Genomic DNA, 112,872 nt, shown 5'->3' with positions numbered 1-112,872 from the left:
ATATATCATCTTCACAAGCTACCTGCTCTTAGACAATGCACTTCCTCACAGAGACTTACCGCTCTAGCCAGATTATCTGATCTAGTTATGCATACCCTCACAGAGAATCCTTTGAGAACAATTTCTCAACGGGTACCATATACAGTAAAAACTATTATGATACATACATCAATACAATTGATCATTCTTAGGGTTGATAGCCACCAACACGGACATAAGCATGTATATAATCAATATAAATCATATCATACATCACTTCATATGGCACTTAAATCATAAAATCACACATTTAACCAATAAAGTTTTATAAACCATAGTCCACTATTGAACTTAAACATTTATCGCTTGCATTCATAATTTAATATCAGGTGTTATTTAAATCATATCATACAGAAGCATATTATCCTACGCATCATATCATCGTCACAAGTAACATTGCATTTCGTAAATTGAACCTTGAAGCATGCATAAACAAAACATGAGTTCTATACATGCATACGTGAACATGCATATTTCATAATATGAATCTACTAAACCTCAACATACGTAATTCATACGTAGTTCAAGTTATGCACACAAGATTCAAGTCATATATGCACTATTTCACCACATAAATCAATATGCAAAGAAAGCATTTCATGCATAATGTGTTCCACACATAGTATATATATATCAATAGCATTCACACAAATCATGGTTTATTCATGAGAGCACAGGACGTATCAGTCCATGCATAACGGTATTTGCATAATCCTATCATGAACATGATTCTATCGCGCATGCTTTCGTGCATGATTACCCAATTATTATTTCACACTAACTTTCAATATTGATCATGCATAATATTTGTAGTTTGTTTATCTAAATTTATGCATGATCCATGATAAAATTGCATTAAAAACTCATCTTTATCATTGTTTTTGAGGTTTTATTTTTAATTGAATTTTTCGGCAAACACCGCATTTTCATATCTGCTCCTGCATGTTTAGTGTTTTTATTAGTTTTAGAATTTTCTTAATTATAGTTTAGGTTGTAATTAGCTAGTTTTAATTAGTGTAGGAATGTTTATTTTAGAACAAAAGTTTTCTAAGCAGAGCCCTTTTTAGAAATTATTGAAAAATCTTTGGACTTGTTTTGAAAAATTCATTTTAACCTAATTATATTAGTATATATAGGACGTTTTCAGCAAGGGGGGATGTTTTTTCCCTTGTTGGAATTCATGCCCCCTTTGCTCTCTCTCTCTCTTTGTTGATTTCTTCCTCTTCCTCTTTTCCTCCTTCTTCTTCTTCTTCTTTTTCTTCTTGCTTCTATCCCCTCTCGTCATCGGCAACATCTTCTTCTTCGTCGGGGAGGCGTGTGTGCAGCCTGGGATCAGCAACCTTCTTCTTCTCAACCCATCCATCAGAAGTGGATCGTCTGGTTCGCTTCTTCTCCCTTGTTTCACTGTAGTTTTAGTTTTGTATAGCATAAAACGTAGCATTGTGTGGCATTTAGTTTGATCATTACATCATCTGCATATTTAGTTAGATTAGTTCATATTTAGCAACTGAAAAATGAAAAATAAAAAATATATAGATTTCATTTTGATATAGTTTAGCGGTTTCTTGATTTATGCATAGAATAATCTTGATTTAGGTAGATCGATAGTTTTAATATAGGGTTTCACATCTTTTCTTGATTCTAGATTAATTTTATATTAGTTTTATATTAGATTTAGTTTAGAGTCTGAATCGCGTTTTTATACTCGGTTTTTTTAGATCACATAAATAGTATTTTTTATTAGTCAATTTAGTTTCTTGCAGCGTGTTTCTGAAAAAAGCGTGTTTCTGAAAAAAAATTGTCAAGTAGATCTGAGTTTTGTGTTTATGTTCAATTTTGAGTTAGTTATTTAATGATTCAATACCCGATATTAGGTTCAATTGTAATAGTGTATTCCCTTTAGTAATAGTTGACTTTTTCCATTAGTTAAATCGTTCACATTAAAAAAAATTCGTGTTTATGTTCTGTTGTGGTGTTAGATAAATTAGTATAGTTTAGTGCTAATGTTATTCATGTCATGTAAGTATATTAGTTCAGATTTCATTATTGGGTCTTGCATGTTTAGTCAAAATAATAGATAACGGTTTTTTTAGTATTCTATTGATTTTGTTAGATAGATTGCCTAGCTTAATTTTAATTAATTAATTTGAGAAACTGTATAGCATTTCTAATTTTTGTTTGATAGTTAGCATGTTAAGTGTAATTCTTAATTCTTGTTAGTCGGTTGTAGTTTTTTTTTCTTGTAGCTAGTTAGTTATTTGCTTGTGAGTTGCTAGGTAGGGTTAATTCTTGAATTTGATTAGTGCAGTTTCTTGTTTTTAGTTGCTAATCATTAAGGTTAAATTAGTTAGTTAGCAATTTAATTGAGGTATGTTAGTTTAGTATTAGATGTATTTATTGTAAACCTGAAAACCATGTTAACATTAGCTGTTAAATATCAGTCGAGTAGAGTTTTTATTTTAGTTCTTGATTAGCATTTGTCATTTAGTGAATTAGATAGTTAGCTGATTTTTACTTTCTTAATACATTTGATTATTAAATAGCTTAGTTTAATTTTACTTTCTAGTTTTATTGATTAAGTCTGAAAATCTGTGCAAGCATATAGTTCATGTTAATTTAGTTTAATTTGTCATTTGTTAGCTTCTTGAATTAGTTAATCATTAGTTTGTTAGTAATTGTTTCTTGATTTGTTAGTTAGGTTGTTTTGCTATTTTGTCTTTTAGCACTTTAGTTGTTAATAGTTAGTTACATGTGATTAGTTTGTTATTAGTTAGTTTTCTTGTTTTTGTTGATTTTTATTCTATTAGTTATTAGATTTTTGTTTAGTTCCATTCGTTCTGCTGTGTTTTGTGATTTTGTATTTTGCAGAGAAGCATTTGGACGTGCGGTGAGTCCCTTTTGTACCCCAAAAGATCCCTCTGAGGTCCCTAAAAGGTCCCCTCAGAAAGGCCCTCAAAGAGCCCTTAATCAAACCATGCAAAAGTGTTCAACCTAGAAGAATATCAAGGGGACTAAAGACTCAAAGCACTGAAGACTTTTTTTTCTTTTTAGATTAGAATTCTATTTTATTTTATTTATTTAATTGGGGTTTGTAATAAAGTCGTTATTTATTTGTTTAAAGTCTTCTGCAAAGGGCTGCACTCTCTCCTTATTTACTCAATTAATTGATTTTTATTTTTGACAATAAAGAGTAGTTAGTTGTGTGATTGAATACAAAGTATTTTTTATTCTCTGAGTCTGACCCGGACTTCACCACTAGTGTGAACCAGATTTTATGATTTGATGCACGATTTGCACAAATATTTTTATCGAAAAGCTATTTTTAAAATGCTTTATTCAAAAAGTTGTATCAAATTTTTGTCACCATTGCTGGGGGCGACAATTAATATGAGTGTTCACTTTATTGTCATTGTGTGTTCTCATTTTACTTAGGTTGTTAGCTTTCTTTTTGTTCTTTGCTTAGGATTGCTAGTTTCTTTTCCTTCTTGTTATTTATGATTGCTAGTTTCTTTTCAGTGTTTAGGTTTAGAATCACGTGTTTGCACACTCTAGATATCAGCTTACCTTTATTATACGGCTCGCCTATTAGGATACCCTTAGAGGTGACTGTGCACGATTGGTACAGTGCTCATAGCTTACTTTTCATAAAATATTTGTAGATGCAAGTGTGTAGTGTGTGTTTATTTCTTGTTTTCTAGTTGTTTTTTACCTGCTTTGTAGTTTGTTGTGGTTTGGCCGCACTACACGTTAGATAGAAAGCCTTTTACTTAGGACGGTTGTTGCACCGGTCTACCCTCAGATGCATGCAAGGGCAATGCTTGCTTGACCCCGAGCTTGCTGAGATAGTTGAGGACCCCGAGTTCCTTATTGAGAGAGCCCATCGATCCGAGCTCATGGCTCAGGATCAACAGTTGACTCATTCTTTGAGAGAGTACTTCACTCTTAATGCTTACATTCTCACCTCTTGCATCGCTAGACCCATTGTAGGAGCTCCACATTTTGAGATAAAGGCCATCATAATTCAAATGCTTTCATCTTTTGATGGCTTGAGCAATGAAGACCCCTACCATCATCTCAATGCATTTTTCTAGATCTGCTCTACTATGCAGATCAATAATTTTGGGGATGACGCATTGAGGTTGACATTGTTTCTATTCTCTCTCAAGGACAAAGCCAAGCACTGGTTGAAGGCTCTAGACATTGTTCAGATTACCACTTGAGAATGCATGCAGCGCAAGTTTCTCAAGAAATATTTTTCAAATGGTAAGACGAACCAGTTTCAAAAAATCATCACTAGCTTCTCTCAGATTGAGAGAGAACAGTTTCACGAGACTTGGGAGAGGATGAAAGATCTTCTTCATAAGTACCCCCACCACCAGGTGACTCGTTGGCAACTGATGCAGTACTTTTACGATGGCTTGCTCATAAAAAAATTGGGCTTTTAAGGAATGAGTATGAACTTATATGAATGCTTTACAAAATCTAATATTTTATTTTTTAAGCCCTACGAAAAAAAAATCGGACATGAATCTAGAAAAAACATGGTTATTTATGTGGATTTCAAGAAAATGGTGATATATGCATGCTAGAGTTTATTTTGAATCACAAGTATGAATATGCATAATTTTATTTTTGAAAACTAAACAAATGAACACAATTGGAAAAAAGAGCTCAAAAAGTGAAAAAGAGCATACGCTTAGTTGTTTGGTATCTTCGTATTCCTTATTAGCTGAGCTCAGACACAAGTTGAAGTATTTAATTTTCATATCAAAAATGATAACTAAGGAAGTCACTTCTATATCTACTTGATATTTGTGGCCTATTTTGTTCGAGCAAGTAGAGCATGAGGGGTGTTTACACCTGGTGCCCTAAAACCATTTGGCTCGGGAGTCACCGGCCCAAAAGCCTGTTACATGGACTTTATAGAAAGCCTAATAGATGTTGACATTGCACATGATAAAGAAGTAAACTATACGTAAAACTATAAAAATAAAAGGTCTATTGACTCGAACAATTAAGTCTGAGGGATACTTTGTATCTGGTGCTCTAAGGTCACTTGGTTTGGGAGTCACTGACCCAAAGCTCATTACACGAGTCATGAAAACTGGAAATTTGATATAGTTCTCAATAAAAGAAAGAAAGAAAAAGTGTAAAAAAATTGAAAATCAAGAAAAAGAAATTAGCGTAAAAGAAAAAGTTCATTGCTTAGAAGCAAATATTGAGAAAACCTGTGCAGAAAATATATGAGTAAGGATAAATAAATAATGACATGTGTGCATTTGATTTTCTGAGATTAAAGCATAAATGATTATGGTTTTTCTTAGAAAAGTGAAAGAAAAGAATCTATTTTGTGGTGTCATGTAAAAGACTATCATCATGTTTTGATAATGTCATGGTATGAAATATTCGTGAAAACAAAATTTGTAACTGTCTAATGCTTTTGAATTTGAATTTTATGCATACATGACAAAGATGTTTATGGGTAACATCACTGCAAACCCTCACGAGACCTTACTCATCCACTGGGTAACCTAGGGGTTGAAAGGGATTGTTGCATATGCTAAATGTAATCATGATTTCTACGAAAGTGAGTTAGGTTTTTGTCTTCGTTAGTTTGTTATTTTTGTTTTTTGCTTCAGTTTGCTCGAGGACTAACAAATGATAAGCATGAGAAAATTTGATCATGCATAATATTTATATTTTATTTATCTAAATTTATACATGATCCATGGTAAAATCGCATTAAAAACCCATCTTTCTTGTTGTTTCTGAGGTTTTGTTTTAAATTGATTTTTTTTGGAAAACATCGCATTTTTAGATTCGCTCTTGCATTTTCAGTGTTTTATTAGTTTTAAAAATTTTTTAATTATAGTTTAGGTAGATTAGGTTGTATTTAGCTAGTTTTAATTAGTGTAGGAATATTTATTTCAGAAGAACACATTTTCTAAGTAGAGTTCTTTTTGGAAATTGACTTGTTTTGAAAAAATCATTTAACCTAATTATATTAGTATATATAAGACATTTTCAACAAGGGAGGACATTTTTTCCCTTGTTGGAATTCATGCCCCCTTTGCTCCCTCTCTCTCCTCTCTCTCTTTGTCGATTTCTTTCTCTCCCTCTTCTCCTCCTTCTTCTTCCTCTTCTTCTTTTTCTTCTTGCTTCTAGCCCCTCTCATCATTGGCAACATCTTCTTCTTCATCAGGGAGGCATGCGTGCAGCTTAAGATTAGCCACCTTCTTCTTCTCAACCCATCCATTGGAAGCAGATCGTTCGGTTCGCTTTTTCTCTCTCGTTTCACCGTAGTTTTAGTTTTGCATAGCATAAAACATAGCATTTCATAGCATTTAGTTTGATCATTACATCATATGTATATTTAGTTAGATTAGTTCATATTTAGCATCTGAAAAATAAAAATAAAAAAAATATAGATTTCGTTTTGATATAGTTTAGTCGTTTCTTGATTTATGCATAGAATAATCTTAATTTAGGAAGATCGATAATTTTAACATAGGGTTTCATATCTTTTCTTGATTTTAGATTAGTTTTAGATTAGATTTAGTTTAGAGTAGTCTGAATCATGTTTTTATACTCGATTTGTTTTAGATCACATAAATATTATTTTTTTAGTAGCTGATTTAGTTTCTTGCAGCGTGTTTCTGAAGAAAAAAAATTGTCAAGTAGATCTGAGTTTTGTGTTTATGTTTAATTTTGAGTTAGTTATTTAATGATTCAATACATGATATTAGGTTCAATCGTAATAGTGTATTCTTTTTAGTAATAGTTGTCTTTTTCATTAGTTAAACCGTTCATGTTAAAAAAAATTCTTGTTTACGTTCTGTTGTAGCATTAGATAAATTACTATAGTTTAGTGTTAATGTCATCCATGTCATTTAAGTAGATTAGTTCATATTTGTTTATTGGGTCATGAATGTTTAGTCAAAGTAATAGATAATGATTTTTTTAGTATTCTATTGATTCCATTAGATAGATTGCCTAGCTTCATTTTAATTAATTAATTTGAGAAACCATACAGCATTTCTGATTTTTGTTTGATAGTTAGCATGTTAAGTGTAATTCTTAATTCTTGTTAGTTGGTTGTAGTTTTTTTTGTCTTGTAGCTAGTTAGTTATTTGCTTGTTAGTTGTTAGGTAGGGTTAATTATTGAATTCGGTTAGTGCAGTTTCTTGTTTTTAGTTGCTAATCATTAAGGTTAAATTAGTTAGTTAGCAATTTAATTCTGGCACGTTAGTTTAGTATGTGATTTATTTATTGTAAACCTAAAAACTGTGTTAATATTAGTTGTTAAATATCAGCCGAGTAGAGTTTTTATTTTAGTTCTTGATTAGCATTCGTCATTTAGTGAATTAGATAGTTAGCCGATTTTTACTTTCTTAACACATTTGATTATTGAATAGTTTAGTTTAATTTTACTTTCCAGTTTTATTGATTCAGACTGGAAATCTGTGTAAGCATATAGTTCATGTTAATTTAGTTTAATTTGTCATTTGTTAGCTTCTTGAATTAGTTAATCATTAGTTTGTTAGTAATTGGTTTCTTGATTTGTTAGTTAGGTTGTTTTCCTATTTTGTCTTTTAGCACTTTAGTTGTTAATAGTTAGTTACATGTGATTAGTTTGTTATTAGTTAGTTTTCTTGTTTTTGTTGATTTTTATTCTATTAGTTATTAGGTTTTTGTTTAGTTCCATTCGTTTTGTTGTGTTTTGTGATTTTGAGTTTTGCAGGGAAGCATTTGGACGTGCGGTGAGCTCCTTTTCTTACCCCTAAAGAGCTCTCTGAGGTCCCTAAAAGGTTCCCTCGAAAGGCCATTCAAGCCCTCAGAAAGGCCCTCAGAGAGCCCTTAATCAAAACATGCAAAAGTGCTCAACCTAAAATAAGATCAAGGGGACTAAAGACTTGAAGCATTGAAGACTTTTTTTTTCTTTTTAGATTAGGATTTTATTTTATTTATTTAATTGGGGTTTGTAATAAAGCCATTATTCATTTGTTTAAAGTCTTCTGCAGAGGGTTTCACTCTCTCATTGTTTACTCAATTAATTAATTTTATTTTTGATAATAAAGAGTAGTGAGTTGTTTGATTGAATACAAAGTATTTTTCATTCTGTGAGTTCGACCCGGACTTCACCACTAGTGTGAATCGGTTTTTATGATTTAATGCACGGTTTGCACAAACATTTTTATCAAAAATCTATTTTTAAAATACTTTATTGAAAAGGTTGCATCAAATATGATTATGGCAAACACATCAATTTATGCAATATTTATTCACACAAATGCATGCTCAAACATATACTTGCAACAAATACACTTCATATTCCTCTATCTAAAATCATGACGAGCATAATCTCCTAACTACGACAAAAAAAAATCATTTTTATATATTCAAATCATGCTCAACATGATCTTCGAACTACAATCACAACAGTCTTAGATATCCATAACTAAGTGGTGTGTGTAAGCAAGAAAGTGTTACATACAATAAAAATAAATTTGTTGAGTGATGCATTTGCACCACGTACTTACCACGAGCATTTACCCGATTTACATTTTGCATTGCATTGGATTGCATTCAATGTTAATTGACTTATAGCTGTTTTGATACTTAGCGTAAGTATCACATTTTTAGTTTAAACATATAGGCAACCATAGCACGCCTAGATATCCACAACTACATGTGGTGTGTGGGCATAACTTATCTTTGTAATTCAATGAAGTATTTAACACAACAACATCATGCTTACGCAATTAGTGCTTAAACATGCTCTCTACAAGTTCAGTTAAGGAAACTTACTTTAATAATGTAAAGAACAACAAATCAAAAGACCGAGGAGTTTCAAAATTTCCAAAGACCGCTCAAACAACGATGCACCGAACACTTGGTGCGTGATCAAAAATGCCAAAAGCTCTAAAAATATGAAATCTCCAAAAATCCAGAAAGATAGGGTGAATCACCAATAAATATTTACTGTTGATCAGAAAATGCTGCATACACCAACATCTCCATCTCACCAAATTTGATGATTGCAAAACATGGATCAAATATTTTAAATAGTATTTTTGATTAAAATAACCAAAATGCTCCTTGGTTAAAAATTAAGATTTTTAACTTGCTAAATTCATCTAATAAATTTTAAAATTCAATGATATCATAGCAATATTTTACGAAACTCTTAAAAGCATATTTTTTATCAGAAGTAATATAATTGATTTTTAAATATCTGAAATAGTTTTAAAAATATCAATTTTACCCTTGTTAGCCAAAAATGAATAATTGAGCATTTAAATAGCAATAAATGATATTTAAATAATAAAAACATATTTTTAACTCGAAGATAAAGATGAATTATTTATTTATTTATTAATAATATCCAAAATTTACAAGTTTTACGCATACTCTCTCAATTACTGGCTTAAAAGTTATACGTCTATGGCTTGATTACTGAACATGATTTGATTGACTCGGGAGATTAGACAATATATATTGGAGAAGGGTGTAGATGCTGATGTTCCACGGTGCGTCATCTAAAATCTCTCTTCTTTTTTTTAATGAATTTCATCTTACTGGTGTGATCTACAAGCCTATGGTTTGTGTGGTAGATTTCCGGACAGGTTTCTCGAGGGCTTAAAAAATTTATAGCCTCAAGTTTGCATTTTTTCAACTACACGGTTTCAAAGGAATGGACCATGTTGAACACATCCAAACGGTCTGATTTGCAAAAACAGGCAACAAAATGTTGAAAACAAGAGGGGTCAACACTTGCACACATCCAAACTTGCACCCAACCCATATGTATTGTGTGGCATGGATTTGTCAAGGCTTCATCTCTTCTCACTTCTGACCTCTCACATGGGGATCATAACCTAGTTTCTATTCACATTGTACCTAAACTCAATCCACAAAATAACCTATGAATTCATCTGCCTAATTTCAAATAGAAATTTATTAGGAACTTACACACTAATTACGGAAAAGGCCATCATTAACCTAGGGTTAAAACGGTACAACACTTTTGGTTTAAACTAAGATTTCTACCACACATATTTACACCTCAATTTCCCGCAAAACATATTTGAAAAGAAATGTTCTTTTTTTCTTGATTGATGGTAAAACGAAAATGCCTAAAACTAGAATGTTATATATTTTAGAACTATTTGCAATGTTGTGTTCTTCGTCTCTCCATGCAATTAGCTCACACCCTGACTCCATGTCCAGACAGATTTCATATTTGGGTAGCTTTAGAGGCTTCAGATAGGGATGGCAGTGGACCAGGGCGAGAGGGCAAAGTCTCCCCCCCCCCCCTCCTTCCATCCCTGCACGGGTTTTGATTTTAACCTTCAGTCCTGGTTCATTATCTGTTCTATATCCTCCATCTGCAGTCCAAACATGGCGAGGCGGAGCGGGGCGGGGCCTCATTTTTTTGTCCTTTCGTCGCTGCCGCCTTCTGTCATTAGATAAATGAGAGGAGATAAATGGGAGCTCGTGCAGCTTGTTAGAGGAAGGTGAGGAGAGAGATTCGATAAAGGGTTTTATGTTAAGGTTAGGAATATATATAAGAGTATAATAATAATTTTCTTAACAGGGATTAGGGATAAGGTGGGCGAAGGCAAAAGTAAGTCCATCCCCACTTTCATGCCGCATGGGTTTTGATTTTAACCTCCATCCCACATTCATTATCCGTTTCATGTCCTCCATCCCCTATCCAAACGGGAGAGACAAGAGACCCGTTTTCCTTCGGTCCATTCCCCATTTCATGTCCTCCATCCTCGGTCTAAAACGAAGGAGGCGAGGAATCCCGTTTCTGCCCAGTCCACTGCCATCCTAGGAAGTATGAAAGCTGCCTTCAACAAGACCAAACCTGCAGCCAAACAGAAAGCTTCTTACTATTAACATTTTGTACTATTTGTATTTCAAAAAGAAATTTTTGAAAAGATAAACCAGCATCTGTCAAAAAATTAAAAGAGGACAAATAAATAAAAAACAAATGCGGCATACTTACTTCCCTAGAAAGTGTCAAAGAAAATGCGTCACTGATGACACTATATCTATGAACCTAATTGGCTCTTTGAGACATCAATAGGTCCCTAACATTTGAAAACCCAAGGCGCAAGAACCTAAAAAACTTATCCTGACCTACAAATAAGATTTGAACATTCGAGTCACTGATCAATTCACTCTTGCGAGTTCAGGAATGCATCTTGACTCTAACTATAATTAAAGATGAAAAAATCTCTCTCTCTACATATATTTATACTCACGGACTGTTTTTTTTTTTTTGTCCACTTCTTTAGCGGCTTCATAGTCTACCCTCACAGCAAAAACATTAAAAGGCGATATGCGTACTGGTTGAAAAAAGTCCTACAGTAAGATAATGATGCTCAATATTAATTATTTTTCTCATATTCTTGTTCTTACCGTCCATAGCCAATTTAACATTATACACATATCATAAGTATTTACCTATTGCAACGATGCCGAATATCATGTTTTTTAATACTCAATCTTATATATATTAATTGTGTTATCTCTAATATTTACGTGACTAATGATGGAGCAAAGTTTGCATCCACATCTATAAATGAATGAATACTCATGTTTTTTATATTTTCCATTCACGGTTGTGCCCATTATGCAGCCAACTTTCCTTAACATGACAATGGCAAATTCGATTCATCATGTAAAAAGCTACGGGATCAACTTTTTTTTTCCCTTTCAGTTTTTTTGTTAAATAGTTTTCAAGATGCAACCTTTTTTTTTATAGACCAGTTGGGGTTAGGCAGAACCCTACCCAATATCTCTTAAGCCCTATGTAGGAGAGGGATTCGAACCTGGGCCTTCACAGCTTGGCACAGGACTCCGCTTACCACATGGGATACCACCTCGGTGGTTTTCAAGTTTAGATGTTCTTGTTGATGAATTACTGTTATTGTTGTAAAAACAAGTGTTCTGATTAAATACAAAGCATACTCTCTCTCTCTCTCTCTCTCTCTCTCTCTCTCTCTCTCTCTCTCTCTCTCTCTCTCTCCATTTCACATATAAACACACCTTGCTGGCGTACCGCTGGGTATGCCCACTAGTTGTAGAAATATTTCCTTTGGAAGAGGATACAATAATGCTTGAACATGCTAACATTGTTGTCGGCCGGCCACAGTGGGCCCATGGATTTTAAATGGCAAGTTGGCGAGGTGGCTCAATCCCATGGCTTCAGCACACCGAAGACGTAAACCCATATTGCCTCTCTCTAGGGATGGCAGTGGACTTGGGGAAAACAGGGCCCCTCCCCGCCTTGTCCCGTTTGGACCAGGGATGGAGGACATGAAACGGGGACGGAAGCGAGAATGGAGGTTAAAATCAAAACCCGTGCGAGAATGGAGGCGGAGATGGACTTACGCTTTCTTGTGCTCCGCCCCGTCTCCTGCCCTGCCCAACCCCACCCCTATAACCAATTCTTTTTTAGGGATGGCAATGGACTGAGGGAAAAATGGGGGTGCCGCCTCACCTTGCCCTGTTTGGACCGAGGATTGAGGATATGAAATGGGGATGGAGGAAAGGATTTTGAAATGGAGTGAGGGTGGAGACCTTGTCCCCCCACCCCTGTCTACTGCCATCCCTACTTCTCTCTCTCTCTCTCTCTCTCTCTCTCTCTCTCTCTCTCTCTCTCTCTCTCTCTCTCTCTTCACCTTTTGAGTGCCACCGATAATGAGAGGGTGGTGTATGTTCCCCCCCGATGATTCACTGAATCCCACGTCTGTGTTCGGGGCTTTGAATGAGCACCACGTATACAAGCACATGGAGCTCGTATTCCCGTGTATGTTGACATAACTTTGCATCGGACTCTGGTATTGTTGCAAAGACTTAAGTACCCTTTCTTGCTATTCTTCTCATAAAGTGATGGTTTGAGAAAATGACAAAAATGCCCTTCATTCAAAAAAGAAAAAACAAACAGTTCAAAAAATGGACAAACATGTCCTCCATCCAGAAAGTCGAGGATGATGTTGACTCTTCAAAGTCTTCTTCTTCTTTCTCCGTTCAAAAAAAGGACAAACATGTCCTCCATCCAGAAAGTCGAGGATGATGTTGACTCTTCAAAGTCTTCTTCTTCTTTCTCCGTAAAACATTGTAAAACCCTCTCTCTCTCTAGAGAAGGAATCAAGGGAGGCAAAGAGTTCTCCCTGGAGAAGGCCATGAACATCAACTCTCTCACTCTCTCTCCCTTCTCTCTTTATTTTTGTGCACATCCAACAGACGATCCTACATTGCTCCATCAAACATCGACTGACCTGCACACTGACTGTAGCATTGTTCAACTTGAAGAGTTGATATGTATAGGATAATACAAAGATGTTTCTCGGATTCATTGGAACCTGTTATTTCTTTTTCAATGTGCAGTTGGCTCTTATTATTTTCAGTTGCTTTTTAGATTGTATTTTCAATTCTGGTGTATTTTAAATCCATCGATTTGTATGTAATCAGAGCTCATTTCGATCTAAATTTTTTACTGCAACTTCATTCATATGTCTTCATGCTCTCCACTTTAAAAATCAAGGTTCATAACCTGTTATTTTGCACCATCAGGATTTTAGCAGAATCAGGGCCAACTTGCGGGAGTGATTTCTCCCTAACCAGAGATGATCTTTCCGATCCGTAAAAATGGTTGTTTTCTAAATTGAATCTAGTTTGTCCATATCAAATTTCAGCGATTTATATGGTGTTTTCATACCAGTTTTGGGTCAAAAACCACAACTATGTCACCCTGTGTTATTTTAATGACTCAGATTTTTTATTCATTTTGTCATAATTTTATTTCCCTAATGAGAGATCATTTTTCAATTTCGTAAAATGGGTTATCTTAGTTTATGTGTCTAGTTTATCTCTGTAAATTTTCAAAATTTTTCATAATCAATTGCTATTTTATTTTGATTTAATACCAGAACTCTGTATCCAGATTTTGTAAATGTTCTGGTTTTGGCCCCCATATCATGACTGTTTTAGCCCTCCTTCAACAAATCGCTATTTGATTGACAATATTCTTTAGCAAATCGTTGTTATGATTTTTTGGGGACTCTAATGTGTCCCTACTACGATTTGTAGTGTTTTCGTGTCTCCAACGACTCCTACAATTATTTATAGTGTTGTCCGGTCTTTTAACAATAATTTGTAGAATTTTCGGGTCTCCAACGACCCCTACAACGATTTATACTATTGTCCGGTCTTTTAACTACGATTTTTAATATTTTTGGGTCTCCAACGACCCCTACAACGATTTATAATGTTGTCCGGTCTTTTAACTACGATTTATAGTATTTTCGGGTTTCCAACGACCCCTACAACGATTTATAGTGTTGTCCAGTCTTTTAACTACAATTTATAGTATTTTCGGGTCTCTAACGAGACCCACAGTGATTTATAGTGTTGTTGGACCTCGCTATAGCGATTTGTAGTGTTTTTCGCTAAACACTACAGCGATTTGCGATACAAATCGTTGTATATCGCTACCAAAATTAGGACAAACTTGTCAGGGTCATATCTCCTTAACCAAAGATCGGATTTCAAATCCGTAAAAAATGGTGTCTTTGTTATAAAGTATAGTTTATTCCTGTAAATTTTCACTGATTTATATGGTAATTTGTACTTCATTTGGATCAAAAACCAAACCCCTATCAGTTTGCCTTATTTGAATATCACAGTTTTTAGTTCATTTTGTAAGAGTCATATCTCCCTAACGAAAGATCGTTTTCCAAATCCGTAAAAAGGTTTTTCTTCTTCCATTTGTTTAGTTTATATCTAAAAAATTTCATAACTTTCTATGCTCATTTGATATTTCACACTTCTTAAAAACCGAGACTGGTTACAGAATTTTAAATTCTGTAACAGGTTCATTTCCTGTTTGGAAACAGTGACTTCTCGAAGTTGCCATTTTCAAACCAAAATTGATTTTTCAATTCTCTAAATTGGGTTGGTTTTTTTATTAAGTTAAGCAACTTCTCTCTCAAATTTGGGAAAAATCAAGTCTATTTAGCCTCTGCAACATCCAGTTTACTGAAACCTGTCTGTTAAAATCCAATTTTCTGTTTCTGAAATTAATGCTCTGATGTTTTGATTATAACTCTAGTTTCAGAAATGATTTTGATATTTTGTAAAAGAGAGTGCTTCCTTGCTGAGTTGTAAGTCCATGAATTCATTTTAAGCTAAACTTCGGTTGTTTAAGACTCCCATCTATCTAAAAATGATCTTTCAAATGCTTTCACAAAATCATGCATCATATATGTTTATTTTGTTTAATTTTCTTTATCTCTGAGGCATGAAAGGCTAATTTTGGATGTATTCTTCAATTTTTCAACAATTGAAGAAAAATCCATAAAGGTCTACACTTATTTCTAACAAGTTTGCTCATTTTGCAGGATTTTCTATTTTTGTTATTTCTTTTTCAAATGTTGTAATAAATCAATTAATGAGAAGTTTACTTTATGCTTAGATTAGAATGAATGAGCATGTAGTTTAATTTTTCATTTTTCATAATCAATATGTTGCATTTTTATTTTCATTTTCAATAACACTATAGTGAAACACGAATGGCACACGCATCATTCTAATAAAAGGTGATTAAATCCTAAGTTGACGATACCAAATTTTGGGTCAAAAACCACAACCCTGTCACCACAACAGGGTGACAAGTTGATCTTTCGCAAATCGCTATAGCGATTTATAGTGTTTTTGAATCTCACTATAGCGATTTGTAGTGTCTTCCGCAAATCGCTATAGCGATTTATAGTGTTATTCAGTAAGCAAATCGTTGTAAATTGCTACCCGAATTAGGACCAACTTGTTAAAATTTATAACTGTTTATACATATTTGATATTTTAAATTTCTTAAAATTCAAGACTGGTTACAGATTAATCTTATTTAACCATGATTAAACAAAATAGTTCCGGTTTTTTATATATTTGAAATATCAAATAAATATATAAAGTTATAAAAAATTCCAGATATAAACTAGACAAATAAAGCAAAAAAACGCTTTTTACATATTTGAAAAATAATCTCCCGTTGGGGAGATATGACTCTTGCAAAATGAACTAAAAATATGAGTAACTCAAACGATATAGAGTGTGATAGGGTCTTGGTTTTCGACCAAAAATAGGTATGAAATGACCATAAAAATTGTTGGCAATTGACAGGAATAAACTAGACTCAATAAGAAAGACACCGTTTTTTACGGATTTGAAATCCGATCTCCGGTTAGAGAGATATGCCCCCGAACAGTTGGTCCTAATTCAAATAGCGATTTACGCGTGAGGCTATAGCGATTTGTAGTGTTAATCGCTATAGCCATCACGCGTAAATCGCTATTTGAATTAAAACCAATTTGTCGAGACGTATCTCCCTAACCGGAGATCGGATTTCAAATCTGTAAAAAGCGGTGTTTTTTTTTATTAAGTCTAGTTTATTTCTGACAATTTTCAGCATTTTTTATGATCATTTGTTTTCCCATTTTGATTAAAAACCAGACCCCTATTATTCTGCATTATTTAAGTTGCACATATTTTTAGTTCATTTTGCGAGAGTCATATCTCCCCAATGAAATATCATTTTCCAAATCTGTAAAAAGGGTTTTCTTTTTTTAAGTGTCTAGTTTATATCTGAAAATTTTTATAACTGTTTATTTATATTTGATATTTTAAATTGGTTAAAATTCAGGACTGGTTACAAATTAATCTTATTTAACCATGATTAAACAAAATAGTTTCGGTTTTTTATATATTTTAAATATCAAACAAATATATAAAGTTATAAAAATTTCCAAATATAAACTAGACAAATGAAGCAAAAAAAAACCCTTTTTACATATTTGAAAAATGATCTCCTGTTGGGGAGATATGACTCTTGCAAAATGAACTAAAAACATGAGTAACTCAAACGATATAGAGTGTGATTGGGTCTTAGTTTTTGACCAAAAATAGGTATGAAATGACCATAAAAATTACTGAAAATTGACAGAAATAAACTAGACTCAATAAGAAAGACACCCCTTTTTACGAATTTGAAATCCGATCTCCAGTTAGGGAGATACGCCCCCGACAAGTTGGTCTTCATTCAAATAGCGATTTACGCGTGACGGCTATAGCGATTTGTAGAGTTATTCAGTAAGGCGTCATGCGTAAATCGCTATTGATGATCATAAGTAAATTGCAATCGCCAATAGGATGCCGGCCAGCCAAAATCGGTACGATATGGTTCCCTGTCAGAAATCGCTCATTTACGGGGACACCTTCAATGCAAACCGCGAAATAAGATTGCAATTCATGAGGTCAATAACGCAAATGGCAAGCTTGTCCCTTTGTAAACGTTGTAAGTCAATAACTATTTATGGTGTTAAATGATACTAGTATAAAGCGATAATGAACGTTTGTTGTTAAAAAACTGATAAGGGCTAAGATATGTGGCATGAATATATCGATGTGTCCATATTTGATAATCAATTCAATAATCGTCAAAGATTATTCATACCTAGAAAACGGGTTTGTTCGGGTCGGGTCAATCTCCCACTCAACTATTGTTATAATATGAAGTCGAAATGACAGTTTTTTAATTATTTAAAATGCAATCATTTAATTTGCGGGTTGTTTTCGAAAAAGGGCAGCATGTGAAAAGACGTATTTTTAATTATTTAAAATGCAGCCATTTAATTTGCTGGTTGTTTTCGAAAAAGGGCGGTATTCGAAACGACGGTTTCTTAATTATTTAAAACTCAATCATTTAACTTGCGGGGCGTTTATCGAAAAAGGGCGTCATGGGAAAAGACATATTTTTAATTATTTAAAACGCAATCATTTAATTTGCGGGCGTTTATCGAACAAGGGTGGCATGTGAAAAAACGCATTTTTAATTATTTAAAACGCAGTCATTTAATTTGCGTGCAGTTTTCAAAAAAGGGCGGCATGTTAAAGGATGTTTCCTTTATATTTGACTGACGACATTGATTTTGTATCTACGTTGCAAAGGTGGCATCGATATCTTCGTCTAGGCATGGCGCTGAAGAAGAGGACGATAAGAGCAATACGACCAGGCATGGCGCCGAAGAGGAGGACGATGGGAGCAGTAAGACCAGGCATGGCACCAAAGGAGAGGACGATTGGAGCAATACGACCATGCATGGCTCCAAAGGAGAGCACGATGGGAGCAATACGACCAGGCACGACGCTGAAGAAGAAGACAATCACTTCCACAGTACCAGCTTTAGCGCTTAAGACATATATTTTTTGAACCTCCTGATCGGTTTAGTCAACATTTGCCTTTTTATGTCATATTTCGACTTGTGTTGTTTACTGTAGAAAATAATTTCAATGTCAAATTCTGAATACTACGCTCATGGTGCACTCAGTGCAACATCCACAGACAAGGGTGGGTGGCAACGCCCTAACGAGGTCGTAGATGACATTGAGCAGATGCAAGATGAATTTGCAGACGGGAACACTATCAGTAATTTTGTACGTATGTAACCACTATCATTTTTTAGGTCTTCGGTTTGTATGTTTTGAAGTTCATAAATTTTTGCAACCAGACAATGTGTGATTTTGTCAATTATATTCAAAGCAACGCAACGAGCAATACAGTATGCATCATCACCCCTTATTTCATGGTATGTCTGGTCTGCCATTGTTTTATTTGCTTTTATGACTTACTCACTTTTCTTGGTGGTTAAACCTTACTATTTGGTGCAACAGATGTACGTCCGGCGAAAGCCATACACCAGTGGATTCCTAGATGCACTACCTTGTTGGAACATCGATGATGAGTGCATAGACTTTTCGAATTTTGAAAAGGTAAGTGAACAAACCTCTTCTCCAAGGTTTAGTAGTTACATCTCCATCACAATATGTCTATGGAATTATAAATTATTGTATCGATTCGCAGATTTTACTTCCTACACTCTGGCAAAATCTCGATCATTAGGTCTTATACGAGATGAATTTTCTAGAAAAACAACTATGGTGCTACAACTCATTGGACTGCCACAATGGTGTAGAACGTGACGTTATGCATTTGGTAAGCTTCTGCCTAATGGTGAATCATAGCAATGTGAGGTGGATCGGATTGTACTATATTTTCCCTTTATCACAGACAGGATTCCTAAACGACCTTGTGGGTGTCAACATTGCCGAGTGGATGTTGCTCTGTGTTGACGATGCTCATGTACAAAGTAATGGGGTCGATTGTGGCATATCCGTAATGAAGCATATTGAAGCAATATACAAAGGAGAAGAACCTTTTTTTGACGTTGTATGAGCTTTGTATGCGCTGTTATTGGGGATTTTTGTTATATATTAGTTTCATATTACATATTTTTGTTGCAGGAAGATATACCGAAATTACGCGATGAAATATGCGGAAATTTGATTGAGTTTAAAAAGAACGAGAGACAAAATATGTAATGTGAAACCTATCGATTGCTCTGTCTGTACAACCTAACAAGCTCTGCCATCACCGTTCTCGCCCAACTCCGGCAGTGCAGTCGCAACATGGTGAGGAGCGGTCGGCGGAGGTGGAGTTGGCTGACGTGGAGTTGTCGGCGGTGCAGTCGCAGGTATTTAATTTACGGTCGTCAACGGTGGTGAGGGACGCGGTCGGCGCGCTGAGGGTGGCCATCATGAGCTCCACCGCGTCCTCTTCCTCTCCCTCACGAGGAGGAGGTTTCAGAGGAGCGATCGTTACGGTGATGGGGGTTCATCTCGCCGGAATCTGAATCGTCTGGTTTCTGGTATCAACACAATCGGAGAGACAGAGAGAGAGAGAGACTGGAGATATGTAGGAGAAGGACTTCTGGTAGGCAAATTTTGTAAGACTACAATTTTTGTAAATTTGTCTCCGTTGAAATATAATTTGAACATTATAAAACACGCTTGTAAATTGTTGTACTGCTTCATCTACGAAAACTAAATTGTATCAAGAAATAGTTTTGTGTTGTAAGCGCTTAACCAATGCTAGTATTGCTGCTCTTCAGTAATTAAAAATATTGTACAGCGAAAGATATTTTTTTGTTGTTCCAAAATCATTGTATAACTCGCATTACGTGAACGAAAAGCGCGGAAATAGATTTTCGTGATTTGTGGTCCACAAAGGCGCGTAATATTCGCTTTGAACAAGTGACGAAGTATTTATCGATAAGAAAGGTCTGTTCTCAGAAATCGCTTTATTGCAGAAGTTACGAGAATGAAATCGTAATATATATGCCCCATCATGAACGAATGTAGTGCATGGGTAGATGAGAATGACTCGGGATGACCCAATGTCGAGGTGTAAGTCCGTAATGTACACCTAAGGCGATCTGTTGGGACGCGTGTGGACGAAGTTGTGGATTTATATAAGACCAAAAAATATTTCTACAATCAAACCCACACGCTACGTGCTACCGTGATTTGAACTACCAGGTTCAATCGCATTGATTAGTTTTGAGAATAGCTCTCTCACATGACATTGTTCAATTTCATTAATGCGAAGAGTATTTTATTTGAGATTTGCTCTTTGTTTATTAAAACTGCCGTATTTATTTGAAAACTGACGGAGGGTGATAGGATGTTTCATTAATATTTGAATGACACATCACACAGGTTAAGGATGTGTTTCACTTTGCTTCGAATAAGGGACCGACAAACCGACAATTCCTGCAAAAATGACTTGTTCTTGAATCAAGTGTATAGGCGGCTTCGGCGCAGTTGAGGTATCCGTGTAGACTTTTTTCATATGTCTGCAATATCATAATTAAAGGTAACGTCGTTTAAAATTCAAAAAAAATTCAAATTCTTACACAAGATTTCATGGTAGTAGTAGTGAAGTTGACGTTAGACCACCATTTCTCAACAGCAAACCTATCTTATTGTTGTGTACTATTTGTAATTTCAAAAGCGACATTAATGGCTCTTGTTCACTGCATTCATCTCGAATCTCTTCTGCGATTTTCATTATGTGCGTGTCAGCAATAAGGCGATTTTCTCCATTTTTATAAATGAATTACTTCTTGGAAGAATAAATATTGAGACCATATTTTTAGGTACTTTCTTTCACTAGGCAATGGTCCATTGACAAAGCAAAGCATATCTTTCGAATAAAATAAAGAGCACAGACGCTTAAAGGTAATAAGATCGGTGGATTCGTTAGTTACATAAAACAGGCAAGTGGGTACGTTATTTTACTGTTCGAATGGATAGATGCCAAGGAAACCAGAAAAGGGCTGGTAAACTAGCCCAAGGAATCCAACAAAGGATTTTCAAGCTCAGCTCATTCTTGTGGTTGGCCGAGTTGAGCTCGAGGTCATGGCGAGCTCAAGTTAAACGAGTTAAGCTGGAGCTGGCTTATTTACCAAAAATATTCATTTTTCAATTTGAAAATAATAGAATCTATCCAAGTTCAAACTTTATCTTTTACTAAATAAATACATTGTTTTAAAGTTGTAATCTATAGGATTAACTCTAAACTTACTACCTCAAGCTAATCACATCTACACTCTTTGTATAAGTTTTAAACATCAAACATTTCATAACAATGTTGACTATTATCATTTCGAACATTAGAAGGCTTTGTTCATTGCATACATCGCAATCTAATTTTGCGAGTGTCAATCATGCCGGTTGGGCACCGTTGGTCGTTGCCTTTTATATCCTCATGGCGGCTCGGTTAGTTTCTCCTCCGCAATTAGAAATGAGATCAATTTTTTGCAGAGTTCTTCGCGGAATCCAGATATATCAACCTGCAAAAACAAATTGTAATGTGGAACCAATAGACATGCATTTAATCCTCAATAACAGAGGCCAAGAAATGGCATACAGCATCGAAACAGGGTTCTGCACCATTGTATATCGCTTCAATGTACTTCATTATAAATACGCCATAATCAATGCCATTATTTTATAAAGGAGCATGGTATGTCGTGCGATAGATTCACTCGCTAACGTTGACTCCCAAAATGGCTTTGACGAAACCGATTTGAGAATAATGTGGCCGAAAGTAAATTCATGACCCCAGTACACGACACGATACTCATATAGATGGAATCTTACGAGATGGGAAATGTCAAGCCGTAAACCACTATCAACTTCCAACGAATTGTAACACCATAGTTGTTTTTCGTGTAAATCCATCACGTATAAGACCCAATGCTTTTCAGAATGCCAGAGTGTAGGAATCAATATCTACAAATGGATTGTAAAAATGTTGTTAGCATTGTTATGTTGTAACCTTGCACTCTAGGTTTGTTTACTTACTTTTTCATTTGACAAAAGCTCTCTGCAATGATTACCGTTAACCCAATAAGGTAGGCCGTCTTTAAATCCAATGGAGTATGGCAAACAACGTAAGATAGTCTGCAAATCGAAACCTTGTTAACAGCAATGTTAACATACGAATCAACTGGACTAAATCAATAACCAAAAGCAACATAAAATACAAATGATATACCATTAAATATGGGCTGATGATGCTTATAGTCTTGCTTGGTGCGTTGCTTTTAATATAACTGACGAAACCGGATATAGTCTGTTTGCAGCACATATGGTGTTGTTAATGTAGGTACACATGGCTTACGTATATAGACAACTCCTACTAGTTTCATACGAACAAAATTATTGATCATGTTGCATTGTGTGAATTCGTTGTGCATTCTTTTGATGTCTTCCAGGAGTGATTGACTAAGTTCTCGCCCAACTTCGTCGGTGGATGTTCTACTGAAATGAACAAGGACATTACAATGAACGATATTGAAATTACATTATAGAGTACACAACACAAATCGCAAATATGGCATGAAAGAGACCGATTATGATGAAAAATGGAGACGATGTGTAGACAATATACGCATGATTCGCCATTGTTGGTCGTGTAGTTGTCTTCGTTTGCCTCACCGACCACAATTTTCTATGTAGCTAGTTACATGTTCGAGGGAGGAACTCTAGGTTTATAAAGGAACCGTCGGTTTGACTATTGCTGGTTCACGAAGTAGAAGATAATCACACCGTCCAGTACTTGTGCGACTATTTATGAGCCAAAAGATTTATTGCTCAACCACCATGATCAATAAATAATGTACGATAAATCAAAAAATTTACGATACATCCTTTGTTGTTCGTACGAAACGCATATGCGTATTGCGATTTGTAAACAACAAATGTTTTGTTCCTTACTTGGACAGCCTATTGAGGACCTATTTCCCTTTCCTCGTAGAGTACTGTGGAACATGCGAGGCGTGTTAGTAGTACATCGATTGGATGAGGTGGTCTTATGACCTCGATCAACACAGACGAAGAAGAAGAGGAAGGAGAAGAGGAATAATTGCCATAGTCCACTGGATTTCAAGAAGGCCTACCTTATTGGGATAACGGTAATATTTACAGAGACCTTTTGTCTAGTGAAAAATTAAGTAATCAATCCTCGGCTGCAAGCTTACAGCAAAACAATCCTAACACCATTGGTGGATCGATTTTCATATATTGATTCTTACACTCTAGCAATCTTAAAAGCATTGGGTCTTACAAGTGATGGATTAAAATGAAAAATAATTATGGTGTTACAATTCAGAGTTGTTTGTGACTGGTTTCCCTCCTTATTCAATTCCGCAGCAGAATTCCAAGCGTGCCGCCTGATCATGTTGAGGTTGTCCTTCGTATTCGCTGGAGAACAATTTTTAGTAGTGATCATCAGCTGAATGACGATTCAATTGTTCAGAAGTGTAAGCTTTGATTTGTGGCTATCGCTTGGAGTTGCATAAGTTGACTTCGTATTGGATGCATAGCGAGTTGTGATTATCGCGGGAAAGCGATGTGTGTTGTCAGCTGGACAGCAATTTGTCTTCGTCGCTGGATAGTTTGTGTTGTGAGCCGGACAGCGATTTATGAGCATCGTTGGATAGCGATTTGTGGCTTCTGCAAGAAGTCAATTCATGACATCACTGAATGGCGATTTGTGGTTATCGTTGAATAGCGATTTGTGGCATCGCAGCATAGTGATTTGCGGATATTGTTGGAATGTCAATCCAAGTGGGTTGAGAAGGGTTGTTCCAGTAAGCTTTTTTGGGCCATTGATCAAGGTTGCGATTCATTTTATGATCTGAGAAAGCTTTGACCTGCGTTTTTCAGGTAGGTGGTTGCACAATGTTGGACTTGTGTAATGATAATAAAACGAAATCATTTTATGATCTGAGTTTTTTTGGTTGATTTAAACAAGTTCTTTATTTATTGAATTGTGATTTACATCCAATAAATAGAATGTGTCCCAACATAGTTGCCAATCTACTTCCAAGATAGTGTCATGTTTACAAGTTATGAGTGCCTTTCTTTATTTATCGTCATTTGCGCTTTAATCATTGTGTAAAGCGCAAACCCCCTCCCAACATTGAAATAGAAAATATAAGACATGTACTACAAGTTTCACAAGAAATGCAAACCTCCTCCCAACATTGATTACATACCAAAAGACTTGTAAAGCGCAAACGACGATAAATAAAATAATAATGTATTTTACAAGATGTTTATACTTTAAGGCGATTTATCATGTAGACCCAGCGATTTTTCTTGTCGATAAGGGCTTAAACGATTATTAGTTGCGAGGGGCGAACATGCACCATAAAAAAATTGTCAAGAAGAACAAGTACAAAGAAAAAGAAGGGCACTCGTAGCTTGTGAACATGACACTATCTTGGATGTAGATTGGCAGCTATGTTGGGACATATTCTATTTATTGGATATAAATCGCAATTCAATAAATAAAGGACTTGTTTTAATCAACCAAAAAAACTCAGATCATAAAATGATTTCATTTTATTATCATTACACAAGTCCAACATTGTGCAACCAATTGCCTGGAAAACGCAGGTGAAAGCTTTCTTCGATCATAAAATGAATCGCAACCTTGATCAATGGCCCAAAAAAGCTTACTGGAACAACCCTTCTCAACCCGCTTGGATTGACATTCTAATAATACCCGCAAATCACTATGTTGCGATGCTACAAATCGCTATTCAACGATAACCACAAATCGCGATTCAGTGATGTCATGAATCGACTTCCTGCAGAAGCCACAAATCGCTATCTATCGGTTTAAGCAAATCCAACCACGGACCGCAAGTCGTCACTGATAAATCACTATAAACTCTTAACAAATCCGACAATGTGGAAATTGGGTCATGCAAAGAGGCATGACAGCTAAATTAATAGCCCACACGAGATTCCTATGTCCCATACCTATCTGTCGAATGCATCAGAGCCTGTCATGAAATAGAAAATATAAGACATTGCATTAAGTTTCACAAGAAATGCAAACCTCCTCCCAACATTGATTACATACCAAAAGACTTGTAAAACTGAAGCTATCGTTGCCGGAAATCTGGTCGAGAAGAATGAAGGTTTCAACATTTGGTGTTACTTCTATAGGGTATTGTTGCATGTTGGACATTACACGAGTTAGATATTGACAAGCTTCACGTAATGGAAAGCAATATAATGTCTTACATACATGTTCATTCGAAGGGCTTTGTTGTTTTTTATTACAGGTTGGTTGTTTCTTAGTCTTTTTCATGCCAACCAATTCTAGTGCACCCTTTGCCCTCTGACGACTGCGATCAGAGGCAGGTTTTCTTTTCATACCCTTCACTTCATAAATATGTTCATCATAATCAACAACGTTCACTACTGACTTGTTGAAGATAATGTTTACTCTTCGGCGCAACTTCTCAGGAGTGTCAAGCGAAACATGATTTTCACCTACGTTGTTCGATCCCATTATCTTCGACTGGTATTCATTTGCTGCAACGGACTTAAGGTGAATTAACTCCAAGTTTTCAAGTAACTCCATTGAAGCTTTTCTCACGCATACATAGCCTTCTTCATTTCTCAATGCCAACATGCATAAATGACCTACACTGTTGTTGGTAACGGGAGGCTATGTGGCACTTCTCATCAACACCAGATTTACTCACATTGTCCATAACAATGGTTTCAATCTTTGCACGTCTCTTCCATCTTCGCATTACGTAAGAGTTAGGTATTTCTTGTATCTTCTCTTTATTGAGTGTCTTTAATGCATGACAGCATAAAATACCCTTGAATTCATACATTTTGCATTAACATTCAACTCTTCTGTTGTCAACATTGTATGTGACATGTGCTTCTCGCCTTTCGTGATGTTTTTTGCCCTGCCATAAAATATGGTATTTGTGTATATTCTCGGTTTGCACAAGTCCTTCTATTTTGAAATTCATGACATGTAACACCTCTTTCTTGATCCATTCAAATACAGTTAGTGTATACAGAGCTGCAGGTCGCATCAATATTTTCATGCCAAAAGTTAGAGGTCGTGTGTTGAAGCATTTCACGTCTTGTTCAAGCTCATTCTGTCTTAGACCGTCTACAAATAATTTATATTGTCAAACATGAATACAGGGTTTTCTTCAGCGTGGCATGCATAGATTCAGCTCTTTGTGTGCTTATCATACCAGCACAAAAGTATTGTCTTCCATATGCCAATGCCCACTTCTCTTTTCTGCATATAAATTTTGTAACCACAGACAATCTTCAAGGTCGTATGTCTGAATCATTTCCTCCCAATCAGACATAAAGGTGATCTCATCTATGCTCTCAAGCACGCACCTAGTAAACTTTTTGTCAAACCCTGTCTTCTGATTAAATATGTGTCATATGTTCTTTGTTGTATTTTGAAAGATATGCCACAAACATAGGCGATGATGTGCATCTGGCCACACATGAAGCACTGCAGCCGCAATTATGTGATCACCATTTGTAAGTACAGCTTCAGGTTGCTTCCCGTTCATTGCATGTGTAAATACTCTGAACAACCACTCAAAGCTTTCCTTGGTCTAGTCATACAAAAATGCCCCGCCTAATATACAACTCTGTGCGTGATGGTTCACTCCGACAAACTGCGCAAATGGCCACTATTCAGTATTAATTTTCACTGTAGTATCAAATACAAGCACATCATTGAAGCATTCATAATCTACTCTTGACTTTGAATCTGCCCAAAACATATTCACAGCATATCCATCTCCATCCACTTGCATTGTACTAAAGAAACTATGTTCATTGCTTGATTTATTTTGTAAGTAATCAACCAAAGAACATATTTATATTTTCTTCATGTTATATGTCCTCTTCCTTCTCAAGTGGTTTCATAGATCCAAAGGTGTGAATGGCACATTTTCGCGACCACCGTCTATGTGGGCAAACAAATTGTATGTCTTCCTTGGTGCAATGCTGGCGCTATCGGCTATTTCAGCCATTGCAGCATGCGCTACAGTTACTTTATGATGTGACCTTAGCATAGGAGTCATAAATGATGCAGATAAATCATGATTATGATCACTAATTAAAGTACGAACTACAAATTTCCCATTCGGATGTCTTCTCAAAACCATTCTCGCCTTGATTTTGGCATGCTCCTTGTTGGATTTCCCATTGATTTCTTCCAACCTTGCTTGGAACAAACATATGTCTTTCTAACCAAGACACCCTGTGCATTTTTTGACCAAGAAAACTTTCTCACACTGAAGCCAACTTTTAAGGCATAATCATTGTAAAATTTATATGCAGCTTCCTCATTATTAAACTGCATTCCTTCTATAGGAACAGAGTCAAGTGTAATTCCATGTACATTCTCAGTTCCTACACTTTTATTATGTGTACTGACATCAAAATCTACCTCATTATTGAATTATATTTCCACTAGTGAAACATTCACTAGTGTACTTCCATTTACATTCCTGGTGCCTACTCTTTTATTATGTGTATTGTCATGGTAATTTACCTCATTATTGAATTGCATTTCTTCTACTGAAACATTCAAGTCAAGAGTGGGTCTAATGTCTGCACCCTTATTTTCATGTGGATCATTAGCGCAGATGTTCAATTCTTCAGTTGCATTATTAGTATAGATGTTCAATTCTCCAGATCTTTCAATTGATTGAGCTACATTATCTTTATTAAAACCTAATGATAAGCTCAACAAAGTTTTAAGCAATATATCAATTGGTGTTTGCAGCAAAATAGCAAATAAATCGATATTAACTAACAAAAATATATCTCACAAAAAACGGAAGTATGTTACTAATACAGGGGTTTGAGATACAATGCATATAATGAGTGAATGTAGGATACCTGATGGGGTAGAGGCCCTTCCTAGTATTTGTAAACAAGCATTCTTGTCAACAGGTCCCAACGTCTTACAAATATCGATAAGTTTTCAACCATCGTAAGAACAAGATCTACCTGCAATAAACAAACAATGCCTTAATGGCACACAAGACGACATGCCTTCTTCATCGATAGCATGATGAGATGGAAAGCTACTCATGTCGCCTTAATGGCACTGGTTGGAATGTTTGTGCATCATTGCTTTCTTCCATAATGCCTAACAACAACGAAAAAGAAGAGAAGAAAGTGGAATGCTTTATAAGCAATATATCAATTTGTGTTAGCAAGCGCATATGTTTACTACGATTTAATCAGGATGCATATAACAACGGATATTGATAAGGTTAAGCAAGTCAAAGCAACAATTTAATGAATGACAGTATCAAAGCAAGTGCGGTTTGATATTTGCTTATACTGAGCATTGAGTTGTCACTTACCATGCCAATAAAGGATACATGTCGTACATGTGTGTTGACGATAACGCTCTCATTATATCCACGAGGCTGTAAAGCGAGTTCAATAGAAATCGTTGACAGAGCAGTGATATGAATGCGAAAATCGCCCCTACATGCGTGTAACGATGTGTTTCTGCACGCACACATTTTCAAAGTCTGTGTACAAATATCTCAGAAATACATATTACAAAACATATAATATCTTACAAAGCGATATGAATATCGAATAATATATTGAAAATCGATACGACAGAAATTTTAAATCGATACGAAAGAAATTGAGCAAAATAGTAAACAAATCGATATTAATTAACAAAGATATATCTCACAAAAACGGGAGTATGTTACTATTACAGCGGTTTGAGATACAATGCATATAATGAGTGAATGTAGAATACTTGATGGGGTAGAGGCCCTTCCTAGCATGTGTAAACAAGCATTCTTGTCAACAGGTCCCAGCGTCTTACAAATATCGATAAGTTTCCAAGCATCGTAAAAATAAGATCTACCTGCAATAACCAAACAATGCCTTAATGGCACACAAGACGACATGCCTTCTTCATTGATAGCATGATGAGATGGAAAGCTACTCATGTCACCTTAATGGCACTGGTTGGAATGTTTGTGCATCATTGATTTCTTTCATAATGCCTAACGACAGCAAAAATGAAGAGAAGACACGTAGTTTCCCAACTTTTGAATGGAGGATATTTTTGTCATTTCCTCGAACCATCATTTCAGGGCAAGAAAAGCAAGTAAGGGTGAATATGTCTTTGCAAAAACACTAGAGTCCAATGCAAAGTTATGTCATCATACACGGAAATACGAGCCCATGTGCGTAAATACGTGGCGCTCATTTGACCCTCCCCCCCAAACACAGATGTGGGATTCAATGAATCATCCCGGGCGAACATACACCACCCTCCCCTCTGCCACCCTGAGTCACGCACTCTAGCTACAGTCCGTATTCAGGGGAGAACATTCAACACCCTCTCCCCCTGAAACCATTCTCTTCAATTCGCCACCCACACTCATATATGCTCATCATCTTTCCTTCATCGTGTCTCTCCTTTACTCATTCATAGAGTTTTTGCCTCAAACACTTGGTGCGCGTGTTGCAGTGCGGGCGTGAACCGCGGGGAAGATGGTGGCGTTCACTGTCGCCAGGAAGGAAACGACTCCCTTCGACGGCCAGAAGTGTGGCACTTCCGGCCTCAGAAATAAGGTGAAAGCGGCCACACACACACTCTCTCTCTCTTCTCCTTCCCTCTGTTTTTTTCTTGGCTTCTGTTTGGAGATCTTGGCGTTAAATCATGGTGTAGCCGATCCGAAATTATGGGGCTCAGTGTCCTCGAGTTGTTTATCAGAGATGTTGGTTGCGTCCATGGCCTCAGAGTCTCTTTAGTTGTTTTTTCGATGTTGGATTTATAGATCGAAGACTGCTTATGATTGAATCCATCGATTTGGACAGACTTATTGACGATATGCATCGAATTGAATCAATTTTCGAATAGGAAGATATCACCATCAATTAGTTCCTTCTGAAATGCAACGTTTGTGACGTGTTTTGCTGTGGAAGGGAGTCAGCAATATCCGGTCCCTACTCGACTTGGGTGTTTCTGAAGTACTGTGGTAATGAAGATTGTGAGTGTGATGCTATGAGTCTGAAATTGAATTATAACCAATTAACCATCCACCCATCCATCCAGTGATCTTTTCATGGTCCGTGGATGCTAGACTGCGGCAAAATTGATACCCATTCAATGCTTCGGTCTTGTATGTTCTAGCTTTCAAGTGTGGAGACGCAGTAGCGATGATATGGAGTGAAGAATAAAAGCCTTCAGGATAGCGCATTGTGGTGCTAATGAAATACATTGAAACAAACCTTGGAAGGTGGCTCTCTGCTGCACCTTCCTTTGTTTGCGAGATTGCTTATTTTCTGCTGGTTTCGTGCTCGTTTTCATGGTATAATTTGGTTCCCTCTTTGATGGTGGATTGAGATGGTGAGTTTGGTTAGAGAGCTATTCATGGACATTGTTGAAAGGCATCTATGACGCAGTCTGCATTGCCATGGTTTATGTGTGGCAGCCATCACGTACGTGGATGTGGCCTCTTTTCGTGTGATCGATGTGGCCTCTTTTCGTGTGATCGATTTTAGTTGCTTAGACTTGGATGTTTTACATTTTAGAGTATGTTGTAGTGGTGGAAATGTTTCGCTGACACTAGCCACAGCCTGTCTTCATTTATTTCATTTTCTCAAAATTGAAAACGTACTGTACAAATTGCATAAATATACACAGTTACACACGCATTCATCTTGTTCTAGACTTGAACATATTGGATATATGGTTGAACTTGATTCATACCAGAGTTGCCAGTCGAGGAAGCGGGAAGCGGGAGCGGGAAGCGCGGTACTTCTAAAATTTTAGGAAGTGGGAAGCGCGGGACGACTTAGGAGCAAACCAAGAAGCATCTCGAAAGCGACCTAGGAAGCGAACCGAAAGCGTCCTAAGAAACGAAAAAAGAAGCGACATAGGATTCGAGTGAGAAGTGAAAGGAAAGGGAATAAGAATCGAAAGGAAAGCGAAAATGTAATTATATATTTTTATTTTATCAAAAAATATAATTTATGTCATCATTGACAAAATAAAACATGTATCTAAAACAATAAATAATATAAGTTGTAATTATCTAACAAATGCATCATATTACAACTGTCAAGCATTTAAAAAATAATACATCAAGCGAATATCATAATTCACATTCTTGTTACAACCATTTAACAAATGTATACAAGCACTAAATAATGCATTAAGAAAACAAATAAATTTGATTAAAAAGTGTATTTTTTTCAACGAAAGAATCAAATGACTTGTTATTTGATATTATGATTGTTGTAAATCTTGTGATCTCTGCAACATACAAAATAAAAAATCAATAAATTCAAAGATTACATAGAGATATGGTTAAATTTTTAAGCTATAAAATTCTAAATTGTAAATTATAAGCTATAAAGTTCTAAACTATAAACTTAAAATTAACATAATTCACTATTTCACTTCATCATGCAAGGTTCAAAATAAAAGTACATATCAAATCAACAAAATATTACAAGACCATGACAAAAAAGTGACATAAAAATTTTTAAGTTGGACTACTCCAACTACATCATCAAAAGAATAATTAAAAATTCAAGAGTTCATTAATCTATCATTTTTTTCTTTCCCTTCAAGTCAGCAATAGATCGAGAACTTTTTGCATCATCACGTGCTTCTTGTCCTCCACGACCATGTCTTTTGCTCATTCCTTCATTTCTTATAATGAATATGTTAAAAAATAAAAATGTTAAAAAACCTTAATTTAAAATATAAAAAATACATATATAGAAAAAAGTAAAAATAAAAAACACAAGATCAACATACCTTGCCTAGGTCTCTTGCTAAAAAAATGATCAATCCGACCTTGAGGAACTGATGGTCGCTTGTGTATATCTGTCGTTCTACTAGCTTTGTTGGATTGATTTGTATCCTCTTCAACTTCATTTGTATGTATGATTATTGGAGGTAATGGAGCTCTTGGTTGTGCATCTTTGGGTTTGGATTTGGAAATAGTGCTTGATTGTTGTGCATTATCATCCAAATCTCTCCAACGCATGTCTTCTAATCTCAATGTATTTTCTTCTACAATAGGAAGTTCCAGATTGATATCTCATTTTTTACTATATCCTTCTTTGTAGCGATTGTTGCACCTTTTTATAACAAGAATATAAAATATGAATACTAATAAACAATCAATGATAGAAAAAGAGAAAAAAAAATACAAAAACAAAAGTACAACACTTTAATTATACTTGTCAATCAATCGAAGATATGAATGAATATAGACCAAGGTATTAGCACGATCTTCATTGAGCGTATTTCGTTTAACATTGTGAATATAACTATAGGTGCTCCACACTCTTTTTGCAGAAGATGTGCTAATAGGTTGAGATAAAACCTTAATGGCTAATGCTCTCAACTCAGGTATATCACCACCATAAAAATGCCACCGATTAAGGACCGTCATTATAGGATTCTATGTATCTATTCTTGCTGCATTTCGGCTAAATCTTCCACTTTTTGATGCAAAAGTCACAAGTTGTGACCTATAAAGTGTAGAAAGCTCTTCATTTCCATCAGATATGACTTCAAACGAGAGCATCGCACTATCTAAGATATCATTATCCTTTTTTGCAGAAAAAAATAATGTTTAACAACTATAACACGACAATGCAAATAAAATAATAAAATAATTAAAGCATTAAATTTTAAACTTTATTAAATAGATTGAATAAAATTTTTACCAGGAGAAACTCGTTTGACCCCTCCTGCTGCTGGGATCTTGAGATACTCTGACTCGTAATATTTTGGAGTGAGCATGTGGGCTAGACTATGGAGAGGCAAATTCATTTTATCCCATCTATTTGAGACAATCTGATGAATCTTTTCATACAAATTTGGTTGTCCTTTTAGATTGTCTTTGATTTTCCCCAACATGTTGTTCATGCCTTCATACACTTCACCAATTATAAGGCCTTTCTGATTATAAAATTTGATCATCTTATATATGGATTTTGTAATCAATAATGCTAAACGTACAGAATCTCAATATTCTTTATCAAGAGCAGTTGTTTCTGTTGTAACAACTCTTTTTTCATAGTTTCATTTGTGCATGATTGCTTCCACTCGCTCCATCTAATTGAAATTATTGTGAGCCTCAATCTCTCCCTCACATCAAGCAAGCGCTTCAAAGTAGTATAATGTGAAGCAAACCTTATTTTTGCAATCTTTATTAGCTCTAATTTTTCATTGCTTCTAAAGATTGGTAGTGCTTTTAAATGATTTGTGATATACTTTACAATTTCTTTACTCTGCAAATATGTTTCTCCCAACCAATGAAACTCATGTGTCAAATCCTTAAAGATCAAATTAAGTGTGTGCACAACACAAGGTGACCAAAAAATATACTTATACGTTTGTTTTAATTCTTCACCTGCTAACTTACAATTTTTTGTATTGTCTGTAATCACTTACACTATATTAGAAGGCCCCGCAAGTTTAAACCCTGTCTTCAAAAACTCGGCAATGTTTGCAGCTAACGGTTGCACATTACAAAAATCGCTTGCATATAAGAACATCGAACCAAAACAGTTTGATGCAAGTATATTTATCAAGTGTTTATTCTTGATATTTGTTCAACCGTCTGAGACAATAGAAACTCCAAACTCCTCAAACTTTTCTCAAAATTCATTTAACTCTCTGTGAACACACTCTTTCTCATTGTCAAGCAACGTTGTTTGCGCTTTTTCATATAATGGGGGTTTATATTCACACACTTTACTAACTGCAGATATCATTTCTTTCCAATATGGTGATCGAAGCTCATTGAAAGGTATGACATTTGTATACAAAAATCTGATAATTTTGTTATCTACATCATCTCTTTCTACATTTTTAAAAAGGTATCACGAATATCAACTATTTTTCGGCTTCCACTAGATGATGTAGTCATACTAATAGGCTTCTTCGGATTATCAATTTAATGATCTCCTCAACTCAAATGCACTTGATGAAACCTCCACTCGGCGAACTTGCCTCTTAATTTTTCTTGTCAATTCTGCATTTTTTGCAATTACAGGGCAAAAGGCAATCCCAACACTTTGTTCCTTTGGAGATCCCATGAGATGTGCAAAAACTTGAGTATATGACCCGTGATAAATATTTTTGTAGTGCCTGCACATAAAAACTTGGGTTCCATCTTGCTTTCCTTGCCCACTCTTCTTTTGTTTCAATACATGGTGCCATAGCAGTGTTGTTTTATGCATGATAGGCGGTTCATCATCTTGGTCATCTTCAGAATAGTAGTCATCCAAGTCATATTCTTCTTCATCTTCTTCATCAAAACAATTTTTGTTTTTGTCCTCAAACTGATATGGACAATCAGAAGACCTCTTGCCCTTTCTTGCATTGTCCTTCCCAACACCACTAGACGATTCATGCTCCAAATTGTACAAAGAATCATCATCGTCATCATAATTATCGTGATCATAGCTTTTGATGGTCATTAATAAAGCAAAGAACAGGAAAATATACCTATATCATAAAAGTATAGGAATCATTCTAGAACACTTTAAAAAAAAACTATTATTAACAGCAAAGGATGAAGAGTGAAGAACATAAATCATTAATGAAACTGGAATGTCAAACAAAAGGGGAAAAAAGCGACCCAAAGTGAACCATGACGTCCCTTGCAATCGAATTCCCGTAAATTGTCGTGGGGTTTACTAAACAACAACTTTAGTGTCAGTGCACATAAACTAATCATGCTCATTTCTTAAAATAATCCAGACAATATGTATCACACACAGCTTCGCAGTCACAATCTAAATTTTAGAACTGTGAAACCAATCAGATTTCCTTTTTCTAATAGCATTAACACCTGTAATGAATACAGAGGAAAGCATCAAGCCTTAAAATTCAAGTTTAATTAAACTAAATCTCAAACAAACATGATAGTTAAAACACCACAGATTTAATTTAAACCAGGAAATCACAAATAGGTAGAAGCATGATAAATCCAATCTAAAAAGAATTGCAGACTATAGTTCTATTTATTCTTATGAGAAATTTTGGTTTAATGCCTATCAAATCAAATTTAACGAATCAATACATGAATCAGCCAAGACTCCAAGACTCAATGCATATAACAAAATCTGTGTATAAAACCCATAAGGTTATATATATGTGTTTCTTGAAAACTTGTCTGTAATAAACATCGAAATTATACACACAAACATCGATCAATCGATTTAACTACAATCAGTGTGAACCCATTTTAGAAGGATGCATATTAAAAGTCTATAATGCCAATCAATTTATTTCAAACAGAAACAATCTTGATCATACGTGAACCTAGTACAAGAAACAAGCAGATCAACATTTAAATCAGCACATCTAATTTAAATAGAATTAAAATCTCAGCAAAAGTCCTTAAAAGAAATTAAATCTTTTTATGTTCATCTAAAACCCAAATCAGAAAACTGATACCCGAATCAGCAAAGACAGTCAGTGTTCTGCTCGTATCACAGGGGGTGTACCCAGAGTGATACAACAATTCCTATACAAGGCGGCGATAGCCCGTATTCGAGTCTAAAGCCACTCAACCTATGGTAACTGCGCTCACTGATTTCACTTTTTGACAAATTGCAAAAATCTGAATAGGCGACATTCAGACAGACTTAAGAAAAAAGGGGAAGAGGACATCAGAACTGGTTTAAAGAAATAAAAAATTACTGTGTGTTCACCCACATTCGGAACAACTAAAAAAAGTTGGTCGTCGGACGTCAATGGATTTCAGAAACGCAGAGTCTCGAACTGGTCCGAACATTAGTGGATGAGAGAGGAGAGTGAATCGAAAGAGAGAGGTCGTCGGGCATTAGTGGATGAGAGAGGAGAGCATACCTGAACAAAGACATTGCCAACGTCACTCAAGGAGGTCTTCGGTCGTCGGACATCAACGGAGGAGGAGGTCGCTGGTCGTCGTCGGTCGTCAGTGGTCGAAAATGAGAGAGAGAGAGGAGTCGGGTGAAAAACAAAACCCTAAGCTTTCGTTTTTTATGTTTTCACGATTTTTTTTTAAAATGTTCATTTTGCCCTTATTCAGAGTAATATTTTATTTTAGTTTCTTATTTTTCACGTGTTAAATTTATTTTTAAAAAGGGCAAAATAGAAATTTCATAAATGTGTCTCCCTTTAAAGGGGGATGTGTCTCCCTTTAAAGGGGGACGCGCTTCTTCTATTTTACATGCGCTTCCCCATGCGTTTCAGAAGCATCGCGTTTCGCGCTTCCAAAGCGCATCTCAGGGAAGTGTGCTTCTCCTGATACATGTGTGTTTCCGATGACTCTGATTCATACCTTTCTTGGTCTTTTTGGCTAAGATCAGGTGTCGTTGAAATTGATTCCTTTTTGCTAGTTTGCAGGATCATCAAGCTTCTGATTTGACCTTTGTTTTGAATAAAATACTTTGTCCCCCCTTAAGTTTTTTGGATATGGAGTTACATTTTTATCTTGATTATTTTTCAATGTTATGCATATGATATTGAACCATGCATGATCTTTGGATTTGATTTATATTCTTTTTTTTTTATAGCCAACGAATCTTGGTTCATCACTGTGCTATGACTAATCTGGATTTCATCTGTCAGTGGATTTCTGCTAGACCATGTCTATCATCCCTGTTGTTTTGGCACTTTTAAGAATGTTTCCAAAACCCCATTCTATCCGAAAACACTCTATCAAACCACTTGATTTTAATGATTTTGCCTGATTTTGTTTCCTTTTTTATCCCTTAAATGCTAATCAGTTTCCGTCGGAAGTCACTTTTTTTTAGTGGTTCTAGATATTTGGGGGTCGTACCATGTTTATCTCTTTAAAATAATTTCATATTGTAGAATCTTACGTTGGGACTGGTGATGTGTATGCAAAGTGAGTTGTGGTCATGATTCATTTAATTCAACACATTTTTGAAAGGAATCTAGTTAACTTGTGAGAATGACCTGGAGAAATAATAGATGCATACAAAGAGACACTATATTTGTCTCTATAAATTATGTTGTTGTAATACATTTGAAGTCATAATGACTATAATGACTCATCACTTAACATTATTCTTCTCTTACCCTGCTTATTACTTGAATTTGTATTTTTCAGTATTATAATGACTTTGGACCGTATTTGATTCCATCTTCACTCTAGGGTGCCTTGGACACCACATTTCATGGATCCATTTATTGTGATGCAATACAGCACAAGCAATGGATTGTTGAGGGAAGTAGCTCATGTAAAGTCCGCAAAATTTCTGGGTTTATCTATAGTATTTTATGAAAAAATCATCGACCATGAATAAATCGATGAACTTTTGGACCTTAAAAAGGTATAAAGCTTAATCACACTCATTATAGATCTGGATCTCTATAGAGGATCCACACGGATCAACATCCATGAAACCCAGTTCCAACGATACATTTGACACTTGTGAGATTCACTAAATCTCTTAGTTTCTTATGTTCGGATCCAGTATGGATCTGAGTTTATAGAGCCGTATAACAAAGACTCGGATCCATTTAGTGGACCCGATCTGGGTTCAAAATATTTCAGAAAAAACAGAACTATGAGGAGATCCGGATCACTCTAAACCATTATAACATAAGTTTGGATCCAATTAGATGGATCCAATTAGATGGATCCAATCTCAAATTAACTTGGATCCAAAAGAGATCTATATTGATAAACATTTGGAGTCTAGAATTGGACCTAGAAATATATATATATATATATATATATATATATATATATATATATATATATATATATATATATATATATATATATCCTACTAAGGTGAGCCCACTGTCCCTCCTATTTCTTCCCCTTCTTCCTCTGTTCTCCCTAAGGACAGCAGCAACAGCATGTTGTTGCTGCTGTCGCCATTGGGTGGCTGGCCGGGAGGGGCTGGCTAACGCCACCCTTTCCTGCTGCCACCACTCCTCTCCTTGTTTGTTTTCTCACGAAAACAACAGCAACCAAAGGTTGTAGCTGCTTTTAGTGGGATGACCGAGAGGGGTGGCTGATGCCACTCCCTCTCCCGCGCTGCTTTTGGTGGGGCGATCGAGAGGGGTGGCTGATGCCACTCCCCCTCCCCTGTCGCCTTCAACCTCACTCCCTCTGCCTCTTCCCCCTTCTTTTCCCAGCCACAGCTGCAGCAATCTGTTGTTGTTGCCCCTTGGGCTAGCCTACCGAGCTGAGCTCGGTTTGAACCGAGCCCATCTTGGTTCCCTCTCTAGGAGGACTAAGGGACCAGGCCCAGCTCGACCTGACCATCGAGCCCTCACTCCTTCTCTGAGTTTCTGGCAGGAGCAGCATCCTGTTGTTGCTGCCTCTCGGCCTTTTCAACCGAGCCCAGCTTGACTTTGTCAAAGTCTGAACCGAGCCTGGCTTGATTGGCAACCGAGTCCAGATCGATCAAGCTTTAAGGTCTAATCGAGCCATAGCTCAGTTAGTTCTCCCAGCTCGGTTGGAAGCCCCCGGCTCGGCCTTGTTTTCGGGCAGACCGAGCCTAACTTGGTTTGATAACCAAGTCGACTCGTTCAGCCAGCTCCCTCTCTCCCTCGGTCTGCCCTGTCAGGGGCAGCCCAGCTCGGTTCACCCTTGGCTCGAGCCCGGCTCAGTCAAGAGGCAGACTCGGTTTGCCTCTTGCTTGGCTCAATTGAGCTGAGTTCGGCTAAGGCCAAACTCAACTTGGTCCCTTTTTGTGGCACCGATCCTAGCTCGGTCAAACAGAGCCCGACTCGGTTCCTTTCATAACCAAGCCGACTCGTTTTATGCCTCCTCATCTCAGCTTGGTTCGATCGGCTCAAACTAGGTTCGGGTTCAACCCATACGATCGTCACCTCTTTCATAAAAATGAGAATTTAATCTCGTTCTTTACGCAATACGATATAAACTTTTTTAGCGCACCACTTCAGTGCAACATATGAGACTTTGTACCTCTAACACACATATCGAGGCACAAACAAGTTAGAAACCTATGCTCGGAATCATCAAAAATTCAGTCCATCTCTGAGGTACGGAAAAGTTGCATACGATGATGGCAGTTGAACATTAGTGATATATGTATTTATATTTACGTTAAATATATGTACGCATTTAACTCAAGGATGCAGTTTTCTGTATTCATGTCCTATTTAAAATTATGATTTATTTCAAGTACGTGGTTTTTGCGTACTTTTGCTTTATTTATGATGGCCTTTTGGCAAACGATGCTTTAATATATACGTATTATACATACGTGTATAACTATTTAGAATATGCAATTTTGTGTATTCTTGTCCTATTTAAATTATGATTTATTTCAAGTATATGATTTCTCATACTTTTTCTTTATTTACGATGGCCTTTTTAGCGGACACTGCTTTAATATATATGTATTATATATACATATATAATTATTCAGAGTATACAAAACCCCATGAAAATGCTATGATGTAATTGATTGCTCTATTTTGATTACGCGTGCATTTATTTAAAGTACGCAGATTTATGTACTCCTGCTTACTTTAAATTGTGTGAGTATTTATTTAAAATCGCAGATTTGCTCACCCCTGCTTTAATTCAATTTCAAAAGTGTTTCATGCGAGATTTCAAGTTTGCATGCCCTCGATGTTTCGTAAAATAAAACAAGTGTTTTAAGTTTGCATGTTCGTGATATTCTATATACATATGTGCCACTTATCTTACTGACAAAATAAGGCTCTCATACTCGCTTGCATTAAAGTTGTTACGTCCTTTTTAATCGGACAATACCCAAGCATTGGAGTGTTCTTCGAAACACCATTCTAACCTAGTTCGAACTTTAAAATAAGTTGAGATTGGCACAACTCAGACATTCACAACTGAGTCTTCTCTTCGAACCAATAAAATGCAAAAACTTAAACTACGTAGACTTCCATCGTACTTACGTCAGGTCCTTCCTTTCTGCATCCAGAATGACCTGGATATGGCCCTGGCCTAAGGCGTGGAAAATCATGGTTTTTCAGAATTGTAATTGATCTTCTTTCTGAGAAACCAATATTGTTCTCATCGTTAATGTACTATCAAACATGCACGACATACTCATACGCTGATGAATGGTTTTGAGGTTTATGACAAACCTCATTGTGCGATAATGCATCGTATTATGGGAAAATCACATAAATATACATAATCGCCTTCATAAGCAACATGCTCGATTTGGTTTAAAAGATCAGAGCATATTGAATGGGTTGTTAGATAAAAAAACCTGACACACTCATTCAGCCTTTAGTTCTGTCAAGAGAGGATACGAGGTACAAACTCCGATGGACAATGTTGTTAACTACTACGCTCCTCGAATGGCAATTGCTCAACGTTTTCAGTCATCGGAGTTACGGTACAGGGCTACCAAATATTATCCTAGGTGGTAGATCTCATAAACTTCTATAAAAGTTCGGATGCATCCGTCGTTTATTGCTACTTTTAGGGAATTCTCTCTCGGTCTCTGAAACTATCCCAATTAGAGTAGACTCAGCTAGTCGTTCGGTTTATAAATTTATATAAAATAATAAACCCCTGAACGTTTTCAGTTGTTTCTACATTTTGTCTTGTGAGTACCTCAGGTCGATAATTATCAAAACAAAATAATGATGTTCACCTTGTTTCTTTTGAAAACCGAATGTTGTGGAATATGATAATGTATATGTTAATCTTGTTTTCTGGTATGTTGTCGTTGCACCTAACAGGTTTTCATGAGTCTGACCCGTTTTATGGAATACAGGTGACGAATAGATGGATGTTACTGACGATGGCACGATGATGCGATGATATTAAGAATTCACTCTATTTGTTGTTCGCTCCTGAGCAGGTTTTGTAATTTTGTATAAAGACTTTTGTATAACACTATTTATATCTAAAACCTTGTTTTGAATCTTCATGGTTTTGAATGGATGTATGGAAATGTGAACCCAAATCCGAGACATTTGGGGACCCAATTTGTTGGTCGGAAATTTCGCCTGTAATACGTCTGAGGTTCGCCGACTTATTCTTTTCAAATATTGTTTCTGATGAATTATCGTTTTTAACTCTGAAAAATGATTAGTTATTAAACTTTCAAAATTTTCTTCTTTAGTCACACCATCTTCTCTCATAGTGATCTTGGTGAGAATAGGTTGAGGTTGAGGTGTGGAACCATCAACATATTGCCATAACTCTTTTTCCACTAGAATCCTCTTCACCGCGGTAGCCCACATGTTAGAGTTGGTCCCATTGAATTTAATTGGAAGAACGGTCACAACTTATTTGTCGGCCATGGAAGAAAAGATGAGAGAAAAAAAGAATAAGATAAATAATGTTGATGACACGTTTCTCGAAGCAACAATTCAACGCTCCTTCGAACTCATGAACCACAACATGATCTTCTATAGATGTAGAGAGTATCATATTTGACTATGGAAAATATACCCACGGGTGGATGGATGAAGACTTGAAAAAGGATTCTATTATTACTGGCGGGCGGGAAGAGACAAAGAGCTAGCTAATGGTTAGGAAACTCCATATCTACCCCACCTTACACATTTCACTTTGAGCCCCCTACTATTATCAACGAACATGTTGTTCTACCTATTTGTCTATAGGGAAATTAGGAGAATCTAGCTACGTTCACTTCTCTTGGGCTAGTCATCCCAACAATTTCGTCAGCTTGCTTTGTTTTGTTTTCTAACCTGGAAACAAGATAGATTGCTTAAGCAGATCTGCGGATCCGCTACTACCTTGCTTGCTTGTTTTCCTATTCCTAGGCTCAAAAAAACCGTTAGGCTTAACACATGCCTACCCAGGTGCTACTTGTCAAAGGAATTTTTCCCGATTCAGTTTGCATTGATTTACTCCACTATGGAACCCCTTGTTACTTTTGGAGTGTCCAAACACCATCGACCTTTGGAGTCTTCATGTCCGGCAACTTGATGTGAGCTAGACAATCATATTTGATGGGTTTGCTGACTCTGAGGAAATTGTGCTGCCTGTCATTTTGCAAAAGCATTAAACATGAGTCACATAATTTGTATCATCTCTTTTATAGTTTCTCAACTGTATGAGCGAGTTCAAGGCACAGGCTACTCTGTATCAAAGTCTTCATAGGCTAATTATCAATTAGCCATTGACATATATCCTTTATGTGCTGCTCCAATCACACAAATTTGTCTGTTTGTATAAATCCACATCTCCTGGCTGGCCTGAAAACACAATTTTAACGCAGACACAGTTATACAGAATAATGCGTATATAACTACAAATATCAGTGGAATTTTCGATTTTTTGTGATGGTATTCCAATGAATTTGCAAGGTGTGAAAATCTTGACTGAAACCATAATAAATTGAATTTATTTCCTTTTTTCCAATGTATCGTGATTTGAAAGGTTTTATTTTCTTTATTTTTCATAGTTTTTGTGATTTTTTGACATGCATTCTTTGTTTTAATTTAAGTATACCAAAAATTTGCCCAAAATTTATTAAATTTGCAAGTTTTCCATTGTTCTCTGCATGTAAATTTGCTATTGTTAGTACCATACATCTAATAGCCTCATTGATTTTTTAGTATTTGCATCAAATGTTTTGTGGATCTGACTACCAATATGATTTCTGTAGTTTTTTTCTAATGGAGTACATCTTAGATCAAGGTATTTTTATGTTTGTACAGTATGTTTGTACAGATTAATGGTGCACAACGCACCAAAATCTCGTACAAAAAATTCTCATCAAATCAGTTAGATCCACCGCATGTCTTAGTAAAACAAACCATTATGGATACATCTATAGGGTGTGGTTGTGTAAATAAAGCTTTCAACTTTGACTTTCTACTGATGATGGCATATATATAGGGTATATCTTTAGTGCAGTTGATTGTAGGTATATATAAGGTATATCTTTAGTGCAGTTGATTGTACCTACAATCTAGTTGGAATCTCATTATCCAAGTTGTTTGACTCCATCTCTAACCTCATAGTTAGTGGGAATCAACCTTTGGATCATGTTTTTTCAACAAAAAAACATGTTTTTTTAGTCCTGAAAATTGGTGCTTTATAACCATTTGATTTTTTGTCACCGGAAAAACCTGTACACATGTCGGATTCTGGCAATTCAAAAGTCAGTTCCTACTAAATGGAGGATATAGATCACATCTATGGGGTCAGTTCCACACCAAAAAAAACAAAAATGAAGTTTGCCAAGTCGTTTGTGCGTACAAACGGTTGTAGCAAACTTTAACCCATATAAAGGGTACCGAACATTTTTTATATATATATATATATACACTTTCCATTTTTTCCTGAGCTCCATGCTTAATTCTCCATTTCTTTGTATCATGACAGAGATGGCATTGGGTTCTATTTACTGAGTAGCACTGTATAGAATTACTGGATACCAATATAGCATGATTTATGTAAAAGTTCACCGCCTGTTTTTGGATGGATAAAACTTTAAATGTCAGCTTTCGGAATGTTTTCTCCACAGACCTGAGCTAATACTTTAGAACAGATTAAATGGACAGACACAATATGTTTATAAAATTAAAAGAATAAGCCTTTATTGTTTAAAGTGAAAAATCATTATATTTATGGATGTTGAATGCTTCCTGTTACAGGATGATAAATGGAATAAGATCTGATGTGTCCAACGTTATCCAAGCAGATGAATTTGAATATAAAGATCATGTTGATGGCTCTGTTTCAAAGCACCAGGGTATCCGATATCTCTTTGAAGATGGTTCACTATTGGTAAATAATCTGCCATTGTATTCTTGTTGCCCCTGTTGTTAAAAGTTGTAGAAGTGCTTGGTGAAGCCTTAACTGAGCGGCTGTTTCTGAAAATTAATGCTCCATGCTGTTTTTCCAAATGCACAAGGTTTGGATCCTTTCTAGAGTAATTGTTATAGGCCAAATAAGACTTGCAAATAGAAAACATTACTGTACTAAAAGTGCTTATTGAAGGTGAAACTCTGTTCTCAAATGAGTGCCTCTGCAATTTACACTTTTTCAACCATCTGCAATTTATACCTTTTTAATGATTGCTACCTTGCTTTACCTTTATTATAGTGATTATTTTATATCTAGCATGCAGAATGATAGCTTGTGCAATGGATTTCAAAGAAAAACTGTAGCTTGTGCATAGTTGATAGATTGCTCCAGATTGATGTTTTTAAAACACTTTTTAGTCTCCGCATGACTTGTTGTGCCTTCCCATTTTCAAGGATATTGGTGTTATCGTGTGCAGGTGTTCCGTCTATCTGGAACTGGCTCAGAAGGTGCAACCATCCGTGTGTACATAGAGCAATATGAAAAGGATCCTTCAAAGACTCGACGGGATTCTCAAGAAGCACTTGCTCCTCTGGTACAACAATTTCTCGTGAATATTCTTTTATGTTACTACTGAGAATCAATCCATGTGATGATTATCATAGTGAGAATGTACAGGTGGAAGTTGCACTGAAGCTTTCCAAGATGGAGTTCTCTGGTCGCTCTGCTCCTACGGTTATAACATGAGAGCGACATACATGGTCTCTCAGGCAGGATACTGAACTTTTACGAAATTGCTTGGTCAAGTGATCAATTTTGTGTGAGAATAACATAGAGCCATAAAGCTACTTATCTTGTGGGCTGCTCGCATAGTTCTGCTAAGGCAACTCTAAGTGTACTGGTTCATTGGTTCATTATATACATAAGAAATGAAGTCCCTAAGGTTTGTTGCACCGAACATCTTATGAGTCACAGCTCTTAATATGGTACTACCAGCTTGAATCACAATCTGTCCTGGGCTTGACATTTTGGTTCCTGTCTGCGATCCCATGCCCATTAAAGATTTGGTGAGACTGCTGGTTCTTGCGTGCTAGGTTTATTTAAAACTACAAACTAATCATTTCAGCCAAGTCAGTGACCCACTCTGAGAAGAACGGAGCCCTTTTATTAGGAACGTGTACGAGATTCCTTGCTACAAAAAGGATATTAGTGACCTCACCTCTTATTGCTAAGCACACACACACCATCTCATCCCGTCAGTTCAGGGAAACAAAATATAGAACCGGTGCCAATGGTTCGTCATGGGAGAAATGACTCATCAACTCTGATCCAAGAAGAAAGTGGAAGCCTTTGCGCTTATATTGGCTCCTAGAGAGCATTGGAATGAAGTTGGATTTTGCAATGACCATAGTTTCAAAACAGGGTGACTTCATTACCATCTGAGTTGGAGCAAATTTCACAGTTGATTGGCACTGATGCCAACCTTCCTTGTATGAATTGAAGTAGCAAATTTCACAGTTGATTGCCACTGATGCCAACCTTGTATGAATTGAAGTATCGAACGACCAATTATATGATGAAGGGTTTGAATGGTGGACAGATTGGGGTTTGCCTAGGAAGGACTACCACCACTCTCACTAAATGCCGCGGTTGCCTTTTCGTTCAATGCATCTCCTGCTAGAATACTCTTTTCCTAGAATGCTATTATAATCATTCATTGATTTGATAAATCCCCACATTGCTGTGCATGTGCATAAACTTGTGTTTCTGGACCGGTAGACTTTGGATCCCGTACGCTGACCAACTGTTTGACGAAATGTAGTTTAACAAGTATCTTAGTCTCATGAGCAAATGCTTGATTGAATACTTCAAACTGCGCCAGGCAATGGCCCTCATCCATGACACTTCATAAAAACTATCAGTGAACCATTGAGAAGCAGGGACTGCATAAATCAACCTGTAGAGAGAGAGAGAGTACATTCACAGGCGGTGGGGCTAGTGGGGAGGAGGAGGAGGAGGTTGATCGTAGCACTTGATTGCCAAGCGCATGCAATCCAGCCAGTGAAGTATCTCTGCGTTGGGGTCCTTCTCGACGACGACACAGGACACGGTGATCTGAAGGGAGCCCCTGAAGTGGGTGACGCGGCCGCGAACCCTGGCGAGGCTGCCGAGATGGAGGCTGTCGGCCTGCTGGGTGGCCTGCTGGGCGGCGAGCTCCAAGTCGGAGGGGTCCCTCCTGCCGTGGTAGTAGTTGGTCTTGGAGAGGTGGTTGAGCCAGAGGATGCAAGGGATGCAGCCGGTGCCGTCGTCCACGTGGAAGCGGAGGAAGCCCTCCTTCCTCTCCCTGCTCACCACCACGCCCACCGCCTCCGCTCGGCAGATGGGCCTTCCCCTCCTCGACAAGGTCGGCTCTGATGACCCTCCACGGCGCTGAGGTTGGTGATTCAGAGAGAGGAAATCAAAGGCCAGGAGCTTCACGTAAGTACTGTACAGAGGATCCATGCTGTGAGAGAGAGAGGGACCTATTTCTTCTTTTTACATTTGATACACTCAGCAGATTTGTTCAATCTTAAAACCTGCAGCGTTTCATTCTCTCGTCCTATCGATGTCATGTTTTCTTTCTTCTTTCCATTGCTCTTCTAATTTTCCTGCCGTCCGACGCTACAATCTTCCTGAACAGAAAGTTAGAGAAGCAAATATCCTAAATGCACCTAGAAGGCTAACAGGGATGTCAGTGAATCGGATAAATCCGATCTTTCTGTTTGGTTGCATTTGGTAAGCCAAAACTATATCCAATTATAATCAGATGTGGATATGATTTTAATTTTTTGCTATCAAATTTCACGGGCGCCCTTGCGCAAGCCGAAACATGGACTCCCTGTGGTCAAGACAGCGTCCTTAAGTATGGCAGGCAAAGCCAGATTTGACGATATCTGAACCCATTTACATTTTAAAAAGCTGATCTGGTATGAGCTCACCATCAGAATTTGAATTCTAATATGTTTAGCCAACATCTGATTAGTCAAATATGGTATTTAGCCACATCAGACCCGAATCCAAACCGTTTACATTATGATATCGAGACCTTTTCCTCCAATATGGCTGTATGGTCATGCACTCATTCTTTACAACTTTTATATTTTCTCCCTATCCTTATAGGCTAATTTTTTAAAACCAAATTAACCTTTTTTTTATGATGAGGAACTCCTGCCAAAGTGAAGAAAACCCTGGGTGAGACCCCATGATCCCTTTGCCTTATGTGACCCACTTATGAAAGCTACAGACACACCCATGCACCAACAGATTTTGATCCGGCACCTTCATCCCAGCAAGTGGTGCCAAATAACCGACATGGTTCGGGACTCCTTCCGACGTTATTTTCTGTTAGGAGGTGTTTAACGGTAAAACGAAACCAAGTCTTGAAATGCAGAAAAAAAATTGTTATCTTCTTCCTACCCAATTCAGGCGAGCTTATTGATAGGGGAAAAAAGGATAATTCCATTTAAAAGCCAATCTTTTGACCCTAATTACAAAAAATGCCTCACATTTCTGAATTTCCTGATATAGGCCTCTCTTTTTCTGAAAACTGCCAGAGGCATATTCTTGCTATTGACCATTAATCCACATTAGGTCTCGGTTAAATTGAGTCAGATGACAATAATATCCTCAAATGAATAAAATACCTTTCTCTTTTTCTACAAGGGCAAATAAATCATTTTCAACTCCTAGAAAACTCAAAAGAATAAGGCTTCCCAAGACATTGTCGGTTGACCTGAGGTCAGTTCTTCAGGGAACCTGTGTCCCATATAGGAAATTTAGTAGGTACATTTTTGGAATTAGGGGCAATAAGTTGGACCCTACATGGAAATTGTAAAAACATCAGTGCCAGTATTTGATTTGTAATGACAGATTTTGTGGAAAAATGGGATTAGCTTAAGATGGAAACGCATGTAATTTATCCAATGAAACCTAAATACAAATCATGCAGTTTTACCTTTGATCTTTCAATCTCCCCATGAATATAACCTAGTAAAACTTTATCGCTTTTTATATGGCTTACAATTTTGGAGGAAAACAGAGGAGCTTGTGACTTTTCTTTACTGTTTTTTCATGAATACAATGCCTGTTTCATTTCATATGTAAATATTTCAGAAATACCATGTAGTCGCAACAATATTTAACGCACTTCCCACAAAATGACCATGAGCCATAATTACATCATTTTTACTAATTACTTAGACCAGTTGGATGATGCTAACACCAATCCATGCTTCCAAAGGGCCTTGTGTCAGACTTTCCATGCAAAAAAAACCTGACATAAGGTGTTAGCAATAGGAATAGACAGATTAAGAGTAGGACAAAACATGTATATTACATCTCCTCTACTTGGATCGAAAAACCGCATGGGCAGCGCTTTGTCCGCACAGAGCTTTCTTCATCAAAGCTCTGGTACTCAGCTGGAAAGATGTGTTCATGATTGTTGTTAAGCGTGACAGGCAAAGTAGTTGATTTGTTTTCTTTTATGCACTCGGAAGCGTATGAGTTTTTCATTTTTTCATGCTCTAAGCCAAGACCTTGGTCATCAGGTATCCGTGGAATTTGATTGGGATGTATAGATGGAACCTCATATGAGTTTTTCAATCTTTGCCTGGTTATCATGGAAGAAAGGAGTTGAGTCCACCTAGAGATTGCAAGGACTTCATTCCTTGTCTTTTCTTGGGCTTCCCTTCTCTCTTCCTCTTCACCATATGCCTGCGCACAAGAAAATTAACCTTGAGAAACAGATTTATGCATATGGTTTGCTGCTTTATTATAAAGAATTATACTTTAGATCACATATCAGGGAAAAACCACATACTGACAGAAATACGCCATGGAATATGCTGAAGCAGCTGTAAATATTTCATACAACTCTACAATGCATGCTGACTCGATATGGATAGAAATTGCATTAATTCTGGCATCACATTTGAATAGGAGTGACTCAGCACTCAGCAGCAACCTGGGCATTTCAGGTTAAAGTTGCCAAAGAAACTTCCAAGTCAGAATGAATTGATCAAAGCCTGGAGCAAGGAAGCATTGAATCCAGCCATCACACAATAATCAGCTCAATCAACCAAAGTGGCTTCCTTATCCAAGAGTTCATTGACTAAAAATTGGATTGTGAGATTTTTATCATATACAACTTGTGATAAGCAATTTCACCCTTTCATTATTAGATATGCTGACTTCATCAAAAAGCTATAACAAAATAAGATAAATGGTTTCATGTATATTCTACCACATGAAACTAAATTTTTGGTACACTAGCATGTAAGCAAGTTTTGTGCTTCAATCTTCTTTCTGCTCTCGTAGGCCTAATTTGTCATCATCATCAAGCCCTATCCCAACTACATGGGGTCGGGCTTTACGATTCTTGTTTCTCCATTCCTGTCTATCTAGAGCTAAAACTTCGGTCACTTTACAATCTTTTGTGTCACCTCTAAATGCCTCTTTCCAAGTCTTCACAACAATCAAATTGAAATATATGGTCATAGCTGAGAATAGAAATTGCTTGAATTTCATAAAATATATGGACAAAACACTTGTGGCCTTTGGGAGAACCATACTGAACAGCAATATTGGCCTTTCATGCAAGATAGCACTTAACTCAAGAAGAGATATGTGGCATCTCATCAAAAAAGATTGTACTGGAAGAGAGCCCATTGCTGAAAATATGACAATTGCTATTGCATAGACGCAGAGGATCTTTACCTCCAGGACAGCATCGCTGAATTCTTGGCACACAACTATCCCTTCAAAAATGGGAACTGAGGAACCATTCCGGAACTCAAACCCAACCATGGCAGGGGCAAAATCAACTCCCAGTCTTCTTGCAACAGGTTCCAGGCGGGGCAACCTTAAATGTACTGTTCCAGGTGGCAGACACTTTTCAGACCACACCTCCACTTGGCCACGGTCATTCTGGCAAATAAAATTCAATATCAGTACACTGATAGCAAGAATAAATGGTACAAACAAACACAGAAAAAGAAGGAAAATAAAGAGGAATAAGTAATTCAATGAATTATATTTGCAGGACTTCATGTATTATTCATTCTGCCATTGACACCACACACACACACACATGCATGCACACACACAAATCATGCCTCGAGAATCTTCTCAAATTTTTTAATCATGTATGCTTGATTTGATGACAAGACAGCTAGCATTTGCAATTTGGCGAAAATCTTTAACATGACTCTGAAATGAACCCATTTTAACTTTGAAAGAATGACGGTATTGAAAAGCATGGAAGGTTACTACACTAGCCCTAATATACAACAAAACACAAGGCATATCTAGCACAAACTTCAATGACAAGTAGCAATTCATATCCATCACGGAAATATCATATGTTGAAGAAAAAATTAAAATAATAAAAACTGTTTTCTTAAGATAATATGTTCTTTTACATGTACAGTAACATAATATTCATATAATAGTTATATAAGGCTATTATGCCAGTAGTAAGCTTACAACCACATTACTGGTCATTGTACTACTGTTTACACCAAAGAGCACTGGATCATTTAGCTGCCATACACAAGTGTACCCTATTTAGTTACTGTGCAGACTTAGTTACTCATGGATATAGGATGAGAACTTTTGAGAAGGGGACACAAAAACACAACAAAGGGGTTCTCAAGCCAAAACTTCTCTTTGACAAATACTGGTCAAACCTGGATGCCTACAGATGAATAGTTTCTATATTTTGTCCTTGACATTAAGCATATGAATGAAAAATCATAGCATAATATAATGTGTCATAATTTGCTTCAAGCTTTCCAACAATGACTCAGCTCCAGAACACAATGAAGCATGTATGGTATAACAAATGATGGGATTTCAACTTCTATAATCATAGGCCTCAATGTTGAGAAGGTGCCATCGCAAAAGGAAAGACACCCTTGATCAATATTGAAGTTATGGATTGACATAACTTGCAGTTAATAAGCCATAACAAATTCTCACATGCATCATTTGTTGATCTGCAGTGTATGGAGTGCTTCTGACCTCATTTTAAGAAAACAAGTGACTTCTTGTTTTTGAAGAAAGTCCTCAATGTGTGTCATCCTGCCCACAGAAAGTGTATGACTTGCTAGTCTAGAATGATTGAAAACATACATCGCAACTGGATCATTTCCAGAGACATCTCGTGTAGACATTGTCATGAGGATTAAACTTTAAGAAGAATCTAGACTGTTCTTTTTCACAGTTCACACTTAACATGCACCCACACATACCTGTGTATGCAATTCACACATTGTCATGAGGATTAAACTTTAAGAAGAATCTTACAAATGCAATTCCAGCATGTTTCAATTTTCCGTCAACCTTTCATTTTCTTCCACTTTGTTTTTCTTAAAGAAATTTAGAGTGCTAGGCAATTCTTTTTCTATATTTTGTCCCTACTGCACTATTGTCTCGAGAGAAAAAATTTTAGATTCCTATAGAGGTAGACTAGATGCTAATTCTTGACAACGCCCACATGAGTAAGAGTGAGCCATAAATTTAAAGGGTTCTATACCAATGCTCTATTCAATTTACAAGCAATAACATGCCATGAATAATGCTAGGCTCAGATATAAGTGTTTAAGAAACAAGGACAATAAAAGAGGGAGCAAAACCCAAGTAAGATCCATTCAAGATCATGAGTTCCTTTTCTATCATATAGGAAGGGCTGCTGCACAAAATGCACTTCTAATTAACTGCCTAAATTTCGGACACTATATTTCGCACAGGTATTGGATTCTATGTTGTGAAAAGAGAGTCTCACCCTTAGCTAAGTCACAGGGACTCGGCAAAGCAGGTGCCGCACCTGCGTCGATGCGATGCGGGTGCGGCACCCGGTGCGGTCAACACGACCCTGGTTGCAGTCAACTCACCCAGGATCATTTTCGTTCAATTTTTTAATGTAAAAAAAAAAATGTTGCCTGATCAAAAGGGGCTTCGAACGAGGATTAGGGCAAAAAAATTTTGCCCTAATCCTCTCCTCTCCCACGCAGCTCCGCTCTCTCGCTCGCCTCCTCTCCTCCCGACATCTTGCAGGGGAGCCCGATGCCACCTCCTCCTCTCCCTCGTCGCAAGTACTATCTCGCTCTCTTGTTGGGTCGGCAGGGGAGGGGTCGAGCCCCCCTACTCCCTCTCACGCTCTTGTTGGGTCGGCAGGGGAGTGACTGATCCCCCCCCTCCCTGCTCCCTCTCGCTCTCTTGTTGGGTCGGCAGCCCCCCCCCCCCCCTACTCCCTTTGTCTCCTCTCCGACTCCCTCTGCTCTCTGTTGCCGCCGACCGCTCAAGGTATGCCCCCAACTTCCTCTGCTCTCCTCCTCTCCTCTCTAACTCCCTCTGATCTCCTCCTCTTCTCTCTGTCTTCCCTCTCTCCCTCTTAGAACGTCGGGGTCTCCATGCGCACAACTTGTGCTTTTTTGGGTCTCTGTGTTTGCTTTCCCTTTGCCACAGCGGAATCGTGTCCCTACTCGGTGCTAACAGCTCAACTGCAAGGTTCCTTGTGCATCTTGCCAGAGGGCTTGGACATGCGGTTTGGCAGGCCACACTGCAGCGTTCTGTCGTTGTTGGTTTCCTTGCCACTATGTGGGCTTTCGGATGTTCGGTATGTGTTGGCTCAGGTGGGGAGTCGAAACAGCTCTCCTTCCTGCAGTGATATTTTCAATGTCGGAATCCTGCCAGTAGTTATATGCTTGTCTCAAAGATCATGTGTAAGTATGAACTAATTCAGACTGTGAAACTGCGAATGGCTCATTAAAACAATTTTTTTAACTGATAACTGATAAAACTTAAAAATTATATATAATATATATATATATATATATTTTTTTTTTTTTTTTTTGCCGCACCCCCACACCCAAGGTTTTTGAAAGTGCTGCACCCCCGCACCCATGTGACATAGACCCTTAGTTGTCAAAGGTGGTGCCTAGGCGACCTAAGCGCAGCCCCACCGCCTGGGCTTTTGGGTTTGGGCGGTGGGGCCCTCTTTTACCGCCTAGGCTAGGACCGCTTAGACTGCAAAGCCTTTTTTGACCTTTTTTGTTTTTTTTAATTTGGTTGATCACTTGGTCAACCTTTTCCAAAAGGGTGGTACTCTCTCTCTCTCTCTCTCTCTCTCTCTCTCTCTCTCTCTCTCTCTCTCTCTCTCTCTCTCTCTCTCTCCTACACTTTCTTGCTCTCTCAGTTTCTCACTCTCTCGCGCGCGCGCTCTTTCTCTCTCTCACTCTTTCTCTCTCTCTCTGTTTTTTCTATTTTTCTTTTTCTTTTTTCCTTCTCTTTTCTTTTTTCTCTTTTTTCTTCTTCTTCCTGTTTTTCCTTCCTTTTCATTTTTTTTTCTTCTTCCTTTTTTTTCCTTCCTTTTCCTTTTTTTTTTCTTTTCTTCCTGTTTTTTCTTCCTTTTTTCCTTCTTTTTTCTTTTTTCTTTTTTCCCTTTTTTATTCTTCTTCCTGTGTTTCAGGTATCTTATATATATATATATATATATATATATATATATATATATATATATATATATATATATATATATATATATATTACACTGTATTTCAGTTATTATAATAATATTCTGTGTTTGTGTGTTTCATATATATATATATATATATATATATATATATATGTGTGTGTGTGTGTGTATTTATGTAATGTAATTTATATATAATATGTTCTACTGTTTCTGAGATATATTTCTGAGTTATGTTTGTGAGTTATATACTTATATTTCCGAGTTATATATGTGTGTAATAAAATATATGATCTGCTTGACTGTTCTTTTTCATAGTTCACACTTAACATGCACCCACACATACCTGTGTATGCAATTCATATATAATCTGTTTAACTGTTGTCATTTTCAATATATGATCTGTGAATTGTGAGCTTTGTGTTGGATTGAACATGTCTAAGTTTTTTGGGATATTTTCGAATAGTGTAAAATTGTTAGTGCTTCTTATTAGAGTTTGATTGAAAAAGACCGCATCCATGTTCTTAAATTTTTTCATGAAGTTTGGGCTTTTTATTATTAATTTATGTAAATAGATTGAGTTTTTTTTATGTTATTAGCTAATGGTAAAATAATGCATCACATCAATAGTTTATGGCTGTGATTTTGTTGATTTACATTAATATTCTTATCAACTATGCATTTTCTGATTTCTTGAGAATCATTGATTTATCTGAATTATCTCTTAGTGCAGACCATTGATTTTGTATGTTTTCTTCTTTTGTTCTTCTCTTCTTCTTCCAGTCTTCTTCTTCTCCTTCTCCTTCTCCTTCTCCTTCTCCTTCTCCTTCTCCTTCTCCTCCTTTTTCTTCCCTTCTCCATTTTTTTTCTTGTTCTATTTCTCTATAGTCTATACGAAATTCTGGGTACTTGGCTTGGTTGTTTTGCTGGTTTGAGTTCGTCATGTTGTTGCTGGATTTAATAATACATTAACTTTTGAGCATTTTTCATATGGTTTTTTAGACCTACATTTGCACTTAAAAATGTGGTAACACTCATTTTGGAGAGTTTTGGACAAATACATTTACTTTTGGTTGTTAACGGTAATATGCATTATATGATGATATTGTAAGAAGATGAAGCCCACAACTAAAGCTTCAAATGAAGATCACAAAAGATCTCTCTCAATGAACACAATGGTTCATTCAACATACACAATAACCAAAATAAATAAAAAGAGTGTACACAAGAAGAGAGGAAAATTATATATTATTCAAGTAGGAAAACCCACACTCAAGAGTATATCTTACAAGGGGGAATAGCCCCATATTTATAGAGCATAAAGCATAGAGCTAGAGGGAGATGTTAGGCTCCCAACAGCTCTAATTAGAGCTGTTGGAAGCCCAACAACTCTAAAGTACATGTTTTTTTACTATGGTCAAAAAGTAATATGTCCAAAAGTCTAAAAATGTCCAAACTAAAATCCTAAACCTAATTTTAACTAGTTCCTAACTAAACTACAAATATATTACATTTTTTAACACTCCCCCTCAAACTTACGGTTGGATAACCGAAAGTTTGTCCAAGAGAAAGTGAAATCTACGAGCAGCGAGAGGTTTGGTGAAGAAATCTGTCAATTGATATTATGATGAAACATATGGTAGATCAATGGTGCCATGTAGGAACTCTTCTCGCACGTAGTGACAATCCATTTCAATATGTTTGGTGTGTTCATGGAATGTACGGTTGCTGGCAATATAAATTTAACTTTTGTTGTCGCAACATAGTCTTGAAGCTCATGTACTTTCAACACCCATGTCATGAAGCAAACGCGTTAACCAGACTACTTTCATAGTAGTTGTAGTCATCGCCCTGTATTCAGCTTCAGATGACGAGAGAGAGACTTTTTGTTGCTTCTTACACCTCTACGAAATCAATGATTCACTTAAAAATACACAAAACCCAATAGTTGAGTGTCGACCATTGGGATCACCTCCCCAATCTGCATCAGTATAAGCAATCAAATCGAAAGAAGAAGCAGACAAAAATGTCTTCGAAAAATTAAAGTTTTGAAATATCGAATAATGCGTAAAACGGCTCCCATATGAGCAGTGGTAGGAGCATGCTGAAATTGACTCGTTGTGTGGACGGCATGTGTAATATCGAGTCTGGTATTAGAGAGGTAAGACAATGCTCCAACAAGTTGTTTGTACGGTGTTGGATTTTCAAGTAATTCTCCATCATCGATCTTCATTTTGAGGTTTACAACTTCAGGAGTGTTAACCTGCTTTTCGTCCGTGATACCAGACCTGTCAACAATTTCCAAGGCAAATTTAGATTGAGTTAGCAAATAGCCTCCGGAAGAATAAGCAACTTCTATACCAATAAAAAAATTTAGAAAACCCAAATCACTCATTTCGAAATGTGTTTTGAGAAATTTTTTAATGTTATCAACTTCCTGCTTGTCACTTCCAGTGATGATCATGTCGTCTACGTAGAGAAGAAGAATGATGATACTTGCATTAGAATTCTTAACAAATAACGTTGTGTCATTAAGACAAAATTGAAAACCAAAGTCAATCATAACTTGGCTAAATCTATCGTACCAAGCTTTTGGGGCTTGCTTAAGCCCATATAAAGCTTTGTTTAATCGAAGAGCATTTCCTTTAGGAATGTTAATACCAAGTAGTGGTTCAATATATACTTCTTCTACTAGATTTCCATTAAGAAATGCGTTTTTAACATCCATTTTGTATATATGTCATTTCTTTGAAGATGCTAGAGCTATCAAGATCTTAATTGTGGTCATTCTAGCAACCGGAGCAAACGTTTCTTCATAGTCTATTCCATATTCTTGGGAATAGCCTTTGGCAACTAAACGAGCCTTAAACCTTTCAAGAGTGCCATCAATCTTGGTCTTCACTTTAAAAAACTCATCTTCATCTGATAGGCTTTTTTCCTGATGAAGATCCTGGATAGTCCAAGTATTTGATTTTTCTAGGGCTCTTAATTCTACTGTCATTGCTTCGACCCATTCAGATTGTTCTTTTGTTGTATCATAGTTAGAGGGTTCTACATAGGAGTGTATTAAAGCAATATAGGCTTGATGCTTTGGTGAAAAAGACTCGTATGACACAAATTTTTTGGGAGCTTTAGAGACTCTCAATGACTTCCCAGTGGATACTTGTTCCTGTTCTTTAGTGTATTTTTTGAGAGCACAAGGTTTCTCTAAATTACCTCACCTAGAGTACTAAATGCAATCAGAAGGGTCACTAAAAATTTTTTAATTTGTCATATCAAGTGGTTCTTCGAGATTTGTTTCTACAACATCTTCAACAATTTTTGAAACTAGATCTAATAGAAAAGAATATTCATCTATTTCCTTAGAATTTATATTTTCAAAAAAACTTTCTTTTTCCAGGAAGGATACATTCATTGAAATGTATAATTTTCTTGTTTTGAGATCGAAGGATCTATAGCCTTTTTGATGACTTGCATACCTTAAAAAGGCACATGAAATAGCACGAGGAGAGAATTTATCATTTTTGTTTGAAAAAACAAAGCATTTGCACCCAAAAGCTCTTAACCTAGAGTAATCTGGGATCTGTTTAAAAAGTTTTTCAACAGGAGATATGTTGTTTAAGGAAGATGATGGCATCCTGTTGATAAGATAAATTATTGTTAATGTGGCTTCGGCCCAAAAAACCTTTGGTACTTGATGTGTAATAAGTAAGGTTCTTGTCGTTTCTATGATGTGCCTATGCTTTCTTTCTGCTAACCCGTTTTGTTGAGGGGTATAAGGGCATGATTTTTGATGTATAATGCCATGCGAGTTTAAGTAATCCTTAAATTCTTTAGATAAAAATTTTCTCCCTGAATCAGTGCAAAAAATTGAAATGTCATCTTTGAATTGATTTTTGACTAACTAATGAAATATTTGAAAGTGTGAAAAGGCTTTATATTTGTGTTTAAAAAATAGATCCAAGTGTGTCTCGTGAAATCATCTACAAAGATTACACAATAAATAAAGCTACCTTCGGAGCTAATAGGTGTGGGGCCCCATATATCTGAATGTATTAATTCTAGTGGTCGAGAAGAGACAAAAGTTCTTTCTTGAAACGGTAGTCTTTTCATTTTTCCTAGAATACATTTTTCCCATTTAAAAGTTTCAAAATTACAAAAAAAAATCATCTTTGAAAATAACTGGAGCTTGAATACACTAGGATGTCTAAGTCTCTTGTGCCATAAGTCTAAGTCAATCTTTTGAACATTACAACACAATGTATTCTTAGGTATATCCAAAAAATCCAGGTAGTATAAGCCTCCTTCTCTATGGCCTTCTCCAATCAGCTTCCCTGACTGGTGATACTACACTCGACATTCACGAGAGGAGAAGGAAACATTACATCCATGGTCAGTTAATTGTGAAACAGATAAAATATTTAAATTTAGTTTAGGAATATATCTAACTTGTAGAATACAAAACCTTTTTGAGTTTTCAAAATTCTCAATTCCTTTAATTTCAAGAGATGTCCCATCAGCAGTAAACACATTTGACCCATGTGAGTTATGACATTTAGATAAGATATTAATGTTTGGGGTCATATGAAAAGAAACACCTGAGTCAAGAAGCCAAAGAGATTTACCTGGATCTGAGGTGTTAATGGAAGAGACTGCGACTCCCGACGAGGACGGCATTCCCTTGAGCAGTGGTTGAAGTGCCTCCACTAGTTATGCTAGAGACATGCTTTCAATGAAAGATTCATTGGATTCTTGTGGAGATTCGACAGAGGCAACTTTCTTTTCATATGGTTTCTTCAGTTTTGGACAGTAAGTTTTTACATGTCCTGGCTCACGACAGTAGTAACAAATCACTTTTCTTTTCTCAAAATCATTTTGTCATTCGTTCTTCCATAGTTTGGAGGTTTGTAGGTGCGGACATGATTCCCTGGTCTAGATACCGCTAGAACTGAGTCATCATCATTTTGGGCAACTCTACTTTTGAGCCGATTTTCTTCCATGCTCAATTCTTCTATAGTATCCTCTATTGAGGGAACCTTTCCCCGATGAAGAAGAATGGATTTAGTAGCTTCAAAATCCGATCTTAAACCATTGACAAATTGAAAGAAGTGCTCCACATTCATTTGATTTTGGCGGAGTTCAATGTCTTGTAGGCAATGTCACTTTGGTTCGAGAAGAGCCAACTCTTCCCATAATTCGGACAAACTATTATAGTATTCTCTAATGCTTTTGTCCCCTTGAACCATATTTTGAACTTGATGTTGCAAATTGCACACATGTGCAATGTCTTTAAGAGAGTACATTCTCTTAAGATAGTCTCACGCATCATTTGCATGTTCAAATTTTGCAAGACTTAAACATTTTCACGCTACTTATGAGTCAAGCCATAATCTTGTTGTGTCCCATCCTCCATTCTTTTCATTTTTTCTCGTAAGTGGTAATAGCTTTAGTCTTTTCTACATCCGTGAGAGGTATTTCTTTCTCACCTTCAATCTTTGTGAGGATTAGTTTAGGTTCCAAGTCGGTTCCATCTACTAATCCCCACAACCCCATTCCCCATATTAGGTGCTTCATAATTGAAGCTCATGTGATATAGTTTGAATCATTAAGCTTGATGGGTTTAATGGTGACGTTATCATTGTCATCCATTTTACAAGGCTTAATAAGGAGAAAAAAGAAGAAAATATCAAGAGTAGAGAAGAGGGATATACTCTACCATGAATGGTAGATGCAAGCACACCTCCAAGCTTTGCTTGAACACACTTTTATATATACTTGAGGAAGAACATCTCTTCTCCAAAACAAGAGTGGCACGCTTCCCAATGCACCAAGATAAATAGCTTGATCACAACCTCGCTCTAATACCATGTAAGAAGATGAAGCCCACAACTAAAGCTTCAAATGAAGATCACAAAAGATCTCTCGCAATGAACACAATGGTTCATTCAACATACACAATAACCGAAATAAATAAAAAGAGTGTACACAAGAAGAGACGAAAAATTATATATCATTCAAGTGGGAAAACCCACACTCAAGAGTATATCTTACAAGGGGGAATAGCCCCATATTTATAGAGCATAAAGCATAGGCCTGGAGGGAATTGTTGGGCTCCCAACCGCTCTAATTAGAGCTGTTGGAAGCCCATAGGCTCTAAAAGTACATGTTGCTTTTTCACTATGGTCAAAAAGTAACGGCTAAAAGTCTAAAAATGTTCAAACTAAAATCCTAAACCTAATTCTAACTAGTTTCTAACTAAACTAAAAAAGGATAACTAAACTACAAATATATTACATATAAATGTTACATTTTTAACAGATATGCTGTTGAGGTATTTAATTATTAGTGATTTTGTTACTTAATTTTCCATTGAATGCTCATATTTTATTTGTTAGATACTTAGGTAGATCAAGTTGTTGCATTAATATTACTTTTACATGTTATTCTCATATTTTCTGGTATTTATTTGGGATTTCCTATTCCTTATTGGTTCTTGCTTAACATTTCTTTTATTTATTTGTGTTTTTAGATATTTTAAAGTTTTTAAAAATATATTTTTGAGGCTTAAGCTTTACGCCTTGCTTCATATTTTGGTGGAGCTCTTCGCTACACCTCAATGCTTTTCGCAACATTGGTTGTGATACAGTACAAATATAGTTTTATGTTTTCTACATGGTTATCTTCTAATTTCTATTTAATATTGTACAAACCCCTTCCCCTTCCCCCCCCCCCCCCCCCCCCGAACTTCCATAACTGCATAATTTTTAATGTTTTTTGCTAGAAAAAATGTCTAGTTTCTAATTAACTAAAATGCAACCACTGAATGGTCTAAGCTTAATAGAAAAATCTCCAACATTTAAAATATAAACATATAACATATTACCTTCGGGACAATCCCATCTACAGCATGAGGTAGACACAACAATTCAGTTTGCCACTTCCCGTAGAGTTCCAAAATTCCATTACCATCATCCTCTTTGGACTCATCACCATATTCCAATGTTTTTACTCTATTGACTTTCCGTGAATGTCTCACCACCTGAAGGTACACATTAAAAATCCATATAATTGTTCAAAGAGAAGATGGTAAAGATTAGCATGTAGCAGATAGAAGAAATCACACCCCTGCATAACACAATACCTACCTTTGCAGGAAGTTCATTTTCTTTGACTTGCAATCCTTCTCGCAGCCATCTCTGTTTTGTGTGTAAAGTTTGAACACAAGTACGTGGATACACAGGATGACCAGAACAGTATCCCAGCAAAGGACCCTTCGGGTGAATAACTTGGTACTTTGTTAACCATCTTTCAATAGCATAGAGATGATGATTTCTGTAACCCTAAATTAACCATTAACAATCAAGCATCACTTAGACCTATTGATATAACTTGGTTAGCACAAAGAGATGTTATATACCTCCGAGTAAAATTGCAACCCTTAATATATAATACCTGTTGGTTAGTTGGAAGAGGCTCTGTTAAGGCCCTAGTTTCAAGCTCCATATCTTCAAGAGCACTCCTACTAGAAACGCCACTCTGCATGAGAACATTGCTATTGTTATCAAAGCTGGATGAGTGGGATCACTTTGATCTTGAACCTTTTTCAACTTCCACGGAGTCTAGTAGAGGTTTCGTCTATAAGACAGTGACCAAGAAATGTAACAGCAAGAAAAGAAATAACTCGGTGCATTGAGGAAAGGCAGTGATACACAATTTTCTGAGTTTGACGTGTTAACAATAACAAAGTCATGAGGAGAAAATGGATAAATAAAGCTTTTTGGTTATCAATGTGTTTTTTAAAAGGATAATGATGAGATATATAAAGGTTTGGTTTCAATTCAGATTTCAGAGACAGTGGTGGCATTAAAAATGTGTTTTTAAAAGGATAATAATGAGGTATATAAAGCTTTGGTTTCGATACAAAGTAGTAGTACTGAAAATAGTGTCATTTTCAAATTAATGTCATTTGTTGCCCTTATGGTCTGCAAGTCTTTCAACAGTGTATTCGTTAAAACTAAGGCTCACTTACCTTAAGTGCCTCCGGTTTTGTAGTTCCATCACTTGCCCCAGATTCTAATTTTTTCAGTGGTGCCATTACTGCATACCACCACCTTGCATCAATGTGCTTAGATGCAATTGTATACCACTTCATACAATACCTAGAAGAACAAAAAGTACATATTATACAGATACCTTCACATGCATCTATGACATAAGCACTAGTGGCAAGACATTTTGCTAAATTGAAATTCATTTGCTACTGCAGTAAAAAGGAAAAAAAAAATAATAAATATATGTGCATCTGATTCATATAAATTCAAAAGGAAACAATGAAAACCACCTTCTACTACATAATAGATATAATAGGAGCCAATTTGACATTTTCCTCCCCTGCTTTTATAATGCAACTACTGTTTGCGCAAATAAACATTAGTTTCTCCGAGTTTTATATATGATATCTTGTATAAGAGATCAAGGAAACTAGGTCTGTCAAGTAGACATGTTTGACATACCAACCACAGTTGCTAAAGAGGGAAGTCTAATCAAGAGTGACCTAGGAAATAGAAGCAAGAAGCATTGTTAAAAGCAAAGAAATTAGTACTAGTAAAAATTGTAAACTTATGCAACATAAACTTAAAAAGTAAAAAAAAATACATAATAGTGTGAATGACGCTAAATAATGCAGTAAGTATACAATAGCATATAGTCAACAAATGCAATTTTAAATGACTAAAACACAATTTCAAGGTCATAGTTCATGATACATAAGAACACATCAAATCACATACAAAAGGGGAAAACATTACATAACAATCGACCAATTTACAAACTTATTATCTAATATCCTAAAATTTAAATTTCAAAACTCTTAAGTCTAAAGACTCTAGATACCTTAAGATTAGACTATTTCCAGAACTTTTCTAAGTAAATTTTTAACATTTCATTCTGAGTTCTATCCCCCAATTTTTCATAGTGTTGCAAAAATGGCTTTAGTAGAAGTAGATAAGTTTCAAGTTCCCATAAAGGTTTGATGATGGGTAGTGTGAATAAAGATGTCCATAAAATGTAAAAAAGTATGAACTCAAACCTCCGAGTAACATCTTTTGCACCAGATCCAGCAAAAGCAACTACGTATCTCAGTGTCTTTCGGCATGCAGCAACAGCAGCTTCCACTTTGCTTTCCCCATCGACAATTGTGTTTACAGCATCAACATGCACCCACTTTCCTGTCAACATCTCACCATCACAGTAAACTTCTGCCCAATACAAAGGGGCTCCGGTTTTTCTTGTCCAGAATGCAGAGGAATTTTCCTTGACAGTGACCAGAGATTCTTCACTTTTGGTTTTCCTATCGAGAGAAGGACCTTGCACTGAGTCACTGAGATCATTTGAGCGTGGGCATAGATCAATGTCACGAACTGCAGCTTCAGTAGCAGAAAGAGCCATTTTTATCTGCATTTCAAATTCTAAATCACCCTTCTTTTTTGACCCATTAGCATGTGTACCAGTTCTACAGGCTTCCAAATCATTTGTCGTCACACAAGATTGAAGTTTCATGATTTCATCTCCAAAATCTGAAGTTAAGAGACTGGCACTTGATGATCCCTTGGTCTGTGTAATGTTGCAGGTTCCATCATTATAACCTCCACGATGTTTGTTTCTCTGAGATGCTTCAAAGAAATTGCCCCTAACATTTTTTGCACTCATGACGGCACAAGGAGGAAGTCCTGTGAAGAGTTGACCCAGGTTGGCCACTGTCTTTCTAGACGAGTTATGGGATTTATCCATGCCCGACCCAACTGTTTCTACTTCCGGATCGCCAGAATTTTCAGTATCTGGTTTGAGCGGTGCAACATCCAATATGGATACAAACCTAGTGAGAAATACAGAAAATGTTTACAATATAGTTTACCATAAGAAAACAAAATAATGAAATATGTCTTGAAAAAATATATATATTTACAACTCAAAGACCACATGAATTTTAGCAACATTTAGCACTGATCCAAGAGCCATATTGTAGGAGGCCTGCTTTTAAAAAATCAAAGAAACATGCAATTTTGTCAAGAGCATATTCAAATCAAACCAGCAGCGAGCAACAAGCATCGAAGTTTGTAACACTATCTTCCTTTTCTAATCCAATCTTCAAAGAAAAATCTGCAATCCATCATGTCACGAGTTGTAAATGCTAAAAAGGGATGAAGAAGATGCAACTAACAAACATAAGCATAAATACATTAGATTTTAATATTGCAGGGAATATTATTATGTAAATAAATTTGTGTTGTAGTTCTTACAAAAGCTACAAAATATTTGGTGTATGACCAATAATTATCAGCATATCAAGCATGGTACAACCATAGTTGCCAGAACGGGAATCGAAAGCGGGAAGCAGCATGGGAATTGGAATCGGGAAGAAGTCATCTACATGAAAAATACTCAGTCTTGTGAGTATAACATATTTGACATTATGTTTGTGAAGTGAATTCCATAGTCAAGTTTCAATGAACCCTCATACCGTGCTGATGGAACGAGGCAATGTTCAATATTTGATCATCCTATCAAAAAGATGGCATACACAATGATGTGATGGTTGCTGCCTAGCCTTCTAATATGCCTCTAGTGATAAGAGGTTGTGCATCGAGTATGGGAACGTTTGGGTCCAGATCCAAACGTCTGATAGATCCAAACTGCTCACTTATATTGGTTTTCAGCATGTGCTATATTCTTTTCATTAATTAGAGGCATTCTGTAATATTCACATATTGTAAATCATGTTATATAAGTAATCATGTTAGGGTTGAGAGGGGTTAACGTGTGCAGCCTCCTCCCTTTTCCTGCAAGTCTCTCTCTCTTCTCTTCTTCTCTTCTTCTCTTATTTTCTGCATAATAGGGCTGCGGTGGAAATCTTTCATGCTATCAGAGCCAGGTTTGGCTGTCTTGCCTGAAGGTATGCCCAGAGAGATCTGATTCAGTCAATCCAACAGTGGGTACTTGTTTCTCTTCATTCTCCTTCTATTCCTATTGTTTCTTTCTCTCATCACCTCAGCTTCTTCCTACTCTTATCTTAAATCAGTTTTTTTTTCTTCTCAAAACCTAATATTCCTGTGTTGTCATTAAGATTTGCCTTTGTTTGACGTCAAATCTAATCGGTTTCTGATTTGGGCCTGACGTCAAATCATTCAGCCCCTTTTTGTTGTGGAGATCTGATTTATTCTCTGATCTGATACTCTCTCTTTATTCTATGAAATTTCGGTTTGATTATATTTCTGCCGTGGATATTTGATTTATTCTCCTTCTATTCCTATTGCATTATGTTTGCTAGCAGGCTGAATCAACAAAACTTCTTTTCTACTGTCTTCTGTCTTCTTAATTGTTTTCTCAAAACCAGTTTTTTTGTGCCTTTTCAACCAGCAACATAAGATCACATATATTGGTGTTCTTTGTTTATTGTGAGCGGTTATTTACAACTGAATTTTACAACGCTCATAAATCAGTGCATCCTGTCTAAACATCGACCAGACGATCTGTTCATTCTACTGATGTGACTGCGAAAAAAAAAGGTTGACGGGCATAGGTTTACAAATTGTTTGGAACAGCTCATTCAGTTTGTGTTGCTGGTTGAATATGTGTCCTTTCAATCTTTAATGGATTCCTCTTTTACTCAAAATGGTATGTCCTCGAGCTTTCTTCCCCATCTCATTTCTGAAAAACTTAACCATTCTAATTACCTGACTTGGAAAAGACAAATCACTCCTTTCATAAGGAGCCAAGATCTCTATGGGCATCTAGACGGTTCTACACCGGCCCCACCACAGTTTATTTTGTAGGAAATTAAGAATGAGAAAGGAGAGATAGCTTCTTCTAAGCAGATTCGCAATCCAGAATATACTACATGGATGAAACGGGATCAGTGTGTCGTTGCTTACATCACCTCCACTCTTTCTCAAGAAGTCTTAATCTCCATCACAGATGGCCCCACAGCATAACAATTATGGGCAACGCTTGCAGAGACATATTCTCAAATATCAGAGGCTCGGGTTCTTTACTTGAAGAAGGAATTTCAGAATCTAAGGGATCGATGTCAATTATGGAGTATCTCATCGTGTTAAGACCATCTCAGATCAGTTGGGAATAGTTGGAAGTGTGATTTCAGATAAAGAAAGGGTTCAGCAAACTCTTAGTGGACTTGGACCAGAGTATTACGCCTTCACTACAGCTCTTGAGGTCTTACCTGTGTTGCCCACTTTTGGAGAGCTACAAGCCAAGCTATTGCAGCATGAGATGAGTATGAATCAACACTTGACAGGCAGTGGTGACCAAGGTGGGAATTCACATAATGTGTTGGCTAGGGGTGGCAATCGGGTCGGGTTGGCGGGTCGACCCGGCGGGTTGGCGGGTCAGCATACCTCAAGCTGAACCCGACCTTTTTATTAAACGAGTCGGCTGTGGCAAACACGAACCCGACCCGTTTATTAAACGGGTAACCCGACACGACCTGCCAACCCGTTTAATAAACGGGTTGGGTCGGGTAAACGGGTTGGCGGATTAGGCAGGTCGACCCGTTTATTAAACGGGTTAGTTTAAGCCCAACCCGAACCCGCCTAAGAGGTGGGTCGGGTTGGCGAGTCGTGTCAGGTTTTGCCACCCCTAGTGTTGGCTATGGACACATTACCTGGACATGGACCTGAAAATGCAGGATATCAAGGAGGAAGAGGGTGTGGTCGGTTTGGACAAGGGGGTCGTGGCATTCTTCCTACACCTAGTACTCCAGGAGGGTTTCAGTCAGGGGGTTAGAAGAGAGTTTCTACCTGTTTCCAGTGCAACAAAAAGGGTCACATAAAAGCAAATTGTTGGTTCAATCCCCAAAACAAGGATAAAGGAAACAAAGCAGAGAATAGACAGATAGGGCAGAGCCAAAGGGCCTCAACAGATAATATACAACAGTTGCTAATGACTGCACTGTCAAACATGACGATCAAGCAAAACGAAGGAGAATGGTATGTTGACTCAGGGGCAGCCACCCACGTGACGGGAAATGCAGGTAAACTATCTAGTCTATCACCTTATTTCGGTAGAGGGAATATAGTCACTGGTGATGGAAAAACTCACCCCATTACTCACATTGGTAGTGCACACATTCCTATGTCATCTTCTTCTTTGTCTTTGTCTAATGTTGTCCTTGCTCCAAATATTAAAAAGAATATTATTTCAGTTTCTAAACTTGTTGACAATACAAATTCTTTTGTTGAATTCACTCTCTCCTTTGTGTATGTCAAGGATCTTCAAACGAAGAGGACGTTCGCTAAGGGGGAGCGACAAGGAAACACGCATGTCTTCAAGGAGCCTCCTGTCAGTCCTTCATCGTCTTCATTGGAGTTAGCCTTGGAGCCAAGTCATCCTTCATCTTCTTGGTCATCAGTTCATAGTTCTTGTCTTCAATCAGATGTTGATAATTTTCTTCGATGTAATAAGCCAGATTTATGTCATGGTCGGTTGGGTCATTGTAGTCATGTTTTTATTGAAAAGCTTGTGTCATAGAGTCTTATCCCAGTGTCCAGTTTGTCTACTGTTTTGAATGTCAAGAAGTGTCCAAGTTGTGAACTTTGCAAAAGTCATGTGCTTCCTTTCAATGTTCTGAATAAAAAGGGCTTCTGAACCTTTTGAGCTTATATGTTCTGATGTATGGGGACCAACTCCCATTGATTCTTTATCTGGTTCTCGAGATTATGTCATGTTTATTGATTCTTACTCTCGATATACTTGGATTTACTTCATGAGGCATAAATCACAAGTGTTCCAATTATTTCGAGAATTTCATGCAATGATTCAAACACAATTCTCGTCTAAAGTTAAGTGCTTCCAATGTGATGGGGGGGGGGGAATATTCTTCAGATGACTTTATTGCTTTTCTACGAGATAATGGAATAACTCGGCAAGTTTCCTGTCCCTACACTCAGCAGAATGGAGTTGTCGAACGTAAACATTGTCATATTGTTGAAACAGCCATAAGCATGATGCATGATAGTAATGTGCCCACATCATTGTGGACAGAAGTTTTTCATACAGTTGTTCACATAATAAATCGTTTACCCATGTCACTCTTGGAGTTCAAATCTCCATATTACACTTTGTTTGGGCGTCATCCCGATTACAGTGAACTACGGGTGTTTGGAAGTATATGTTATGTCCATAGTGATGCTTCATTGAGGAATAAATTTCATGACAAAGTTGTTCAGTGCAAATTTGTTGGATATGCAGATGAGTATAAGGGTTTAGGTGTTATGATCCCGCATCCCAGCGAATCAAAATCTCTAGAAGCGTTGTGTTTGATGAGAAAAAATTTGGTACGTTTGTAGAACCTTCACAGTTAGTTGAAGTGTATGATCAATGGATGAGTGTTGAATTATTCGCAGAGAACACTTATGGAAATGAGATCAGCAATTCATTATCATGTCCTTCAGATGATATAAAAGATTTGCAATCTAATGCAGAGGGAAAGGATGACGCGATAACTCGTCGTTTTTCAGGATTTGTATACACTCGACGAGAAGGGAGTAGGAGTTTTGAAAGTGTTAATAATAGGAGTTAGGAACAGCAACAAAATAGGAGATCTGGGAGGACACGACATCCCATACATAGATGGGTAAGCTACGAAAACTTCTCTTTGGATTTTAAACTTTTCATGACTCAAGCTGCAAAGCAAGATGAGCCCATTTTCTTTGATCAAGCATCTCAATCCCGAAAATGGATAGAGGCAATGAATGAAGAAATGGATGCCCTGCGTGAATGTCAAACTTGGAAAATTGTTCTTAGGCCTCAAGGAAAGAATGTAGTAGGCTCCAAGTGGGTTTATAAAATAAAATATAAACCCAATGGGAGCATTGAGCGTTTTAAGACGAGACTCGTGGCCCGAGGATTTACACAACAGTTTGGTGAGGACTACGATGAGACATTCAGTCCTGTGGTTAAAATGGCACTGTTCGAGTAGTAATATCTTTGGTTGTAGAACATGGGTGGAAATTAAGTCAAATGGATGTTAAAAACGCATTCCTTCATGGTGACCTAAAGAAAGACGTACACATGGAACAACCTCGTGGATATGCAGAAAGAGATCCTCGACTATGGGTTTGTAAGTTGCGAAAATCTCTCTATGGACTCAAATAGACCTCGAGATCGTGGTTTGACAGTTTTTCTCTCAAAATCCAAGAATGTGGATTTCGCAGGTGTGCCCTAGATTACTCCCTCTTTATTTTAAAAAGTGAAAACGTAACCACTTTATTGCTCATATATGTTGATGATATTGTCATCATTGGGAGTTCAGAGAAACATACAGAGGAAGTGAAGACTCTTCTAATGAAAAATTTTAAAATGAAGGATCTTGTAGACCTTTGATACTTCCTTGGGGTAGAGGTTGACAGGCAGACCGACTCTCTTATTCTGCTGCAACAGAAATACACTCTTGATTTGTTGAATAAAACAGGTATGACGGATTGTAAACCTGTTGGGACTCCTAGTGTTTTAAACCAGCGATTAAGTGCAGATGATGAGAGTTATGCATCGATCCCACTAGATACCGAAGTATTGTTGGGGCTTTACAGTATCTTACGTTTACTAGGCCTAATATTGTTTATGTTGTTAATCAGGTCTCTCAGTTTATGCATGATCCAAGAGAGACTCATATGGATGCAGTTAAAAGGATATTACGTTATCTGAAGGGAACAGTGGGAGATGGTCTTGTCTATCGTAAGAGTGAGGGAGGTAGGACAGGGCATAAGCTTATTACTTATATAGATGCAGATTGGGCAGGAGACCCTGATGAGAGGAGGTCTACATCTAGTTACTGCATATTCATTGGGCAAAATCTTGTGTCATGGAGTAGTCGCAAACAGAAAGTTGTGGCACGATCTACCACGGAAGCTGAGTATCGATCTATGGCAGCTGGTACTGCCGAAGTGACTTGGATTAGACATCTGCTTGAGGATCTTGAAGAAAAGGTCAAGGATTCAGTGTTAATGGTGGATAATCAAAGTGCCATTAACATTGTTTTTAATCCTATTCATCACAGTCGCACAAAACATATTGAGATAGACCAGCATTTTATCAGACAAAAGGTGGAGACTAAGGAAATCCAACCACTGTATTTTTGTATAAAAGAACAAGTTAGATATCTTCTCACTAAAGGATTAACGAAACATCAGTTTTGGTTTCTCAAGAGCAAGTTGTGCATGGTCCAGGACCATGTACAACTTGAGGGAGGGTGATAAGAGGTCGTGCATCGAGTATGGGAACGTTTGGGTCCAGATCCAAACTGCTCACATATATTGGTTTTCAGCATGTGCTATATTTTTTTCATTAATCAGTGGCATTCTGTAATATCCACATATTGTAAATCATGTTATATAAGTAATCATGTTAGGGTTGAGAGGGGTTAACGTGTGCAGCCTCCTCCCTTTTCCTGCAAGTCTCTCTCTCTCTTCTCTTATTTTCTGCAGAATAGGGTTGCGGTGCCAGGTCCAAGGGGTAAGGGTGTTCTAACTAATAATAATTGTGAGATAGGTCGCTAGCTCACTCCGCCATTGCCAAGACCAGAAGGTAGCACATGCTCGGTGTGTGGAAAGAAAGGGTTTTGACTGTTATGGGAGATATGTGCCTACTTATAGACCTCCTACGGTGCCTATCCCAGCATTGTTTTGTGCATTAGCAATCACTTCTTTTCAAGGGAATTGGACCCCTAATTATGTGCAGCCATTTATGATCTCACATGCATCACCCATAGGAAATTTTCAAAATATGGATACCCTCAGCACATCGTTCGAGCAACGCAACTGAACATTCAGCATAATCCAAACTGGAATTCCCTAAACAAGAAGCACTCATATGCATACAAAGTGCAAGCATCAGCCCAAGAATGGACTCTAATGAAATGTTAGTCTTCCACGAATGCACTTGAATCTCTCAAAAGAAAGTATCTAAAAGATACTTTATACAAGACCCAAAAAAGGGTATAAATGAAAAAACAAGAAATAAATGACAAGCTTTATTTATGAGAACAAATGCTTAAAAAGCATTTTTAGTGAATGATTTTACAAAGGGGGATGGGATGCACCCCTATTTATAAGAGAAAAGGAGGAGAGATCATAAGGTGCGCTCCTCTTAGCCATTGGAACTAGTTCCAACAGCTAGAATTCTAGCCATTGGACTAGTTCCAACAGCTAGATGCTTGGTCAAGTTTCAATCGGAACTTGACCAAAAGCAAACTATCTAGTTCAAAATGAACTAGATAGTTAAAAGACAGAGAAAAAAATAAAAAATATATACAAAATTATATAATAATATTATGATTATATAAATATGTATTTTACATTTTAACACTCCCCCTCAAACTTACGGTACAATGAGCGAAAGTTTGTCTAAGAGAAAGTGAAATCGGAGAGCCGCAAGAAGTTTGGTGAAGAAGTCTGCTAACTGGTATTCTAACGTAACATATGGCAGATCAATGGTTTCATGCAAGTACTCCTCTCTGACATAGTGACAATCCATCTTATTGTGTTCGGTGCGTTCATAGAACGTCTGATTGCTTGCAATGTAGATTTCACTCTTGTTGTCACAACACATTCGGAAAGCTTGTGTTGCTTCAGCTCCCATATCAGCAAGCAGTTGCCTGAGCCATACGACTTTCATTGTAGTGGTTGTTATGGCTCTATATTCAGTTTCGATGGAGGAAAGAGAAACCTTATGTTGCTTCTTGCACCTCCACGATATTAGAGATTCACTTAAAAACACACAGAAACCAGTGGTTCAGTGCCTATTATTAGGATCACCTCCCCAATCAGCATCAGTATAAACAATTAGATTTAATGAGGATGATGCAGACAAGAAGAGTACTCGTGAGAGAGAGCTCTTTAAATATCTAATAATACGTAAAACCGTTCTCATGTGAACAAAAGTGGGAGCATGTTGAAACTGGCTAGTTGTGTGTACAGCATGTGCAATGTCTGGTCGAGTGATGGAGAGATAGGAAAGTACTCAAACAAGTTGTCTGAATAGAGTAGGATCATTAAGACGCTCTCTATCATCAGTTTTCATTTTAACATTGACCACTTCTAGGGTGTCCACCTTCTTATCGTCCGTAATGCCCGACCTGAAAACAATATCAAGGGAAAATTTAGATTAAGACTTCAAGTATCCATGAGAGGAATAAGCAACTTCACTTTTGATTTTGACTTTATAGACCCATCTACATCCTATAGGTTTCTTTCCGAGGAGAAGATCTTGAATGGACCAAGTGTTGGACTTTTCTAATGTATCTAATTCGGTTTTCATGACTTCAACCCATTCTTCATGATTTTTGGCTTCAGAATAGGAGGAAGGTTCAACATATGATTGGATTAATGCAAGGGCCCCTATATGAGAGTGAGAAAGAATCGTAAGAGACAAATTTTGCGAGAGGTCTAGAAATTCTAAAAGTCTTTTGAGGGAGAACTTCAGAAAACATTTCTAATGCACATGGAGGGTGCTGCTCTCCAACTCTTCGTCTTGAATATTGCAGACCAATATCCCTACTGGTTTGGTCTTCAGTATCATTTTCAAAGATAGTAGGACTTTGATCATTGTCAAAGTTACATTCAAAATCTTCTTCATTGAATTTTGAAGTTAAATCGATTAAAAAAGAATATTCAGTAATATCCTTGGATTTTTCACTTTCAAAAGAACTTTCTTTTTCTAGAAAAGACACATTTCTTGATACATATAATTTGTCATTTTTAAGATCATAGCACCTGTAGCCTTTTTTATTTTCAGCATATCCTAAAAAGGCACATGGGATTGCACAAGGGGAGAATTTATCATTTTTGTTTGTAAATACAAAACATTTGCATCCAAAAACTTTTAATCTAGAGTATTCTGGAGCTAAATCATAAAGTTTTTCAATTGGAGATATATTTTTTAACGAAGATGGCATTCTATTGATGAGATAGGTGGCACTGAGAGCTGCTTCAGCCCAAAAACCTTTCGGAACTTGATTTGCAATTAGCAAAGTTCGAGTGGTTTCCATAATGTGGTGATACTTGCGTTCTGCAAGACCATTTTGTTGAGGGGTGTGTGGGCATGATCGTTGATGAGTAATGTCATATAGATTAAGATAGTTTTTAAATTCTCCGAACATAAATTCTCCCCCTGAATCGGTGTGAAAAATAGAAATATTACTTTGAAATTTGTTTGTGACCATCTTATGAAATATTTGAAAGTGAGCAAAAAATTGGATTTATGTTTAAGAAAATAAATTCAAGTGTGTCTAGAAAAGTCATCAACAAATGTGGCATAATACGCATAATTGCCTTTATTGATAATTGGTGCGGGTCCCCAAATGTCTGAATGTACTAACTCAAGAGGTTTTGTAGAGACAAAGGTTCTATTAGAAAAAGGTAATCTTTTCATTTTACCAAGAATGCAGTCTTTACAAGCAAAATTTTCAGGATTATAAAATTTTCCCCCACTTGGGAAGTATTGGATTTTAGACATATGAGGATGGCCAAGTATTTTGTGCCACAACTCTGTTTCTAATTTCTGAACATTTAAACAAAATACATTTTTTGGTAGTTCTAAAAAGTCCATGTAATATAATCCTCCTTCTTACTGGCGATCCCGTATCCAGCAACCATCAAAAGAGAAGGATATATTACATCCATAATCAGAAATTTGTAACACAGATAAAAGATTCAAATTTAATTTTGGGATATATCTAACTTCTGGAATACAAAATTTTTTGGATTTTTGAAAACTTTCAAAACATCCTACTCCTTTTATTTCAAGAGATAACTTTTAATATACTTGAGTTATTTTTAAAGCATTCGGACAAATATTTATCATTTTGGGTCATATGAAATGAGGCACCAGAATCTAAAAGCCAAGGGAAGTTACTTGGACCGGATACAGATGCAATTGTCGCTCCAGTTGAGGCTTTGGTTGAAGAGGATACCCCTTTGAGAAGAGGTTGAAGAGTCTCTATCAGTTGAGCCATGAAAACAGGTGCATCTTGATCTTTTGGCTCGGTTTCAATAGATGCAACCCTCTTTTCGTCTCTCCTTTTTAGCTTCGGACATTGAGGCTTATAGTGCCCTGGTTCATGATAGTGGTGACAAATAATTTTTCTTTTGTCAAACTCACCACTCTGTCTCCTAAAATGAGGCGGCCTATAAGTGCGAGTATGATTCCCTGGTCTAGACTCTAGACACAGCTAGAACGAAATCATCATCAACCTTTGGAGTAATCTTTCTAAGATGGTTTTCCTCCATAGTTAGTTTTTCAATAGTATCCACAATAGTAGGGATTTTACCACGATGAAGAAGAGTCGATTTGGTGGGTTCAAATTTTGTCCTTAATCCATTTACAAATTGGTAAAAGTGTTCCATATCGAGTTGTTTTTGGCGAAGTTCGATGTCCTCGGCACAATGCCATTTTGGCTCTAAGAGAGCCAATTCTTTCCAAAGTTCGGATAACTCATTATAATATTCACGGATAGATTTGTCACTTTGAGTCATCTGCCGAACTTTCTCTTGAAGATTGCACACATGTGCAATATCTTTAAGGGAATACATATTTCTAAGGTATTCTCATGCCTTATCGACATGTTCAAACTTAACAAGGCTAGAACATTTTTTAATGTCTACGCTATTACTAAGTCATGACATTGTTTTAGCATATCCCATCCTTCACTCTTTCCATTTCTTTTCATATGAGTCTAGAGCCTTGATTTTCTCCTCTTCTGCTAGAGGAACATCCTTATCACCATCTTTCTTGGTGAGGGATAGTTTGGGTTCCGAATCGAAACCGTCCACGATTCCCCATAAACTTTTTCCCCATATGTGGTGCTTCATAATTGAAGCCCATATCACATAATTAGTATCATTCAATTTCATGGGAATGATGGTGACTTTATCATGGTCATCCATCTTTTACAAATGTGTAAAGTAGAAAGATAGACGAGAGAAAAAGAAGAGAGTAGAGAAACAAGGAAGAAATACAATACAATGTTGTTCAAGTCCTTCTCTCCAAATGAATCCTCTTGTAACCGATAGATAAGTGGTAAAACACTTCTTTCCAAGTGACGAAACACTTTTTGTAAGAACAAGGTGGTAAAACACCTTTACACACGAAGCGCGGAAATCGAGGCAGAAGCTTTTCAAGATCTAACAATTTCGTAGCTCTAATATCATATAATGAAATAGTAGTCTTCCACGAATGCACTTGAATCTCTCAAAAGAAAGTATCTAAAAGTTACTTTATACAAGACCCAAAAAAGGGTATAAATGGAAAAACAAGAAACAAATGACAAGCTTTATTTATGAGAACAAATGCTTAAAAAGCATTTTTAGTGAATGCTTTTACAAAGGGCGATGCACCCCTATTTATAAGAGAAAAGGAGGAGAGCTCATAAGGAGCTCTCCTCTTAGCCATTGGAACTAGTTTCAACGGCTAGAATTCTAGCCGTTGGACTAGTTCCAACAGCTAGATGCTTGGTCAAGTTTCAACCGGAACTTGACCAAAAGCAAACTATCTAGTTCAAAATGAACTAGATAGTTAAAAGACAGAATGAAATATAAAATATAAAAAATATATATACAAATTTATATAATAATATTATTATTATATAAATATGTATTTTACATTTTAACATGGACGGCGGATGACAGCCCACGCCTCCTCAAAGTTTACGTACTTGGACTCCATGGCCACTTTCAACTCAATGAATCTAGCAGAATTGTTTCTAGTTCCATGAATAACCACAATCCAAATGCACCTTAAAGGACCTAGTATGAAAGGAAAAATGGTCAATGATATAGTGGCATTAGAAATTTGGGATATGGAAACCTACCACTTTTCCACCTGATAAGACAGTGCATCGCAAGTGAACATGCACCCAAAAAAAATTCAAACTAGGTTTTTGGCAAACCTGATCAAGATGGTGCTGCCCAGGAAGGGCAGCACCATGCGGATCATTTTCCGGCCGGTGGGTAGCCAAACAAATGCTGAAATGTCAAAAAAAGGAGGTCAGCCATTTTCAGACCGGCGGACCCATCCCAAAAATAGAAAAACAAAAAAAATGGGCACGGGGGGAGGGGGGAACTAGCCGGTTGTTTTCCGGCCTGACCAATGGATGGCAAGAAAATGACCTACCCAAGTTTCCAGCTACCATCTGGAGATGGCTGGACTTATACCACCCATGTCGAGCGACACCAATCCGGCTATTTTGTCGGCCAATGGCCACCCAGAAATGGCTGCACTGTGGTCAAGTGGGGAGGGAGCTCCCATATTAAAGGGTGAAGAGGGGGTGTTGGAGAACCTTCCCTCCCCTCCCCCCCCCCCCCCCCTCGATAAACCAGGTTGAAAACGGGGGTTATCCACTTAACCAGATTTTTGCAAAAAACTGTTTTTTGGTCACAGTGTTGACAACCAAGAGACAGTTGCTATCATGGGCAAATTTAGCTAATGTTGATATCCATAATTGTTGTACCCAAGGTTGTAAGTAGCGTATTGTTACCCTTATCGGTCGAGCCCAAAGTTAGATACGTATTGTAGCGTATCGTAAAAAATCATAATTTTTTAATAACAATTTTCCAAAAAATCCAAAAAAATAGCAAAAAATCACAACACATGAAACAATGATGAATTGCACAAAATACAACCATAAATCGGTTTATGGGGGCAACATTGTGACGTGTCCTGACTAAATTATGCTTCAATCAAGAGATGCCACCCGAAAGAATATAATGGCAATAGTTGCACTCGATTTTCAATTGGTTTTCACTCACTACTTGAGTGCCCCATTGCCATGCCGGATCATTCGATGTCATCTTCTCTCAAAAAAAATTAATGGGAAGCAAAAAAAACTGATTTGTTTCCTTACCCCACTCCCTTGAGTGAAAAAAGGATGAAAATGCACTCTTGCGTGAGAAATCCGCAAAAGCCCTCTCGCTTGAGCATGAATCGGCCCCCAAATCGCTCTTACGCCTCTTAAGGTGTGTGTGAGATCTCTTATAAAGACCTCTACACAAATGAGAGAATCAGCCCTAGAAAGGTCTTTAAAACCCAAAATTAAGAAAGTTGAGTTTCGACCATTTTAAAGTGTGTCAGGCATACGATACACTACAATACATGGTTGTATCGTACGATACAGCTGATACGAATACGATACACACTCGTATCATGATTTAAGTGTGTATCGTATTGAGTTAGGCCATAGTTACGATACGTATCATACCATATTGTTCGATACAATATGATACTTACAACAATGGTTGTATCATACGATACAGCCGATACGGATACGATACACACTCGTATCATGATACAAGTGTGTATCGTGTCGAGTTAGGCCATAGTTACGATACGTATCGTACCATATTGTTCGATACAATACGATACAACAATGATTGTACCAATAGACAAAAATCATTTTTTTCTTCATGGAGACATCTAGAATATCTAACTCCACTAAGGAGAAGAAAAGCTTCTAAGCTACAAAAGACCATCTATTGTTCGAAACAATTACCCATGGTTCAAGAGGCTGAGTGATACAACTGTTGAATTCAGAATTTCATATATGAAGAGAGCTCACTGACCATACTATGTAAAAATAGGGAAAAAGATATTTTCATGTTGATCATCTTTATTGATGACATTTTAGTTATGGATGATAATTAATAGGAGCTTTTAAGGCTAAAGAGCATTTCACTCTTTGCAATATGCAAAAAAAAATCAAATGAGTCGGAATTAAAAAATTTCATGCACTCATTTGGAAAAAGAATAACACTTAGGGCATATTTGACATGCATGACGGACACTTCCATAGGGCAAAGCAGCCCTGCAGCATGTGTCCTATGTTTGATATCTGTTGCCATTGGCATCCGGCACAAGATAAAGTGCATCCCACATGATGTGTTATAATGCGTCAGTATGGGACAAGCAAGTCACACCCTCAAGGATACCACTGATGCATTCCAAACAAGCATCGTGCATTCTATCTGTGCAGCGTTTGTCAAGCATATCAAAAGCCCCCTTAACATACAGTAAAGAGGAAGACTATAACTGTATTAAGATGTTTCATGGCCATTATATCAGATGCAATAAGTCATTGTTCAAATGATGGTGGGCATTATCGAGACAATGAGTACCAAAGAAGGGCTACAGGCCTACTTTGGTGATTATAAATTGTTAATGTCATACAAATTTCAAGTATTTGGAATAGCAAGGCTCAAGTCCAAGGATGATACAGGGTATTGTTGAAAAACATTTACTTTTCATGATATAGTGGGCTGTTGGAAAACCATTCATACTCTCATATAGCCTTCTAAAGATAAAATGTATCAAGAATTCCTTTAAAAGCATAGGGATGCAAACAGGTTGGATCCAAAACAGCTAAATGCATCGGAAGTTGATCCGGAACAGCCAAAAATTGCAAAACCTCCATCCTGGATCTGACCCATTTGCATCCCTAGATGTAACTAGCATGATATATCATTCTTTCATATGCATGACAAGAAATAGTTTCCTCGTATCCATTTTGGCTTGCTCACCCAATGCCGCGAAGGGCATGACATGTTATGGTGTGTGGTTCAAAACATAACTATCTCTAGGACCCAACGACCAATCACTATTTCCCCAATATATAAATTTTGGTATGTGCAATATCTTTTCTTTTTCATATGGGATATGCCCCTAGATGGTTTTGAACCCAACGGTCAGTTAATATGGTGCAACTCTCTGAATCGAGCCATAAACAGGAACCTGCATAATAGGTTACAATTTTTTTTAAAGTAATAATAATCATAGTACAGGCTGCTATCTACATTTTAATTAACCAAGTTCCCATCTATAACAAAGTGTAAATTACTTAAGTTCTGTATGATGCACCCCCCCCCCTCAGTTTTTCTTTGAAAAAGGAGTAGTTTAGCCTGTACAATTTAAACACCAAAATGCAAGTTGTTATGGGGAAAAAAAACATGTAAATACAAGTATTTCAGATAAATCAGTTAAGAAATTATAAATGAGAGAACCAATGTTGTACGTATCATTACTATACATAATATTGATACGATACGCACTTGTATCACGATATGAGTGTGTATCGTGGCTGTATCGTATGTATCGCACGACACAGGCCCATATCATACCGTATCGTATGATACGGGGTGTATTGTACGATACAGGGTTAGCACATTTAGAAAATGGTCAAATTGTAATTTTTCAATTTTGGGTTTTAAAGACCTCTTGAGGGCCGACTCCCTCATTTGTGTAAAAGTCATTATAGAGTTATCCACACACCCTAAGACTCGTGAGAGCGATTTGGGAGCTGATCTCTACACAAGAGAGAAGGCCTTTGCGGTTTGCTAAAATAAAAGTGCATTTACACCATTTTTCCACTCAAGGAAGTGGGTTAAGGTAAAAAATATTTATTACAAGTAAAATTACAAAACTACCCTAACAATTAGAGATTTATATCAAGGTAGAAATCATGCGCCAGACTCCTCCAACAAAGATGGAATCAGATGATCCGGCATGGCAATGCGGCACTCAAGTAAAGAGTGAAACCGATTAAAAATTGAGTGCAACTATTGCCATAATACTTTTGTTTATGTGAAATGAAAGTACGAGTCTTGCGGCATGTTCTTAATTGCAAGATATTTCACATTTTGCATTGTTCTTGTGAGATAATTGATGTTTAATGATGTCTTATGTAACTCATAGAGACATAATGCTTCATATGTGATTTTCTAATTGTATTTTGTGCAATTCATCATTGTTTCATGTGTTATAATTTTTTTAGAATTTTTGTTAGTTTTTTATGTTTTTCATGATTTTTTTTATTTTTTGAAAAAATTTATTAAAGAATTATGATTTTTTACGATATGATATGATACGATACGTATCTTATTTTGGGCCCAACCGATATGGGTAATGATACGATACTTACAACCAATGTTGTGAAAGGCGTTGAGGCACAGCCGCGTAGCGTATCTCTCCACTAAAAAGTGAAGTGAGGCGTAAGCCTCGAGGCGTAAAGCATAAGCCTCAAATTTTAAAAAATAAATTAAAAATTTGCTTTAAAATTTCTAAAAATATAAATAAATTTAATAAATAAAAAAATACAACATAAACTTTAGTCAACAAATATCATACAACAGATCATTTGATCATAGAAGTGCTTCAATCACTAGTAATTATCATAATCAATGTAATCAAACAATATGCACCAAAGAGAAAATGTAATGACTACATTGGCACATGAACCTTGTCGCTAGGGATGGCAGTGGGGCGGGGCGGGGCGGGGGACAAGGTTTCCACCCCCGCCCCGCCTCAAAATTTTATCCTCCACCCCCGCCCCGCCTCCGCGGCGGGGATGGATTTTATCCTCCATCCCCGTTTCATACCCTTCATCCCCGGTCCAAACGGGGATGAGGCGGGGCGGGGCGGGGATATTGCGGGGAAAAGTGGTCGGGGCGGGGTTGGGGCGGGGATCGTGGCGGGGACGGGGCGGGGCGGGGAAAATTGCACGTCCACCCCCGCCCCGCCTCCGCGGCGGGGATGGATTTTATCCTCCACCCCCGCCTCCATCCCCGTTTCATACCCTTCATCCCCGATCCAAACGGGGCGAGGCGGGGCGGGGCCCCGCTTTCCCCCGGTCCACTGCCATCCCTACTTGTCGCTCCCAAGAAGATCAGTGATCAGGGACAGAGAAAGCCGGAGACCGAGAGAGGGAGAGCGAAGTAGGCAGGACAGAGAGAGAGGGAGAGACAGAGAGAGGGAGGGAGACTTATCGAGAAAGGGAGGGCGACACCACTTTCTTCTTATTCCTCCTCATTTCAGCAGAGATGAGAGTGAGAGACAAGAGGAGAGAGGCCCTAATCATTCGGGCCTCTCCCTTTTTTGGGTCAAATGGGGGATTTGACCCCCATTTGACTCGTAAAAAATGAGGCGCATGCCTCAGGCTGAGGTGCGCCTCGGCCTCATAGCCTATGAGGTCTGCGCCTCAGTGAGCTTACGCTTTGTATGTGCACCTCAAGGCTAAAAGGCCCTCGCCTTGTGGGGAGACGCACTTTTAACAACACTTCTTCCAACCTTAGAGAGAACCCTTCTTTAGTCAAGTCAACATAGTCAAACTACATGAATGAACTCATCTAAAACAAAATATCAAAACTTTTCCAAGGCCCCAACAAGCATTTGAAAACTATGTTACATGGATACAGATGCAGGAACGGGGCATAGTGTGTAGGGCTATCAATGGGTCAGGTCAGGGCCAAGTTAGGGTTGACCTGGACCCACCCATATAACTAATATCCGGGTTCGGGTTTTGTTGGGTCATGAACATAGAACCAAACCCAGACCCACAAAATTTTAGAAATTTACCTTTATTAATATATATAAAATACTCAGGTCGGGTCGAATACCAAATCATGACCCAAACCCGGCCAGCATATTGCTCAGGTTGTGTTCAGGTCAACCTGAATATTATTCGGGTGGGCACTTTCCATGCCCATACCAGAGAATTCAGGTTTGGGTCGGGTACCCATACAAACTGGACGCGTTGACTGACCTAATAGTGTGGATATGCTTGATACAACAAGGCAGTACTCAAAATTTAGGACATGGGGACATGGTTGCTAGTGTGTGCACACACACACATAGATGTATATATATATATGTGTGTGTGTGTGTGTGTGTGTGTGTGGTGGGGGTTGTATTGTTTCCTACCCTCGTGGGTAAGGAACCCCCTAGTGAAAAAAGTTAATATTTTTTATTTTATTCAATTATTTTGCATATCCGACCCTTCAGATGAGATCTACATAATAACCTTAGTAGAAACTAACTTCTGGATCATATTTTTCTGACTTATATGTCAGATTTTATGAGCGGTTGAAAAATCAACAGCCTACAATGTACCAAATCTTCAAACCTCAAAAAACATATTTTTACATAGAAAAAATATGATCCAAGGGTGGATTCTACTAGTTTGACCATGTTGAACACATCCATGAGGTCAGATACAACCTCACCCCATGAGCTCTAACTAGGGGGTTCCATACCCATGAGGGTAGCAAATGCTATCCCTATATATATATATATATAGACACGGCATATTTGCCATCGTACCCATGTCGACACGTGATGACACAGGTGCAGGTACACCCTGGGTCGGGTCCTGCAATACTTTGGGTCGGGTTCAACTAAAGCCCAACCCGAAACACTTTTTTTTGTTTTTGAAGCCCTCCCCCTTTCCACCCTTGGCAATAGCCGAAGGAGAAGAAGAAGAGAGAGAGAGGTACCTACCTCATCGTCCTCCTTCGTCTTCTACTCCTCGTTCTCCTTCTTCGTACCCAAAGAAAGAGAGAGAAGGTGGCTCCTCCTTCTTCATCTTCGTCTTCTCCTCCTCGTTATCTTTTGTGGAGAGGGAGAGAGAGGCAGTGGGGATGGTTAATAAGAGGGGGGATGGGAGTCACGAGGTAACCCCCTTCCCTTTTATAATAAAAGAGGGATGGGGGGTCGCGAGGCATCCTCTTCCCCTTTTATAATAAAAGAGGGATGGGGGTCACGAGGTATCCTCTTTCTCTTTTATAATAAAAAGGGAATCGGGGTTATGAGTTACCCCTTCCCCTTATATAACAAAAGGGTAACTCCATCCCCCTTTTTATTATAAAAGGGGAAAAGAGTGCAGTAAATATCATTTATTTTTAAAATTAAATATTAAATTATACATAGCCGTGTCCCCATATCCATATCTTTTGGAATTGTTGTGTCGTACCCATACCTGTACCCGCACCCATACCCATGTGACATAGATAAATATAAGATTTATTTATTTATTTTATTTATAATTCTTGGCCTAAAGCAATAAAAGATGAATATCATCTCAAGTGCAAACTCTTGAACAGCAATTCTAAATAACTATAATTAAAAACATTAAATAAAAACACTAAGTTGAAAACTTGAAATTGAAATGTAATGTAATCTATGACAAATTTTAAAAGAACATGAACACAAGCAAATAAAAACTAATTAATCAAGATCATCAAAGGAAATAGATAAAGTTAATGACACGATATTGATTGTGTCCACCACTGGTTTGACTGTGTCCATGGAAGTGTCCCAGTGTGTCCAAGTGTCATGCCACATTGACACAGGATACACATGATAAGATATCTGTGACATAATTTGTAAATGAACCTTGTTAATTCATTCATGGTTCCAAGTGCAAAAAAGCCCAAAGCATCGTTTGACATTCATATGAAAGACACCAAAAAGTGTAAAGAATCCCAAAGCATCATCTGACATTCACATGAAAGTGTCAATAAGGAGATGCGGTACCATATTAACAGGTTAAACTGATGATCATACCGTGCACTCAAACTGAGGGCCCTGAATAGTGCCACAGACAATGCAGCAACCTGTCAACAAAGAATCCTGTCATAAATTAGAAAAATAAATCATGGCAAAAATAAAAATTAATATCTTAAATATATAACACAAGCCAGAATATTATATTTACAAACAACAGATGATCGGGCATTGCAGCATTTAAACATAAGAGTGATTCAGAAAATGATAAATAATGGTTTAGATCAGCATTGTTAAAAACGTGCCTCAAGGCGCAAAAAGTGGGCCTCACCTTTGTGCCTTGAGGCGCATGGATATGGCGCAACAGCCCTGAGGCATATGCCTCATATGACTCAGGTCAAATAGGGGTCAAATCCCCCATTTGACCCAGATTTTGGGAGCGAGAGGCGAGAGACCCCATTAGGTCTCTCTCTCTCTCTCTCTCTCTCTCTCTCTCTCTCTCTCTCTCTCTCTCTCTCTCTCTCTCTGCCGACAAGTATAATTAGCTGATTTTTTTTATATTAGCCATGCTTTTTTTTTCTTATACCAACACAAGTAGTTCATCCATAACTATTTGATGTTCAATAATTTTCTAGCAAAATTTGATGTTCAACAATTTTTTTTGCTGTTGTGCTTTGAGTGCTGTCCACAAGTGTCATATATGAATTCCTCGATTCTATAAGCCTATGAAATATTGAGCATCTGAATTCCCTGTTATCAGTTTTATTTTGTGATATTAGTGACTAACTATGATTTATACTTTATATTGCCTTTGGAAAGAAAAAAGTAGTGGTGTTATATTCTCTTCAAGTTTTATCTGGCATGGTTTAGGTTGTGGATTCTATTTAGTACTGAGACCAGTAATTTTATCTTGGTTTTTTTTTATCAGATAGAATTTTAATTGTAATGTCATGCTACGTGCTTATGGCCTTTTCAAGTTCAAAGTGTTATACAGATGTGATCTGATCACTTGTTTGTGTAATATATGTTGATTTTTATTGAGGATGAATCTGAATTCATTAGATTATATAAACTATGAATTCATTAAGTATTCATATCATAGGACTATGGGCATTTATATATTTTTTGGGTCTTTCATTTGCACTTGTGAATGTTGTAGCACTCTCATTTTGGAGAGTTTTGGATAAATACTTAACATTTGGTTGTTAATGCTAATATGCATTTTCTGATGATGACATGACGTTGAGAAATCTGATTGTTAGTGATTTTGTTACTTAATTTTTTATTGAATGCTCATATTTTATTTCTTAGATACTTACATAGATCAAGTTGTTGCATTAATGTTACTTTTACATGTTAATCTCATATTTGTGGGTATTTATTTGAGATTTTTTATTTCTTATTGGTTGTTGCTTCATCAATAAAGCATTTCTTTTATTTATTTGTATTTTTTTATATTTTTAAAAGATTTTTTTAAGTTTTTTTTAAATTGAAGCTTACACGTCGCTTCAGTTTTTGGTGGAGCGCTACGCTACTCCTCAACGCTTTTAAACAACATTGGTTTATAGTCTAGACTATAGCTATAAAAATAGACGGCATATGGATATTGTGATAAGCACATTGTACCAGGTATCAGAACAGTACAACATACAGATTCATTATACCAAATTGTATCATAACATATGAAAAGATAAATTTCAAATTGTTTAAAATATGAAGTACTTTACAAAACCAATACACTGCTGATTTTCTAACATTTAAAAAAAGTTCAACTTAAAATTTATAAAACAAGAAAATTTTAAAATTTTAAAAATCTTTGTCAACCTACAATAAATAGAACATGAATGGATATATAAAAATGAAAAAAAAAAGTTGTATAAAAAATCAACATTATCAAAATTTATAAAAGTAAAGCAATAAGAACTAGTTAATCAAATATTCATGCAGATAGACAAAAATTCAAGACAAAGTAAGAGCATAATAGACCTTAATAAAACATGAAGTACAGCCATCAATCGCACACACAAAAAAGTCGCTCACAATCTCTAATTGACCATTTTCACCAATCATAACAAAAGCGAGAATAAATGAAGGATTTTCTTCAAAACATTTCCTTCGTGCCTCTCTTCTAGTATGTCTAGTCCTTCATAATCACATAATAAGATAGGGAAAAAAGACTTTTTCATGAAAATAGGATTGATGGTACGTTAATAAATCTCTACTTACAGAAAAAATATTGTTACAATGAAAGAAAACTGTTTTAGAATTTTTCCCAAAGCGATTAGCATTCCAAATAGGCAAATAGTAGAAAAATAACTGAATCTTATGATATGTCCTCTAATGTACAATACAACTGACACCAAATGATATATATATATGGCCTAACACCAAAAGATATGCTCCTTTTTTCTGTTAAGGGTGGGTGTGCCATATTGTATCAGAACCAAGGACTACAGTATAGTATCATATAATATGATAGAGGAAACAATTTAACATGGAAGCCTCTTTATGTTCTATAGTGTGACAATGAGTAGAAGCAATATAGGTGTTGTTTCTTGGTTTGTTCTGTACATGTTAACAAGTCATAAGTAGAGACATGTTAGTCACTTTTTAGTTTCTTCATTATAACCTTAACAAAAGGGCATTCTTAAAGTATTCTGTAGTTAATATACATGAATGAACAGTGAGAATTGAGAGCCTTGAGGTCTCTTATCATTCTCTATTTCTTCTCTTTGATATAGTCATATGGTATCAAAGACATGGAAGAGCTTAAGAACGACTTGGGTTAAGTTAGAGGGCCTCAAATGTAAGTATTAGGAGCTGCTATATTGAGTAGAGAGGTGTAGTAGTAGTTTTTCTGGGTACTACATAGGTGCTAACATCACCCTATAGAGGAATGACCAGGCTGTTTTGAAGAGGATTCAAGATAGGGTGCTTTGCATCTGAAAGGACATCCTAAAAGAGGATTTTGGAAGCAAACAGGTAATTTGGAGTTATATGGAAGGACATGAATTTCTCTAAGCATTAAGAATAGGGTAACACAGTCCAACTGCAACATGACATGGAGAAGGAGGGGAGTCTTCATCTGCTTGTAGCTTCTTGTGCCAAAGGAAAGCAATCATACAATGTCACTTCTCACTCAACCCTGGATTGAACAATACAGGAGTTGCATGGATAAATCATGGAATACAAAGAGACCGCCTCTACACTCTATTTTGTAAAACAATTTGTCCAACTGCAGACTGCATAGAACAGATCAATTATTGAAATCCAGAATATTGTGATAAGTTATTTCTATATGGTCAAGAATGACAATGTGAAACATAAACAATCATGATTATATAGAGACTCCTAAAAATGTTCATCCATGAATTCTCTGAGCATGCTACCCTTTGGTTTTCAGATCTAATTCTAAAACAGAATCACAAGAGGGAGAAGAATACCTCTTCAGAATTCCCTTCGTGAGATTCAATGGCAGAAGATAGGCATAACTTAAAAGGTTTCTCACTCCGGCTCTGGTTGCGCACTCGAAAGTTATTTCTGAACTACAAGGGCCCCAATTTACAGTTGTTTCAGTCCAACAAAACACTTATTACAGTAAGATCACAAACTGCATAAAAGCAGGTAAAACAAGAACAAATTTTTCATATAACTGTCTTGAGTGAGGTATCTTTTAATTCATACCCATTCCACATAAGGAACTAACTGATTGGCTCTCAGCTTCTGCTTCTCTGATATTTCCAGCAAGTGTGGGGGTAAAAGAGAGAGTAAAGAAGCCTGCCAGGATAATGAATCTCATCAGAGTTGCTTTCTTTTGTAGAATCTTGTCAGATCTTATAACTGAAACATTGATTAGATAGGTACACAAACATATATACAAACATTGAAAAGTTAACCATTATGCAATAGACTTACATCATTACATTGTAAAAAGAAAACACAAGTATACTGCCAATCTATGTCACATGGGTGCGGGTGCGGGTGCGGGTGCGGGTGCGGTGCTTTCAAAAACCTTGGGTGCGGGGGTGCGGGGGTGCGGCAGAGGCAAAAATGTATATATATATATAGAGAGAGAGAGGGAGAGAGAGAGAGAGAAGGGGGTCCGGAGGTTCCCCCCGGCGCGGGTCCTGCATCCATGATTGCTCATTACTGATCAGAAGGTTACCAAACATATTTCTAAATGTTGGGATTTGACTACCTATCATATGGGTGCCAATGAATTCAATGATTTCATAGACTTAGTAGGACTGATAGAGATTGATTATGGGTCTTCCTGTTTTACTTGGCATAACAAGCAAGTTGGTCCTAATTATTGTGCCAGTAGGATCGATTGTTGCTTCGTTAATGACCATTGGATGTTCAGATCATCCCAACTCTTCCACCTTATGACAAACCGCAATACGTAGCGTAAGCAGATGAACTGACTTCAGAGGGAGGACGAATCCTATGTGATGGGAAGAGAGTATTTTTTGAGAGGCCTCAAATTATTTCTTCAAGTTATTTGTCAAGGGCTACATCAATCGTAACCCTTTTAAAGGTTGTCCAGATCCGTGGGGTTGGAAGAGGAGGTGGTCTTTATTCTTGATGAAGATAGCGCCCCAAGCTTAGATGAGTACCCAGATAGCTTCTCCGGTCTATTGTATCTAAAGACATTTATGAGGCGGTCAAAGATTTTTTTCTCAAAGAGAAGATCATGTCCATGATGAGTTGTAGAGCCTGATTCATAGTTTTTGCCCTTGCAGGAAGGGGGGTCCAGGGGCTCCCCCCGGCGCACGGTCAGCGGTCCAGGGGGGGCCGCCCCTTGCGGGGGGTTATAGGAGGGGAAGTCCCCCCCCCCCCCAAGAAAATTTTTTTTTTAAATTCCGCAGCCCATTTCATAGGGAAATTTTTTTTTTTAAAACAAAGAAATCCAAAAAATGGACCGAAATGACCCTGGGTGCGGTCAACGCACCCGCGTCGAGTCGCGTCAACACGGGTGCGGCACCCTGCTAGCCGAATCCCTGTGACTTAGCTGCCAATGTAATTTCCTCATTGTTGTACTCCAGTTATAGGCAATCTATGTTAAGAGTACCCGAGAAAAGGTTTACAATATTTCCCATGCTCTTTTCCACATAGTACATAAATTCATAAAACAGGGGAATGTGGTAAAAAAAATCATCCATAATCAGATTATAAACATTTTTCTAACAGAATTCATCATATCCATATACAAAGTCACCTTCCTCTAAGACATATCTACTTCCCTGTTACTTTAGCTACTACAACTAGCTTCGTACTCAGACCTCTACCAGGAAGATTGTCATTATCATTGTCCTCAAGCCTTTTCCGTTTGTACAGGATGCTTTTTATGAGTCCTACTTCTCCACTCTAAGTCACATAATAATCTTCAAGTCTCTATTCACTATCTCCTCACTAAGTATTGGTTTACTCCTCGTAGTTTCTTCTACCTGCATCATGTCATCTTTTTGTAGTAATTTTATTTCCAGGTCTCCATATAAAGCGCTCAAACTATTTCAAAGACAATCCTCGTTTGTTGGTGGTACTCCTGAGCTTCCTCTAATGGACTCCATCCTTATTCTGTTCCTGTTAGTCTACACAGATACATTAGTCCTTCCATATTTTTTTATCTGCAAAACCTCTGTGTTACAAGGTTTTCCTCCATATTTCTACTCTCTCACTCACGTAAAGCGTGAGACCTCTTATTTTACAGATAATGTCACTTGAACTGTAACTTATGCAAATAAGTATGAGCTTAAAAAATATCTTCCGTGTAGACCAAGACTGATAGAACCACAACCCACTGCTTCATGCGTAGTCCACTAATTTTGGTCTCACCATGAATCAAAAATAGTTTAATTTTACCCATTTGTGATGACCTTTCTCCACTATACTGAGCAAATTGATACCTTAAAACTCGATTTCAAGCTTCTACAATGCATTATTGTAGTTGTCTAAGGTCTTCATAAAATTATAATGTTTAGTTGAGTCCTTCCTGTGATGGCAAACCAAAAGTGGGGTATCATGTTGCCTTTCTGTCAAGTAAGCTTCCTCACAAATACTTCAGATTTCCTCTCTTTTTGCCCCATTCTTTAAGCTGGAAACGGATGGGACCTTGAGATCAGTTTGTTAAGATAATAGAACTCATTAAGCACAAAAGTCTCCACCATTAAAACTATTCTTTGATTTTTGTTTAGTTATACTGTCCAAATTTGCATTTAGGTAGTAATGGATCATATGCAACACGCACATAACTGGAGAAAAAAAAACACCAGTATAAATTTCAAATCAATTTGAAAAGTTGAACACAAAAAAAAATGTAGCCTTCATGTTAGAATGAAGAAACAACCTGAATTAGAGGATCATCGCAAGCAGCGTCAACTAACCTTCCCCGTGCAAGCAAGCAAAGCAAATGAACCTTATGCACGAGTTCAGCTAATTCCTGTATAAGAGCAGAACTTTGGTTTTTAGATTGGAACAAGCATGGCTATGGTATCAAAGTCTAATACACAACTTAAAACTACAAAGCCAACATGCAAGATATTACAATCAACCTTGTCTTTTGCCGAGGCCCTGCGCATGGGCGGCTTTTTAGAAGAAGAGGGCGTTGAGAATTCGACAATCACATTCTTTTCTAAGCCATGGATGTCCTCATTGGGCCTTGAACCTGAAATTGAAACACTGCCTTCTTCCCAGTCTAATTCGTCTGCATCTAAACCGCCTCTATGAAAAGCACCAGTAAGGCCCTCTACAAGTTTCTCCTGAGTTATGCTTTCTGCCTTTGCGACATCACTACACGCAGCTAAAAGATCACACCAACTATCTCTTCCGCCACTCTCTTGCTCATTGCTCTTCCTTGTCTCTTCATCCATCTTAGCAGAACTTTCAGAAACCCTCTCGGAAGAGGCAGCAGACCAGCCATCAGCAAAACCTTCAACCTTGTTAACAGATTTTCGCTTCTTTCCAGACTGCAACAACAGTATACGGAAAACATAAGCAATTCGTGGAACTTGGGTTAAAAAAAAGTTCTGAAACACCAAGAGACTGACCACAACGATGTTTTCGCCATCGCCACTATCTCGCCGCTTCGTCGCAGATGATTTACAAGCTCGAAGCGACAAGTTTCCAACAGCCTCCTTTGGTTTATCAGCTAGAGAACCTAAGATCAAGCACTTGTCAAACACATATAAAATCTAACCAACAACCCAGTTTCCCTTCCTGATGTTTTAAGTTCAAATGCTCATAAGATTACAGCATTAAGAATTTCCTCGTGGAATTGATCAAACAAAAGGAAAAAATTTCACGCGATTACCATATTTAACCAAGAACCCACCTCCCCTCTTTGACTGTGTTAGGTCTTTGCCTCCTTGAGAAACGTTTTCTCCATCAACCTGATTTCCATCACCTACCAACGAATCAAAACCAACAAATATATGAAGAAATGAGCGAAACAACAAGTTTCACGTGTAAAGGCACTTTGTGTATCGACGAAATCATTCATACGTGGAATCACAGTCGCGTTTGGGCGCTCTGGCCAAAGACCAACATAAAGATAACGTGAAAAACGACTAAAATTCGTCAATATTCTTTGAGATTCAGAGGTAACTAAGAAAAACAGTCGACCAAGAAGACGATGAAATCGAGTAGGAATCGATGGGCTGCGTTTGGAAGGGTTGGAGAGCCAGTCGCTTACCGAGAGCTCGCTCATGTGGGGTCTTAGCTTTGCTTCTCGTTCTCATTTCGACCGTTTTCTTTGCCTCTTTCTCTGTTCCTAGGATTGCAACAGAAGCCACGCCACTAGAATGGAAAGGTATCGAAATCAATGAGAGAGATGAAACGCTGAAACGATCGTTCAGGTGGTGCGCGGGCGCGCCAACACAGGCAGAGAGAGAGAGAGAACCGGATCTGGTACGGATTCGGTTTTGCAATGCCAAGCATAAACAAAGTTAAAAATCTGACAAGTTTTCAATGCCTCGTGACTCTTGAACTTTCTCAAGGCACAACATAGACACCAGCGTATTTGCAATGCTTTGTTATTCTTGGATCTTAAATCGACCTCCGCTTATCACATAAAAAGTGATTTTTTTTTAAACAATTACGAAAATAAAACATAAAAGATTCTAGGTCTTACAAATTTAATAAATACCAAACCAAAAGAGATATTACATTAATTCAACAAAAGAATAATCAATTTTATTAATCAATATAACTAATATCATATAAACAGAAATAATAAAATAATTTGTCACATAGAGCCAATCAGCCAAGAACTTAAAACATGTCACGCAAAACTCGCAAGCTCCACGTAGCAAGTCACCTTATCACCGAGCTCTCGATCCAAAAAATTACTTTTTAAATATAAGATCAAAAGTAGAGTTCTTTATACGAATTTCTCTAGAAATAAAAAAAAAAAAAAAACATAAACCAAATTCATGCATAATTTTAGTATAATACAACAACAACAATTTTATAATCAATTTATCATTCAAGCATTTAACGCAAGTATCATGCAATAACAAATGTCGTGCAAAATAAAATAAACATAAATGCATGAACTAATGCAGAACAATAAAAATGCATTATTCAATACTCATACATAAATAGCTTATTAAGTTATTTATCAAAGTTGTTTTTTGTGCATGTTTTTAATAAATACACATAATTTTAGTTTTCACTTTTCCTTAAACCTGTGAATACATAAAATGAACACAATAATTTTTAAATTCCAAGTTAGGTTCACAGTTGTAACTTAACACATAATTTATAATTTATTACTAGGTTTCACACTTATTCCTTGACCCATATCAAAAACTAGTGACATCTACTTGTACATTAAAAATCAACTTCTAATGCTGAAACATAAAGAAAATCAGCATCCTTTAACATCACTTTCTTGGTATATTAATAACTACAGTTATGTCAACAACACCCCCAAGCAAAGTGGCTAAAATCACTCTAAAATCATGGCCATGGGATAAAACACCACAACGAGTTTAAGGGCACAATCGCACACAAAATTTTAGTATCTTCGCAGTTTCTCTAAAACCAACATCTAAGATTCCTACATTGTGAAAAGGACATCTAGGAAATGATTAATTGCATTGTTTGTCTCTTTTACCTTTTTAAACAAATTCAAATTCTTTACACAATAACTGTTTTGCAAATCCATATACAAAACCCAACTCAGGCATGGGTCCTCCATATTTTTAACAGATCAATTAATTTTAAAAAACTAATAATTTCAAAAAAATAATTTTTTCATTGAATAAAAATAGTTTTGAAACAACACATGCCCCTGGCCTACATGGCCTGCAGTGATTCACATCAGACCACAAAAGTAACTCAAAGTGATTTATGTATCTTTTTGCAAGATCTCAATGAACATGTAACACACTTGTTCAAAACATGTCCACAATGCACATCACATAACATGAATGCACGTAAAAATCAATTTGCATATGCATGTGAATAGATGCTTGCATTACACATTATCATGATCCAATTTATTCATAAACTCCTGAGCATGCGCATAATCATATTTATGCAAACATCAAATAAATTTTAAAATTGTCATGCATATGACATACGCATTTACATCATAATAATTAAATGTATAACATGCACAATTAAATAAAAAACATGTATCTGGCACCATGCAGTGCATATGATTCAAATCCGAACATAGCTCTATTGTTGAGAAAAAATATTTCTTGTCAACACTGCCAATCTGATCAAAATCTATGTGTCATAAACCATAAAAAATTGATCAGATTGTACAAGACATACCATTCGACAAAACTGATCGAAGTATACATGTGCAATCAGTGTCGAATCTAATTATATTGCAAGTACACAAACAAAGAATAAGTCTGGACAACTTGTACACCCACAAAGTGTGTCCAGAATTGATATAAACAAGTATGTATCATCCTGCACAATGACATGTTGTAAATCAACATGTCACTGCTGCAATAAAACAAACAACAGTATGTTGTCAGCAGTGTGTTGTCCATAGTGAACTGCAATGTGCCATGAATGGTACCTAAGGCTGCACACAGGTACAATTCGACAGCCCTTAATAGCTTGCCAAAATATGAACTAAATATGCTATCGAAAATAGGTTGCATCAAACTGAGTTATAGGCAGTAAAAAACAACATAAACAAAACAATTTTGACATGCATATTAACAACATCAAAATCAGCTTTGATATGCATAATAGGAAAACATTTTTCATCTATCACATGATGCTAATCTGATCAGCATAGTGGCATGACACAAATTTTAATGACAATCACATAGTGGTGTCAAAACCAAGTTTTATAAGATAAAATCAAACTAAGGACAGATAGACAGAATAAATAAATTGAGTGACAGCCCACGAAATAGCATGTTAAATATGATTTTTAGTCTAACAAAATGAGTTTAAATAACAGTCTGCATATGAGTGTCAAAATAGTTTTTTTTTATGATATAAAATCAAACTTATGACAGTCAGCCAAAATGAAATTAGTTTAATAACGATCCACGGTAAAGCATACAAAAAAGTTGTTTATCAATCAAATAAAATGAATTTAATAACAGTTTAATATACTTCTCAAAACAAGAATTTACAGCAGCAACCATGTTGGCATCCAACACGGTCTTGATGCTACTTTAAGTGGCCTGATGTCAAACATCATACACCCAAAATTGAGTATAGATGAGTGATCTTATCACATGTTGATCATAACAACCAAAACAGCCTTGAACAAAAAATCGGCTGGGCAAAATGTATATATATATATATATATATTCAGCAAGGAATACACTCGATGATTGAAGATGACAGGCATAGTCACATGTGTATGAACAAAATATCAAATAAAAGATCTATCTATATCTTTTCTTTATTTTTTCTCATTTAAAAATTAAAATCATGAGAATCGACAAACCTAGAAATATATTTACAGTTTTGCGCACATAGTAAAATCGATTATCACTAAGGATTCAACCAATATATACATATAAAATCAACACTATACATATTTGTATATATTTTTGTATTTAATTACAGTTTTTTTCCCTCTAATATGTATACATCAAACCCGATTTACACATTTTTCTTTCCATAAAAGTTAGAGAGAAATCCATACCATAATTTGGAAGAGTGGAAGGATAAAAAAATTGTTGGATTCTTGATGAGAATGATGAATTTCTCATTTCTTCTTCTTCCTATCTTCTTTTCTCTTTTATTTTTTTTCTCTATTTTTCTTTCTTTTCTCTCTTTCTCTTTTCTCTCTCTCCCACGAGCTCACCCTCTCCCTCTCCCTCTCCCTCTTGAAACACGAGTTTCTAAAGAAGGAAAAAACCAACCCTTTTATAACCTATCTAGAATTTTTTTTTTTTGTATCCCCTTTTTTTTGTATCTCTAAAAAATAATCTTTAAAATGATTTTAAAGTTTTAAATTGGTTATAGTTGAATTTCAAATTCAGATCCAATATCCAAAATCTATATGGATCCCAACCTTGACTAGATCTTAGTTAATATGGGTCGTGGACTAAGTCAAGATTCATACCATCTTGGATCAAACAGATCGGATCATGTCTGATCCAATTTAAAAAAAGTTAAAAACAGTGATGAGTCATTTTTGAAAAATGCTATTTTTGGGTCAACCGTAACCCGATTTCAAAAAAACAAAATACCAATGTTCTTAGAATTATGAGACGCATCTAAAGGTATATTTACCTGATTTTTGCCTTCGGATTTTACCTAAATTTTACTCGATTTTTGCTTAAATTTAAAGGTTAAAAATGAAAAGTTTTACAAATATTAATCATCTCATTTTAGTCTTGTCAGTGGGCCCTGGGCCACGCCCAGACCCAGCTGGCATCACCTATATTTGAGGTTATTTTTCATGATTTCTATCATATTCAGTAAAGTACATAGTCAAAATTTCATAGTTTTTAAATTAAAAAATCATAAAAAACACACACGATATTATAGATTTTGTCATTAAAATCACTATGACCATACTTTTCATGGTTAGTGAAACATGTAAAAACACAAGTTGTAATTGCCATTTCTCACCTTTTTTTTTCATTTTTTTGCTTCGAATCTTATGAAAAAGTTGGTCAATCACATCTTTTATTTTCTCACACGTGACCAAAGCAAAAACTGTGAGTGTGATTGCCCCTGTGATTATTTCAGCTTTGAAATCTTGTGAAAGTTGGTCACAAGATTAGCCTTGTGACCAACAATTATAGCTTCTACTTTCTTAGATGTGATTGTTGATTATTTATCCTCGTGACTAAACCGAACACATTAAAGAGATTTTCTTGGCAAAGGAAATTCTTGAGATAAATTAAAAAAAAAATGTTTCTCAAGAAAATCTCGATAAAATATCGACATATTGAAATTTTAAAACATGTAAATATAAAAAACACTAAAACTATGGCATACTATAATATGTATTATATAACATACAAATAGTACATTAATTACGTAATAATATCATGATAAAAAGCATGATGTCTTCAATGCAGGTGATATCTTGATGATATTTTGTTTTCTCTATACCATATCAGTTAAACTTTTATATATAACTGGTAATTGTGACCATATTATAAAAGGGTTATCAATTGCCAACAAATTGGACACAGTGAGGGCACATTGGTGTTGGATCTAGATACTCCTTGAGGCATGTGATAAGGTTGCAAATGGGAAGGATTCGATTCAGATGTAGACATTATTGAATATGGGATGGTCAGACAGCCTAATCAGACTAGATGCTTGATTTAGATTCAAAATGGAAAAGTTATTATTGAATTCATATCTAACTATTGGATATGCATGTTACGTGTACTTATATTGGATAACCTAATCAGACTCGAAACTTGATTTAGATTCAAAATTGCGAAGTTATTATTGAATTCTTATCCAACTATTGGGTATACATGTTACGTGTAGTTATATTGGATGTTCATCGAATTCAAATGTAAAACTTTAAACTGGACTTTGATCCGATTAGTAATTGAACGTAATATCCCTAACCAAAATCGAACTAGATCAATTTGGATTTAGTCAGATATCCGACCCAAACCTTGGGCTCCCCATAGTGACAAATCATTTAGAATGCCAAAATAACAGCAATCACGTTCTAGTAAAATTTTAGAAGTTTTACAGTTTTATAAGTCAATTATTACCGAAATGAATAAATGTATTCACCATTCTTAATTGACATTGTTACGTGCTCCTTATTGCACAGTCCAAATGGCCAGGGACCTCTCTTACTTGGCTACGGCCTATTTTTTCACTGCTGCCCTGTACTTCTTCACAGATCAATATTATTTGTTTTCATCCTTTTCAAAAAATATAAATAAAAAATTCACATTGTTACCCGTCAAACATACTTACAAATGTTTGTTTATTTATTCATTTGTATATATATAAGAATATATTTGCTGCAATCATTTGTATGTACAATTTAGTTGGATTCTCATGATGCAAGTTGTTTTGATCCAATAATAATAATAATAATTCCTAAGTTGTTTGTCCATGAGAAAAGATTGTAGCATATCTGTCTCATGTACATAAACATGATATCCACCCTAATAAAAACCATACAAGAAAACAACAATGCTAGTAACTATTTGGTACCAACAACAATTTAAACCTTTACATATGTATCATGTATGCATAAAAAATTAAAATCCTAAACTATATATAAAATATAGGATCATGGCTTTTTCTTTTACCATGTAATTTGACATTAGTCTATGATTTGTTGGTGCACCCACTTATCCAGGAAATGGTATAGGTTGGGATATGAAAATATGTTCCATAATACATTGTCCCTACTTATCCTAGTTTTTGATATGTGGGTGAATCGAAAAAAAAAATATTTGAAAAATTGGAGAGAAAAACGAGATGTGTGCCTAGTTGTACCAAAGGGGTGGACTTGTCTGTATCTTGATCCTCTATTGGGGAATTTGGTGCAATTTGGTAGTTTTTTTTTTAGATTGGCAAGCAAAGATTAGATAGACCCAATCAGTTACATGGATGTATATATTACATATCATCAAAGATTGAGAACCAATATGAAGGTTTGTCCTTCCAAATATTGTCATGTTAAAAAAGATCCAACCAGGCAAGGTTACAAGCAACTAAAGTATAATATTTATCCACCAAATAACATTGAAACCTGATAAAACTAAAATAACGGTTTTGACACCTCATAAGCATAGTGACAAACGTTTTTATCGGCAAAATCTTGTTTTTCAAAAACTCGTGAGAAATTGGAATTTTTTCATAAATCTCACATTTTTTGGCAAAATCTCGCAATAAAAAAATAAATTAAAAAATAAAATTTTTTATAAGAAAATATTAATAAAAAATATTAAAAAATACACAGCTTTTTCACGATAATAGCCATTTAAAACGTAAATATCATGTTTAAATCATGGTATTTGTGTTTTTTTCACAAATCTCATGATATTTTGAAAATCTTACAAGAAATTGCCATTTTAAACTTTCAAGCAATTTCTCGCGATATTATGGTCAGATTTCCATAAATCTCGTGATATTTGTCACTATGCTCATAAGTCATCATATTGATTTTAAAGATACATACACCTTCCACGATAATGAACAATTCTTCTCCATATGTGGATGGCAATTAGGCAAAAAAAGCAGTGTAAAATCTCATATCTGCTAGCTAAACTTATAGGCAGATTGATAGAGAAAACTTGTCTTCTTTCTCTTTTCTTGACAAAGACAAGTATATCCTTGACCATCCATTTTTTTTCATTTTTCATTATTGCCTCCACTTTCTCTATGTATTAGAGAAAATAGAAAAGAGTTTAACACCTGGAATAGAAAATCATCACCTTCTCCCTCACTTTCTTTTTTGCAAAGAACTGTGTTGGTATTTAAATAATTGTACAACTACTATATACTTTTACATTACAGCAAAGCATGAAAGTAAATCCATATTTTAGTAGGTAGATTAGATATATAGAATTGCGTTGGCATCTAAATAATTGTTCAACTATTGCATTACAACAAAGAATGGAAGTAAATCCAATGGTTTAGTGATAGTTGGCAAACTCTCCGGTTTGAACTGGCCAACTAGATGACTCGGTCTGAGTGGGGTCTCGAGTCCCAACTGAGTGATAGTCTTAGTTTAGCTTGTTTTAAACCAAAACTCCAGTGGGACTCGGTTTGAATCAGTCTAAACTGGTTCACTCGGTCGAGTTCCAAGTGGAATCGTTGCTGCCTATGAAAAAGTTAAAATGGTTGTACTATGCATTGCCGTACACAACTTTTTGGTTCTCATTTATTGCTGTAATGTGCCCTTTTCAATGAAAAGTGAAAAGCCAAGTACTAAGTCTTATGAAGAGGACACGTTTGGGAGCTGGAAAGATGCAGGAAAAGTGATCGAGAGATTTTTTGTGAGATATTTAAGAAAAAGAATTTTTTAACAAGTACACTTCTGATAGAAAACATTAAGAAAGTATGAAAAAATGTTTCTTATCAAGAGAAGATTTATTTTATACTCCCAGTAACCCATCACACCATTGTTAGATTCATGATTAGGGAAATCAAATTTCTTGATCCCTAACTTTGTTTACGCTAAATCATTGAAAAGAACAAAAATAAATAAATAAAACATAAAACAAAAGTGTACTTGAATCTATTGTTGCACCGGTAGATATTGATGGGTTAGATCTTTCAAAACCTCAATAGGTAGCATTTCCTTCTTCTATAAACCTAACGAAAGAGCGACAATTTTTTTTCTTGATGAAAAGGCAAAAAGAAAACAACCACTATATATATGGTTTTGGAGATCATAACTTAATTATAACCACTCTATAGTCTTCTTTTTAATTCAGCCCATCATAAAATAAAAAATTAACATGTGAGAGCACATAAGGTATCTATACATTATTATGACCATACTTTATATGAAGTCCTATGACCCAACCGTATAAGATCACTTTATATGGGCCTTCACCTTAGACAATTTATAATGAGTGATCAATTACATATATAGGACCACATGAAATATCTAACAATCTCCCACTTGAGCTACATATGTTACCATACAATCATGCATTATACAATATTCTTATGAGCTTAAAAACACTTTTTTACCAGATAACATCTCCAACAATCTGATCCATTGATCATGTTAACATAGAACCAAAGTTATCTTCATTACTATCATCGTAATTAGACCCAGAAATGATCATGCATATTGGCATAAGCAACGACATAGATCAAGTATGGATATGAAGCATGAAAATTATATGTAATGTGATCTTAACATGTCTATTTTTAACTGGTCATGCCTTATTTTTTAGTGAAATCACCATAAATGAGTACAAAATAAAACTGAAACATGAGCCTTATACTAAAGTAATGAAACTTTATTTTATCTTAGAACATTCGAATATAAACTCCCACTAAATCAGCATATCAATAAATGATATTTCACATATTCAAGCGGTATGCTTGTGAAAGACTTTGAGTGGTAAACCTTTGGTAAGCGGATCCGCAATCATGGAGTTTGTGCCAATATGTTCAATAGATAATTGATTATTCTACACTATTTCTTTAACAACAAAGAACTTAATGTCTATACGTTTTGACTTTGATGAACTTTTATTGTTGTTTGAATATAGCATTGTCGAATTATTGTCACAAAACAACTTATTCAAAATATGCATCCTAGTGACAAAATTGTGTAACCATATTTCATGATTGGATGCCTCATAATAGATTACGAACTCTGCCGCCATAGTGAAAAATGCAATGAGTGTCTGCTTAACACTCCTCTAAGAAATAGCTCCTCTGATCAACGGATAAACATAACCTAACGTGGATCTGCGACTGTCTTGCATTCCAACAAAATCAGAATCAAAATACCCAATGATCGCTAACTGATTCAACTTATTGTATGCGAGTATGTAATCATTTGTTCTTTACAAGTACTGCATATCCCATTTGCCTACTTTCCAATGATTCATACCTGGGTTACTAAGATATACTTAACATCCCATCAATGTATGTTATATCAGAACTATACACACTTGAGCATACATAAGACTCCCTACAATAGATGTATATAGAATCTTTTCCATATCCTTAACTTTAAACTAGTGTTTGGGGAATTGAGCGAGACTAAACTTGTTTCTTTTAGCAACAACGGTGTCACCCGGTTTGCAATCCTTCATGCCAAATCTGTCAAGAATCCTTTCGATATAGCTCTTTTGTGATAATTCAAGAATACCTTGAGAACGATCTCGATGTATCTAAATTCTTAAGACAAAGGAGGTGTCACCAAGATCTTTCATTTCAAAAATTTTTATCATAAATTTCTTTGTTCCATGCAATAACCCTATATCATTATTGGCAAGTAGTATGCCATCGACATATAAAACCAGAAAAAGTGTACTTACCCATGCTAAATTTATGGTATATGCATTCATCAACCACATTCATCTCAAAACCAAATGAGAGGACAACTTGATAAAATTTATGATATCATTAATGGAAAGCCTGCTTAAGTTCATAGATGGATTTCTTTAATTTGCAAACCATTTTCTTTGCATCGCCTAAGACAAAATATTTTGGTTGCACCATATATATTGTCTCATCAATGTCACCATTAAGGAATACAGTATTTACATCCATCTGATACAACTCCAAATCAAAATGAGGGACATGTGCCATCATTATTCTAAAAGCGTTTTTTCGTAGAAACTGGAGAGAAAGTCTCTATATAAGCAAATGTCTACCCTTTGAATAAACTCTTTTGCAACAAGACGTGCCTTATATCTTTTTACATCACCCATTGTATCCCACTTAGTTTTAAATATCCATTTGCAGTCAATAGATTTCGCACTTTCAGGTAATGGGACAAGATCTTATACGTCATTGTCTGACATGGATTTAAACTCTTTATGCATGACATCTATCAACTTTTTAAAGTTAGAACTCTATATAGATTTCTGAAAGTTGATTATATCATCTTATTTTAAGCCAGTATCACCCTCATGTTCTTGGAGAAAAATAATATAATCATCCGAAATTTCCCTTATCCTCTCTCTAGTGGATTTCCTAAATGACACTTGTTCGTGAGTTACTTGAGGTATTTCTTGAGGTTGTTGAGTTTGTACTCAAGAAGTAAAAACTTGATTTTGGATAAGGAGATATTGAACATTACCTTGTTCTAGATTTATTTAAACAATGTTAGAAATTGAAATATGATTATTGTCAACAACAACTGTAGGAAGAGAAACAAATTCTTCTTCAAAAACAATGTGTTTTACCTTATCACCTACTCTAAACTCAACATCATAAAAGAAACAAGCATTTTTTGTCTAAAAAAAGGACTTATTCATATGGTCATAAAATGTATAGTCCCTAGATCTTTCAAAATATCTAACAAAATAGCAATTAACTGTTCTTAAGTCAATGTGCTATCTTTCTCAACACAAATTGCAAATCCTATTAAACAACAATTGGTGTAGTGATAACGGAAGCTTTGATACCAAAATAGTGTAAAATCGACGTATGAGTCGATTCACGATCTGAGATCCAAATGAATCTCCATGCGTGGAAGCTAAAGTTAGCAGACGAGTCCGAATAGGATTCAAACAAGCTATGATTGCAGGTCTGAGCACTCTGTTTCGATAGAGGTGGCCAACAGATCCAATATCACAAAATTTGGATCTATGATGATCGAGTTACGACAGAATCTCTCGGACGGACAGATAGGACACTTGGCACCCGATCGATGACCAGTTTGACAACTTTGAAAGGGGTTTCGGACCCTCAGACGGTGGAGTCTGGGAAAACTCCCAACAGAAACGTTATTCGAGATTTTTTTATCTTTTCAAAAAAATAAAATTTGTAATTTTTTGATCAATTTTATAGAATTTATGTTCGATTTATGTTGTTGTATTTTCTGTTGTAAAATATATAAATTGTAAAACAAAATATGAAGCATACAGACAATCAAGCAACTATTCAAAGCAGTAGATGGTCAATTCAGTAAAACATCAAAACATGAAAGATATGCTTTAGGTATGCACGACTTGTCTTCAATATTCATATCTTTAGGATTCTCTACATCATTCTCCCTTGGGTCGAAAGGCTTCATCCTTAGAGCCTTATCTTTGTCATGCAAAACTCCACAATCTCTGCACAAATTCAAAATAAAATCAACGCAATATCTGCCCATAGGGATAATAAATAAACTAAGCAAGATATTTAACTTCATATAAAAATGAGAATAATAATTTATGGAATGCAATTCAATATGCTTTGGAAAATATAATTCAGAATAATATGATTGAAGCACAAAAGCATCTAAGATATTATATCTAACAACTTTACCTTGCATCAAATCTCTATTGGTTGTAATAAAATGTGGATCAACAACAGATAACAATTGAATATGTATCATACGATGCACAATTTTAAATTTTGTACCAAGATTTTGATAATTACAAGATAATTCATTGTTAAAACAAGCAATGATATATAACAATAATGTAAACTTACAATTAGAATTGATCAATGAGTTATAAGCAAGATTATCAGCTAATTCCTGATGGACATAAAAAGTTTTTGGGGTTTTTATGCATTCCAGTCCTAATGTGTTGGACTCCTTTTCAAGACTACAATGAGTCACTAAATCCTCGATCAACTCAACAGAAGAAGTTTCAACTTCTAAGCGCTCATTGACATACATTTTTTGATGATCCTCCATGTTAGAATCCATCTTTTTATTTCTTATGTTTTGCTCGAATATGGGGTTATTAATGACATGCGTGAAGTTATTGATGACACCCTCACACATAAATGCTCCTTTATCTTAGATGTTTTTATCAATATATTTATAGAGCAGATTATCAAAGATGAATTTATCTTCACACAAGAGTAGACACATTCGGAATTCTCAACGAATAAGGGGTTGTTAAAAATGATATGAGACAGTTCTTCATGATTTTTTATGTTAGAAAGGGAAGAAATGCCATACAACTCATCGGACTCTCTATCGAGGATGGGTTTCTCTTCATTTTCATTGTTGGCCTCGAAGATTATTGGATCACCACAGACTGCAAGAGAAGGGTCTGCTAGGGATTCCTTAATGACAATATTAGATTTTGGTTGATCCTAAAGTTCGTGTCTGGTGATGAACGCACTAGACCCTTTTATCTGAGATGATGCAATCTTAAGGGAAGCATGAGGAGAAATGAGGAAAACATACTGAGATGGAGGTGTAATACTGGATTATACAACGAATAACAAGGCTGGAGATAACAATGGTAAATCTTTAGAAGGAAGCAACTTTATCTTTCTGCCCTCAAAAGTGAAGGAATAAACATTGGTCTTACCATTATGCAGGACATTTCGATCATACTGCCAGGGTCTTCCTAAAATGAGATGGCTCTCATCCATATGAAGCACATCACACCAAACCTGGTCAAAGTAGGTATTTTCTATAGAGAAATTGACCAAGCACTGTCGATCAACTTGAACATCAATGCCCTTTTGAAGCCACAACATTTGATAGGGTTTGGGGTGAGTCCTAGAACCTAATTTCAATTTAGACACTGTTTATACAAATATAATATTTTTGCAACATCCTAAATCAATAATAAACCTACAAACCTTATCATTAATAGTACAAGTTGACTCAAAGATATGTGTCCTAAGCCATTGTCACTCGCTTCTTATCGAGGGGCTAAACACACTCTTCATGAGATGAGTGCATATCCTCTATCAAGAAATATCACTTCCTCCTCCACATCCTCCTCTTCAGGTTCTTTTTCAAAAGTTTCGATCTCAGGATCAAACTTTGCATTTTCCTCTTCATGAGTTTTTTCGATAAATAAGGCTTTGCCACGACACTCAATGGACTTATGATTGGGTTTCCCACATGTATAACATTTGATAGGGACATTAGAACTAGTGAGTCTTGCTTGGTTTTCTACCGATGCATTCTGGTTCGCAATCCTATAGGGGTTAGCAACATTGGGGTGACGATAGGGTAGGGTAACTTTAGCATTCGGGGTTACAAGGGCCCGCACTGCAGGTCTAGTAGTCTGACTAGTCCTAGCTAAGGTCTTTCACTGAGTAGACATTTTTCATTGATGCACTTTTTGATGAGCTTCAGACACGGTCCAACACTCAACAAAATTTAATGTATCCTGTAATTGGAAGTTCAAATCTCCAATATATTTTGACACTAGTTACTCTTTGCTTTCCCTAATATCATTTTGCATAACTAAGTCATGAAATTCTTTGGTGTATTGATCCACCGACTTGGTTCCTTGCTTTAAATTTTGATATTTCTGATATAACTCTCTATGGTAGTTCAGAGAAAAGAACTGAGCATGCAATTTCTGCTCCATGTGCGCTCATCGCTTAATCAAAGCTCATCTCAGATGCCTTCTCATTAGCTTCATCTGTCGCCACCAGGTTGCAGCTCAACCATCAAGCTTTAGGAAAATTAATCTCACTTGTCAATCTTCAGGGACTTCCTTAAATTCAAGGATTTCTCTAACTTCACTAATCCAGTCTAGGAAGTTCTGAGGAGTTCTTGTTCCCTTGAATTCAGGGATTTCAAATCACAACCCAGAATCCCAATGAGATCTCCTAGGCTGATGAAAATCTTTATTATTCTGACCTCGATGATTTGACTCAAATTCATTATCAAAATTGTAGGAACTCGACTCATATGTTCCTCAAGAACCGCACAAACTACGCTCACCTTTCTTGTTCTCTCGTAAGTTTTTCCATTCGCCAACTTAATTCATCAACTCACCTATTAGATTCTTCAAGTTGTCTGAGTAAATCGCAAGTCTCATATCTATGGTCTCGACCTTCATTTCCAACATTGTATTCATTTCGACCTTGATCTTTCATTCGCCCAACCATGGCGAATAGTTCCTAGTTTTTTTTTTTTGAATGACTGCTAACAACACCTGAATCATGTCAGATTAAGAAATCTGGCAACCCTCACTTTGATAGCAAAAATGGTGTAGCAACAATGGAAGCTTTGATACCAAAATAGTGTAAAATCAAAGTATGAGTCGATTCACCATCTCAGATCCAAATGGATCTCCACGCGGGGAAGCTAAAGTTAGCAGGTGAGCCCAAATAGGACTCAAACAAGCTTTAATTCAGAGCCTTAACACTCTATTTTGATAGAGTTGGCCAACACAGAAAAGTTTCACGATGTGCACGCCTTTCCAACGAATCTAAGATAACAGAATTTGAATATGTGATGATCAAGTTATGACAAAATCTTTGGGATGGATAAACAAGACACTCAACACCCGATCGATGACCAGTCTGATGACTTTGAGAGGGGTTTTGGACCCTGAGACAATGGAGTCTGTGAAAACTCCCAACAAAAAAGTTGTTCAAGATTTTTTTATCTTTCTAACAAATTAAAATTTGTAATTTTTTGATCAATATTCTGGAATTTATGTTTAATTTATGTCACCATATTTTCTGTTCTAAAATATATGAATTGCAGAATAAGATATGAAGCATGCAGACAATCAAGCAACTATTCAAAGTAGTAGATGGTTGATTCATCAAAACATGAAAGATATGCTTCAAGATGTAACAATTCTAGAACTTTAATCGGATCAACAAACAACGGTGAAATGAACAAGTTATGATAGAAATACAAAACTCTGTCAGAAACTTCAAATAACAGAGGCTAACCCAGGTCACATGCAACAGACTAAACTTCGCCAGATATTTTTGTCACTTAATGAAAATGAATCAGGCAAAATTCTAAACATCAAACTTAAAGAGTCAAATATTAGCTTTCCAACAAACTATGACTCATGAATTTTCTGGCAACTGATAAGGAGATATAATGAAAACACAGAACAATAGCAAAGATGCAAAACATCGAACAAAACTCTGGTCTTTTCCAAATGTTAAAAACTTTATAGTAATTTTTATAGCATAACATTGATGATTCAGGAAAAATAGTAAACAACAAAGTTGTAGGGTAGGATTGTAGCTTTCCAACAAGACAAAGATCACTTGATTTGGACCTATATTTAGAGAGATACAATCAAAACATTGGGATAGTATCAGACATTCCTGAATGCAGAACCCGATTCACGGAAACAGAAACTTTGATTTAGCAAAGATGAACTTCAACAAGTTAAGAATATTGATTTCAACACAATATCAAAATAACAGATACTTAATCAAAATCCACAGTTCAAATTAACAAGTTTCAGATAAATATCACAATCAATCATAAACTTGCAGAAATACAAAGAACAAGAAGTAGAATGGTGTATTTAATTTTTGCAGCCAACAAACTCGATCTTTCGCAGCAATACATGTTGTTCATGATGAGCTTGAGAAGCATAGGATGAAGATTCGAACGTCCACACAACAAAAGCAAAGGCTTCACACCATGTTCTCACACAACAGCTCCAACGAACCACAACAAGGTTTCCCTTGTGAACCAACAATATCACCCAACGTCTAGCACCTTTCCAAACTCCTCAGAATTTTGTTTCTTTCAAAAATTTCAAATCAAACTCTGCTGAATGCCCCCCCCCCCCCCCCTTGGGCTTTTAAACTCCAAAAGAGGAGTGTCAAAAAGGGAGGGAGGGCCTTTCCAAGGCTTTCTCCATTCCAAGGTTTTGAATGCTCCTATATTTGGCATGTAGTTTGAATTCTCATTCAACAACTATATTGACTTCCAAGTTAAACAAAATTCAAACTAAGGGTTGAACTTGTCCACTCATGGGTAGCGCCAACTAAGGGTCCGATTTTTGGATCTGGATCTTAGGCAAGATCCAAATAAAACTGAAATCTAGACCCACATTGAAAAGCATTAAAATAAAATGCAAATAAAAAATAAAAACTACCCTGAATCCTCATACACCCTCTAGTACCACAAAAAAATCCTATAGGGCACTAGAACTATCTGCATCCATAGAATCCGGCACCTAAAAAAAAGTAATATGATTCTTTAATTTGACAAAATGGAATCGAAAAATAAAAATACAATCTCTGAGAAGATAAATGCAAAATATCTCAGAAATTGAAATACGACATTCAAAACGGATTTGGGTTCTCGAAGATCCAATTGGACTCAAATAGTCCTGCATGATTGGATCTACAACGGATCGCATCCTGGATCAGGTCTGGTGAGTTGGATTTGGATCCAACTTGTCTTCAATGTTCGGATCTTCAGGATGCACATCAAAAATGTTGCCACTTTTCAAGTATAATGATTAAGGGTCAATTGGTTAAGAGTTATGATGAAGAGTAGGACACCATCATCCAACTTGTATACTTGATGATGGTCACCCATGCAACTGCATGGGTTTTGGTTCATAGGCTTTAGATGATGCACCTTCAGTTTCCATTCCAAGCATAGTTATCATGTTGTGCTCATAGTGTAATGATATGGTGCTCCCATAGCATTAAAATTTGCATGGCTTGCCATCTTTAATGGCTCCCAAAAAGTAAATGAAGGAAGGGGAGACAAAATGAATTTTGATGTTTTTCAATTATTAGTAACATTTGAAAACTAAATGGAGGGTCGGGGTAGATTCCAATGCTAAGAAATAAATTTAGGTGACTTGTTAATTTTCTCTCTCATAGTTATTATCATGCAACTTGAGTTTGGTCCCTCCATTCCAAGCATAATTATCATGTTGTGCTAATAGTGTATATATATATAGTAATGTTTTGGCGCTCCCATATATACCGTTGGATTATTTTTAGTCCAACGACTTAGAAGATGTTAAAATTTGCATGGCATGCCATCTTTAATGGCTCCCAAAAAGCAAATGAAGGAAGATGAGACAACATAAATTTTGATGATTTTCAATTATTAATAACATCTAAAAACTAAATGGAGGGTGGGGTAGATTCCAACGCTAAGAAATAAATTTAGGTGACTTATTAATTTTTTCTCTCATAGTTATTATCATGCAACTTGAGTGTGGGTCCATCCATTCCAAGCATAATGATCATGTTGTGCTAGTAGTGTATATATATAGTAATGATATGGTGCTCCCAGAGAACCTACTCCTTCATATATACGGTTGCATTACTTTTAGTCCAACGGTTTAGAAGAGGTTAAAATTTGCATGGCTTGCCATCTTTAATCGCTCCCAGAAAGCAAATGAAGGAAGGAGAGACAACATGATTTTTGATGATTTTCAATTATTAGTAACATCTAAAAACTAAATGGAGGGTGGGGGTAGATTCCAACGCTAAGAAATAAATGTAGGTGACTTATTAATTTTCTATCTCATAGTTATTATCATGCATCAATGTCCATCATCCAGAGTGAGAGAGTGAACACATGCATCTATTCCATAATTCATCCACTCACTCATGCCATGCAAACAATCATGTCTATCAGTTCATGCATTCATTTATATACATGAAAGAGGGAAAGTGCATGGATCCGGAGGAAAAAATGCATTCATGCCCATCATCCATGCATGGTATGCATTCATGCCATTCATCTACATGAATGAAATATGGAAAAGAGAGAGGGAGAGAGAGAAAAACTCATTGATTTCAGCTTTAAAAATTGCCACTCCTCCATCTTCATTTATTTATTCGAAAATCATTAATAATGGAAAACCCTCATTTAATCACTACAAGAAATTTCAGTTTTATTGGTGCAACATTTATGTCAGTAAACCCTTTACTGGCATAACAATTGTGTTAGTAGGTGAGCTAGTAAAGGTCTCATCGGCAATGCTTTCACTGGTGCAATCTACACTCGCCAATGAAAAACACTTTAACATGCATGCAAGCAATCAACACCATTTAACATGCTTGCAAACAATCGATATCTTTTCTATAAATTTTAGCAGATCGGTGATAATTAACACCATATTCTTGCTCATAGAACAATCGAATCATAATGATTTCGAACTAAAAAAGAACAAAAGAAAACAAAAATCATAAAAACAAGAAATTGCATCTCCATCTACCTATGATAAAACTGGGGCTTCCAAAGAAGGTCGAAGCCGATGTAGATGGGGTAGCGCCAGTTTCCCAGATTGATGTCCACGATCATCTCGAGCATGGGGGACAAAACTAGGTTCACAGGCTTCATCGTTCAGGCAGAGTTCGCAAAAACCCTCGCTTCTTCGCCGAATTTCCACAAGTTCTGTGTGAAGGAATATTAGAGGGCTTGGAGGAAGGTGATTGAAGTGAGGGACGATGGCAAAGAGGAGATAGAGGGTTAAGGTTGGAGGAAGAAAAAAAACTAGGGTTCCCAATCGTTGCCATGGAGCTAGGGTGCCATGAGGAAAGGCAAAGATCTTTGAGGTTCTTCTTTGCGTTGGATGTGCAATAGGGGTGAAAGAGGCAGTGGTGGTCGATCCGACTTGTAAAAGAGAGAGAGAGAGAAAGAGAGAGAGAGAGAGAGAGAGAGAGAGAGAGAGAGAGAGAGAGAGAGAGAGAGAGAGGAATGAGGGTTGGTTTTCCCTTTCGAGTTGGTATTTACTAACACACTTTTGTAGTAGGCCAAAAAAAAAAAAACTTTTGACTGGCGCACTTTTGTGAAATAAGACTTTTATTAGTGCATGTAGGATCTATGACATAAAAAAGCTTTGTTTTTAGTCATATGTGAAGGTTAAATAAAATGAATGAAAAATGATCGTATTGTACAACAAAAATAATGTGTTTCTCTAAATGCCCTACAATTTAAAAAAATCATCCCATGTCCAATTTTGCAAATGTTTGACTCTTTAGGACCATTTTACTCTTTGCACGAGTGAACATTATGAAGTTTGTGTGATATATTAGTATGCTCTTCAGGTATCACAAATTCTCACTAAAAAGTATATTCACATTTTTTTTACAAACCTCATGGAGTTGTATAACTATATATGCAAACTTACTGTAATTGAAATACGTAAAAATTTGGCAAATATTCTACTAAATTTGCATATATAGTATAAAATTTGCATAACCATATTTATGAACTTTCTGTAATTGAAATTTGTAGAAATTCATAAATATTCCATTAACTTCGCATATATATTGTGAAGTTTTCATAACCATATATGTGAACTTACTGTAACTGAAACCTATAGAAACTTCGTAAATATTTCACTAACTTCGCATATATAGCATAAAGTTTGCATAACTATACGTGTAAACTTTATGTAACCGAAATATGTTAAAACTTTATAAATATTTCTCTAAATTCACATATATAGTACAAAGTTTGCATAACTAAATTTGTGAACTTCTTGTAACTAAAATTTGCGTAACTTTGCAAATAGTCTTTTAAATCTACATATATAGTATGAAGTTTGTATAGAACCATGTGGATCTCTTTTGAGCAATTGATCTTCAAAGAGTTTTGCAAATATGGGGTGATATATGCATATGACATGTTGCGAAGTTTCATAAAATTTGCAGTTCAAAATGACTATCACAAATAAGTTCATTGTAAATGTGTTTTTTGTATGCATATTTTTAGACATATTTGCGTTTTTTCATAAATATCACAAATATTGGGTATGAATAAAATGCAAATTTTTTTCTTTTTGCAAAGTTCTATAGGATCATTAAATACGACCTTTCAATTGTTTAAAACCCGATTGTCTGCAACCCATGGTTATTTTCACATAAACTAGGTTTTTTTGTAGTCCCCATCGTGCTTTCCCCCATCAATAATTTATGGACACTATTAACTGTGACTAATTTTGGTGACTTTTTTGGGTGAGTCATCAACGACAGTTCATCTTTAAGCTTTTCAGAATCATTGATTATGAGTTTTTCATTAAGCACGTGTTTAACAACTGAAGCAATTTTATTGAAACATTGGCTTGAGTTAGTTATTGTTTTTAAACATTGGCATGAGTTAGTTATTCTGTAGAAGAATTGCATGGTTTTTAAGTTATATTTTCATGTTCAATAGCTTATTACATTTTTTTGGCGATGAAATCATTTGTATGTAAGTGGTTGTTTGTCTAACTAGTTCCTTAACTATTCGTATGTATCTTCCCTCAAATTTGGTTGTTATATACGTTGTGTATCGTGTATTGTAAACATGAATAGGGAATATTGTTTGTTTGTTTTTTTCTTAGCTATTCTAGTTTATACATCATCAATAGGCTATTCTGTTTATTTTTTGCAATGCTTTTTCAATAGCCTATGCTATATCTTTGTTGATCGCATGTTTTTCTTGTTTTGTTATTGTAAGAAATTTTGAATTTGTTTTTTACAATATGACGATTTAGAAGAGTGTCTCAAATGGGTCTACACCAGCATCATCTGCCAGTATTGGAATATAACAAAAAATGCTAAAGAAAAACATTTATGCCATATGTGATGCATTCTACTATGAAGTACAGAGTATGGTTGACACATGGCTAGGGAGCAAAGGCGTAGCTAGGGGGGGGGGGGGGGGACAAGACTGGGCTGTATCCCAGTCCTGCCTCCCGAAACAGTTAATTTTTTTTTTTAAAGCCCAGTCTTAGCCCAACTCTAGCCCAGCCCTGATTCCATATGAAATAGATTTTTATCCATTTTGTAGCCCAGCTTTGACTGCAGCAAATAGTTTGATTCATCCATATGAAATAGATTTTTATTAATAATTATAGCCATTTTTTATTTTATCTCAAAAAAAAAATTCCCGGGGACACTGCCCCCGACTATCACACAAATTTAATTTTTTTTTGCTACACCCCTGTTTGCCCCCCCCCCCCCCCCCCTCACATGAATCCTAGCTATGCCACTGCTAGGGAGAGAGCTTGCATCATGGCCAAAAGCTTGGGTGTCCAATATTTTCTATATAAAAATATGTTAGTAATAAAAACTCAAAAAATTGTGCTCAAATAAGAATCAACAACTAACACATTTAATGTTGGCCAAACAATATCTAACACCTGCACAAATGGTGGAGGAGTTTGTGGCAACAATCATGTCTCTCATCCTGAAAGCGTCTAAGGAGCAGGAAGGGGACTCAATGACAAATAAGTTGGACACATTAGCTCACTCTGAGGTTGTTGCTAACCTCAAAGGCCGTATAGAGGAAGCTAGAGACAATGTCACATGCAGTGGCAGTGGTGAAATAAAGATGAAGAGTGTGGAGAATAGATGAGAAGGATATTATATAAGTCGGAGCAGCTACATCAACAAGAGAATGATGCAAACCCTAAGGTTGATGTTGATTTAGAGGGTTCTCAAGAAGTGGAGGTAAGTGAGGGTCTGTTTGCAGGATCAAACACTTAGCCAAAGGTTGAGGTTGCGGTGGAGAGTGCATAGGAGGGTGCTCCTCAGAGAGATGTATAAGGATCACATAAGCATAGGGGTGGCAATCAGGTCGGGTTGGCGGGTTGGCGTGTCAACATACCTCAACCCGAACCCGACCCATTTATTAAACGGGTCGGCTGTGGCAAACACTAACCCGACCCATTTAATAAATGGGTTGGGTCGGGAAAACGGGTTGGCGGGTAGTGGGCGGGTCAGGTTGGCGGGTCGGTGGACAAGTTGGCGGGTCGGCGGGTTGACCCGCCCACCTAACCCGTTTATTAAACGGGTCAGCCGGGTTGGCATACCCCCAACCCAAACCCGACCCGTTTAATAAATGGGTTAGGCGGGTCGACTCGTTTATTAAACGAGTTGGCTTAAGCCCAACCCGAACCCACCTAAGAGGCAGGTTGGCGGGTCGTGTCAGGTTTTGCCACCCCTACATAAGCATCCTTGGAGTTCAAGGTTGATGTTCGGGTAAATGAGCCCTTGGACACGAGGAGTTCGAAGAAGATATCACAACAGGGAACAAGGTCTGATGCTTGTGCACAAATACTTCACACACGAGTGTTATTTTGTATATACACATTTATAAGATGTTTGCAATCATTGACAATTTGGCATTCAATCATTAATTGAAATGTTATATAT

General features: G+C 36.5%; 3 protein-coding genes across 3 annotated transcripts; 1 reads left to right on the top strand and 2 right to left on the bottom strand.

The window, feature by feature from the left end:
* The first annotated feature begins 29,874 nt into the window (after positions 1-29,874).
* On the top strand, positions 29,875-44,997 carry LOC149816675 (phosphoglucomutase, cytoplasmic-like). The gene is made up of 4 exons (XM_089987168.1): positions 29,875-29,928; positions 43,952-44,084; positions 44,581-44,697; positions 44,781-44,997. Exons 2-4 carry the CDS (start codon positions 43,953-43,955, stop codon positions 44,847-44,849), a joined length of 318 nt encoding a protein of 105 aa, XP_089843294.1. The 5' UTR covers positions 29,875-29,928; position 43,952; the 3' UTR covers positions 44,850-44,997.
* A 960-nt stretch (positions 44,998-45,957) lies between these two features.
* Positions 45,958-46,717, bottom strand: STN1 (Nucleic acid-binding, OB-fold-like protein). Its single transcript, XM_089987852.1, has one exon. It carries the CDS (start codon positions 46,602-46,604, stop codon positions 46,098-46,100), a length of 507 nt encoding a protein of 168 aa, XP_089843978.1. The 5' UTR covers positions 46,605-46,717; the 3' UTR covers positions 45,958-46,097.
* Positions 46,718-47,291: 574 nt separating this feature from the next.
* RAD4 (DNA repair protein Rad4 family) lies at positions 47,292-90,758 on the bottom strand. The gene is made up of 15 exons (XM_089987233.1): positions 90,638-90,758; positions 90,257-90,349; positions 89,994-90,103; positions 89,499-89,912; positions 89,294-89,386; positions 86,632-86,724; positions 86,391-86,492; positions 83,008-83,057; positions 62,702-63,487; positions 61,643-61,772; positions 61,066-61,149; positions 60,759-60,953; positions 60,497-60,652; positions 49,857-50,066; positions 47,292-48,854 (listed from the first exon to the last, which is right to left on the bottom strand). Exons 1-15 carry the CDS (start codon positions 90,681-90,683, stop codon positions 48,474-48,476), a joined length of 2,943 nt encoding a protein of 980 aa, XP_089843359.1. The 5' UTR covers positions 90,684-90,758; the 3' UTR covers positions 47,292-48,473.
* Positions 90,759-112,872: the final 22,114 nt, after the last annotated feature.

The sequence above is a fragment of the Nuphar pumila genome, chromosome 14 (assembly GCF_984573655.1).
Source record: "Nuphar pumila chromosome 14, dmNupPumi1.hap1.1, whole genome shotgun sequence".
In the NCBI taxonomy this organism is placed as follows: domain Eukaryota; kingdom Viridiplantae; phylum Streptophyta; class Magnoliopsida; order Nymphaeales; family Nymphaeaceae; genus Nuphar; species Nuphar pumila.
The sequence above is the reverse complement of the archived record's forward strand: the minus strand, read 5'-3'. Positions and strand labels throughout refer to the sequence as shown.

What these genes read in the sequence shown, in the direction of transcription:
- RAD4 (XM_089987233.1), bottom strand. Translation starts at nt 90,683, where the DNA reads ATGAGAACGAGAAGCAAAGCTAAGACCCCACATGAGCGAGCTCTCG. An exon ending in TAGTTCCTTATGTGGAATGG is followed by an intron (nt 86,493 to 86,631) that starts GTATGAATTAAA and finishes GGGCCCTTGTAG; the next exon opens with TTCAGAAATAACTTTCGAGT. An exon ending in AAAATGAACTTCCTGCAAAG is followed by an intron (nt 60,653 to 60,758) that starts GTAGGTATTGTG and finishes GTGTACCTTCAG; the next exon opens with GTGGTGAGACATTCACGGAA.
- LOC149816675 (XM_089987168.1), top strand. Translation starts at nt 43,953, where the DNA reads ATGATAAATGGAATAAGATCTGATGTGTCCAACGTTATCCAAGCAGAT. An exon ending in TTGAAGATGGTTCACTATTG is followed by an intron (nt 44,085 to 44,580) that starts GTAAATAATCTG and finishes TATCGTGTGCAG; the next exon opens with GTGTTCCGTCTATCTGGAAC. An exon ending in AAGAAGCACTTGCTCCTCTG is followed by an intron (nt 44,698 to 44,780) that starts GTACAACAATTT and finishes GAGAATGTACAG; the next exon opens with GTGGAAGTTGCACTGAAGCT.
- STN1 (XM_089987852.1), bottom strand. Translation starts at nt 46,604, where the DNA reads ATGGATCCTCTGTACAGTACTTACGTGAAGCTCCTGGCCTTTGATTTC.